Source organism: Lipophrys pholis (assembly GCF_963383615.2).
Source record: "Lipophrys pholis genome assembly, chromosome: 1".
In the NCBI taxonomy this organism is placed as follows: domain Eukaryota; kingdom Metazoa; phylum Chordata; class Actinopteri; order Blenniiformes; family Blenniidae; genus Lipophrys; species Lipophrys pholis.
Window position 1 is genome coordinate 47,269,105 of NC_137635.1, and position 144,179 is coordinate 47,413,283.

The 144,179-nt window shown below is 41.2% G+C and overlaps 3 protein-coding genes across 3 annotated transcripts in view; 1 reads left to right on the forward strand and 2 right to left on the reverse strand.

The window, feature by feature from the left end:
• Positions 1 to 7,592: 7,592 nt before the first annotated feature.
• Positions 7,593 to 19,344, reverse strand: LOC308123933 (noelin-3-like). Its single transcript, XM_080486681.1, has 6 exons — positions 18,819 to 19,344; positions 15,950 to 16,093; positions 14,619 to 14,774; positions 13,055 to 13,274; positions 12,095 to 12,201; positions 7,593 to 9,381 (listed from the first exon to the last, which is right to left on the reverse strand). Exons 1-6 carry the CDS (start codon positions 18,885 to 18,887, stop codon positions 8,704 to 8,706), a joined length of 1,374 nt encoding a protein of 457 aa, XP_080342807.1. The 5' UTR covers positions 18,888 to 19,344; the 3' UTR covers positions 7,593 to 8,703.
• A 6,902-nt stretch (positions 19,345 to 26,246) lies between these two features.
• Positions 26,247 to 110,880, reverse strand: LOC308113007 (collagen alpha-1(XI) chain-like). The gene is made up of 68 exons (XM_080468882.1): positions 110,471 to 110,880; positions 103,649 to 103,813; positions 100,933 to 101,146; positions 98,976 to 99,138; positions 90,096 to 90,224; positions 86,647 to 86,736; positions 85,197 to 85,295; positions 83,533 to 83,835; positions 82,404 to 82,469; positions 81,084 to 81,125; positions 80,656 to 80,718; positions 78,501 to 78,575; positions 77,756 to 77,839; positions 76,604 to 76,660; positions 76,048 to 76,101; positions 75,875 to 75,928; positions 75,459 to 75,512; positions 74,422 to 74,475; positions 73,795 to 73,848; positions 73,651 to 73,695; positions 72,923 to 72,976; positions 72,786 to 72,830; positions 72,045 to 72,098; positions 71,142 to 71,186; positions 70,850 to 70,903; positions 70,735 to 70,779; positions 69,743 to 69,796; positions 69,618 to 69,662; positions 68,371 to 68,424; positions 68,178 to 68,285; positions 66,823 to 66,876; positions 62,582 to 62,635; positions 61,040 to 61,084; positions 60,683 to 60,736; positions 60,282 to 60,326; positions 59,931 to 59,984; positions 59,739 to 59,792; positions 58,566 to 58,619; positions 58,303 to 58,410; positions 57,840 to 57,929; positions 55,420 to 55,473; positions 52,258 to 52,365; positions 52,067 to 52,174; positions 51,097 to 51,150; positions 50,784 to 50,837; positions 46,690 to 46,797; positions 43,760 to 43,813; positions 42,160 to 42,213; positions 42,000 to 42,053; positions 41,697 to 41,750; positions 40,627 to 40,734; positions 40,424 to 40,477; positions 39,934 to 39,987; positions 39,610 to 39,663; positions 36,952 to 37,005; positions 34,838 to 34,945; positions 34,674 to 34,727; positions 34,273 to 34,326; positions 33,606 to 33,713; positions 32,932 to 32,985; positions 32,792 to 32,827; positions 32,627 to 32,680; positions 31,141 to 31,402; positions 29,972 to 30,084; positions 29,723 to 29,791; positions 29,170 to 29,403; positions 27,786 to 27,970; positions 26,247 to 27,688 (listed from the first exon to the last, which is right to left on the reverse strand). Exons 1-67 carry the CDS (start codon positions 110,583 to 110,585, stop codon positions 27,824 to 27,826), a joined length of 5,469 nt encoding a protein of 1,822 aa, XP_080325008.1. The 5' UTR covers positions 110,586 to 110,880; the 3' UTR covers positions 26,247 to 27,688; positions 27,786 to 27,823.
• Positions 110,881 to 133,902: 23,022 nt separating this feature from the next.
• The window catches only part of LOC308115108 (alpha-amylase-like), a 19,054-nt gene continuing 8,777 nt past the window's right edge, over positions 133,903 to 144,179 (forward strand). Inside the window, exon 1 of the mRNA XM_080472457.1 lies at positions 133,903 to 134,034. The gene's annotated coding sequence lies outside the window, so the exon portion shown is untranslated. The remainder of the gene's footprint in view (positions 134,035 to 144,179) is intronic.

The window sequence follows — 144,179 nt, forward strand, 5'->3', positions numbered from 1 at the left end:
GTGATGCCATTAGCCCCTTGATGTCAAAGACAATGAGGTTGACTGTCTGCACTCAGTCTTATTGCAGCTCATTGCAGGTCATCCGCTGCATTCGCGATCAGTTCCTTCTTAAGGTTAGGTAGCAAAGACACGGTTTTAAGAAACTCAGAGTAGTAAATAAAGTAATACATTTAATGCTCAAAGTGGGATAAGAAATCTGAAATGACTCAGTCTGAAGGCGTTAGGAAATATTCAGCTTAAACCTCCATTGCATACAACTCAGACGTTTCACTTTATTTGCTTTTGCATTTGCTATACTTTTTTAATAGAAAACAAATTTAAAGTGTTTTGTGTTTCTGTGTATCTCATACAGTGATCCAATCAAAGCGCCATATTTCTTTTATCACGCTCTTTCCCTCATACCCCTGCGGAGCTCTTTCCTTGAAAGAAGAGATCCAGTCTCCTTTTTTACGAAACCCAGACCAGGACGCTGGCTTACCTTGGCACAACTCAATCTCCGGGGCATCTGGAAGACGGGCTGGCACGTCTCTGCCACCGACATGCTCGGCTGTCAGCCGCAGATCTGGCTGCACCTGTTCTGACAGCTGGAGGTGGGAACATCCGACTCATCCTCTCAGGACCCTGAGACTGCAGCCCCCCCCCCCCCCCCCCCCCAATCACCTGTTGCGGGTATTAACCTTTCCTGGATGCTCACTCTGTAAGTGACTGCTGACATCGACGTTCAAGTTTAAGAACTCACCAGGCACATACAGAATATTCAGAGCAATGTCCAGAATTTCATGTATGCAGTACATATTCAGGCAGAGAGGGTTGGAAGTAATCCAGTAAAGAACACCTGAAGGAATTAATAACTTTCAAGGTTTGATCGACCTCCATTGCTTTAAGCTGTTAACCCATTTCTTATTCTATGGAAGAAAAAAAAAATCTGAAATGTTGATTAATTTATTTGTTTTGATTCCCCTTCAGCAACTATCTTTGTACCATTTCGAGCTATTAATTGGATTTGAACTGCGATAAATAACTGGGAAAATTGGAGTCTTCTAAAACTTTTGACTGGCAGTGTCGATATAACATATGACAAACAAAATACCTCTAAAGAATTTTTCGAAATTATGAATTCATCTTCTAAAGTGAAACCTTATCGTAATTTACATTGGAGTTTCCCATTTACGCAGCAACCTTCTGAAAACGATGTCCGTTTACATGGAAACGGCAGAATTTCTGAAAACAATAATGGGCGACAAAACTACTAAGTCCCGGGAGAATATGGACTTGGAGTCATGAGGCTCTGGAAAGTGTTGCCTTTGCCCGTCTACACGACGACTGAGCCCGAGCATTTTCGAAAGGTCCCATCTTGGAAGCAGTTAACAAAAACTTGTGTTTTCAGTGACTCCGAGCACCGTTGTCGTGTAAAACGCAACAAAGGTTTTGCGTTTTCACTTGAAATTGTTGCAGTGGAAACAGGCCCTTCAATACAGGATGTAGTGGGAAATCAACAAGACACAGATGGATGTGGTTAAAGGAGGCAGCCACAATCAAGACAAAAGAGTGGGGGCACCTTAAATCCGAAGGATGCTTTCCACAGACAAAAACTTTTTGAGAAAAATATCTCCCCTGTCATGCTTCACTCTTCAAATCAAAAGCAACAAACGAGGGAAACAACAGCAAAATGAAGTGAGTGCGTTTTTAATGTCGTTGTCATTCGTGGGCAGAGCGTCACATTGTAAATCTGCGGCCAAACAGAGGCTAATAAAAAGGATGGATCCCTGTAACCCGAGTCAATATGGAGTCAACAAGTCTGGGCTGTGACAGGTTTATTGAGGCCATTCATTCAGAGAGACGAACCCTTAGCCGCTGTGCACACAGATAAGGGATGATTGCAGAGGAGTGCAGCCAAATACACAAGCGCAAACCTGAGAACAAGTGACATTCAGAGCGAGCACGATCGGTACGAGGCAGCAGTGTGAAGGACAAATGTCTCCTTCCCTCTTTATCTGTCTTCCATCTATTACCACATAATGACAACCTCGGTTTCCACAAAAGTTTCCTCTTGAAACCTTAATATTTTCCTTTTTCCTCCGCTCTATCGCGCCACATCAGCTATCTCTGAATCTCAGATGATAATTCCTGCCTCTGGCCTCAGTAACTCGTTTCGGTGGGCAGGCAGACCGCAGAGTTTAGAAAGCTTTGATCATCCATAACAGCTTGAGGGAATATGACATTCATGTTGCTCACGAGTACATGGTTTTAGTCAATAATTGCTATTGCAGCACTCGGAGGGCAACGGTGAGAAATGTTGTTGATGTTTTCATTTCTCCCGTTCATTTCTTACCATCTTGTACTTTGGATCTTTAAAGGCTGAAGAATTGATTCCAATCTGCTTCACAACTCAATACAACTGTCTTCGACTAATGAAACTGGCAATATGGCTGCGACATTGTTGATCTACAGTAATCGTTGTATGGCTGCACGTTGGTATAGTGCTTTGTACTCTTGCTTCACATTGAGATTTCCACTGGTTCGAGTCTAGGTTTTGTTTAGAAACCTTTCTGTGTGGAGTGTGCATGTTATCCTTGTGTGTGCATGGGGTTATTAATTATTAGTATTTTTTGGGCTTTTGTTGGGATAAGCTGGGATCGTCTCTGACTTCCCGTGCCATGAAGGCCTCGTACACATTTTCGTTGTGTTTTGGGCGTCCGTTTACTCTGCAGCAATGGTTGAAGTCACTGAAAACACAACCGCTGCACTTGCCTGTTTATAGCGTAAAAAGAGGAATTTTCTTGGTGTGGAATTACTGACTTCACAAAATGACTCTACTGGCTAAGCTGCAGTTCTTTGAAAAGCACTTGTCGCCATAATATATACAGTAAGACATCTTGAGGGTTTGGAGGTTGTGTAAAGTCAAATTTTTTTATCTTTCATCAAATCACAAGCCTTGGTATATATTCCGCATCTGTGCCATTTTGCAGTCGTGCCTCCAGCTACTGCGAGCACTCTTTATTCTATTGAAAGTTCCTGGGTTTATGCTGTGGTCTTACGCCTCGGGGAAGGTCACATTTTATGATTTGCGAGGTCCGTCTTTCCACTCTCGTGTGTACACGTGCTTTTATGGAGTGGCCTGAAAAAAATGATAAAAATCATTACCGGAGCATTGGAACAACACATCGGCTGCTGTTTGCAGTGTGTATATGACAGTGGTCAGCTTTCCTAACCGATCTAGGTCATGCTACATGAAGGGCAGCAAGTTCATGAGAATTTTATATAGATGCAATCAGATATTTTGTGGGTGTCCAGTTTAAAACAATCTTTCATTACATTCACAATAATCACATTATATATGAGTGATAACTACTATTTCTGCTGCTGTAGGCGATGTCAGGGTGAGAGCCGTCCACAGACATGCAGACCTTTCTATCATCATGATGATGATGTAGCCTAGCAACAGCACACAGGTAAGGTCTAATATATATAAAATGAACGTTCAAACCTTCTATTCTTGTCTCACTCTTACTTGTATGTGTATAAGTGTTACCTATGCTGGTTTATCCAGCTGGCGCCGGTCACAGCTGATTATGGGCAAAGTCAAGGTGCATCCTGGAAAAGACATACACGGAGAGAACATGCAAACTCAACACCGTCTGTGCTCAAATGACATATACTCAAATTTGCTTTTTCAGAGGGTCCAAGTACCATTGTTGTGCAAACTAACTCGTCAAAACTCTATAAAAGTTTATTATTTTCACTTGAAAACATTTTTTTTAAACAGGGCCAAAGAGCGTTAATGATGGTTTGATAGAGCAGAGGAATATGTACATGTCATCACATGGAGAAAAGCGTTTACATCTTGTAGAGATTCACGTCATGTTCCTATAATTGCTGAACAAGAGGAATTAAAGCCGCTGTGTTTTATGCAATGCCTGGAAGTCCTTGTGCAACACGAGCAATGCTAATTTGAAACATATTAAAAGGATCAACATTCAAACACAATCTGGAATACAAAGGAAGGTTTTTTGATGAGTCGAAATCTAATCAGCACTGCTTAAGATGTATAATTCAAGTGTTCAGTGTTCACTTTAATGACTTCAATCATCACAGTTGACTTGCTTAAGAGACATAAGTCTGCGGCTCAAACTGTTTTCTCCTGGCCGCAAACGTGACTCGATTACATATGAGAACACACCTGACACAATCGAAACAGAATTGATGTTTTCTAAAAGCGACTTCTTCCCTAAGTGAGAAATCGGCAAGGGAACTGAAGAAAACAACTTTTGAGAAATACAATTTCCTCAAGGATGCTGCTTTTTGTTTTATTTTTTTTTGTTTTAGGTTTTTTGTAAATAAGACTCCCGTCCTGCTTGAAGTGGAACGATCTATTTCCCTGCGCTTTCTTTTGCCTGAGTTTCCTGACGCCTGCAAATCCAGCGGAGAATATTCGAATCCTATTTTAACACGCAGAGATAAGGTGACACAGCATGATCTCCCGCTCTTAAAGGATTAGCCCATAGCTGTCAACATGATTTGTAGCATCATATGCTATCATTTCCTCCATCAGACAAATACTTTGTGTTGCAGCTCAAAGGGCGTTTCACGCCTGCTGTGCTGCTGAACGTGTGATTCGGATCCTTTTGTGCCGGCGAGGGCCGAACTGACAGCTGATGTCTTCCACATATTTTGGTCAGCAGATGTTGTTGTTTACACTGTAATAAACACAAATAAGAGCTCCCATTGGATTCTCACACAGGGGCATCAAATGGTCCACAGTAATTGTATTTCTCATTTGAGCTATGGGTAATGGCTCTCGACCAAAGAGTCGCACTGTGGGTTAAGTACAGTCTCTGCTTCATCTACACACACAATGCTTTCCATTCTGTATTCTGAGCAGCTCTGCCTGTAGTTCCTGTCGGTGGTGTTTGTTAATATCAATAACCGGCAGGAAATTAACTTCAACCTGACCTGTTACCTGGCAACACATTAACAGTAAACAGAGTCTGCAGGAAATGAATGGGAGTCAATGCAGTGTCCCCAGAGGATATGGAAATGTGTGTGTGTGTGTGTGTGTGTGTGTGTGTGTGTGTGTGTGTGTGTGTGTGTGTGTGTGTGTGTGTGTGTGAGTCCTCGTTCTCCTATCGTCGTGGGGACCTTAACCTGACTGCTCACTAACCACTGAGGACTCATGTTGCTGTGGAGACAAAAATTGGACCTCTAGTTACATAAATCCTCATGTTTTTAGGAGAAGGTACATTTTAAGGTTAAGATTAGTGTTTGGCAGGTGGTGGTTACAGTTCAGTCGACATGAAAATGATGTGAGCTAACACAATGTCCCTGGCAGCTATGAAAAGAATGTTTTCGACTGTGTGTTCACTTTATCGTGACCGAACACATCAAGACATCCACATCTTTAGAAAGAATTTATACTTGGGCCTCGCTGACATGACAATCTTTTCAAGTGAAAATGCAAAACATTTGGGTGTCCTGTTTACATGACAATGGTACTCCGCTGAAAAAGCAACTTTTTGAAGAATGACTGCCAAGATGGAACCTTTTAAAGCATTTCTCTTAGGGATTAATAATGTATTTCTATTGTATTGTATTCTACTCTATTCGACAATGCTGCAACTCGTCGTGTAAATGGGCGAAACAAAACTTTTTGAAAATGCTCAAGCTATGTTGATGTTTAGATGGTGAAAACGCTGCGACTGGTGACACATTTCATTTCCCATTTTTGTATTTCACAACAATTTAATATATTGGATATGTATTCTAACAGAAGCGATTAAAGCAATGGCCTTGAAATAATAATTACGATTTCTTTTTTTTTCTTTCCTCTGGATGTGGGTTAAGTAATTTAACGAGCAATTACATTCATTTTGGCAACACAAGTGGTCATCGGTGATTAAAATTCAGCTCCAAAGCACAAGTTTCATTTGATCAGGCAGGTGTGAGGTGAGATAATACTGTAGCTGATAACTTCAGTGACTTAACTGAGAAGAACGCTTACTGCCTGACAATTGTGTTCTTTGATAGTTCAGTTATTTTAGCTTCAGGAGGATTACATGACACATGCTCCACAATCTGGCTGGTAAATACTGAATGTGGTTGAAAGTTTGTGCAGCTCCACATGAAACTCACTCTGTCTTTGACAATGATGATTAAAACAACTGAACAAAAGAACTTTTACGCTATCGATGTGCAAACACCCAGATAGATACCAACTATAGAAAGAAAATATTTTCTTCTGGCAAAAGAGGGTACTGACTCTACTTAAGGTTTTTGAGGTTTTTCTAGAACGAGCCATCCATGGGCGATAAGGATGTTGGCTGTCAGAAGTGCAGCGTTGCATTAATCTCCTCCTGGGGGTTTTAACAGAACCCCAACATGTTCTGTTACCCCGTATAAAACTTTACAATGCTCATTGATTTTAGTGCTTCATAACGCTGGATGGGGCAAACAAGTTTAAAGAACGGACAGTTGCTTGACATTGGTGCACTCCAGGGATCGATATATCATGAGATCCATACGGGGTTTCTTAAGGCAAAGACTGTGCAGCTGCTTGTTTGACCTTTAAGAATCTTCCTGTCTGCCTCGCTTGCATTGATCTGACCTGGAGGGGAGTTGCAGCCCATCAGGCATTGAGCTGTGGGTGGTTGGTGTACTTGTGCCCATAGTGTGTGAAGAAACTCTCCATTTTACTCTCCATTTTAAAAAAAAAAAGGGGCTCCTCGAGGTTGTCGGACACACTTTGAACTCGCACCTCTTTATCATAGAAAGACTTCATGAGAGACTATTCATCTGTGAACACACCAGTGTTGAAAAAATCTTAATGAGGAAGTTTTTCCCCTGAAGTGTAAAATAGCTTGATTAACGTACCAGTGTATAGTGGAAAGTAAGCCTGCCAGTTTACGTTAATGAGTATGAAATTAGTTTTTACATCAGCTATCTTCCTCACGAGCTGTATTTGAACAGGATATACATCAATTCTTCTATTTTGATTTATTCTTAAAATACAAATTGTGCAAATTGATAGAATTATTGTTGAAAAAAGGCCCTGTTTACAAAACAACGTTTCCAAGGTGAAGATACAAAACTTTCATTGTGTATTGGAATTCTGTTTACATGACAACGGTTTTTGGAGCCACTGAAATTGCAACTTCTTGAAAACTGCTGGAGAACATGAAAACTCTGGACTCATATCTCTGTCTCATTTCAGCATCAAGACAATTTGTATCTATTGTAGCCCTTCAAGGAAATACAGAAATAATACAACGCAGTCAAAAGTGGGAAGGGAGAGGATACTCTGCTTTTTGTTTTTTTGGGGGGGTAAAATTCAAAGTTATCCTCTCACTGACCATTCTAAATAGAACTAGAAAGATAGTTCTCACCTGCAAACTGTCAATGACGTTCACTGTCTCCTAAAAGGTGTATTCCAGATGGAAAACATGAAATTGGAGTTCAAATCAGAAGTAGTAACATACTGTGTAAAGTGCTGTTATCGAGGAAAAAGCTGAATTAAATCATGTTTTTCAGCTTGTTATGTCAAAAATATTCATGTGAAATGGGTAAAGTGGTGAAAAAAATTATACAAAACCGCTCTTGCTAAAGAGAAGTAATTGCTCCTCTCATGTTTATTGATTGTAGTTGATGTTGTAATAAATCACTGCGCTTCTTTTAGGGATGGCAGTGTCCTTGACAAAAGAACAACCTGTCACTGTAAAACCAGGAAACCACAGAATGAAGCGTTAAAGAAAACAATAACTTTATTCTGGTCGTGTATAACTTCTTATTTACACATATGAATGCTTAATAAAGTTATCTACTTCTGTCTGTACAAATGGAGACTCACTACAGCTAGAAAGGAGAAGGATGGGATGTTGTGCAAATACAAAATACACTGATGTACAGTTACCATAAAAATGCTATTAGGATAGCCAACATTCATGCACAAGAGCTGTTATCCTTGGGCTTACTGAACATACTGCACTGAAAAAGGCATACAAACGGTTGCTGAAGTTAGAAAAAAAAAACATTCTCAGAGCACTAAGTTAAAGGCAATCGAATTTGGGTGTTTGTTTAGTGACTTAGTACGCCGAGGAATCACTGGAGATTGATGACTGGGAATTCCATGGACACGAAAAAGTCGAGTACATTAAATATACAGGTGCATTGTGGTTCAGCACATTTCTCATTGTCTTGTACAAGGTCAAGTGCAAAACTTTTGAAGAGGAAAAGTAGAGACAAATGAATGGAGGCATTGAGAAGCAGGAATAAATTAGCACGTCGTGATGAATAACTAGCCGGGAAAAGAGGAGAAAAGAATGCTCAATTCATGAAAATAATCCAAAAAAAGAATAAATTAGAGAGCTGGAATAAAAGCTATACTGACTTGTTTCATTTCAGAGAGAGCAAAGAACCTCGGGAATTACTGGAGGCTCATTGTTAGGTTGTTATGTTAAATAGATGCGCCATTACTTAGTCCAAAAGGCATTTGCGGCATGTTTCGAATTTCTCTTCTCATTTTGGGGTTCCATTTAATTTGTTGACATAGAGTTACATTTTTGGACCTGAATGGATAAGCTCATCATATAAGGGCAGAATCAGCAAAATAAAGAAATGTTGTGTAAAAAAACAAAACAACAACTAGTCAAATACGTCACTTAAATGAACATTGAGCCACAGCCTTCCTTGTTTTCCTTCACGTTTAACCCTTTAAGAGTCGTCCTCAGTTTTAATGATGTGGAAAAGCGTGACGTTAAACAGGACCTGGTGGCCATTGTTCCAGCCGTAGAGGGCGCGGTCTCTGGCGTTGTAGTCCAACATGGACATGTGGAAATACTGGTTGTGAAAGGGGATGTCAGTGTATTCGTACGTGGAGGTTTTAGTGGAGTAGGCGTAGTAAACCTTGGCTCCGGTCAGGTGGGAGTTAGTGATGTAGAGAGTCCCACAGATCATGAAGGACTCACCGGCGTTCCTCTTCGAGTACTCTGTGTTCCACGTGCTGATGATCTGGAGCGTGTCCGGGTTCAGCTGGCTGATGACAATGTTCCCGGCGTTCTGGTTGGTGGCGTAAACGGCCCACAGGCCGAGCTCGTCGGCCATCAGGTCGATGTCCGAGAAGCCCCCCCAGGTGTATGGGTACACGTTGTGGAATCCCGCCGACTCCAAGGCCCGCTGCGTGACCACGCGGCCCGTCTCGAAGCTGTATCTCACGATGATGTTGCTCTGCATCTTGTTGTAGTACAGAGAGCCGTTGTACACCACGTGGTTGGTTCCGGCCCATTTGAAAGGCAGGTTGTAGGTTCTGGACTCGACTCCGGCCACAAAGTCGGTGATGGATTTAAATTCTTTTACGATCTTGTTGTTGGTGTAGCTGTCCATGTACCAAACCTAGAGACAAAAGAAGACAATAGCATTTTTGTGATGCCACATTTGCAGGGTAAAAAAAGGATCAATACAACAGTATGGGAATGAATTGAACTCTCTCACACGCTCGTTTTCACTTTGTGTGAATTTTGTAGGCGACTTAACAAAAACTGACTGATGTCATCTGCAAACAGGATCATTCAAAGTAGCATTAGACCCTGATTACATGAGAATCATTCACTTTTGTCTTCATTTACTTGCGGCCATTAACTAAAACACTGAGCCCCCAAGAGCAGAAGCATTTATCGTCGGATGTGTTGTTGAATGAACTTGGTCGAGGAATGCTTCAGAAAAATAAATCAAAATTTGTTGAAATCCAGGAAATGATAGGTCAACCTTTGAGACAGAACACAAAAAATAGCCGACATTCAAATCCACAAACAAAAGCCGTGGTGGGCCAGTTGCAGAAATGCCTCTCACCACAATAACAACAGCTTATCTGCTGAATGTTGCTCTGGCTTGCATGTCCATTTCAAAAGCAGCGAAATCACACACAACACAAACATTTTCTGAGGTCATATTGCACCTTGTACATTTATCTATTAGAATAAACACCTCCAAGTATTTTAGCGTGATCTATTAGCCCGGTATTCCATATTGACCAAGGCAAAGGTTTTTGATCAACTTCATTCATTCATCTTGTTAGTAAATCTGCTTCCACTTCTGTGCATGACATCTCATGTTTGTGCTCCTTTTCATACGTGAAAGCCTTTTGTAGGTAAAGTGCTATGTCGGGGAAAAAAAAAAATCAGTCTTAATGAAATGAGGGCATTATGTTACGTAGGAGCTGAAGCAGCAGGTGGTCCATCATTTCTTAAAGTCCAAATTGTTTCTTTTACTGACATTGATGAGGTCAAGCTGGGAACAGCCGGAGAAAAAAAAGAGACTTTTTCTAGTCAATAAATTCAAAATTGAAGGTTCAAATGGGTTGATTAAGACTTTCAGTATTTATAGTTGCTCAATAGAATAATCCATCGACTGTGTTTTCTCACTTTGAGTGATGTGAATGGTGCATCATGTACTGGTCACCAGTCTATCACAACCCAGAGAAATGAATACACATCTAACCACACATTCACACCAACAGGCACTAGAGTAACCAACTTACCTTACATGCATGTGTTTGGATAGTAGGAAGAAGCTGGATTAACCAGAGAAAACCAATGTCTAACATTTAAATTCTACTACTGTTGTACTGTCATATCGGGAAAAACAGAGAGGGGTTTAAACCTTCACAATGGGCTTAATGCAGTACTGTAAAGGTATTTATGATGAGAAACTGGTGAATCGTAATAAGTAGGCTTGGTTTATTCCACAGTGAATCATTTCTCATAACACATAAAGCTGGGGAGTGAACGCACAAGACTGTACAATTTTTACAGTATTTGTGAATATGAACACCCAAATATTATCAAGCAAGTAAACAAGCTTTTGCTTTTTGTAATTATATGGCTGACTTCATAAAGGTATTTTCTCTTAAGTGCTTGGCTTTCTTAACATCAAGTGGGACTTGACCTCGAGTTCACAGCGCGTGAAACTGATCAGATACTTCAACTTTGTAGTCTCACTTAGTTTATGTATTTAGTGGATACATCAACACTCTCATCATCTCAAGGACTCTCTTCTGCTGCAATGGTAGTAGGTTTTACTTTTTAGGTAAGCTTCTTTCAAAAAAAAATTTTTTTTGTAATTGCTATGCTGAAGGTGCAGCCTCTTTTAAAGTGAAGCCATTAATGAGTTCAGGATTCATTGGAAAATTGACAGAGTCTCGCCCATTGTGAGCTTGAGCCATCGTGAGCTCGACCCATTGACTTCTACTGACTCCTTAAAACACGCTGATCAAGGACCCATGGCAAGAAGTAAACAAAGAGGGAAAAAAAAAAACATCTACAAAAAGTTTGTTAAGTGTTGAGTTTTTATCTATTCAGTTCCGGCCACACCCAATGGACAAACCACACACACACGCACACACACACACACACACACACACACACACACACACACACACACACACACACACACACACACACACACACACACACACACACACACACACACACACACACACACACACACACACACACACACACACACACACTTCCACTCCTCACGAAAGGTGCTTCTGAAGTTGCTTGTTCTCTGTCATCATTTGCTCAAACTCTAAAAATCATGTTCCTCTTTTGTTGTTGCCTCTTTGTTAGTTCATGTTCCTACTTCTGTTACTGTCTAGATAGAGCTGCTCAGGCTGGCTTAATCAAATAACAGTTGTAAAGTATTTGGATCAGTGTGATAACTGCAAATAATATATGTAGCACAACAAAGGTATTGTATGTTATCCCCTCCCCCTCCCCCTCAACTCCTCTTCTCTTCTCTCTCTTCTCTTCTCTCTCTCTTTGTGCGTTCCCCGCCGGTCGTGTACGGCAGCCATGCCAACTTCTGATGGAGAAGGCAACAGGAGGAGACTCCAGATCTCTCCCTGTTGCAAGAGCAAAAACTGTTCTGACTCCGAAGGCTCTCAATCACATCATATTGTTGGCCCAAGCTGCCGAACAGGACAAGGGCGGAAAAAAAAGAAAAAAAAAAAAGTGTTGAGTGTTGATCTATTTAGTTCTATTTAGTTCACATCAAACATCTTTAAGCATTCCTGTGTGAACTATTAAACCGACTTTCAACTCACCCTGTTGTTTTTGGGCGACGCCTGCGGGTCGGTCATCCACGCTCCGAATCTGGTCCCTGAAGTTTTCACCGTCAGTGGTCCAGTGATCTTCATCAGCTTCCCACATGCTGCGAACAAACCACACACCTCTGGTAACAAACGGTACAATGGTTTGACGAGAATAGAATAGAGTGTTTAATACCCTTTTCTCACGCAACAACAAATTTTACGCACTCCTATCCGTGAGTCAGAGCTGGAAACATTCTTCTAACAGAGTTTCAGATTTGAAGTACTTGAGTTGCACTTAATTCATCTTGCCCGACACTTTAATTGTGCCAAATGACAGTGGGCTATCACTTGCACACTAGTTTGCGAGTTTCCTATTAAGTATTGAAGCGCTATTTAATCCAATCAGTCAAAGCTTGCACGCAGTGAATACTTAAGCACTCGTCTTCAGCTCTGACAGATTTTCAGCCGCGTCCTATTAGCATTCACGTGTTAGTTATTTATGATGACACATTGACACCAGCCCTCTCTGTTGATAACCTGGCAGTTGGAAAATTGGAGCTTTAGTTATTCAAACCCATGTTGAAGGGAAAAGCTGCTCTGGAAGCAGAATCAATGTTATTCGCAAAGTAAAAACTTCACTGGGTGGAACAGAGAAACAATACAACAACCTCTAACTTGAAGTAAATGCTTTGGAATGAGCTTGGGCTGTCATTTTTCTTTTAGAACTCGGTGTACAAAGCTTTCTGATCTCGCCACATTTTACCTTTAGCTTTGAAAAATGTGGCTTTTTTTAAAAGCCGGTGACACTATTTCAGCCCCTGTTAGCAGTTCTGTATCTAAAGAGCCAATCTGCCCAGAGCTGCAAGAAAAATGTCTATGATCCCCTCGCCATGGGATAATCCCAGGTCACCATGCGGGATTTGCTGTCCCGTTCTTCTCCTTCTTTTTTATTTTTTTTTATAAAGGACTTACTGAGTTTGCTCATACAGTTGCGGAGCCTATTTTCCAGGTTTAGGACCCTCTGCTGCAGCTCCTCGTAGTCATACGCTCCCATCTCCTCCTGGATGCCCATCAGCACGCCCGACAGGTTTCTGATCTCCTCTTTGAACTGGGAGATGAGCTTGGCGTCAGTCTTGTACTGTTCCAGGACCGGGATCAGTGGCTGCAGAGACTCCATCTTTCCCTTTAGCTCCTGGAACAAAGAGGTGATGCATTTCAAAAAATACCAGTTCTTAAGACATAACTGCAGTGAGATGATCTGTATAGATGTTAAGTCGTTCCATCAATTGATCTAATTCACCCCATCCAACTCAGGGTCATTTGGAGCTGGAGTCAGGGGGTGGGGTTGGGGGTGGGGGCATACTGGAAGCGTCGCCAGTCCATCACTGGGTAACTCATAGAGACAAACAGTCACACACACTCACATTCACCTGCAAGCAATTTAGAGTCACCAATTGACCTCAAACTCATGTTTGTAGTCTGTGGGAGGAAACCAAAGTACACAGAGAAAACTCCTAGCGCAGTATATAGGCTCATAGAAAAATCCTAGTGGAGTGACATCATGACATTTTAGTAATACTTAATTGGTTTGAGTTGCACCTTATTGAGATTGGTCAGTTTGTAAGACAGAGAAGAAAACCACTCATATTGCATATCAATTAGCTACATGTTGTAACTTAATAAAAATCACTTCTAACTGAATTCTTGTTTAAAACATTGTTTGAGAAGGAGAAAAAAGAATACAAATAGAGCATTTGTGAGCAAGAAAAGTACCTGAAAAAACCCAAAACATACCAAACGCATTTATTTAATGTGTGACCATAGTCATAATTATCACAGTAATTCATCCTGTTAGTAGTGTTGTCAAACTTCGGTTTCAAGAAACGATCAGGGGAAACACACACTCTCCCAATCACATAGAAATAGATGTTTTTGATCTGAAATCCAGACAGTACCCATAGAAAAGTCATGCATTGTAAGAACATTCATACTCTACACAAAAAAAGCCCTCAAACCTGGACTCTAACCGGGTATTTTCTCACTGGGAGGCGAAAGCGTTAACCACTACGCCACCATGTAGCCCTTTATAATAAATTCATTGGCAATTATATGTTGAGAAATTAATCTAACTAAAAAAGTCTGAACATGCAATAATTTTTTTGTTTTCCGTCAGTAAGCAATGCAACTTCTGAATGTACAATTGCAAACTACATCTGCTATAGTGGTCATTTTAAAATGTATTTTCCTTAATACCAGCTGTCAGTGAGGCTCTGCTATTTCCCACAAATTTCCTTCATATTTCCAAGAGGAGATCTGAGTTATTTCTAGTAAAAAAAAAAAGAAGTGAGGTGCTGCCCAAACACTCCATCGTTTTCCTACAGCTTTGTCCTTGGCTGCGCAGCTCATTGCAGCCAAGGACAGGAATGAAGGTTTGTTCATTCAGATGCTGCTCAGGTATCTTTAGAAGTCATCCCTTTTTCAGGTTTTTTTTTTCTGTGATGTTTCTTACAAAGTTGAACATCAAACAAAAACATACCTGAAAGTTTTTGTTGACGAGCGTCTTCCTATCCGATTCTATCTGTCGGAACTTCGACCGCAGGCCTTTGATCTGACTCTCCATCCTCATGATGTACTGAAAGTCCCTCTGCGTCCGCAGGTTCAGCACCTCGATTGACTGCGACATGTTCTGGACCTTTTGAAGAGAACGACACAGCACGCCATTGATTTTTCTATCCACCGCCAGATTAAAATGTCCTCCGTGTTCAGCCACTGCCATGCTCCCAACTTCTACAGGAACAAATCAACATTTTGACCTAAAACTTGATTGTCTTTTACTTCTACCTTAAAGTGTTGTTGCACTATTTTTCTTGCCTATATTCATTGTTTTCCTATTTCTATTCTATTTTTGAGGATATATAGCGACACCATAAGATGTCAAGCGAGAAGAAATTACGATTCCAGTTGTACGAACAGCAGAATTAACATTAAAGCTTGCGTTCAACTCTTTGACCTTAGCCTTGTTTAACAAAAGCTCACAATACTTCTGCAACATGCAAGCAACAAGATATATGCTGCACGATCTCGTCTCTCCAGCTCCAATGATGACAAACCATCATTATAGGATCACGTCACCAGCACGTTGCACAACAGTCATGCATTGTGCTTTTTTTTGGGCTGTGGTTGAGGGATTCTGAAATGGCCTCACTGACGCCCCGAGGCAGCTTAGTACATTAGTGTCAGAGGCCCCATGTGAATGACAGAGAGCAGCCTTTGGTGAACAACATTAAAATGTAGGCTCGTGCAATAATCCCTCATATGGGAAAGTGACTCCATTGCTGCGCGGTGTGTTTGCAAATAATATCAGCACTGTCACAGAGGTAATAATCAGATGTGGGGTTTTCAATTTGATGTTTCTCAAAGCAGGCTGTTGAATTCATCAATACTTTGATGAATGTGATTCAAACAAAAATAACACCAGTTCCTGAAAATTCAGATTTTTCTTTCTGATGCAAATCCAATTCCCGATCAAATGCATAAAGGCTGCAGGTTTTTGAAATCTGACCGGCCCCGTTGAAGAAAACTCCTTTAAGTTTCTTTTAAGGTGAGCTGAAGCGTGTTCTCATCTTCACAAACAGCCATTCAGCTGATGTCATCCATGTAATATATGCAGAGGGAGAGAATGGGGTTATGGACCTGGCTGGTGCAATCTCTCCGAGGATTCGGGCAACAAAGAAGCATATGAAGAACGACAGAAATCGATGTGATGTGTCTTTATGGGTTCAGGTGTGCTGGTGTGTTTACAGTAAAGGTGTGTAAATGTGTGTATTGGCAAGAACACTGGCTGTGTGTGTGTGTGTGAGTGCATACCTTCTCCAGGAGCTGGCGGAGCTGTCTGCCTTTGGCATCTCTGGAGCACAGATTCTGTTCAGGTGCTACCACGGTGCAGATACAACGGCCGTCTGCATCCTGAGCTGAGCTGTACACCTGCCACCCCTCCTTCGGCCTGATGGTCTGCATGCAGAGACGCGAACACACTCGTGAGCCCACAGCCAACACATCGACAGAATAAACAGCGCTGATGATATCAACATTATAAAACTGCAACACACAGAGAGAATTTTCTGGTATTTCTATCTGCTCGTAGGTCATCCATTCATTCACCTCATGCAACCAACAAAGCACTCTGTGATTTCTCTCTTCAACAACACATAGCATTTCTCGGTCCTGATAAATAACACGGATCCTCACAAACACCTTTATGCGAAGTCCTGCTGGAAAACACAGATACACAAGTTGGTGGAAGCTTTCGCTTCTTGTTTATTACATCCGATATGGTCCACAGCTGTACTGTAAATATCTACAACCTTGTGTCACAAATTTTGATAAAATTATCACGATTTGCAGCATTAAGTTGATCAGATGCACAAACAGCATCTGTATTTAAACAGCACAATCCTGCAGTCAAATACCGGTAAGCCTTAGTCGGCAGACTCACAATTTTTATTTATTATTCACTCAAATGATCTAATCTGGAAGGACATAAACATGAAGAACATTTGAACTTTCTCACGTTCACACAACACTCAGCAGCCTTCGTAAGTTGGCGACAACAAAGTGCACAGCTTTGCTTCATCCCGCTCGTCCTCGATTGTCAGTCTGAGCAGTTTAAAGAGCGTTTGAAATCAGCCGTGAAAGATCACGTCCCCCCTGAGCAGGAGGAAACGTCACACCAAGGAGAAAACGAATGTTTTGACTGATCAGTCTCACCGACAGTGGAAATTATATTACTGTCATGAGAAGAAATGTTGTCTACAAAAAGAAATGTCAGCTCAAACCACAATATGTTTTTTTTCTATTTGTGTTTTTTCTGCACTCTTTTTACAACTCCTCAGTCCAATCTTGTTTTCTTGCTGTCGTCTTAACATAAAAAGTCAGAAAAAAAAATCACATCAAATCTCCAAAAGATTGTTGGCTGTGATGTTCAAGATCTTCTGAATCAAAGCGAATTCACTCGTTCTACATTGTCACGATTGACTTGAATACATCTCATTTAAATGTCAACCACATACTGTGAGAACAGGATATTTCATGTCATGTCTGATGTGCTATATATGATATATTCTTGTTATATATACTGTTGAAGACTGTAAAACTGATTTGAAAAAAAAAAATCTACATTTTTCTTTCAATTGACTTCTGTGAAAGAATGGCTGCACACATAATAGATCAGAACAGAACAGAACAGAACAGAACAGAATAGAATAGAATAGAATAGAATAGAATAGAACTTTATTTCAACTTTATTCATCCCCAAATGGGAAAATTAAATTTACCAAACACAGGCCGATGAGTGGAAGTTACTAAATATGGTCACTGACTCTATAAAGGTCAGATAAAAGCCACAAAGAGCAATACATACTGTACTCATATGTGTGGATTTATATAAAAAAAAAATTTTTTTGCATTCTTGTACTCAGTGCTTGACGCAGTGGAAGAAAAGGTGACACTGAACTGAAACATCTTGAGGTCATGTGTAGTATTTAATATATTATCAGACACTGAATTGCAGTGAGAAATGCAACAGTTTCTTATGAGATCATATCTGAATGGATATAAAGAGAGAGGAAAAAAAATACATCCTTTTCTGACTTTGAAGTGAAAGGCTGCTGAAAAGAAGCTACTTTCCCTAATCTGGTAAAATGGTCTTTCTCCTGTCTCTTGAGTGACGCACATCCTTTCCCCTCGTCTCGCTCACACATTTCCTCATAATAAAATGATTCTGTCACCCAGCCAAGCCAGATGCACTCTCCGATTGGGCTTTCTTTTTGTGTGTGAGAGGAACTCTGCACAAAGACTTTTTCTCCAGTTAAATAATTCAGACAGCTGGCTCCTCTTTTGTCTCAAGGATTAATTCAGAGTTTTTGACCCATCTGAATCCAGTTTCGAGGATTCCTTCAGCGCCTCAACATTTCCTGCTACAAACCAACTCCACATCAATTCTGCACATTTTCAAGCATTGCGATGTGATACTGTGTGAGGACGCTGCTTCGCAATCACTTCGCAAACACTGGCAGTGGGATTGTTCTCTGCATGGGTGGGATGAACCTAATCGACCATTGTTCTCGTCCAAATGGCTTGGTGATCTGCAAGCTGCTCCTTCTCATTTGTGCTCAAGCTCCAAAATGCATTATTTCTATTTCTGTGGCTTTATGGAATATTTTCTTATGAAAAAACAAGGTTTTGAGAACAAAGAAAAAACTGCATGAGACATGCATGGATAAATGAAAGATTTTCCTCTTATTGCAGGTTTTTTTTTTAGTTGGGAGGGGCATTCAGCTTAACTAATCTACAATTCTCAAATTCTTCAATTTTCTTTTTACTTTTTTTTTTTCTTTTGAATATACAAAACTGTCCAAAATGTATCTCAGGCTTATCTGGTTGATAAACAAGAGCGCAGTGAATGTGCTCCCACCTCGGCCAATGCTTAAATTCACATTTTCCCCTCAGTAATATTAATATCACATGCATTTTTGCACGTCAGTATCAAAGTAGGTGGGTCGACAAGTTTCATCAACAACAGCAACCAAACATCCAATATTGGCACAGCATACAACCACCTCCACTCAAGAAAAAGACATTCCCAAACACATGAACTTTACATGACGCACCAAACAGTCCGTCAGGTTGAATCTCTCCTTCCAGCCAGGAAACAGGGGGCAGTTTTCATTGAACTCACCACTGAAGGGCAGTATCCAAACAGCAGCAGGAACAGCAGCGGGTTCAGAACCACGGACAGCGACCACATTCTGTCGGATGCTCCCGGTGTCTCCCTCCTCCACGCAAATTCTCACGCAAGTTCTTGCACGGCAAAGCTGGCTCCTCCGCGTCCACTACGTGCTGGTACAAACCCCGCTTTCCTGCGTAGGAGGGGGGCTCATCCATCCAGTCGTCCCGCTCGTTACGCGCGCCATGCGGGGAAAAAAACTGCGAGCTGCGCGGTGAGGAGGGGGGTGTGAAAGTTTGTGGCACACGAACACGGCGAGCAGCCCGCAAGCGTTCAGGTCACAGGAGTCCTTCTCCGCGGATGTGACATCATCCAGCCGCCTCTCTTCACTTCAAATGACTCGACCTTGCGTGAGAGGAGAAACCACCGGCAGCTGCGCGCAGACAAAAGTTGCAGCTGGCAGCATTCAGGAGCAAATAAGAAGGTGGAGGAGCAATATCAGAGCTGCCGCTGCGTCTTTGTGTGCGTGTGTGTGTGTGTGTGTGTGTGTGTGTGAGAGAGAGAGACAGAGAGAGAGAGAGAGAGAGAGAGAGAGAGAGAGAGAGCGCGAGCATGGAAACAAGCACAAACACAGTGTATAGTTAGTTGTAAATTGTACGATAGTAACGAAATTATGCTGATTTGTGAATGCGTAATATTTATGTGTGCGTAATGATCTGTACGTGTCAGTAATTGTATTTGTTGTTGCTGCGCAGGCACATTTGTACATTTCTATCAACACTAGCATGTGCAGTAGATATATACGTGCGTAATCTTTACGCACGTATGAAGCCCGTGTAAATACCATTTACTCACTTGTCTAACATGTTCGTGGGTATGACTGCTGAGATTTTCTGTTACAAGAACCTGTAAATGTCTTATGTTGTTCTCTCCAGCAGGTGAATTGAAGTGAGATTCTTCAGTCCCCCGGATGGCGCATTGGGCCAAGTCTAGACCTTAAGTGAGGATAGTCACATTTAGGCATTCACAAATCTCAGTACATACACAACATTTATTATATTATTACGAAGTAAAAATTGCAGTTCAAGTGCAAAACAAAATAGCATGCACTTACAAATCTGTATATGCATATCAGGAAAAGTTCCAAGTAACCTCAGGAGACAAAATACACAGGAACCAGACTGAAAGCAATTGAATTGTTTAAGATAATTTTATTACAATTTTCTTGCAATAAGAGACAAATATCACAGATCAACCTCAGCGGGTGTCCAGTTTTGTCTAACAATTAAGTCAAAGAGTGGCTTCTACAGCACTTTTATCATTGTTTCAACAGTAATAAAGAGTAGTATTTGTCCTGTGATGGATTGGCCTTTACACATTGTCAGCTCGGATTGGCAGCAGTGCTTTGCTTTTCTAAGCTGGATAAAACTAAACAGAAGATGGATGGATGGGACATGAATGTAAATGAAGGTCAGACAGATGGATAAAACCGTAAATTAAAAAAAAGATGAAAAGTCAATTGTACCACATTATGATCTTTAAATTCTGTAACGTATATCATTACTCAGTTTCGTTATTTTGAATAACCAAATCTTGCAATGGTAGTTTAACTGGAAATTATTTTCAAGGAAATCAATAGTCTCCCTCAAAACATTCTTAAAGACCATATACAAGGTGATGTGTAAAAAAATGTTTTTATCTGACCCTCCTAAACTAAGCACCCTGATTACAGAGACTTCATTATCACATAGGGGGATTTCAAACTTGTGTCAACAAATGCCACAAGGCATTTTGTGTGGCATCTTGAGTCATGACTCTCATGTGACACATTGTTTTGAAATAACTGAGACGGGGTATTAAATGATATGCAGAGCTCTCATTATGAATACAAATAGAGTTTTCTGTTTGGGCAAGGCTGGAGCACATTTTCTTGTTGTGTTTAAGCTGTATGACTTTTTTATTATTATTATTTATTTATAGGCCAAGGCAGTAAAAATATTGGTCTCATCACAAGTCAGACATTTTGAAGAAGGACAGCAAAATATGAAAAGAAAAAAAAAACAGAGCTTAAGGCTGCTCTTGTTGGTGTTTTGTCTTGTTTGTCCTTGCCAGAGTTGTAAGTTGCTGATGTAGAAAATATGTAGGTTTGAGAAAGTTGGTGATGTAGTGGTTAGAAATCTCGCTTCGCAGCAAGAATGTGTGGAGTGTTTGTTTTCTCTGTATGTGCCTGTGGTACTCTTTCATCCCTCTGTCTAAAAAGTGTGTTTTCTGACTCCGAAACGCTCTAAGTGTAAATCTATCTATCTTTCTGTCTGTCTGTTTGTCTGTCCTGAGTGTTAATGGCAGCTTGTTCAGAGTGTAGTCTGAATGTTTGTAAAAACATTCAGACTACAACAGCTATAGGAGAAGTTTTCTGGACATTTCACTGTATTTGGAACCAGAAGGTTTAATTAAAAATAAACCTTATTTTGAGAGTGTAGTCATTTTTGGTAGTAACTTTAGATTTTTGTGTAAATATATACAATTGTATCAGTTTTACTCCTAAAGAAAAACATTACATTTTGAATTCAAAGGTTATTATGTCCCTATTTTACCGGTGAGGCTCACTCCGGAACAATTTGGCCTCTGAACTGAAATGAGATGGACACCCCTGATTTATAGTGTATAAAATATTGTCATTCACTCCACATGTTAAAAAGACATCCATGTAAAAGCGTTCAAGCATCCTTACTTCACTACACCACAAACCGTTGGGTTATGCAAGAATTAGAAAGCCTGAAAAATGTGATAACTTTACAGCAGGTTTTCCTTTAACTACTAATTGGAGGTATAGCCACTGATACACGATTGACGTTGACTAAGTATAATGACGCCTAAGTAGAGTAGGTCAGGCTGAATTGGAAAATATGTGTATGACATTCTCCTGTATAAAATCTGGTGATTTGTCTCTGAAAAGGAGATTAAGTGTTGACACAAATTGCAGATATTAAGTGTTAATTTCCTTAATTGCCTACATAAGCTCTGTATCACATCCAGCTTTTGACCGTGGTGGCGAGAGGGACGAATCAATAAGCAAAGTGCAATAATCCTCCATATGCATGCCTTGTCTCCCATCATAGCCCCCTCAAAAGATGCTCCTTGCAGTATAGAAACCGTGGATAGCTGTCCTATCACAAGTGCACAGTATGTCTGGAACATTTGAGCCTAAAGACCACTTGACTTGTGCCGAGCCACGGCCTCTGTGCTTGGATTGCCTTTCGAGTGTTTCCCCTCGATCCTGTCCACAGATGAGCGTGTCCTTGAAAGCAGCAGTCACCTTCACCTTTCTGGGAGCTTTGCACATTGATGTACCGATCTGTATTTTCCCCCTTTCCTGAGAAAAGTAGACAGTTTGTTCCAAACAGCCTTTTTAATTTGGAGAAAGAAAAAAGCGAAGCTTTGTCGGATCCGATGTGCAGGGACCCACTTGTGAATTCAGAGGAGTAAAGGGGCGGGAAGCCTTTCAGCTTCTTTGAGCCAATCCGGGTAGTGGAACGAGCCTGTGGTACATACGGGAGACCTTCAGAATAAAGGTGTCTCCAGGCCCTGTCTACATCGCCAGTCAGCAGCAGGTTGGGTTGGGCAATGAACCACAGTGCTGCTGGAACACTTCCCAGCAAAATTGTTTGAACAGGGAATACTCGAGTGTCTTTGACAGGAGAAGGAGACAGAAGTTTCTTGGCACAGTTGAACAAAGGGTTTTTGTGAGCCGTGACCTGCATTCCTGATGAGCCGCTCTCCATGCTTTAACAGTGGCTGCCGCTTGCTTCGTGGCTTAATCCAGTTCAGATAGGCTGCGACATACGATGAGCATGGGCTATTTTTTGCATTTCAAACACACTTTAGAAAGTGCTGCTGCTGCTGCTGCTGCAAAAAAAATAAATAAATAAGTATTTACAGAAGAATTAAGGGGGGTGGGTTGCAAGGCGGGGGGTGGAATCAATGAAAGACTATAAAATGTTAATGCTGTAAATATGGCAGATTCATTGTTTGTAGGAATTTCTGTCTCTCATGAAAATATCAACACAGAATATGCAATTATCTTGCTACAAAGGAAACACCAGTCAATACAACCCATATCTACTGTTTCTCTTGAAAGAGCTGAAAATGACACACGGTTGGCCATTCTAAGCAAGTCGCCTTTATCTTCCTACATCCAGTGAAAGGTGCATGTCTGTCAAGTTTGCTTGTATGTTTGAGCTATAAATGTGAGTTTCTCTTCTATATAATGGATATTTTGTGCTCTAGACGGGAAGTGCTCTGTAGCAGCTTGACATCAGTTAACTACTCAGACTTTACCACTCGCTGGTTTTGGCCCACGGGCCTTATGTTCGACACCACAGCTCCAAGTTATACACTCAAACTCGAACATACTGCTCATACTGGTTTTACTCATTGATTATAAACCGTATGTAATCTAATCGTCATGATTCAAATGTAGCAGTGGATTAATCATCCATTAATTTCAATATGTGAGCAATGTTTTGCCTAATTGAAAACCATTTTGACGTAAAGAATCAGAGATTCTGAAGAGTCATTTAATTCACAAGATTGCGATCTTTCTCACCCTCCAACTTAATTCAAACTGCAATAGGGTGCAGCTGTTCACGACCCTGGAAATGATTAAAATGGTAGAGGACAATGTGTGGGAATATTGAAAGGAGATTTTACCTTTTCCTCTCCCTGTTCCCTGTTCCCCTCTTTGCAGATGTGCCTCTCGCCTGCAGCACCTTTGATTTACAACAGAATTCTTCAGGCATGTTGACCATCGTAGTTGATCCCCTCTGACGAGCCGGGTTTGGAGGAAATAAGCCCCCTCTTTCCTCTTACTCTGATTGCAAAGCAGCTTTATCCCCCCCCCCCCCCCCCTTTCAACAGCAAAACATGTCCTGCATTCAAGATTTAAAAATAAAAGAAAGAGGTTTTCTATTAATTGAAAGAGCAGGAAGATAACAGGTCCATCAGCCAAAGCAGAAAATTGTCAGGCACAGAAACTTAATTGATGACTCGTCAGCACATGTGCTTTCACTCACTGAAACATGACGACAGGCAGCATTCGGCTTGACCGACACGTGAAGTGTAAGCTGTTCTCTGTGCAGTTGGTCATAATATGCAATATACTCAATGCTTGTAGGAGGGTAAAGCTGTATGTTTATACAATGAAGATTTCAAGTGAAAACACCAAACTCTCATTGCGTCTTGCGTGTCTCCATTTCACAAGAAAACACAACTTTTTGAGAACGGCTCCCAAGGTGGAACTTTTCGGAAACCCTCCGACTGTGTCGTGGTGTAAATGGGGAGGGGGGGGGGGTATTTTAACTTTCTGGAAACGCCTGGGCTCCATCGCCGTGTAGACAGCGGTCAGTGCTGCTACGTGCCATAGATAGCAGTTCATCTGCACATGCTCAGTAGATGGACAACAACAACAACGTTTGCCTCCATGACTCCCAGTCCATATTCTCCTGGGACTTGGTTTTATTGTTGACAGTCACCGTAAGAACAATCAAACTTCATCGTCTGTCCATACGAATGTTAAGATGTACTAAATATTCAAATCTTCCACTTTAAAATATATCATTAAATTATTAATTAACTCATCAAGAGTTAATCTGGACAGTTTCTCCATCTACGTTATGTACTTCTTTTATTCTAGTGAGAGTTATGGCACAATGAAGCCCGCCAGGCTTTAATTAGGTAACACACACACACACACACACACACACACACACACACACACACACACACACACACACACACACACACACACACACACACACACACACACACACACACACCAATAAAATATTCACAACAACAATATTCATGCCACAGATTCCTAACAAGTCCATGAACAGTGAAGTTCCAAACCAACCTCAGGTCAGCAGATCATCAAAGATTCTCCACATAATAACATTAACTATCATGAACAAGAGAGGAAATGTTGGCAGCGTTCTGTGTCTGCTCTAACTACTTGACATTAGCAGAAAACGGTGCGCGGACACTTTTGACACCATCTTATTACAGTGTCCATAGCAACATCATGAACTTCATTACAATTAAAAGCGACGGACACGATGTGTTCATGTCGCTGCGACTGAGGCGTCTGCAGAAAGCTTTTTTGAATACGGAGGTAGTGTTGTTGCTGGTTACAACCAAAAAAACAAACAAACTGATAACAGTAATAACAGTGAAACTGACCAACCATAAGAAAATCATGTTGACATTTGCCTCTAGGAAACAGGACCCGTTTCACTCTACATGTGGAAGAATTGCACCAGTAAACAAAAAAAACTGGAGTTTTGTTGTTGCCGTTGCTAGTTTTTGATGTGACGGTAAGTCGTATCTGCCTCTTGTCGGATCTTATGGCGAATGTGTCTGATGGTTTCTGTGCCTCATTATCATAAATGTAATCTGTTCTTTCACACTCTCCACCGCTAAAATGACAAACTCCCTGGAAAGAAAAGGTAATTACTGTCTGTTTGCATTCGCCGCTGCCACTTCAGCAACACAGACAAAAGCCCGGAGCTATTATTACACAAACATTACATGGATTATACCCTCAATCACACTTCATGTAATCTTCGCAAGCATTTCATGCATTTGAAAAGAAAGATTTGAAAATATGAAGAAGTAAATGCAAGGCACTTTTGCTACCTGTGTGTATGTGGATAGCGTTCTGTCAGCACATAGCATTACTGACACCATCCATCCTCAAGTGATTTATCTATTCGCGTAGTAGGGGGGCTGGAGCCAATCCCATTTTACAACTGTCAAAAGCAGCAGGATACACGCTGAGCATGTCACTCGTCCATCACAGGGCTGGACAGAGACACAACTGTGGGAACCCTAAGAAAACCCCACACAGACAGCGAGAACATGCAAATCATATCCAGAAAAGTCTGAAAGAGAGCTTTCTTTGACAAAATGTGTTGATGCAATTGGGTAAAAATTGAACTTTTGGTTGTATTCATGCTTTCAATGTTGACAAATCTCATTCACATGATTAGCACATAAAATATCTGACTGCATGTGCTGAACTTCTGTAAATGGAAAGTTTTGATAGCATTTTCTGAAGAAGTCAGTGGAGCAAAACAGCCGAGTAGGTGCTATCACTCACTACTAGTAAGTTCTCAAGTGGTAGGCTCATCCATCCATCCTAAAGTGGCCAGTTAGTCTCGGATGCATCTTTTTGGAAAAAAATCCATGCAATCATTGGGAGAACATTCAAAGTTACCACAAGCAGATTTCCATATGTGAATCAAGAGCACTAACCACTACACCACCATGCTGCCCCTCAAGTACTACATGCATTAAAAGAAAACACAAGCTCTTTTCTTTTTTTTCTAAGCCTTGTGAATTTTCTACAGATACAATTTCATCTGCAAGTGAATGCAAACGATTGCAATGTGCATTTGGAAAAGCACCAAACATTTATTTGAGTTGTACATAGGTTTAAAGACATACTGTAATTACACAGGAATGAAAGCGGCTCTCAGGTCTGGGCTACCTTTAAGCTGAGAAGGTGGAGATGCAAGCAGATCTTGATCGGAGTCAAATCTGCAAGCGATTGGTGCGCCTGTGGGCTCGGGCAGATCCAATCACATGACCCCAAAAATGCTGCGAACCAATAATCCTCCCAATCTTAAATTATTAAGGCGAAGGAAGGTAACATGTAGAAGGCAGCGCAGAATCACAAAAGAGAGCACTACTCATTACTGCACTTGAATAGCCAACAATACAGACGTTCAACCCGACATTTTTCAGAATCCAGTTTTAATAGTTTTGAGTGAACAAGTCAAGGCACACGAAAACATTTTGTTCATAGTTACAAAGAAATAATCAACAGGGCTCTTTCTGTAAAATTTGTAAAGAACAATTGAAAACAAACTTAACCACACAAAAATTGCTTTTTTTATTTATTTTTTTAAGTTTGAACCCACAAACATTGTTATTATTAATTAGATTTTTTTCTAAAGATAGAAACATGGTTGGAGAACTACGCTTGTCTGAGGTAAAGTCATTTCCCTGGAAAAATAAGCCCTTTCTTAGAATATTTATATTACTGTCTCACTTTGTTAAGGCTTGGTTTTCCTAATGGACATAATGACTGGTTTACCATGAAAAATAGGAAAGGTCGGTGTCAGGATCCTTTTCTTTCTTTCTTAAATCTCATACTGGAAGTCATATTATTTACAAAAAGATGATTTTATACTTACAAATTAGAGTTTTTGTGAAATGTTGACATCATTTTGTTCCTAATAAACAGACATTAAATATATTTATAAGATTTATTCTAGCATAGATTACCGAATATTTATTAAAATTTCAAGAGCTTTGGGGAGGGGGGGGGGACATGCAATGTTTTTGGAGTGGATTCAAAAAGGAACAGTATTGTACAAAATAATAATAATAATTACAGTTTTATCAAAAAGCACTTTTTGTAGCACCTTAAGTGTTTTGTGATTCTGCACAAAAGCACCTCTGTGGTTGTATTTAGAGCAGCACCCCGAACATCCAAAGGGGGGGGGGGGGGGGGGGGGAGTGTTAGGAATGGGGTGGGGTGGGGTGGGGTGGGGTGGTGTTGGTGTTGGGGAGGGTGAGTGGATCCCCTCTCTGTCGCCGACGGTGCGCCGCTGTCCGCCACAGCATCAAATGTCCTTTTCCTGATGTCACTCCCATTACTAAGTTAAAGTCATGTGATTGTGGCCCTACAAGGGCGAGGAGTAGTTTCCCCTGCTCAGCGCTTTCATGACAGGTCCCGGAGGTTCAGTACGCTGCTGCTGCTGCTGCTGCTGCTGCTTCTTCTTTTCCTTCTTCTTCTTCTCCTCCGGGCTCGAGTGGATCTTCTCAGCAACACAAGAGAAAACACAGGGTATTGGCTTTGCGGGGAGAAAAGGTAAAGAGGTTGTCAGATCTCAGCGTGTGGGTGTTGATATATACCCTCTGACCCTGTCCTTCAGCGGGGAGTCGGGGTGCGTCTAGCCGAGGAAACAAACAGGGCCGACCTCAAAGCCAAACCTCTGGTTGGAGTCCCCAAAGTCATTCAGCATGACGTCAATAATGGGCAACTGGTCGATGCGGGGAGTGTTGATCTCCATCACTGTCTTTGAATAGCCCTGTTTCAGCTGCAGACAGAAGAGGTGCAAAGCTTTCAAGACGATTCAAACCCCCCCCCCAAAAAAGGCTTGACATATTTCAGTTCATATGTAATACATGTAGAACCTATGAAACTTTCACTTTCTGACTTAAATTATGGGAAGAAATGCATTGAAAATCATTCATTACCACTATAAATATAAGTGAGAAGGCACCCACAACTCATACAGAGCAAATTATAGTTTATTTAATATTTATTTCATACTGTTTTTAAGATTTATTATTTTTTGCATTTTTCGCTATTCCTTTATCACTGTTCACTTGCTCCTGCCGCAATTTCAATTCCTCCATTGGGTGACGAATAAAGGATTATCTTATTTTGTCTTCATCTAATGTAATAAATAGTTTGCAAATAATGTAATAAAATGAGCCAAGATAGTATGTATCCGTAAATAATTAATGACAACAATGCCATCCACTACATTGATTTTTAAAGCAACCTGCACAAATACTGCAAAATAATTGCAATAATAATATGCAATCAACAGTGTTATTTCTTTAAAATGACATTACTGGTTACATGTATTACATATTCTTTTCATGCAATGATGTAAAAAAAGCTGGTAATATTATTATAGTAATTATGTATTGAATCGTTGGCAAACATGTATCACAATATTGGCTCAAATATTGTATTACACTACATTTATTACATTTTTATAATAAGTTTATATAATAAAAAACTTATGTTATTGACCATTATTGGTCGCAACAATAGCATTTACTTAATAACTAGTGACCTCATCTCATCTCACTTAAGACCAGCACCTTATATGTTGACATGTTGTTCATTTGCAATGTAAAGAGTGATGAATTCCATCCCATATTAACAAAAAGTTCCACAATAAATTATTCAGTTTTTTTAAATTATGTCTCCAGTTTCCCAGAAACTAATTTACACATTACTTATATTAAAATAAACACATTTTTCAGTCAATAATGGACTTGGGTTGTGAGAATTGGTCCAGGTCTTAATAAAAACAAGCTGGCCACTTTTAAAAGCTCCCGTTGCTCTGGCTCCTGATTGCACGCTGCCTATCCTGTATAAACATGTCTTAATGCCATTTCTCCACCAGTGTCGACATATTTGTGAGGATTAATGAGATTTCATGGGATTTAGAGAAAAAAAGTTTAATTGCAAACTGAAAGTTCTGAAGTGAGTATTCACCGAGCAGCCGTCAATCAGCGGCTTGATGAAGGGATTATTGTCGTAGGACAGTTCCTCGTCGTTGGAGCCCAGGAAGCGCAGCGCCTTGTCATAATTGTCGGCCTTGGCGTCGTACCAGGCCACGGACTGATGGCATAAGTAGGTGAAGTTCTGCCGTGCCGAGGAGCTCAGCAGCTTCAGGAAGGTGATCTGCACCGTGGTGATGGTGTTCTCTCCCACATCGACGTAGTTCAACTAGACAAATGAAGGGCGAGAAGATAGCAGAAGAGGGGGAAAAGTAACGACAGAACACAGCGTTAAAGGATGGAGCGAGGCGAGTGGAAATAATGGAAATAGATAAAATAGGAGGCCAACATGAAGCAAGAAAGTAGATATTGAGGAAAAGAAAGGATTTAATGGATATAGGAGGAAGGCAGGAGGGAAAAGAGAAAAGATTGGTGGGAAAGAGTTACTGTAAATGAGCCTGGTGATAAAGAAACCAAATGGAAAAACTTATCTGAAGAGCATGGGAGGTAATAGAAAATAAAATAAGAAGCTGTGTGGGTCGACTTACGATTTTTCCACGTTTGAATTCGCTGAACCATGAACCCGGAGACTCTTTGGGCCAGTTAGATATTCTAACCTGCAATAAATAAGTGAAAATTAATGGCCGAGATTATTAAAATACACAGTCAGACTTTTGTTAGAATTGCAAATAGCACTGAATGGAAGCAGGTCATATGTAATTCCATCGTAGCAGTCTTGTTAAAAAGTCTCAGTCATTGTCTGATGCTGTATACAAATAGGAAGATTGATTACTTACTCCTGTGGATTTCTTATCTGGGTTGATGCATGTTTCTCCGCCTGCTGTGAAATTACAGAACACTTTGATCGAGTCTCCGATGCAGCCCTGGTTTGGATCGATCCAGTATTCACCTGAGAACAAAAACCGTCACGTGAGACGCTGCTGAGGTTATAATAAAGCAGCTCGCTTTAGTGTCTTGGACACTTTAAACCAGCTGTGTCAAACATAAAGCCTGTGGGCCAAAACTGGCCTACAGGAGGCTCCAGTATGGCGAAACCACCAAGCAAATGGTAAAAACTTCAAAGAAAACGTTTATTTTTTTAACAATTACTTTAGAGTAGCAGACACAACACAACTGAGACCCGAGGTGAGATATTGGTGATGCTGCCAGGAAAGATAGCAACCTCACTGCTATCAAACGAGACTTAAAGCCATGCTGTCAGGGAGAGTTTGTAAAAAACCCATAATGCAACAGCTATATATTTTTTTGGGACATTTCACTGTATTTTGCATAATTAAAATTGGCTTTATTTTGAAATTGTAGTCATTCTCAGTAGTAAGTGTTTGGTTTTGTGAAAATATAGTCATTTTCATCATGTATACACAACAAAAAACAACTTTAAATAAAAATATAAAAGGTTATCATGGCACTATTTTACCAGTCCAGCCCACTCAAGCTGTATGTGGCCCCGATTTATGGCCACTGACTTAAATAGCAAATTAAACTTCGCATCATATTGCGAAAAACTGAGTTAGCGACTATAATTTTAACCCGCTCTAAACATACCTCAGATGACGTAGTGCAGATGACGGCTGCAGGATGTAAACGTGCAATGATGTGGTCAAATTAAAAAAACTCTTCAATCAAATATTCAGTATTCACTGATCACAGTGCTCTTTCTCTTGCCCCAAATTTAGTTCATTAAGTGATATGGCACAATATTTGAAAGTTAATCCCTTTAAAACACACTTCAATTCTGTCATTTTAAATGTAGAGGGCATGGATGCACTGTTCATGCAAACATAATTTGTCACAGTTCAGTGGAGACAATGTGATAATTAAGTTAGAATTTTAAGGTTATTATGGCACTATTTCAAGATGAAATTGAGCTGTTCTGAACTAAAATGTGTTTAATGCTACTGCTTTAATCGAAAGCTGTGAGGTTTGAATAAACTGTCTGCGGTACCGTCGGGGTAGTCAGGCTGGCTGAGGCGCAGGTCGTTGCAGGTCCTGGCCGGGTTGTCCTGGGTGCCCATGGGGAACTTCATGCGCTCGATGTCCTGTTTGAGATTGTTGAGAGATCCAAAGACGTCTTCCATTCCCTCCACGCCCACGCCTTCCATTCCGTAGTCGGCCAGCGCCTCGTCTCCCTGCATGTCGGCCTGCCGCCTGGTCTTCCTGGAGGCCTGCTGGATGGGCAGCGGCTGGATGATGTCGCCGGGCGGACCCTGCAACACGGAGGACAGATGTGAAGACATAACCCCGGTCCGTATGTCCGGGTTCTCCGAACTCCAAATTGCTCCCAGTGGGTGAATCAAGCACGTGAATCGTCACCAGTGTTGTGTGAAATGGTGAATGTGACTAATGATGTGGAGACTGCTGTGGCAGTGGACAACATTAGCATTAGTGTCAACTAATTAGCAGAGGTGGCAAAAACACATTGGGTACTCATGTAGAATAGCAAACATTCATATATAAAAAGGATTTTGGTAACAAATTCAGTTTTTACCCTTAATGTAAAATTGGACAGGGTGAACATGATCTTTCAAGTGGTGGTGAGAAGGTCATATATACACATATTTAAACTATTACCTTTAGTATCATTTGTCAAGTTTGGAAATACCTAACCATTACCAATGACACTGTTTCAACCTGTATCAGATTTTGGGTTAAAAACAAACGCTAACAGGCTGATTTTCATACACACAACATAATTTCTATCAAACTGCAATCAACCTTAGTTAATGTCATAGCAAAGTCCAGCTATATGTGTTTGAATGTAGGAAGTGAAAGCAAAAAGCTTTTAGAAGAATAAATACAAATAACATACATGATTGTTTCTGGTGAGTTTGTAAAAACATGCATAATGCAACAGCTATAATAGAAGGTTTTTTTGTCCATTTCACTGTATTTTTGCACCAGGAGGTTTCGTTAAAATTGGCTTTATGTTGAAATTGTAGTAATCTTATTTCGATAATCATTTGGTATTTTGCAAACAAATAGACATTTTCACCACGTATATTCTGCGTCACACCAAAGAAAAGCTCTATAGTTTGAATTTAAAGGTTATCATGGCAATATTTTACCGGTCCGGCCCACTCAAGATGAAATTGGTCTGTATGTGGTCTCTGAACGTGAATGTGTTGTAGGTGACCCAGCAGGACATGAATCTCCTGTTAATGTCCTCTGAAATCCTCCGAAATCCCGTAGTGCTGAACACCGCAAAGCTCAGCGTTCCAGCTCGCAGCTCTGCAGCACTGCTCCACGTTTTTTTTTTTCATCTCTTCATCTACAGTCATGACTGCTCATGCCGCACCTCAACATATTAATATGATTTATGGCATTTTGTTTGAATAAATATCCATAGATGTCATCTCATGCTTGTGTCGTGACACGGCTGTAATATTTAAGTGGCTCGTTTTGATATTAATGGAAGTAAGAAAGTTATTTACAGGAGGTCCAGGTGGTCCAATCAGTCCATTGTCTCCCTTCTGACCAGCTGAACCCTAAAAAGAGGAAAGAAACCATATCATGGATATATTTACAAATGAACCAACTCTTATGATACATATAAAGGTGTGTTATTGCCTTGGAAATATCAAAAAAACCAAGCTTACAGATGATCCCTTAGATCCCTTCTGTCCTTGAGGGCCCTGGTAAAAGAAATAAGGCAATATTGAAAAATGAACAACAGCTGTGTGGCAGAAGGTTGAGGTGCAAAAACAAACTGGTTTGTACTACAAGAAATGAAACTTACTGATATTCCAGGAGGACCAGGAGGCCCGAGAGGCCCCTGTGAACCGCCGAGACCCTGAAAACACACAGCAGAGGAAACACGTCAGCAAGCAGTTAGTAAGAGTTCAGGTATCTGTCCAAAATGATTAAAAACCTACTAAATTATGTGTGAAATGAAAGTTTGCACCTTGTGGATGCTATTTCCATACATTAAGACTTTAGAGATCGCATACAAAGGGGTTTCTAAATGACCAAAATCACACAAGTCGTTCAATTTCTATTACAAACAATTCTCTAAGTGAGCTTTGTATTGCCCATACATTATTGAGTAGTCCTGTGCTACTAAGGACAATGAAGATGACTTATTGGACTTAGTGGGTGAATGTACAGAAATATACATGGTCAATTTCACTACATTTTTAGGTCAAATATGTAAATCAGGTGCACTAACTGGTAACAGGACTTGTTTTAGTAAAGGAAACACAGGAAAACCATGTGGTGTTATATTCCTATCATTCATATTATAAGGAATTCTACAAAAATAACACCAATCTTATAAATTCAGCCCTGTTTACATGACAACGTTTCAGGTGAAAACGCATAATTTTTGCGCTTTCATTTCAGAAAACTGACTGAGTCATGACAAGATGGAGGAGCACAAAAAAGATCCAAAATGTGGCTTTACAGGATACTCACAGCATCACCCTTTCCACCTCCAGTGCCCTGAGGTCCAGGCAGACCTCGGTCACCCTTCTCTCCGGGTTCACCCGGAGGTCCGATCAGACCGATGAGACCTGGATGACCCTGAACCACGCAGAGAAACCAAAAACAAGCAGTGAGAAGAAGCACAGAAAAGCATTTATTGAAATTTACAACATCCACAAAAGCTTAATTTCTTTTATCGCTCGGAGAAAATTAAGGTTATATTTTCAAGTGGAAGAAATATGCAAATTCCTCGGCACGTTTATGTCTGGCCAGACGACCTCAGAGCCGTCTGATTCCTGCCTATAAATAATTAGTGTGTTTACTGTGGTCGTCATATTTAACAATGGTGGTCTGTCTCGGCACCTGCTGCTCGGCAGAGTTATGACCATCTGCTCCCGACTGCTGCATGCTGGCATTAAACCAATGACCATTACAGAGATGATATTATTGGACTTATACATATTCATTCACCGCATTAAATCACGGTGTGCAGAACTCCTTGAAGCTTTTTTTTTTTAATTCGACTGTGAGCGAGGGAGCAGAGAGGGGAATAGGCCCAGATGTTTGCTTACTATGGAAGCTTCGGATAAGACGCACCAGCAGATATGAGAAATACACAATAAAGCAATTTGAGATTAGCATCGTAATAATGTCTTGCCTTCTCTCCCTTGTATCCAGAGTCACCTTTCATACCAGGAAGTCCAGGGGGGCCCTGCGGAGAGAAAATCCGTTTGTCAAAGCAAAAACTGACAATGAAATGCATCCATATTATTTAACAATGACAATCTGCACGGTTCTTCCCATGAGCACTGAGAATGCAACATTTATCTCATGAAACTATTATCACACCCAAACTTTATGATTCCATAAAAACCCCTGATACTCAAAAGCCAAGTCATAAATCATCTCGTGGCAAAATGCAAGCAGAGTAAAAGAGTTTAAACAAGGGCACACTGTATTAAACATTCATCGCAGGGATTTTATTTGGACGAAGCAATCTGTACCCGTAATGAAGATTGAACAGTATTTTATAAAGAGAGGTGGAAAAAAGTGACTTACAAGAGGTCCAGGAGGGCCGTCTTGACCAGAAGCGCCAGGGAGACCTTGCTCACCCTGAAATTAAGAAAAAAAAGAAAAAAAGAAATATTGTTTTGAAAAGATCACATAATTCGAGTATTTAGATGTGAAATTAAACTTGATTTGGTGGTTAAACATCTACTCACGACAGCACCGGGGATTCCACGCAGACCGTCAGCACCGGCTTTTCCAGGAGGTCCCTGAGGTCCGACAGGTCCGGTTTTGCCAACAGGTCCCTCTGCTCCGGCTTCACCCTGTCAAGAAGCGGTCAGGGGTTAAGGGAGCCACAGTTCTGATCCTTCAGAACTCTGAATAAAAAGCCAAACTTCACAAAAGGTCAAAACCACCACTACCCCGACTTGTTTGTTTGGCTGGTAACAATTACTTATCCCGTCATATTCGGTTTCCCACCGAAGTGAAGTTTTAATTCAAACCTCATAAACGTCAAACTGCACATAACAACAAACGATGACACACTCCACGCTGCAGTTAAAAGTCCACCAGGTACATCAACCTGCAAACAATCCAAAGGCATCTCTTTTTCTTCAGGTTTGCATATCCACTGCTTCTGCTGAATCCCATTTATCAAAATGTCTTGATAAAATCTATCTCCTCTCAGCGTGATGAAAGCCACTTCACCAGCAGACTGGATAAACCATTGTATTTTAAAATCTCCCAGGCATCGAGAAGGAAACTCGCCTGATTAAATCCAAGCTCACACGCTAGGTAGAATATTTTGATTGGTGACAAACTTCCCGTTTCATCTCTGTGAGGATCCATAGACGTGTATATGATTGTTTGAGATTCTTCACCTTGATATACCTGTTGCGCTGGTTCACTATTACTGAGTATTTTAGCACTTGATTGCGTTTTTATTGCATCTTCGGTTTTTGAGACGGCCAACCACAGGAAACATCCCACCCTCCGGTTTCTTCATAACACATTTCAGCTTAGATGACAAAGCCTTTCATAGGTCCAAGAATCCGTTTGATATTCTGCTGCATCTTTTCCTATCAGAGCTGCGGGTGAAAGGATTCAAGGATTTGCCACATCGGATCAAATTAAAGGTTATCAGGTCTGGTCTATTGTTTCTGAGCAGAAACAGATCAGTTCTCGTCAGTTTTCTGTGTATTGAAGTTCCAGGGATGTCATATTGCCGGGGATGATAGGAGGAGGGGATTAAATTGTTCTGACAACCAATTAGGCTTGGATTTGACACTGTGGGATCACCACGCTGTCGTTGTCTTGTCCCCATCAAGTCAACTCTAATCCTTCACCCAGATGTGGATAGAATATGCACTTTGTGCAGCCGTCTGTCTGAGAGGAGAAGAGAAGAGAAGGAGTGCGACAACGAACAAGAGGACGAGAGAGGCGATGTCTGAAATGTGTCACGTTTCCTGTCTGTGATTTCCTTTGAACCATCCGATCAAGAGACAAACAAATTCTTTAAGAGTTTTCCTCTTTGACTGTGCAAACATGATGTTCGAGGTTTGAAGGAAGTCATCAAACTAGTTAAAAGCCTTAAGAAACCTCAATGCTTTTTCACAAACGTAACTGAAGATATTATGGAAAGAGGTTTGGATGCTACTGGGGGAAGTATTACTACTCAATGAGTCAAGACAAGACAAGACAAGACAAGACAAGACAAGACAAGACAAGACAAGACAAGACAAGAATGCATTCATCCCACATGGGATCATCACCCTAACCGTCAAACGGCACGAAGATAAGATCAGAAGATTTTCTTAACATTAATAATGAGAAATATAAAACCACACAAAGATCCATCGATCATTCTGCCTAAACCTAACCCATAACCCTCAGCCAGCTTATTAACTAACGTTTGCACGGTCAGCCAACATTTGCGCTAATTAAGGATGCATTTTCTGTGCAGGACAAACATTAGGTCACACTCATAACCCAAAAGTGCCGGACGTTCACAATATCGACTTCAGACAACCAGTGATGTTGAATTCTTATCTGCTATTTGGCCTTGAGCAGTGATTTTTAAAGCAAGAAATCTGAAAGTTTTTACGGTTCCATGAAAACCGAAGGGCAGATTCAGGTAATATTTATCTGTCAGATCAACACAATAACACTTTCTAACTTTTCAATGTTATAAACTGATGAAATGTCATGAAAACATTCAATACAGTTGCTTTGTGAGCATTCAGATAGTTTTTCCAATGAAAGCAGTGAGTCAAAGTCACAATTGTGCTTTAAAATCTGATTGGAAATCAAAAGTGGTATTGTAACTCACCTTGGAACCTTTTTCTCCTTGTCTGCCCTCCTGACCTGCAGCTCCAACAGGACCCTGAAAAACAACAACAAACACTGTTAGAATAGAAAGGTGTATGAGAGCACTCTGTTAATTACTGCAATGGGCTAAAGCAAACTGATTCAATCTTTTTGTTGATGCCTATTGATAAAAATAACAGATTGAGCCCTCTTGCATTCACTTCAAAAGGCATTTTAAAGTCATTATTTCACTTTCTGGGGCTGTGGGTGACAGTACTCCAGACAAATGCATGTATACGAAGAACATGGAAACTCTGCACAAACAAGGTCCAAAAGGGCTAAAATGGGGGATTTTCTTGCTGTGAGGCGAGAAAGCAAACCACTTTGTCACATTTTCAATCAGAAATTAGTATTATTCTTGTCGGAATTACTTTATGAATAAGTATGACGTTAGAAAAAAGAATGGGGCGACACAGTGTCAACCAATGCTGGTGCAAACAAGCTGCCCCACTTTCCAAACACACTGAGATTTAAAGAAAAAAAAAAAAAAAGCATTGATATTTTCACCAAAAACCCTTTGCTGGTCCAAACCATGGAGAAGGATTGACATTACAAACTATAATCAAATAAACCACAGAAAAACCACGGGTCTTTTATGTAGGTTTGTAAGGCTTGGAAAGTGTTTGCGCATTAGCGAGTCCAGTGTGTGTGTCCGCTGGCATGTGTGTGCTAATGTAGTCAAGCAGTCACACGCATCAACGAGCACCAAAACCCGAGTCAATTTTGAAGAGATATTGGGAGTAAGTAAACCAGAATTATCCCGGTGAGGGATAAAAACACATCATACCGCAAAGTCCATTAATATGGACATGGAGCAGGGTCTAATTTGTTCAGTAGTCTCTGTCACCTGCACGCTACAGCCCCAGAATACAAATGATTGGGATTAAAATTGCTTACCAAGATTTTTTGAAATCCAAAATTCAATCGATGCACTGCAGCTTTGACCACGTGAAAGCATGAAAAACATGCAAATTAGTTTGCTTGAGGGTTTACAAACATCCGTGGCAGTGTAGCGCCACTGTAGGTAGATCTGACTTTATTTTAGACGCATGATCTCAAACCAGAACACCGTCAGCACAGTGATCACTTCCCGTTCAACAGACTATAACAGCATCTTCAAACAAGCCTGAAATATTTACACGACTCGACCACATTCGACTATTTCAATCGCAAATTCTACCATCATAATAATAATGCTCAAGGTGAATTATGTAGCATGGGGTTAATTTGATCTAAAACCAAAGTTTGTTTTCTTTTTTTTCTGGTGGCTTCACTTTATATAATGTTGTTTATGGCCATTGCAAAGCCTGGAAATTCGGAACCTACAGAATATCCAAAATAACTTATTTAAAGCTTCGTAAAATGAGGGATTTAATGAATCAAAAAGTGCTTGCATGCGTTATATTGTTCCCAGATGAAGTGATAAACATGAGAAAAATGTATTAAAAACTTCAGAAATGAGGCATTAAATGGGTAAACAAAGATAGTCATTGTGATTCTACAAAGCAATTTTGGGATATTGTGCATTTAAAAACTATTGATGTACTGTTTTTTGATGGAAAAAACACATATTATTTGATTTACATCAAAAGGAGGAAATTATAATTGTTATAATTGTAAAAGTTCAAATGAATAGAAAATAATAATGGAAATTCTAGATTGCTCTTCAGGGATAGAATGAAATCATAACGTGTCGACATGTAACACAATATAATGTAAAATGATTTTTCAAGTGACACAAATATTCTGTTTCTTGAATTACTGAGTTCATCTTGATGGATTGTGCAGAGAATAAGATTTGAGTTTCTGTCGGTGCCGTTTGTGGATTTTTATGTGAGTAAAACCTTAAACTTGCGCAGTTCATGGTTAAAAACTCACAGATCACAGAAACATGTGAAGTGGGTCTTAAACTGACAAGGCTGTAAGTTACACACGAATAAACCAAACAGATGTTAATCCACAGGTTTAATTGTCAACTACAGGTGAACATCTGCTCCATTTTTATAGCAACTTATTACAACTTTTACACCAGATACTCTTCACGCCTCGTTATTTCTGGGAGTTAACTGGTAACGTAGCAGGTTAAACTTCACAGGAAGGAGCGACTTCCCTTCCCCGTCTCCGCAGAGCCGCGTCAGCCTTTTCCACACTCCATTAAGACTTTACGATTAATTGTAAAACATTATTACCGTAATTGGGAGGGATCATAAAAACGCTACGCTGGGGGAATAAAATAATCTCAGCTGAAGTCTGACGTGACAGAAAAGGCGGCGGGCGCCAGAAATGGCGGTGACAAGTTAATTTCCAGACATTAGCGGCGGCAACAGTCCGACTGCCTTCACATTACTGCCAGTCAAACTCTAAATATGCTAATATTCTCCAACATGATGATCGCTATCTGCAATTACTGCTTATTCTAGACACTCAGTTTAACTAATGGAAATAATTTCCTGTCAAAGTCATGAAGATCAATTGGAAATCTAAGCATATCATCATAAATATGCATCACTCTATGTTGGGTAATAAAGTAGCTCGGGGCTTGTAAGAGGCTGAAAATGGAGAATATCTCCAGAGCGGAGCTGAAGTATCATATCATATGTCAGTTTGGAAATGTACTCACCCTTTTGCCAGGAGGTCCTGGTACTCCAGCTTCGCCAGATGGACCTGGAGGGCCCTAAAGAGGCGTCGACAGAATACTTAACTCCACTTTTTAAAAAATGAAGGGTTGTAACATAATCAGCTCCTGTGACTCTACATTTGTTAAAAGCCGGATCCATTTTGACAGGATGCACACGAGATTAGCTGCCATCCTCTCTCTGACGTTGTTGCTGCAGCATGCAATTTGGTGGCATTAACTCTGAACTGCACGCTTACATTCAAATTGTTTTTTTTTTTAAATAAAATACATCTTCTTTTAAACAGTTTTTGGTCATATTAGACTTACGGGTTGTCCAGCGTCTCCATCGTCTCCTTTGTCACCGGACAAACCGTCGAGACCCTAAAGAAAGACACAATAATCAGAAATCATATTGTGATCAATCTGATATATTTGGTAGGTGTTGGAGATGTGATCACAGCATGTTAATATGACTTTATTTTTCTTGCCTAGCCAATTAATCTGGTACAACATTATTAGATTTGTACAGGATTTTACCGCCATTCGTCTTCTATATCACTATTAAAGTTCACACCTACAATAAAGAGTTGTCAATCTAAATCATGTGGGATGTGGGAGAAAAACACGGACGACATTCAAACTAAAAAGGCTCCTTAATCTGGATTTATAGTGAGAACCGTTTCATCTGTGTGGAGATTTCATATAACCAGTGTTTTATGCTCTATTTAAAACGGGTTGTAAATATTTACCGACACTCTACTGACACTTGATTTTTATCAACCGGTGGAAAAGTGTAAACATTAAGTGCAGTACTTACGGCAGCACCGGGCTCTCCAGGGGGACCGGGGTCTCCCGGGAAGCCGACAGGACCCTGCAGACAGATTGAGACACGGAGATAACTGAGCGTGACTCACGTATTTGACACCGTGTCAGCGGCAGCTTTCAGAAATATGACACGACGAAGCCGCCACTGACGGCTCTAATAACGCGTCAGACTGCGTTTCATCCTGGCTGACGTACAGGGTTACCCTTGGAGCCATCGTCTCCGGGAGGTCCACGGCCACCGGCGGGTCCGGCGGCTCCCGGGGGGCCGGTTTCTCCCTTCTCGCCAGTCTCTCCTTTAGGGCCCTGAGGGAAAGTGCATCACTGTTGTCAGCATGAAAACAAACGCAGGCTAAACTCTGTCACCTAAATTGGATTAAAACCATTCTGATAAAGTGAATGTTTTTCAATCATCTATTCTCAGTTAAAAAGATGATTCTGCTCATTAAATGATAGTCCTAAAGAATCATTTTTCACTCTTAAACAGCTCCTTGAAGCCTCGGCTCAGACTCGCAGCAGCAGCTGAAGCATAATTACAAGCCCTGAATCATTAGCTGGCCCATTAGAGACCAGCTTTTCTCCGGCCACTGCCAGCGTGGCACCTTTAAAATTGACCTGGATGTGGCGTGCAGCCCTGGGTCTATCTGTCACTGTAAACAGATACACTGAGGCAGACGGATACGTCGATGCAGCCTGATGGAGTCGGACTCGAGGAGAGCGAGTGCCTCAACACCCACAACCGAGCTGATGCTTCCCCGGTGCGACACAAGCAGAAGCTCGCCTCTAGTTGGAGGCACGAGACTTCTTTTACTCAAATGAAATATGCAACATCATGAGCTAAAACTCTTATTTGGACTTTTGCTCCAATAACAGCCCGGCGAGGGAGCTTAAATAATCCGCCGGGTCCAAATGAGGCTGAACCAATTATCTGCTAAAAAAGCCTGCAGGCTGCAAAACATCAGCTTATAGAAACGTAGGTAAAATATACAAAAGCAGAAGAGGCCCCACAGCTAAAGCGTCAAACCGCAAACCAGGACTTAATTATTCATAGACGTATTGTTTCAACAGTCATAATTACACATCAGACGAGCTGCACATGAGGGCATATTGCTGGACGGGGTGACAAGCTGCTCACAATGCATTTTAAATACTTTTTAAACTTCTATTAATGGGGTGTTTTTTTTTTTTTCCCCCTTGCCTTTGAAGAAAATCAAAACAGTGTTTGAAATATGATAAGAAGCCCTACTTTTCCATGACACAGCACTTACTTTGCCACCAGGCTCTCCGGGGCCTCCTGGGTTTCCAGCCTCACCGTTTTCTCCCTGTGATGTCACAGCAATAGAGAGCATTAGTGGAAATAACAGCGACCGCCCCGCTGACTTCAAACAGGGCGGCGTTCGCGGCTGACTAATTAGTGCATCAGTTTGAATCTTTGTTTCTGCAAACAGCGATCTTCAGAAGGAAAGAATCATTTCCGTATTCATTTATTTTCAGGTAAAATCGAGCATGAAGAGGAATATTTGTCCTTGAAAATACGGAATCCGAAGTCTTCAGGTGTATTTGGTGCTTACCTTCTCACCAACGCCTCCCATTGGACCAATGCCTCCAGGAGGACCTTGTGCTCCCTGCAGACCAAACCCGGAGAGATCAGTTCAAGTAAATACAGAGATTTAGACTGACAGATCTCAGTATAAGACCACCAGATAAGAGGGGTTATATACGCAAACTTACATCAGCTCCACTGGGACCCTGGGGACCTCTGGGACCAGGAGGACCAGGTGGACCCTGTCAACGGGACGAGACTTCAGCGGGAGTAGTGTGGAGTTACGTGATTTCTAAATAAGTTGCTGCTCTGCATTACAATGTGGGAACATCTGATGCAGAGAAGTTTCACTTGGAAACAATGACAAGGTTGAAACTTGTACAGAGAAGGCCTATTGATACTTCCATCCTTCCATCCATCCATCCATCTATCCATATTTTTAACCCCTCCCTAACCTTCCTTCTTCTTATTTTCATTATTCAGCTCAGTCAGGGCGTCTGTCCTAAACAACCGTCTGCCACTCGGTTCTATCATCATTACCAGCATCTGGGTCATCGCTTTAAGATGATGTGTTTTTATTGACCAAACTTCACTTCTTATTGAAAAAAGAGCAATAGTAGCTTTGAACATAATGCAATAGATGTGATTTCACAAATATGACTTGTCTGTTCTTCAATCTAAAGAAAACACTGATACATGCAAGGTCACACAGCTTTTTGATAATTTTTAGAAACGTTCCTCGAATGATACCTGCTGAACTTGTTTCATTGAAACTTTAGGGTCAAAACCGAGTGCTTAACAATTTGAATGTGGCTCAGAGAAAGTGAAGGAGAGTTTATGTTCGCTTTGCTCGAATCAGACTCTAATATTATACAGGAGTGTAACAACTCATAACGTATTAATTTTGGCCATTCTGAATGTAATTTCTCTAATAAAATAATAATTTGCCTTTAATGTAATAAAGTAGTAAAAGATTTCTCACAACCATGAATGAGAAGAGTGCTGGAGAGTTTTTATCAATGAATGAATATGACTATCCCACACACTAAAACTAAAGGTTGTATTACAGAGAAATGCAGCCCTATTTATATATCATTACAAAATTGGCTAGAGTTATTACATTTTTTTTTAATGCTACTTGAATCAATTATTACATATAGAATGTTATTATAGTAATAGATCAAATATTTGTTTCCACGACTTGCAAGTTATTACCTCATAGGCTTTATTAATATTGTATAACATAAATGGAAGATATGTTATTGGCAGGTATTATGTTATTGGCCAATATTACATTATTTATTGTTACAAATACATCTGAAAGAACTGGAATATAATGAAACGGGTGTTTTTCCTCAAAATTCTATAATTTTTTGGGGGTTTATATTTTAGATGTTTTATTTAGCCACAGGCAGTAATGACCACTAAAATGAAATGAAATGAAAAAAAATAATGTAAAAATTACTACTATTTAATTATAATCACATTCTTAAGATACATGGGTACGATTGTTTGGCTTATCTTTGTAGTGCTAATAGTAAAAAAAAAAGTGAATAATTATACCAGTAAAGTATACTGCACAGAAAAACAGAAAAAGCATGTGCATTTCACCGGCTGAAATGCTTCTGTGGGCGCATCTCGCACAGACAAGAACATCTGTCATGAAGCTGGTGGTGTTGCCAAACTCCACCAGCCAAAACTTCCAAACAATAAGCCCCGTTCCCCACGTTGCTGTTCTGTACGTGCACACAATGTGAATCCCTGTGACAGAGACCGAGCCGCACTCACCATCGGTCCCACGTCTCCGTTCTCTCCCTTCTCACCAGGAGGGCCCGGCAAGCCCTGCGAAAAAAAAAGAGGCAAGTATTCTTCAGAACGGAGGAAGTTCATGTGAGGCAGAGACAAAACTGCACGTCGGAGAAATCCACCGACGGGAGCATAAATAAGTTTTTTGGCTGCTCGTGAAAACACACTTTCAGGTGATGTGTTCTGAATAGCGGGCTTTATGATGCAATGTGATGGAGAGTGCATTAATACAAGCAGAACCTCTTGAGTGTAAACACACAATTAGTCAAAAAGGACACCTATTGTAATTAAAGGGTATGGGAGGCTTGGGTATAATCAGCCTGAGTAAATTGCAGGGTGGAAACTCCATCCATCTACGTCCAATGGTAAAGTGGAAACAAAGGGGACGGTGCAGGTGGTGTGTATTATGCAGGTTCGGGATTCGGTCGTGCTCGACTAGAGAACAGCTTGAAAAGTTGCATCTTTAACAAAACAAAAATGAAGTTTTTACCTGCCGGTGTCGCTAATTGTGTCCCTGTCTTATTTCAGCTATGAGGTGTTGTGCTTGATTAAATATGAAACGAAGCATGCATTATCCAGTGGTGGGTTGAAAACAGCAGCAGCGATGATGAGTGACTGTAAAACACAAATGACGCAGCGTATCGATCACTGCAGTCACATATGTGTAGTTTCAGCCCTTTTGCTTGATTTACTGTACCTCTGCATGACAAACACGGCTAATTTATAACAGGTTGTGAGGGGGGCTTTATTCACACTAACACCAGTGTTGAGGAAATACATTAAACATCAACTCATTAATTGTTTGGAAATAATAGCTTCTTGATCAGCATTGGGCTGCTTGGGTTTGTTTCTAAAATATGAGCCACAGGAAGAGGAGGGGGCATGGTGCGTTTAATTCACATTCATGTGAAAGGAAATCTATGAATTTTTCCCACACCGGCCTTGAACTCTAAGAACACTCAGATCTGATATTTACTCCCTTCCACACCCCCACCTTAACCTCCTAATCTGAAGAATTCAGCCGGAGCTCCAGCGCTCCTCAGCAAATACAGCTTGGCCGTGATGGAAGGCTTTCAGACTGCGGACATTCATTCCCTATAGTCAAAAATCGTTAATGCTACAGATAATTGCATTGAAGAGCTGAGCTCGCAGCGGCTGCTGCCATCTATTGAAGGGCAGCTTAGCCAAACATAATTAAAAGAGTGGAGATGAAGTGCATTATGCCCAATTAAAAGGCAATTGCACTTAATAACAATGTTATCTGGCCCTATTGACCAGTGGGGCTTCGCTCTAATTTCATCCTCTGTGAGTCCTTGGATAAATGACTGAGATATTTTCAAGAGCCCAGTTTCTTCATTCAATGAAATCTAAAGCCAGTTTTCTCAACTTCAGCTCATTTGCTTAAATGACGCAGAGGACCACCCTTTCTCCTCGTCCGTCACTCTTTTGCAGATTTGAGGACAGGAGAGGTAAATAAAGTAAAGCGGAGCTCTAACGGGAAGATTACATTCATTCATTTGTCAGACACGGTCTTTACAGCCAACATGTAATAAAAAATATATCTTGAGAAGGCTGTAATGACCTGACACTAGTGGCTCTGGGCAAGTAATGTAAAGTCAGATAGATGCATCCATCTATTCTTCCTCTTTATTCTTACGAGTGAAGATGAGGGCAACCTTTGACCCTGTACAGGTCACAAGGCCATCACAGGACAGACACACATGCAAGTTAGTCACTAATTAAGCTAAAAAAGCTAAATTTGGACTGCGTACGTAGAGAAAACCCATGCACGCACAGAAAGAACATGCAAACCCAACATTACTTGGCAGTGAAATTGTGCAGCTCCAGATGAATGTATTATAATAATAGATTCATCTCACCTTATTTGCCATACGACATGGCTCATATCAGACTAAATGAAGTGGGGGATTAAAAAAACTCCTGAGTGGATTTAATAAGGAGAGGTGCTGAGTGTTGATAACCTACTTTTCTGCAATTAGAAGGATATGCTATTGCTTCTCGGAATATGTTTAAAGTCTCATTCTAATACTCTGTACTGTGCATGATTTTAAAAAGAATCAGTGAGTTTAAGAAATACATAAATAACCATCCGTCAATGTGTGTCGAGTTGAAAGATAAAACTAGATGAGGATTTGACCTGTGATATGATAAACTGTGTGTTTCTCTTCGCAGAACAGGACATTTGTGAGGTCATGGGGTTTGACGCCCAATAAAGCAAATTAGGTCACCCTCTCCGTCCGTCCTTTTTAAAAAACCCACAGTGACGCCTTCCCTGCAGTTCAGTGTTGCTCCCCACTCACTCTACATCATCTAGGAAATAAATAGTGTGTGCAGAGTGTAATTTGTTTAATATGAAGCCCATTTGCAAAAGATAAATGGATTTATACTGTATATTGATTAAAATAGTTGATCAAATGAGGGCCGAGCTGTAGCAGCTGGTCTCCTGTTTGGTCTTGAGAGCACTGCAGGGGAGTGGTTTACTGCATGATAATGAAGTAGTCAGAGCGGAAAAACCAACACTGGTCCCCCCTCCACCATTAACGCCACGGCATAATGCCAAATGCAAAATGTTAGCAATGGTGATGGATTTTTCGCACTGTCTACACTGAGGAAAGTCCTTGAGGGGGGAAAAAAAGTATTATTTGCCCAGGAGCAATACAAAGTGCTATTAGGAGTCAAGGCTGCATAAATAAATTATTCTTTGTTTTGATGTAATGTAAATGATGCAAGGAGAGATGAAATGTTGTCGGTTTAAGGGGCACAGAGGACGTCATTTTGCTCTGTAAGGTTCTGACAGAAGGAAAGTAATGTGCATAGCTACAAGCTGATGTTCAACGTGATTTGGTTTCAATGTGTTTCCAGACGGAGAATCGACACGGGCGCGTGTTCACCTGCAGTCCGATGGGTCCTGGAAGACCTGGAAATCCCCTCGGGCCTTCATCTCCCTTCTGGCCAAACATCCCCTGCTGTCCTCTGGGTCCAGACTCTCCGTCGCTGCCCTGTGGGATGTCAAGGCACATAAAGTCCTTCACTCTGATCACCAGTCAATGGAGTTCATCCTCCTCAAGGTTGCTCAGAATATCAAAGTTCACATGATAAAAGGTGGATGGATGGACACATTCAAACACAGCTTTGAGTGTACAATCACAGTCCTGAGGTCGTTTCATGGCAATTGTTGCACTTCCATCAGTGCTGCACACTGACTTGCTTGTAAGGGGGCTCAAGGCTTTACAAAACCCTGCTTCCCAGACAGGCCAACGCACTCTCCGTGCACTTATAGGCAGACATTTACACTCACAGGCTTTTCAGAGTGGAGAATCTAACTCCGCCGTGAGGCCTGTCTGATCATTCAGAGGAAAATGCACTGGATACATTGAAACGAAAATGAAACAAGGGTGACACGTGGCAGCAGTACGCCGGGATACCTGGGGAAGCAGCAACGTCCGGACTAAAGCTATTCAACAGGGGAGTGAGGATACAGTAGACTATTGCCACCCGCTCATGGTAAACAGTGTGTGTGTGTGAAAGATGCTGACTTCATCTGTGAAGCCAGAGGTGCACGGTGCTGCTGAGGAGACCACGGGGAGAGAGCGAAGTGCTGACAGACTGGGAGAGTTTTCAGTTCAAAAGCATGTCAGCACTTGAAAGTGCTTGAGGAGCTCTCGCTGAGCCCTGGGACTTGTAGCCTGCCTCCGGCGCTGGGACTGAATGCAGAGCAGTTTAGCAGAAGATGTTAGGTGATTACAGGCCGGCGCGAGCGCGACTTTGAGGCGTAAGAGTCAGAGGCGAGTAAAGTGTATGGAGCCTTGAGGCAACATCAAAAGCAGACGTGTGCTTGGATGTAGAGCACTTGAACGTCATGTGTAAAATGTTTAGCTTAATTTAGTCAGCGTACTTCTTATGATCGGTGAAATGATCCACCACTGGGGGACGCTATTATTTGAGGGATGGTGAGCCACGCAGCCCATTTATTTTACCAATATTAGCATCGTTACCTCTCAAAGGTAACGATCATCAGGTTCAACTTGGGTCTTTGCTGAGGAGTATCACCTCGCTCCTCGCGCCGCTCCTCACGTCTCTCATATCGGTCCAAAGGCCTCCCTCTTAAACTGTTTAAAAAGGTTTTAGAAAATGCAGGTGCATCTGAAAAAAACCTACATTGGAAACCGGGTTTATGGATTTAATTATCTTAGACTCTGAAGTTTTTGAAATAGAAGTCCAAAATTGTAAGATATATTCTAATAATTGCACATTAGGAGTGTTTTTCTTGTAAATAGCAAACATTATTCCAAAAGACTGAAAGAAGCATTCGCGCTAATGTTCCAATTGTAAAACTGCTCCGTTGGTGTTTCACTCCCCATTCATCAGTGGATAATTACTTGCACTAAAATTTGTTGGCTGTGAATAGTTTTAAGGCTCCATGGTAATTATATATGGATCTATTTAACATCTGAAGTGTGGCAGGTGTAATTGAATAAGATATGATTTAGCACAAAATTGTACTTTTGGTAGTGAAAGTTGTTTCAAGCTGCGGGAGCCGCACACATTTAGTTTTTAAGTCATTTGAAACGCAGCTTCACAAACTGTTCAGGAAATACATCTAAGTCACAGTTTCTGTTTGCTTCACATTATGCAAAAATTTTACTTTTGCACCATAAATGTGACATTTCAAAGATTGCAGTTTTAAACATCCAGGAAAAGGTGAATTTGCCTTGTTTCAGTCATAGTGCTTGATCTTAGTTGCATTGAAAATGAGACATAATTCGATTGTTCTCGTGACGAAAAAAAAAAATATCTACATTTATTTTGTCATGGATTGAGAGGTGAAGTAGCAGCACGGGCGAAAAGTGATGGCACCATTAAGGTCTGCAGTAACAGAGAAGAAAGGGGGGCAATGTTGAAGTGGCACAGCACGAGTCGGGACTCATTCATGAAGACATGAATACACATGAGCAGACTGACTCACCAGGACAAACAACTGTTAAATAATTTGTTATTCAGCTTGGGCGCGCTACCTGCTCACGGCAATCCGTCTCACCAGGTCCATTCCAGCCCCCACAGAGCCCTGCAGATGCTGAATCTTTGCTAGAATGGTTGTTAAGGCCTGATAATTTACACCAATGAGCTGCGAGCTGCCCTCTGGCCATCAGCTATTGTAGAAACAGGACTTTCCCTGTTGTGTTAATGAGATGGATGAGAAGAGGATGCTCTGCAGCATACAATGCAGCTTTTTTGGCTCTTTTTGGTGCCATATGAGGTGATACACAAACATGACTGGCAGGCATATCATTGTTGGATGTGTGTAATGAAAAGAAAAAAAAGACAAACTAGAAATATAGGGTCACAAGTTTAATCCCAAGTAGAAAAACAAATGCCAGATTTGAAATTGCAGTCTGATTGATAACTGGGTATTTAAGATTGTATCCTAACGGCCATGTTGTTAACTGATGACAAAAGCCCTGATATTAACACCATGCCTCAAGTGAAAGCTGAGAATAAAAAGGAATTTGTTTTGTGATTTTAAAATGAACAGGGACTGAAGCCAAATGCTTTTGGACTGCAGAGCCGACTAGAAAAAAAAAAAAAAAGGAACACTGCTTAGTGCACAAAGTGTCTGTGACCTGGATGGACTGGCACTTAATTTCTGTCCATCTGTGGAATTAAACATTGTTTATTTATTGCAATCTGCCTTGTTGTAATGGAGGACTCCAACCGAGCACGATTAAGAGCCAATTGTCCAAGATTTCCAATCTATCTGAACGCGCCGATAGCCCATTGAAATAATTATCACACCATCGGTGAAGAGTGGTTAAGTAGGATAAAAATCTTTTTAATCCTCTGGATTGTAGTATATATTTCATCTGTTATTACCAAGAAGCCAACCTGAGACTGACAGGACAGAGGCGAGGGAGAGGAGGGCGGCTTACTAAAACTTTTAGAAGCATCAAATATGTTGAAAACAAGGAACGTTGAAAAATTCATGATCTAAAAAATAAAACAATGTCTGGCATGAAATATTGGTGTGCATGGGTTGGCTGGTGGGTCGCTGTTGTTTTCACGACATCCTCTGCATGTAAATGGGAAAACGCCAACTTAGCCCTTGTTTACGTGATGTTTCGAGTGAAACCGCATCGTTTTGGGAGTTTTCGTTTCAGAAAAGTTTTGCGTTTACCCTGCAATGCTTTGAAAACAACGTCCATTTCCAAAGAAACGGCAGCAACACCGAAAACAATGTAGTTTTCATGTTGGGCCACTAGTGAGCGCTGTTGTTTGTTTTTATAATCAATCAACACACACGCGAGAACAAGAAGCTATAAACATTCTCAATGGGAGAACATGGACATTCGTATGGACAGACGACCAAGTTGGATTGCTATTACGAAACGTTGCAGGTTCGTTCTCCCATCTGCCCTTTGTCCACATGTTGAATTGTCCTTGAGTGAGACACTGAACCCCATTTGCTCCCAATCAATGGATTGAGTGGCTTGCATGGCAGCCGCCTCCATTGGTGTGTGAGTGTGGTGGTAATTGGGTGAATGTAATTAACGGCGTCAAGCTCTTTGGGGACTGCTCTAGCAGTGGCAAAGCGCAATATAAGTGAAATCTATTTACCATTTACCAGTACGGGTGACTCTCCATTAGAAAACTACCAAGTCCCAGGAGAATATGGACAGAGAGTCATGCCACTCTGCCATTGATGTTATTGTCCATGTACTGGGACATGTGCAGAAGAACTATTTACTACGACTGTGGCGTACATGCGCGGTAGCAATCTGTCCTCGTCTACATGCCTGATTGTGTCCAGAGAGTTGCGTTTTCAGTGATTCTAACCTACATTGTCGTGTAAACCGACACACATAGCACACAGAGATTTACTTTTTTGCTTGAAACCCCTGTCGTCTAAATGGGTCATTTAGTGTGCATGTTGATATTGTAAAGTGGGATGGATGTTGAAGTGATATAACAAGGGGGAAGTGATACTCACAGCCGGACCAGGAGCTCCAACCACACCTTGGAGACCACTTGAACCTGGTGGACCCTAAAAACAGAAGGAACAATGTTGAACGTTGGATGAACAGTGACAGTAACTGTGAGGACCAACATGAACATCGTCACCATGACAACAACTGGCAAGAAAAGTTCAATAAATATGATTACAATGATTAAATCTATTTTGTGGGTAAACATACTTGCCTTTGAATTGATATTTTATATTGATGGATAATACTTTGAAATGATCTGCTTTGAGTGCAACTTTCTCCGAAAAGCAAATATACACAGAGGAATAACAAACTCACGAGTTCACCCTTGTCTCCTTTGCTTCCCTTCTGTCCAGGTCCGCCAACTTCTCCCTGCAGAGTAAAACACACACACAGCAGAGTTCACATCTCTCCTTCCAATCTTAAGAAGCTCTTCCTCTGCCATGTTTAGTCAGAGTCCAATATCTTAAAGTGTCACCTTTACTGTGATTGGGCAGTAAATATTTCTCTAGAGATTTTTAATTTGATTGGCCCACGAAGACCTTGGGCGAGTGTTTGCAATTAATTGATTGGCTCCCTGTCTAACCCCATTGGCACTGTGATTGACGAAAAGGTGTGAGCGGAGACGTGACGGGGGACTGAAGAGGTAGGATGTTTGACGGGAATGAAAATGCTGATATGTGGTTCTGTGTATCAGCTGTGTGGATGTGAGATTTGATTTCTTGGCTGGAGGGTAAACAGGGTGTTCAGACAATCGACTGCTTCAGGAAGTGTGTTTCTTTACCCTCTGCAATATTGAAATGCTTGCAGAGCATTAACTTCGTTCACAATGTGCCAATACAAGCTTGACACTGAGCAAAATAAGTGGTTTTTGAAAAGTATACAGCCAAATGTGTGATTGACATTGGCTCTTTGTTACTTGTATCCTGATTTGTGGGAAAAGTGGGTATAGAAGATGAATTTATGGTACATTTACTGTATGCGTGCTTGTTGTAGTAGTGACAGTCTGAATCTCAAACATCTAATATGCAGTAAATCAAAAAAGTTAAAAAAAGTGATGCAACATTTCATCTAATCATATTTTGAGAGCATCAAAAGGTGTCTTTATTATGTTTTTATATGACGGGCATTAGATGGTCAGATTTCATTTGCAAGGAGCTGATGACTTCAATGTTGAAGGTCATCTTTGTTTGGAGACATCTCGGTCTACTTTTCGGCAGGAGCTATATTTAGCTCTCATTGGTGGAAATTTGCAAAGAAAATCAAAAAAAGAAAATAATGACTCTACCTTGTCACCGTCCTCTCCAGGGGGACCCTGTGGACCAGCTGGACCAGGAAGACCAACAGGACCTTGAATACCATCGCGACCAGCAGGACCCATGGGACCTTTCTCTCCCTGTGAAAAATCATATTCATTACAAAATCACGCATTGAAAATACAAAAAAAAAGAGCATTTAAGATAGAGAAGGAAAACTCACAGGAGCTCCCTTTTCTCCGGCGGGGCCTGGTGGTCCCTGCGGGCCGTTACGTCCTGTCAGACCGATGGGCCCTCCGGGGCCGGCGGCTCCTCTCTCTCCAGGAGAACCCTGTCAGCAAAGGGCCAAATGGCATCATGTGGGTGATGTGCCAGCTCACTACTGTAATAAAACAGCTGAAAGTCCCGGAAAGTGACTTGAAGTTTGCCCAATAAGAATCATCTCGTGATAAACAACAGTTTTTACACAATTTTTATGAGCTGTTACTGCTAGTCTGGAAATCACGATCATCAAAATTTTGAGTTCAGTAAATAAAAACTTTTTTCCACTGTGAAACATGGACTTTGTGAGGTAACGATTTCTAGATACTGCCAATAATGTAATAATAGCCAATAACATGAAAGACGTGACCATTTTAGATGTTATAAAGGCAAAAACAACAGTTACTTTGATTTGATTCAGAATTTGTCAGTGACACCCTCACGGCCGGTCAAGTTGAGATAAAGATGTCACTTATGGAAGAAATAGATTTTGATGCTCACATAACTGTGTTTCTATCTCCACGCAGACACTTGAGTTTAACAATATGTTACTTTTGGGATAATGATGTTATAAATTGCAGAATAATTGAAATAGCCTTCCACTGATTGGTGTGCAGAGATAACCGTGTAGATACGAGCCGCTTTTTTTCCCAGAAGTGAAGTTACTGAGCGATAAACCAGTGACCCTGCCGAAAGCCTCAAAGCATCGGAAAGGATGAGAGGTGCCGTGAGAAACGAACTCTTATCTGACTAATAGGACTGAGCTGCTCTCCTGTGCCAAGGCTTCATGGAAAGCGTCTTCTTTCTGATCCACATCGTGTTGTCTTATCGCCCCTTCTCTTCACTGCTCCCGGGAGTGTTCTCCTCGCAGCGTGGGAGGTCAAAGTCACAAAAACTGCGACTCCGTAATTGAGTTGACTGGCATTCTTTTCTTGCAGGCTTGCTTTAAACTCAGCTTTTCCACTTAACCATCTAATGTCAATCCGTAAACAAAGTCTCACCAACAGTAATGAATCATTGCCTTATCAACCTACCCACCAAGACATACACAAACACACAGCATTGCAGTGACATCCTATTCATACACTGCATCCTCTACTCTATTGACACAACCTTACGAATCACAACTGAGTACCTGACCATCAAATTACACAATAAAATACCATCTTAACCATTAAATACAAGGAGATTGGCATTGGCCCTGGCACTTTGGACTCTGACTCAAACTAAGTTTTGAGCCGGTGGTCAGTGGTCAGAGTGAAATTACGCTGAAAAAGAGGTTATAGAAGAATAAGGCCATGCACACACACACGCACACACACGCACGCACGCACACACACATACACACGCACGCAGTCTCTCAGACTCAAAACACTTCACATTCCTTCTCTCTTTTCCCTCGTTCTCCTTTCAACCAATTTCTGCTCCAACTCCAGTGATTCCTCCAACTAGAACTCAAACCTGCCAATCAATCAAAACATGCAAACACGTAAACTTTGTGACTCGTCGCATTCATCTTTTTTTATTTCTGCACCATTCTTTCTCGCTCTGCCTCGTTCAGACACGAGTAACCTGCTAAAAAGACGAAGGGAAAGGGAAAGCACCACACACACACACACACACACACACACACACACACACACACACACACACACACACACACACACACACACACACACACACACACACACACACACACACACACACACACACACACACACACACACACACACACACACACACACACACACACACACACACACACACACACACACACACACACACACACACACACACACACACACACACACACACACACACACACACACACACACACACACACACACACACACACACACACACACACACACACACACACACACACAGAACTTACAGGCTTTCCCACAGCACAACAGCAGCTCAATCTCTGGCAGGAAATCGATGCAGGGAAATATCAGATCTCTTGTGTGCGTGGGCATCGCACACCAACCACTTTCTCAAGGAGTTTTTCAAACACGACCAAAACAGTCAGTCACATGTTTTAAGCCAATGGCTCACTCAAGCCAATTCAAGAAAACTATCTCATTCGGAAATGGTCTCACTTATTCAGGACCTCCGCCCCCCCCCCCCCCCCCCCCCTTTTCTCACTTTCATCATCTTTTTCATCCGTGCTCTGCATATCCGCTGTCATCTAATCTGGTGTTGCTCTGTCGCTGGTGAGCATGGGGGCAATTATCGGGAGCCTGCGTTTAACGCTTGAACAAAATGTCAGACAGTTCAAAGCTGCCTGTCACTCTGCTTTCTGTACAGAATCACCGCCGGAGCTCCTGAGGCTTTTCATTGCATATATTGCAAACTGAAGGGCTCAGAAGAAAAAAAAGAAAAGAGTGTCACACTTATTCATGAATAACCCCGCGATTCATGTTCTTTTTCAGGGTCACAAACTGTGTAGGCGCATCACACCAGGCAACGTATAACTGCAGCTTCAGTATGCGAGTAAACTTCTATTCAAAGTGGAATAAGAAGTTAAGATGTAAATTCTGATTGAACTGCATGTGATTATCATCTGAGTAAAAGGAAGAAATAAAAAGTTCCACACTTTGTGCGACGACCGTAAATGCGGGAGGGTAACGGCTCTGACCAATCGAATTGCAAGGAGTTATCGTTTAATCGCTTCAACGCAATGTGCAAAAACACTATGAATCAAGCAGCATATTGCTTTTATCAAACTGTGACACAGTTGTAAGCTTCCTATCGTAAGTGCCTTAATATTAATCTTCATAAACATAAACATTTTATCTCCAGCTGGGGAATATATAAAGCAGATAAAAACTGTAATACGAGGGCTAATTCCCAGAAACATCAATCTTCCGGTTTGATAAATATTCAAATGTTTCAGTGAAGGATTTTAACATTGATTATCTATCATCATCTCAAAATAAGACATTTTAAACTATTACATTGATTTCAGCCATACCACCCTCCTGCACGTGCTGCTCAATGGCCTGAGAGTGAAGCTGTGCACAGCATGAGCGTCTCCAGCCTCCAAAAACTCAAGTTACTTTCCACCGCTATCTGTGTGGCCAGAGAGAAAGGGGGGTAACCATAGTAACAGGCTACTTACGATGGGACCGGGGGGACCCTGCGGCCCTTCGCCTCCCTTCAAGCCAGCTGGACCCTGAAAGCAGAGGACAAGAGCGGGTTAGAGTCCGCTCACTGCAAGGCTGCCACTCAGTGGCATTCAAACAGTAATCACAAGCCGTCAGATAGATGCTCAGATGTTAATGAGTGTGCGTGAGTGTGTGTATGTACTTATCAATAAGCATGCATAGTTGGAGAGCATGGTAACCACAGGTTAACTTGCAACTTGGGCAAAACGTAAAGATATAAGCAGAGTCTAAGTCTCTGATTATTTGCGATGTTATGGTAAATAATAACATCTGTACTCTTTATGTTTAGTCTCAAGACAAAATTGTAGCCATACCTGCCATCCAGAGGTTTTTTCTTTTTTAAAAAAAATAAATCCATTTTAATGTGCTGCATGTTGTCGGCATATCTCTCTTGTGAGATTTATCCTTCTATCTCAATAGAGCGGAATTCATAGAAATTTTAATTAAAGTCACTATAAAATGAATCATTATGATTGAAACTGTATCACAGTGATCGATCAGGATCTTTTTGTTTCAAGAGGAGGTCCAAAATAAATCAATACACAAATTTTTATTTTGAGATTAGTGTCATGACAAATGGGACGTTTGGATTTAATCTATTGGAATGACCATTTCTTCCAGAAAAAATTGATCTGTGGCCTTGTTTTAAAGGATTTTCTTTATTTCCTTGTAAAACACTGTGAATTGCCTTGTGTCTGAATGGCACTATATAAATAAATGTGCTTTGTTGTGCTTGTTTGTAAAGATAAATAGACACATAAAACCCCAAACTAGTAGGGAGAAGAAAACAGTGCTTATTAGCCTGCTGTTGAGGGAGAAATTATGACATTCAGTGCAGGGTCATGTTTGGAAATGTAAATTTTGTCCAAATTGCAAACAAATATTGATTGTTTGAAAAGCAATAGTCAAAACTATTCACTTAATCACCAATGCAAAGTGGTAGAACTTAATCTGTAGGCATCTGTGCATTACTTGAGTAAAATGCTTAAATGAGCTTCAAAGAAAATAAAAAGTAGAAGCCATAAGTTGAGGTATAGTACAGCTTGTCTTTGGAGCTTTCGTCAACTATTTGAGATCCTGGTCCTTGAATGGCAGTGGCTGTGTTGAATCACAGCGCCGGGAGGCAGAAACTGCATATGGAAAACATAGCTCACCAGAGGCAGTAAAGACTTTCATTATAATAACTAATTTACAGGCTCCAACAAAGCCAGAGGGTACAGAGGCTGCCAAACAAGCTCTCCACCTTCCACATTTCACCGTGGTGCATTAGAAGACTGGAAAGATCTTTCCTTACTGGACACACCGAACATTATTTATTGGCTCATATATCACCACTGCACTTTTCTTTAAGACTGAGATGGGATGAAGTGTGTGTGTGTGTATGTGAATGTGTGTGTTTGTGAGAGAATCTCCCTCAGACGATCACAAACGGTGTGCCTGCATTCTCTCAGTAAACAAAATTAAATGAGCCATTTTTGGTGTCACAACAGGTGCACATGCTCATGTATGTCAGTGTGTTACCGAACAGCACTGCAAGAGAGCGTGTGTAATTGGAAGTGTGTGTGTGTGTGTGTGTGTGTGTGTGTGTGTCTCCTGCCGTTATAACAGGAAAAGCCATCCCCGCTGCACACATGAGACAAACATAATGGTCGTAATAAGTCTGGGTAGTGCTGTCGTGCGCTCTCTTAATGGTCAGCCTTGAAATGAGCTCCAGCCACAGTTTCCCCGAGCTGATCCTCAGTCAGCCGCTAACAGCCAGCTGCTCTCTCCTTGAACTTTTTCAAATTCATACCCACGCCTTTTGAGAATTAATTGCAGTTAGTCAGCAGGCGAGGGTGCGTGCGAGGTAGTCACAAAGTTGCGGATGTGAATCGAAATCACGGGGCTGTCTTTTTCTTTTTTTGGGGGGGGGGGGGGGGGGGAGTGGAAACAGAATGAATATCCCATAAAGGAGAGGATCTTCTCCTCTAAATCAATTAACTCTAAAATCCTGGCTGCAGCTGATCCGGTTAATATTTCACTAATTTGAAGGTTTTGCCAAATCCTTTTTAATTTGCAACAACTTGCAACCTGTTTCTAAACTGCTGATTTAAAATGATGATAAACTACATCAATGTTGTATCTGGCTCAGTGCTTACTGTTACTTCTCTGCGAGCCAGTTCTGCCTCGCCCGCTTGTGTCCACTGCCAAGGCTCACATTTGGTTTAACAGCAGGTTGTTAGTGCTGTAATTGGGGTTTGGAGCTAAATTCAGCTGGGCGCATGCTCAGTATGTGGGATGACACACTTTAGCGTGCACATGTGGGAGTGTTTGCACAAGTGTGTGTGTGTGTGTGTGTGTGTGTGTGTGTGTGTGTGTGTGGTCAGTGTGTTACCATGGCCCCTGGAAGACCTCTTGCCCCTTGGAAGCCCCTCAGCCCCGCTGGTCCGGACTTTCCGGATGGACCTGAAGGACCTGGATCCCCCTGTGCAGGAGACAAAATAACCTGGTTAACCGACACCGGGCCATCGGCAGCGAGTCGCTTAACACACTAAAGCTTTATTTGAAAACAAAGTGTGACAGTGAGAGTCAAAACAAAGTGAAATCTGTTGGATAAGAGAGGAAATTATAGTTCACTGTGTGGCCACAATGGGAAGTGATTAAGAAATACAAAAAACAAGTACATCTACTTATAATTAACAAGCTGCTATACAAAGAAAAACTTTAAAAGTGTGTTTTGTTTCGGCCGCGTATCATTTATCTGACGTATTAGCAAAGACCGAGCTCGACTGAAACGCTCCCCGAGATCCACGAGGAGAATAAATTAAAAGGTTTCAAATGAACTGATGCACACTCACCTTTCCGCCTTCCTTCCCAGCTGCTCCGGGTAGACCTTGCTCACCGGGTGGTCCTGGTGAGCCGGGGTGTCCTCGCTCTCCGCCTGGTCCTGTTTCTCCTGTCGGGCCCTGGAAAATCAAACCGGGTGTTGTTAAGACATTGTTGCTTAAAACTGTTCAAATTGTTGCATGGCTCTTATTGATTCCTCAATAAGAGCCGCAGAGGTCGTGTAAAGTAAAAGAGGTAAAGTCCGTCCACAACAGTGTATTTTGTAGTAACATACCTGCGGTCCGACCACTCCTCCAGGTCCGGGGGGTCCCGTCTTTCCTTGGAAGCCCTGAGGAGGTGAAACAGATGGAATGTTGACTCTAAAAAACACAGTTATCCATCATGCTCTTTCCTGCTCTGGAGACAGTTTCCACTCTTTATGTACTTCTTCTGCACAAGAGTTCAGATGCACATGGACAATGTGATTTATATGGAGTGTAGAGTTGTTGGATGCTGCTTTTATGTTTTATGCCAGCCCTTCATATGTTTTTTGTGGATCTTTTTCTCATGATTCCTTGTGTTTCTGCTCCCTCTGTCTTATTGATGTCAGGTTGAGTCTGGTTAATGTCCTTTATTCTTGTCTGTCAGGTCTGTGTGGCCTTGTTATGTTGCTTTTATTGTGGATTTGATTATCGTCACTTTTTCAAAATGTTTTGGGTCAATTTTTGTTTCTGCACATCCATGTTGTGGCTCATGTCTTTCTTTGTTTTGTTCATGTCTGTGCAGTTTTTTTCCCTTTTCTGTGATCTCCCACCTCTCCTGTTTACCCAATTGTGGTCACCTGTGTGTCATTACCCTATGTGTGTATAGAAATCCTCCACTGTTTAGTGTCAACATGTCACAACCACAGTGGCACAAGTTTTAAAAAGTAGAAGTGACAATTTAATTGACTTAAGTGGAAGTAATGCAGTACAGCTTCTGAGATGTTTGTCGCTGGGAAAACACCCACTTAATCATTTGCAATGATGCACATCATGATTCAGCTTGTATCATTCACATCACTTTTATTTATGTCCCTACCAGTGGCTGGCTGGATGTTAAGTACAGCAATGTGAATTTCTTTAAATCAGTGCTAAAGCTACTTTCACTGTTATAACTTTAGGTTTTACTCCGTTTTCTTTGAGTTGCAGCATGGTCTTCTCTTATTGTATGAATATTAGATGACAGACTTACAGATGTGATGACTCGGAGAACTTTGCAACTGTGTTTGTCCTACTTATGTCAAATCATCCTCATAGAGGTTAAAACAAGGACTTTAAGGTTGTTAGAAGCATAAAGTATAGCATGTCAAAGTAGAAAGCCATGAAAATACCTGAAAACCTACTTAAACCTACTTTGGCAGGGAGATATTTGTACTTCAGTACATCCACCTGTCTCGATGTACTCCTGTACTCAACGTCCAACTCACCGTCTCTCCCCTCTGTCCGGGATGACCGGGCAGCCCGTCTTTCCCTGGCGGGCCCTGACAAGGGAACAGGTGAACAGTTCATGAGGATCGAGACGTCAGCCGTGTATTAATATTTGAAAAGTCGATGTGATAAAATGTCAGCCTGCTTGGGAATGGTGCCGGCTCACAGACAGCTTGACAGCAGCTACTTACATTGGGTCCTTTGGGTCCGGGGAAACCGACAGGTCCCTGCGGTCCTTGAGGTCCCTTAAATGAAAAAAAAAACAAAAAAACCAAGAGCAATGAGTGGAGAGGCCAGAGGATAAGAAACACAACAAGACATGCACCTGGTACATACAGTAATTAGATTTTGGCTCCTCAAATTCAGCCTGTAGGGGTTTTTGCAATGTAAATAAGATATTGTTGATTGGAATAAACCTCGTTTCTGACGGGTATCCGATTTGGACAGGGCGGGTTTAAATTACACAATGCCTCCAGTGTGTTGCTGCTGTCGCTAACTGCTCAAAAACAGGAGGTAGTGATCAAACACAATGCAACACTCACGCGCTCTCCTGGTGGGCCGGGAGGTCCGTCATTGCCTGAGGTGCCCTGAGGAAAAACGAGGAGAAGCACAGAGAAGTGATGTGAGCTTTGTTTTAACTGTCAAACTGTGAAATTTGGATGAAAGTTATGCAGTGCACTCATATTGAAATTACACAGTGAGCCAATAAACATATATAAAGTACATATGTTCTTTTCCCACACAATCCAGAAGTAAACATCTAGTTTTGGATTAACTTTAAACATGCAAATGACTATGACTCTATTGATTTTGTGTGTGACAAATAGCATTTAACTATCATTGCCAGAGATGATGGATGTATATTCTGTGGATAAACATTTTGCATAAAACTACAAATAAATGTAAGGATTCTGCAAAAATGATCATGAAAAAGGGATGTCACCTTTGCACCAGGTTTTCCAGTTGGTCCTCGAGCACCGCGCCCCCCTCGGGGACCCTATGTATCAGGAAATATATAAACAACCCAGTATTCACAAGTTAGAGGAGTTGCAATTTGTTCACTTTCAGGAAACAAAACAATAAAAAAAAAAATCACAAAACAAGGAAAGTAATTTCATAAAGGGCAGGTAATCAATGTCAAGAGTTATCCCAGCCCACCTAAAAATCCCACGCGCCTCTTCAAAAGACAAAACAAAACCCCCAGACACAAACAAACAAAAGATGAGATTTTCATTTTAAGCACAATAAATCATTGAAGTGGAGGGCTCGGCCGGAGTTGGCAGACAGATGAATAGCCTACCGTTGGGCCACGTTGCCCTCTCGGGCCAGATTTGCCAGCAATTCCCTGGAAAGAAAAACAAAAGCTTTGATTTAGGACAGACTCACACCTTGCAGCCAAAGTAGGTCCTTTTTTTTTTTTTTTTTTTAAAAACCTCTTTGTGAAAATTTGAGCTTATGATATCAAAAACAATTCAACATCACACGGTTCCTGTGGGAGTTTGAGTCAGCCATGAAATAGAAGCATCTGACCATCTTTGGACAAAAGCAAAGTGATTACACACCGGTTGCTTGACGTCGGCCTGTCAGAGGCCACAGACAAGCTAACCATGATCATTCTGCAACCTTCACTGCCATTCCCAACAGGACCTCTCGACAATGACAGTCATTCAATGAATGGCGAGTTCAGTTCTCCATCAGGAGTAAACTCTTTCGGGGGGAGATCCTTTCGACATGAAAAGATAGTTTTCGGAGTTTTGGCGCTGATGATCAGATGTCTAAAAAAGAAGCAAATCCCTAAAGCCAGCTAACAAAATCTTGTAAAAGGTCTTCCAGGAAGAGCGGCGGCTGTTTCAGCAGCAGACAAACGGCAGCGATTTCGGAGTGAGAGGTTCAACGATCTCTTCTGCTTCATTGCACTCGCGTGTCCACTTCTGTTGTGTGATTCACCCACAAACGGGCTCTGAAAGCACTGATATTCACATATATCAGCAGCCGCACTTTTGATCAAACTGAATTCATAAACTTTGGTATATTTTTGACAATGAGGGATTCCAATGAGGTTCAACGTTAACATGCACTGACCACGATGCATTTTAATAGTCATACAACCTATATGCATTTCCTTTTTAAAGGTATCAGCTGCTGATTGTAAATGTCTTGAACAGAAAAGATGGTCCATCCATCCATCTTCTATAGCGTTTCACTGGACAGGTCACTCAGTCCATCACAGGGCAAACACACAGACAAACACAACTACACACACACACATTCACACCTCGGGGCAATTTTGCATCACCAATTAATAGGGATGGAAATTTATGAGATTTTTAAGATTCCGATTCCATTTTCGATTCAGTTCTGCATCAATTTTCATTTGGAAATGAAACCTGCAGTATTAACAGCAGATGGTTGAGTTTCACTGTCGAAAACGCGACATTTATTCAAAGCTTTCAATGCTGTGCATGCAAAATGTTTCTGCAAAATGTTTCTGCATATTGGTCGTATTTCCTCCCTATGATGGACTATCCACTCTGCAAGTTGCCCCGTTGTCATCCTTGTTATCCTACGCGATGTGTGTGATGACGCCCACTGGTATCGATAAGGGAATTGTTTGGCAATCAGGCAAACGGTTCCGAAGAATTGAAACGCTGGGAACCGGTTCCTCAACAGAAACTGAAGTACCTGGAGAACCTTGCCCTCCCCTACAACACACACACAGGGAGAACGTGCAAACTCCACACAGAATGGCCCGGCCAGTATTTGAAGCCGTGACCCTCCTGCTGTGTGGTGAGAGCGTTAACCACTGCACCCAGAAGAGATGGTATAGAATATAAATCCTCACTCTGGCTCCTTTCTCGCCGTTGGCTCCTGGGAATCCATTGAAGCCATTGGAGCCCTGCAAGGTAGAAACAGAAAGAATATGAGCACGAATAACAGCAGGAGAGACAGACAGAACAAACGTATAAAAAAAAATATGTAAGAAAAGTGTGGGCATCAGCAGGGAGGACCAGACTCTCTGTCCACTAAGAGCCTCATTAAAAAGAGAAAGAAAGAATTCATTTTACTTTAATGACCAAGAGTAATTCAAAGAGAAACTGTCAGATACTGAAAAGAGTGCCTGCTGGCTGGCTGATTGTTATCGTACGTCTTTTATAAATTGTGGCTAATATAGCTAATTAAGCACCTTTTTTTAATGTCTATAATGGAGTCGAGGGGAAAGTAACTCAGGGCCTTTCTGACAGTGTGTTGTCCACGTTTAGATTTGTGAGGACGCCAAAGAGGAAGGAAAAAAAAAAAAAAAAAAAGGCGGTGCGAGCAAATAAAGACAAAGAAAGGGGAAACAGCAGATCCCCTTTGATACCCATCAGCAATTTAGTTATTGGGATTTTGCAGGCTGTGCTGTCTGATAGCAGTGACGGTGCCAGTCAAACAAATACGAGGAGGGCATCGCTGTTGGATGAATAACGTGAGTATCGGGCAGCTTAACTGACAGACCGTCACTTTCTCCACAATTAGGCGGCATAAATCAAGTTCAAGTCAAAAATTTCTTCAATACCAAGGTCATGGCACGTCTTGGTGTTTTTGGGAAGTTTTCTGATACATTGCACATCCATTGTGCTCATTACTTCTCACATGCATATGTAAATGAGGAATAATGCTGTGCTGTACGGGCAAGGGCACCACAACAAGGCGGCGTGGGAAGAATTGCAAAAGGTAAACAGCCCCAACACTGTGGAGGCAGCAGGAAATGGAGATCTATGAAGGGCAATTTGGTTTTTTTTTCACAGGGGTGCAGTTATGGTAAGCTGAAAGGAGAGCTGGTACTGAACATGCCTGGCTCGCGCCTCAGAGATAAGACAGTCCAGTGAAGATACCACAAATGGCATCCAGAATTAACGGTGTGGGAAAGCTGTTAACAGAGAGTGATTGGGTGCAGCAGCCAAAAACACAGCCAGTGGAGGGTATTGGCGCACACGCTGATGGAGGGGGATAAAGGTTGCTGATGGGCCGAGAACACGACCCCCGCTCCTCCGCCTGAGGACAGGGTGACATTTAAAAACATTGATGGTGCTCTGCAGAATAAACACACACGCTTTTGGTTTTAATCCACAAAGCAAACAGCACCTGAGCTCTTTCAGTCCATCGTGAAGAAATGAAAGTCTAAAAAAAGATGAAATTAGTTGGCCTACAAAACCATCCAAATACTTACATACAGCTGTGTACCTTATTCTTAAATTAGGTTTTCACAGTTTTTGGAAGTTTTGGAGATGACCGACTTTGCACTAACTGAGAGATTTTTCATGTCATGCATGAACGCAAGTCAGGATGTGTTCACTGCAATACAAGAGCAGTTTTTAAGGCGTTACGGAGATCGTCTTCTGGCTGCTCCTCCCCGGGGTCACCACGGTAGATCGTGATCTGCATCTTAGACTGGCAGAACTTCTTAAGTTGGATGACGGTCTGACGCAACCCTCGGGGGGAATTTGGTGTTCGAACCCCGACATTTAAGTCACAATATTGTTGCCTTTTTGGCAGGAGGTTTATAAAATTATGCAGAGGATATTTATGACAGACGTTTCAGTTGGGTATGTTTCTCTTGTGTCTCGGAGCTCTGCCACCTGATCACCTCCCCTCTAAGGATGAATATCTATTTCACATACATAGTGTGGCCAGTAGGAAGGCCATTACAAGGAAGTGGATGAAACTACAAAAACCAACAGTGAATGGGTGGATTGATATTGTTTATGATGTTTTTAAGATGGAAAGAATCACATTTGCCATAAGACTGCAACAAGATGAGCTCTTGAAAATATAGTAAAGCTGGCTCAGGTATGTTAAACCAATGTGGCCATCTTTTGTATAATGTTAAATGGCCAGGTTTACTTCATTTTATTTTATGTTTTCTTTTTAAATATCACAAAGGAACCCCCATGTCTCCCTATTCCAAGGAGTATAGACATTTCATTGTAAGGTTCTATTAAAAGAGTGTAATATAATATTGTGGAAGGACCAATTAGTTATCTCTGTATTTTTTATACATTTGGATCTAATGGGGAGAGTCAACTGTAATGTACAGAATGGATGTCAAAGGCAAAATGTTAAGTTGATAATTATGACCATATAAAATAGCAATAACAAAAGTTGGAAAAACAAAAAAGAAAGTCGATCATCTATAAACCAGGAGTGTCAAATACAGGTCACATACGGTCCAATTTCACCTGGTGTGGGCCAGAATGGTAAAATAGTGTCATAATAAGCTTTAAATTTAAATATGAATTTTTTTTTGTTTTGTTGTGGTGTAGAGCATACATGATGAAAATGTCAATATTGTCACAAAAAACTAATTATTACAGAAAGCTATTTAATCTCAACATAAAGCCAATTTTAATGAAACCTTCTGGTGCAAAATACAGTGAAATGCCCCAAGAATGTCTTGCATAGCTGTTTCATTATGCATGTTGTTACACCTTGCCGCCATAGCTTTGAGGCTATTTCTAGTTTGCTGTTTTTCAATGCAGCATCACAGATATCTCAGCTCTGGTAGTGCTGCATTCTGTCCACTACCCTGAAGAAATTTGTTTTAAAACAAATCAATCTTTTCATTATAATTGCCTTGGTGGTTTGCCGGCTGGATTAGAGCCTCTTGTCGGTTTTGGCCCACGGGCCTTATGTTTGACACCCCTGATCTAGGCTGAAGCCAAAAACAATTAAAAGAAAAGCGGATCCTTGACACTCAGGAGATCGCATAGATACAATAAAAACTGTGTTTTTGAGAATTTTGCGATGAGTTTTTAATCACTCTGTGTCATTCAGGTCGATTCACACAGATCTAAACTATTATTCTAATCATAACCAAAGTGAAATATGCAGAAATTGTCAGAAAACCACAGAATACAAAATGTTAGAACTATTAAAAGTATGAGCAAATCAATGATCTAAGATTCCTTGTAGCCCAGATTTTAACGCATCGCTTCTGAATCCCTTCCACTTCCTTTAATTTATTCTCGTCCCTTAATAATTTGTGGGGCACCCACAGCTCAGATTGTGCTGACATTAACAGAAGGAGCAGGAGGCTTGCCGATCCCCGCGCTGTAAGCCCGGGTGTATGTGACCCATCATATCAGTGCCAAGGTGTCAGTGCTGACAGCAGCAGAGAGGAAGCAGCCACAGCAGCAAATCTGGATAGTCGCTGCAACAGTGCAAGGAATGCCAGACTGCCAGATAAAGTCTAAGGAAGAGAGACAGCTGATGACGGCAGCAGGTGACCGTGCCAGCGATGCTTGTTTTAGGAGTCATGGAGAGGGCTCGGATGATGTCTGCTCGGGTTTGTGTTTGCGGGTGTTGGGAGTCCAGTCAGCAGATCAGCAGATTTTTAAAAAAGACACGTGGGAGCAGGTTTAGATTTGTGTGTGTCTGTGGACAATACGGGAGTGGATGTAAGGTTATAAAATCACAATAAAAATCACTGTGCGTTATATAGCAACATGTACAAGCCTGGGAGGCTTTCTCTCAGGTGTGTGACGACTTCAACACAAGCCGGTGGAGGTTTTTTGTTCTTTGGCTTTGTTTTCCTTTTAAGGATTGGGATCTAGTTCGCTTTGTTTTCTCTGTTTAGAACTCATATTATGGTATATATAACTGATCCACCAGCGCTGGAGCCAGTGCCAGCTAACTGTGGGCGAGGGCAGGATGCACACTGGGCAGGTCACCAGCCCATCACAGGGCAAATACGCACACTCACGTTCACACCTAGAGGCAACTCAAGGTCACCAATTAGCCTCAAATGCATGTTGGGGATGTGGGAGGTAATTGGATTACCTGAAGGAAACCCAGACACACATGGGGAGGCATCAATATATGCTTCTGGTTACTTCAATGAACATAAAACAAGCATAAAGTGTAATGGGATGTGTGACCACAGAGAAAGAAATCCTTCAACACACCATATTATTAAGGGCTGAACTGCCTGTGACCAACACATTAACCTCAGTTAACTCTAATTCTTGACCTCACAGTGGACAGGGGGGATTCAACTATTAAAACAAATCTATTATTATTATTATTATTATTATTATTATTCACCTTCGGTCCTTGTCTTCCAGGGTATCCAGGCAATCCAGGAACTCCAAGTTTTCCCTAAAAAACAAAACAAAACAAAACAAAGATGATCATTGTGCCACTGGAGACCTTGTTGGAGACAGCAGTAAAGTTCACACAAGTTAAACTCATAACCATAAAGTTGAATCACTTTAATGCCACGGGTAGGAAAATGACCTCATCTCTAAAGAGGTGTTACTGTACATGTGGATCCACTGCGGTTCCTTTCAGATGCTGCACACTTATCAAGAATTACGCAGGACTCTGTTTAACTGCTCCTTGTGGTTTCACCTTCTGCTAAGGTCAAGTGGAATATTTATATATGATCGGAGTAATGCCATTTACAGCAATTCCAACACCATTATGAGTTTATTACAGGGCACATAAATACATTTAAAACACAAAGTTTGATTGTAAAATTTTAACATCCACCAAATTGGAGGCTACGTCAGTTCACGGGAGGACCAGTGTCCTTCTGTACGTCCTCCATGGAAACCACGTGCTCCGTCAGTAGATAAAAAAACAAACTTAACCAACAACAAAACCATTGTTCTCCAGGCATTTATATGCAGTGAAGATGAGGAGCAGACAAAAAATATGGCGTGTTTTACTTTCGTGAGAAGTTTCAAACCATTGTTTTGGGTGCAGGGCCGGAGGCGCGTTGACGATTGCGTCATTTCATGCTGCATTTCTATCGGCTAGTCAGCAGTGGCCTCATTGAAATGTTAAAAGATCATCTCAGGCTATCTGAGGTTGTAATAGCTTGTGATAACCGTTGTCTGATAATCTCACAGCATTGTCTTTAATCTGAAACATTTTAAAACTTTCTGAGTAATTGCATTAATACAAAATATATGCTGCATGATGATGCATGCAAAATGTAAAATATATTTGTAATATTCAGGAGAACATGTAGCACGAAGATCTTCCATAGGCAGAAAACTATAATAGGGAGCTGATGAATTATTCTTTATCTTCAAAGAATTCTCCTTCACCTTGAATTTGAACTGGGAAGACGTTGCTGTAACCTTTTACTACTAATTTGTCGAAGCATAAATACTGCAGCGTGGAGAAGCAGGATACCCTACGACAAGATCAAAGCTCCATGGAAAAATGTTGGCAACATGGACCAATTAAACTGGGATGGTCTTACAGATGATGGGGGTGTGGAGAGAATCTACAGAATCAAACGTGGAGCAAAACCAAGAAAGTGTCTTCAGACAGACTTATTTATTAACGAATGCGATTAGTCAAATATTTTGTTTTAAGTGTTTGTACTGACTTACTATCCCATTTAATAGGCATACAGTATACAACACCATATGATATTGATTATATACCTTCTCTCCAGCTGATCCTAATGGTCCTGATTCTCCGCTGGGGCCTGACTTGCCCTTAGGACCCTCGGGACCGTCCTCCCCTCTGGGTCCGAGGACTCCACCTTCACCCTGCAAGCAGAGAGAACCGACCAATACTTTTATTTCAGTCTTTGCAAATACAAAGCCAAATTTCCTCATTAGAATGATGCTTCACCTTGTCACCCTTCAGGCCCATGTCACCCTTGAAACCAGGAAATCCATCTTCTCCCTGCAGATGAAAGACAAAATGTTGTTGAATCAATTTTAATGAAATATTTTGTTTCTTAATAAAGGTTAATTCTTGCATCTAGTGGACATTCAAATGAAACATTCAGTTTGTTACAAAGAAGATACATAAAAAAAAAAAAAAACAACTAAGAATACATGGAGTATTAAGTTCCATTAACTATCCCCTATCCCCAACCACAACAGCAGAAAGCTGCCACCTCTGAGTCTGGTTCGGCAGGTTTCTTCCTGTTAACAGGGCGTTTTTCCTTTTCGCATGTCGCTTATGCTTGCTCATGTGTAATTATTATTATAACAAACTATAGTTTCTTCTCTGCATCAGCTAAGTTCTTATGTTTATCTGTATGTTTTATCTAATTATACTCTTTCAACACAGGGAACCTTGAATCTTGAATCAATAACAATCGGTCAAGGTATGCCCACAAAACAGAAGCGCCTACACTTGAGATAATAAAGCTGGCATCATTGAAATACAAGCAAAGCAGTTACATTTAATTTTCCTCTATTTCATAATGTCTGATTTACTCTCACAGAGTTGTCAGGATAACTAGTCTGGTACCAAGCCCAGGTCTAATGTGCGCAGTTGTAAAGTTATTTCCCGTTGTCTGCTTTTTTCCTGTGCTGGTTTGCTGCCACCTGCTGGTCACAATTGAGAATGCAGTTTTAATGATATAACCTGTTTTCTCTTCATAAAACACACAGATTCCAGTCTCCTCCCTAAAATGAAACCAGAACTGAAATATAACAGTAACTTTCTATCTTTTATTTAACTTAAAAACATCAACGCACAAAAGTTTTCATCAGTGTTCTGACTACCAAAAACATTTCTAAAGAAGTTTAACTTCCTGACTACAGAGTGGAAAACCAAGACAAAACTTGCAACAGGATAAATTCCACCAATGCAAACCAAGAAAACAAAAGGCAATAGATCTATGTTGAGTGAAAATTGCTCCACAAAGCGGCCTCATTCTGGTTTAATGTTCCACACTCCATTACAGCTCAGTGGCACAAGGATTTAACTGCCAGCCTGATGGGCCTTTAAGAGTTTTTCCATTCGCAGGATTAAAAGGAAGCCTCATTTGAGAAGGAATTACAACTCTGATGGCTCCGTTTTTTTCGAGGAATGTCATCTGTCAGCCACGTTGAATGAAGAGAGGATGACGGAGAGATGTTTACCTTTTCTCCTCTGTCACCTTTAAGGCCTCTGATTCCCTCAGCACCCTGTAAAGACAAGAAATGTCAGGGCAACCGGAGCTTTCTGATAGCAGATTGCTACTGCATGGGAGGAGGCCAGGACTTACTTTGACACCACGGGGTCCAGGGTAACCGATGGATCCCATTGGACCAGGATGACCCTTAAAAATGAGAGAAAAAGCTTTAGAAACAGGGACAATGGTGACATTTTGGGGACATTGTGATACCTAACACATAGATGGGAGAATGCCCTAAAGGCACAGGGATATGGTGTCAACTGCAAAGAATAGCCCCTGAGAACTAATAGGCTACAATGCTAACAACACTAAATTGGTCAAATTCAACAACATAATTTTCATCTGTTGACGAATTCATGGCCACTGTCTCAGAAATGTCTCTATCATGTCAATACAGTTGACAAAGTGTAGATTACTGTGGGGTATTTTTCTTCTTCTTCTTTTTCCCCTGGTATAAATAAATGATGTATTAAATCCCACTCTTCTGACAGGCTATGCCAGGGGTGTCAAACACATTTTAGTTCAGGTTTCACATACAGCACAATTTAATCTTGAGTGTGCCAAACAGGTAAAATAGTGCCATAATATTCTTTCAATTTCAACTTCAGAGTTTTTCTTTGTTGTGGTGCAGAGTAAACATGATCAAAATATCAAAATTTTCACAAAACTCTCAACATAAAGCCAATTTTCATGAAACCTTCAGGCGCAAAATACAATGAAATGTCCCCCCTAAAAAGCATGTCTTTACAAAAACTCGCCCTGACAGCGGGGCTTTGAGTTGAGTTTGATAGCAACTAGGTAGCGAGCTTTCATTGCAGCATCACTGATATCTCAGATCGGGTCTCAGCGTTTAGATGTGTGCGCTACTCTTAAGAAATTTGTCCAAAAATCTATGTTTTCATTGAAAGTTTTTACAATTTACTTGGTGGTTTGGCCGGATTGGAGCCGCTTGCGGCCCGCAGGCCTTATGTTTGACACCGCCGGTCTGTGCCAACTACATATGACATTAGCACCAAACTCTCTTTTGATACCAATTTAATCCAATCTTCAGTAATTAAACACAAGAAAGACATTCTACTTACAGGGGCTCCCTTCTCTCCCCCAGGACCCTCTTTACCCGGGTGACCCTGAAAAGCAGAGACGTGTTGGTCACTTCAGAATTCGTCCGGATCGCAAACAATAAACTGTGTCACTTACAGGTGGCCCGTCAGCACCAGCAAGACCAGCCAGGCCTTGTTTGCCTTGAGGTCCCTACAAGGAGAGAGAGGTGGTGAGACAGGCCGATAGATGAGAAGCTTATTACCTCCACTAATGCATGCATTGCCTTTTGTGAGGCGGAGGAAGCGCTTATGCTCATAAAGTACTTGAGCACATGTCTTTCTCTGCACCAGTAGAGGCCTAAGGCTCTGCAGCAAATCTGCAGAATCACTTATGAATTCTGGACCGAAACGCTCATTTATTGGGACAGCCGCTCTCCTCCTTCACTTACTTTTTCACCAGGAGGCCCAATTGGACCTTGAGGACCAATAAGACCCTGAAAAACAACGGATGTGAATCAGTTAAACACCATTCATCAAGGCAAGGTAACTTATATGATGTTAAAACAGAGGTAAAGTACAAACAGTATACCTCCCTGTCATGTATTTAAATTCAAATATTTGAATTCAGATGTTAAATATATTCTACAATCATTCCAAAGCTAGATAAAGTGAATGAGCTGTGCTCTTTTTCAACAGGTTCGGTCTTTGCTGGAAGGCAACAACCTTCCTATAGCAAGGTACAAATTGAACATGTTCATTTATTTAACTTCTCTCATTCTAATAAAGAAAAGGTTGTTTTAAACACTTTCCAGAGAAATTAAGCCATTTTCTTCAAGTTGTCAGTCTTGGCAGGATTTATAATCATACATTTTGGCTAAAAATATTGTTTAGTATTAAAGATGATTAAAACAAAAAAATAGATTTTTTTTTGTGCCAATAACTGAGGTCAATGCTATTAAATGTATCTAATCTTATTAGTAAGTAATTAACTCCATTCCAAATTAAATGAACACTTGTGTGGTTGTTGCTATTATTGAAGGTGAATTTTGAAAAACAAAATACAGCCAATAGAATAAATCAGGTAAGAGTGGAGAGAACAGACAACAAAAAGAGTTTGGACTTTTGATTAAGAAACCAGCAGCGATCATTTGAGCTCACGGTCGTCCCTGTTGCACAGCGAGCATTAAAAATGAGAGACGTGCATGGAGTGACAAAAAGAAGACTGAGATCAAGAGATTGAGAGACAATCGAGACGGAGGGAAACTGAGCAAGACACAGATCAGACAGGGTGTGCGTTAAAAAAAGGTGGATACAGAGAAAGAAGGAAGTAAAAAAAAAAAAAAACTACTTACATGTGGACCAGGCATGCCCTGCTGCCCAGGAGGCCCTGGCTCTCCTTGTGGACCCTGAACACAACAAAGAAAACAGGATGTCATGATGAAATGCACATAAATGCTACTTTGACTTGTACCATCAAATCAATTAAAGAGGATTACAAACATCTGAACTCAATTTAAAGTAACTTATTTTAAAGGCCAACTTGATTCATATTCTTACAAAGCACAAAAGTTATACTTTATTGGGAGTTTTCTCTCTAAACAAGAAACCAAAGAGCATCTTTTCTACTAAATGATGCCTCAAAAAGGCCCATAAAGGCGTAAGGAAGCTCTGTCGTGGTGGATTATTATCAAGTGTTTTTTGTAAATGTCAGCCTGTTGACATCAAAACCAGGATTTCAGGACATTAATGAGAAACACACCAATTTGCCATTGTTCTCTGCCCTGCAACAGCTGCTCTGTTTATTTCCGTCTTGGTGAATCAGTGGCCACAGACAAGCTGTGGGTTTGTGCAGCTGTCTTGACCAATGATGGCCAACCTCATCCAAAGGTCCCACCGAGACACTCCAGGAAGACAAATGCATGATGGGACACACAGGCTTTCTATTTCTTCAAAGGTCCCTTAAGCTTAAAGTTCCCCCTCAGTCAGCAGACTCCATTGTTCAAAGATATAAGACTGCTTCGTTGGTCATTACAAATTTCTTCCTACCATCACATTTTCTAACATCCTTCAAAATAAATCCCAAAACAAATTACCATATTTCCTTTGGGACCGCCTTGTCCATCGAGTCCGGGAAGGCCCTGAAAATATTTCAAATATTTGAATGATCAGTGAACAAAAAAATATAGAAGAAAAGAATCACAAATGAGTGAATACAGGGGGGAATACTCACGCGCTGTCCTCCAGGACCAGGAGACCCTCTGGGGCCGAGCAAACCCCGAGGACCCTGCAAATCAAAGCAGCCACAACGTAAAGACACACAGAACCATCCAGATTACTGCTTGTATGAAAGCTTTGACTTCACTGATATTGCTATGACAAACAGTAATGTATGATACAGTGGATGCAGTGAAAATGCTCTGATCATATAAAACACTGACCCCATGTGGTCATTTATTGGTACTGCAGGTACAGAGCAAGTAAAAGTTTCTCTATTTCTCAAGTTATGCCCATAACATCAAGGCTTTTCTATACTCTTTCATCTTATTGACAACAGATGACGAAATGCCGTGTAACTGTTTCTTTAAAAGGACTGTGCAATTTCATGTGTGTCACTCTATTGTCCACGTGAAAGGCGCAGAATGTGACAGGATTACACATCATTCAGTTCTATTTTTTGATCTATTATGCAGAGCCATTCGGTCTTGGCAGGGCCGAGATTACAAACATGATGGTCTTTGCAGACAGGAATGTCATTACAGCTACAGCGAGGAGTCGAGGGCGAGGACGCGCGTTTCAGTAATTGCAAAAATTAATGCTGAGGAAAGAATGAATGGAGTAGCAAGGAGAATGGATAACATTAGAATCATATTTTCAACTTTTTGGAAAATATTCCACATTACGCAAGTCTGTATGAAAATCAGTTTAAGAACCTTTTGTTAGATAATAATAAATACTTACACCCTCACCAGCTACGCCTCTCTGTCCAACCTGACCATCTTCACCCTTTGGTTAGAGAGACAGAAATAGGATTAGTAAGAGTAAAAAAAGTAAAAAAATTATAATTTTAAATAAAGCAAAGAAGATGCATGTGGTGCTACTCACTCGAGGGCCGTCATCTCCTGGAGACCCTGGAGAACCTGTAGGACCTGATTCCCCCTACATAACACAGGAAACATATAGCTTTTTTTTTTTTTTTACTTTTGGATGCATTAAAAAGACAGAAAAAAATCCTGTAACTTACTGCCTGTAATCTACAACATGCCTGGTCACCACAACTGACATGGGCCTGTATGATTTTTACTATTCTTAGTGTTCTATAAGGACAGGCCATCCCATAGTGGCCCTGTAATTACTCAGTATAGGATAAGTCTATCTAGAAATACGCCTTTCTCTTTACGTAGGCCCAAATCCCACAAACACAGGCCTGGTTAAAAGCTGCCCCGGTGGTTCGGTGGCTGGTTACGCCTCTAAAAAGTGGGTCAAACGTCCTAATGGGTTCACATCTGTCAACTCTAAAGTGTACAAGAGATGGATGGAGGGTGGCCCTTAAACTGCGAGTCAACCTTGACGACGCTGTAAGGACAGAGCAGCGGTGACAGTGATCAATGAACGGCTCGGTCGAGGAATAACAGCGCTGGATCTCGTGTTTACAGACAGAGGGCTTCATGACATTTGTCCTCTGACCCTACGGATTCAGAGAATCACCAAACACTTTGTCCTCATACTCACTCTGTGTCCCTTCTCTCCAGGAAGACCGGGGAGGCCGTCGAAGCCGCGATCACCCTGGATTAGGGAAAAAACAAAAAAACAAAACCAGAGACACAAAGCTCCGTTAGTCGTTATTGTTGTGAACTGAAGAGCTGCAGTGACGCTGCAGATGTTGGAGGTCAGATATTTAACATATGGTTGTTTATTAAAAGCATCGCAGGATGAGAAAGTTTAAACTTGTACGGATTACATCTGTCAATACTTGACAAACATGCATATTTATGTGCAAGTTCATTAACAGAAAACAAGACCTTCCAGACACATTTTGCAACTTTTTCCAGTTTTCATCAGCCTTTTCACTCCTACGCAACGAGGAACCCAAAAGACTTGCAGCTGCCGCTCTGTCGTACCTCCAAACATCAACTTTCTATCACATTTAATGGGCCCAAACTCTGGAATAAAATGCTTCCCTCTTTGGCTGTTTTAAGGCTAAATTATGTAATCATCTCTCGTCCACTGATTCAAGTGTTGATTTGTTGTGTGCTTTAGGTGACTGTCTTCATTAACTCCTTTTTTTGTTTTCTCTGCTTGTTGCTGCTTCATCTTTTGCTATTTTTCTATTTCCATCATAAAAATGTAGAAATGTTTATTGATAAGGGGGATTTCAAATAAGCCTGTTGGGCTTCTTTCCTCTGCTGTACGGTGAAGTTTCACCTCGTAACTCTGCAGTATTTCCTTATTTTCTGCCCCCCCCCCAAAAAAAGGTAATTTGACACCAATTCTAAAGCAGTAGTTTGCTCATGAGTTTATTTATTCGGTTAACCTCGACGTGGCAATTATTTGCCATTATGTCTTCTGTATAAGTATGTACCATGCTGGATCAGGAGAGCCACAGAAGACTTTTCCCGTGAAAAGCGGAGCGTGCTCAGTGACCACATCAGTGTGGGACACACATCAGTGTGGTTTAACGCAGAGAATCGCGGGTGGCGTTTTGAATGTCGCCTGTGGACATTTTTTTTTTTCTTTCCCTTTTCTGAAAAACTTGGCATGCACTTCACCTTGGTCCCGGCTTCTCCTGGCATTCCTCGTGCTCCGTCAGCTCCGTTACGGCCCTGGAGGACAAGAGCGTGTGTCAGTTTACATGGGAATGTCATCGCAACAACATTCAATCATCTGGGAAGGCCGCGGAGGATAAACAGGGAAGATGCACTACTCAAGAAAAATTGTTTACCGTGAAATAAACATGAGTTTAAACAACTGAGAGACAATCATTGGGTGTGGCTGACTTATTTGAAAGAAAGCCATGTTGAAAAGTAAACAGAGTGTTCTGAAATGTGTGCTTTTCATCATGACATATTAGAAATCATTCAAAATAGTGGAAATAATTTTGTTGTAATGCGTTGTTGCTGAAGTGAAGATTAATAAATATGCAAAATAAACTATAAAAAATCTCTATGTTGGAGGGAATTCGTACCCTCTTTCCTGCTTTCCCTGGAAGTCCAGTAGGACCCTGAAGACCTCTGGGTCCCTAATTCAGAAAAAAACAAAAACAACACTCAGAAGGACAGAAAATGAATTATCATACACATCAAGGAGACAACTCAATTTCAACATAAATTTCTAAAGTTAAAAAAGTGCTTCTCTCACCTGTGGTCCAGAGTCCCCATGGTCACCTTTAAGTCCAGAAGCACCAGGACCTCCCTATAATCAACACACACACGTGCACGCACACGCACGGATATGTCATGAGATAATTTGGCTCAGAACGCTGCATCATACTTTAGGTTTGACAAGAACGTAATGCTAATCCAAACACATTGTTATATATTCAAAGGAGGATTATGTACATGCACTGAAACCTCCTGAAGATTGTTTCCACAAAATCCGACCCGTGGCCAAGAATTACATGACAACACGGTTCATGTGGACGACAAGAGGAATCCCATCGCATCTCAACAGTTCCTGTCACCAGTAACATGCAATGTGACGACATAGATAAGCACACACATAAAAAAAATGTGTGTGCTTGTCTATTACTTCTGTTTAATGGTTCTTATATGGAATGAAATCAAACCTGCTGGTGGTAAATGTTTGAGTTGTACGCACATGTATGCTACAGGCTTCACATTTGAACTTGTAATTTCTTGAAATCGTGACAGACAATGCAACTGAATGAATGACGGGATGATAAATGGCGACTCACCACAGGACCAGATCTTCCCGTCATGCCTGCCGGCCCAGGGGGACCTCTCATTGCGAGCTGCGGATCAGAGGAAAACAAATCTTTAACCACCGGACACCAACTAGAAGGGCACTTTTGCATACTGCAAGTCTGCATGCATAGACAGGCAGAAGTACACACACACACACACACACACAGACGTTGGTGATTCTCATCAGTGACATCATCTACATTTGATTAGTTTACCTTTTTTTTTTTCTTCAGATTTATTGATTGTTTTCATCTATTTCTGTCTCCAAATAAAGACCAAACCATTCTAATGTGCAGGCATGTCAACACGACTCATGTGGAAAAAAGAGACTGAAACACACAAGAGAACTTCAAATAATAAAATAAAACACCAAAGAGACATCACCCATTAAATTCTTTTAATGCACGGACCATTACAACGTGTGAACTTCACTTTGTTCTCCATCATGGTTTCCCAGTTGTGCTCATGGTTGACCACAGCCTCTTTCTGCCAATGAATTTGTCTGGAACTTATTTGCAGGGTGATTATTGAATTGGCTACTTCAAAGAAGACAACTATTGGTGGCCTATCGAATGCACGTGTTTGATTTGTTACATCTTTAGTGAAATATATGACTGCAGTTTAAGATCGCAACGTCGTCCAATTTGTTTCCATAAATCACTTTCTGTGCATTTCCTGTCTCTATTGTTCACCCCCCGCCCCCCGCCGATCCCCCAGGAAGGTGACAAGTGCTTTCTCCACATTACTAAACACAGGCCGTTGGCAGCCCTCCAGCTCCATAGAGTGTTGTGAAATATGTGAATATTCACAACATTTAATGGTCTCCATGTGTTCGGAGACAAATCACACCTTGCTGAAAGCCTAAAAATGTTTTTTTTTTTTTTAAACACTGCCCTGGTTGTCAGGACCCCTGAGTGGGTGTTAACATATGTTGCTGCCTTATGTTCTAGTTAACCCGTCAAATGTTTTATATTTAGAAAATTAGACAATTTATTTGGAGATCAGGTCCAGTGAAAAGTCGTCTCTATATTGTTGACTATTTCAAGCATCATGAATCACAAGTTAAGCTTCACAGAGACACTTTTTTTTTTTTTGTTAAATTAATAACAGTACAATGGGTTGCTATTGAGCCACATACTTACCCTGGCCTGAGAGAGGATGGCCTGAGCCTGAGCTTCCTGGGCTGAAACCACAGGGCCTTTATGTGACTCACCGCCTGCACGAAACTGTCAACCACAAAACAGCAAAGACACACAATTAAACACAAATTGACTTGTCTCCTTTTTACAGAGTGAGACATCAAATGTCCCCCTTGGTGAGTGTGTTCAAATTTTCGCTGGTAAACTTGTAAAACTGCAGCTTTTTTGCCAGGCACAAACACACACACACACACACACACACACACACACACACACACACACACACACACACACACACACACACACACACACACACACACACACACACACACACACACACACACACACACACACACACACACACACACACACACACACACACACACACACACACACACACACACACACACACACACACACACACACACACACACACACACACACACACACACGCGCACGCACGCACGCACGCACGCACGCACGCACGCACAAGTGTGTGTGTCGCCCAGCCATTCAAAGCCCCAACTCACTGGTTCCACTCCATTGCACCAGCTGACATTTACAAGGTAAGTGATTTGTAACCCAAAGAAAATAAGGTTGCGATCCTCTGGCCTGCTGGCGATGCAGTGATGTAATTTTGCTAAATGAAGTGAGTTTCGCACCGATGCCAGAGATGAAGGGTGGATGGTGTGTGAGTGGGAAACGGGACGGACGGCTCAGACGATGTGTGAAAAGCAGCAGGACTTACTGGAAGCATGAGGACGGTACCTGGAGGACCAGGGATACCATCTGAACCAGGAAGACCGGGGCGGCCAGGAGGACCCTGAAGAATCGGGGAAAACACTCATGAGGGCCAAAATATCATAGCAAAAAGCTAATCTGCAAAGATTTACAGGACTGGCTTTAGGGATATATTCTCACATTGGATCACAAGCTATTGTTTTATTAATTGCATAGCAGTACACAGAATTAGTGGGAAGAATTAATTAGATGAGGATAATAGGAAAGCCTTGTATTTTTCCAGGAGATAACGTGACTATTTTGTCTTGTCTCCATAATCCCCGAAGGGGCTCTGCTAATTGAAAAAACAAAAAAGAACTGATAACAGCACTAACAAACAACAGTTTCACTATTATTACTACATAGTTTTGGGCACTAATCTGTTCACAGCAAACCCCTTTGTTTATCTGCGACTTCAACAGGAAGCTGCCTTCGCTACAATTTGCATTGTTGTTCGTTCTAAACAAACAAGCAAAGTATTCCCGCTACGAGGGGCAGAGAGAGGGAATTCGGTCCCAGGCAAAGACAAAGCCTGTGTTTTCATTTAGCTCGCCTTGAGATATCGCCCGACTTCATAACGAGACGGAGGAGGAGGAGTGATTGCCCTGAGAGACTCCGACGCTATTAAAACCCAGAAAACAAAACTGAAGGAGAGAAAGTTCAGACGAGGGAAGATGATTGGCCTACGGGTGGCACCAGAGGGAAGATCACTTCCAAACATAAATCAGGGTTCGTTTTTAACTGCGGCTATTTGAGGGAACCTCAGACGTGTGTTTTGTGACTTGGAGGTTATGGCCAAAACTTCACTCAGACGTCTTTTGAGCTGAAATACACACTTTTCACATTTTGCTATGTTGAATCAAATCCCTGCATGAAAGCTGCTCGCACTAAAACATGACAGTTAAATTACAGTTTGAGTCGATTTTTGGTTTAATGAAAAAAAAAAAAAGCAAGCTTATCAGAGATCGGATCAAGCTGCTTCCAGGAAAACCAGGATCCACTTAGCAGTCATGTCATAAGCACCAATCTCAAGACCAGTTCAAATTGAAGCCATGTGTTTCCAAGTGCCGTTCCCCCGCGGTGGCCAATGGGCTCCATCCACCTCTGTTATCGTGAGCGCAGTGGCATCTAGTGTTAATAATTGTGCTACACGCCTGGGAAAAGCGGTGTTTGGGTGGAAAGGAAGGAGAGAGAGAGAGAGAGAGAGAGAGAGAGAGAGAGAGAGAGAGAGAGAGAGAGAGAGAGAGAGAGAGAGAGAGAGAGAGAGAGAGTGAGAGATAGAGAGAGAGAGAGAGAGAGAGATAGAGAGAGAGAGGGGAGTTGATCACGAGAGAAATGCTGAGTGCAGGCCGGCGACTACGTAAAGGAAAACCACAAGACTACAGAAACGAGTCACTTTTAATCCTCCCGTCAATCCTCAGCAAGACAGTCTCTCATGGGAGGAAATGAAGGGAGGAGGGAGATTTTAGGACTAAAGAAAATATTTTTTGATCACACCAAGGAACAATAAGCCTTTTGTACTTGTGACAGCTGTTGGTCACATTGGAGGAGGTGTGTTGGTGAACCCTTAGTGGCTAAATAAATGTATTGAAAGGTCGATGAAAGGGGGGTTATAAGGGCAATCACCACAACTGGAATAAGCAGTATTTTCAGACACTTATTCTGTGTCATCCAGTCAATCAAATAAATGAGTGGAATCCCACCGTGGCGTGTTTTTCTATGTATTGCAACTATTCATCAGGCACATCACCACAGCTGCTTCTCATGACTTCTCTTTGTCGCTATATTGACAGTTTATGGGCATCTCATCTCCTCGCGCCACTCCTCTGTAATCCCTCCCACTGCTGCGGTAGCAGTTGTATTATTCATTCCATGGCAGAGAAATAGGACTTCACAGCTTTCCGGCACAGGAGAGGGGAGTCAGGAGAAGAAACGCAGGGGCATTTATAAATAATCCCACAAGAAAGATGGATGACCGAAGCTGCAGTTACCATTAGAGAAGATTGAGGATACATTAGTGGAAACACATTTTTAACATGAAAATAGCTCTTGAACCTTAACATATATGAAAAGAAGGAAATAGGTGGGAAAACTTGGCAGAAACGAGGCCTGCTTTCACTCACCCTCTCTCCATGATCTCCTGGGGTACCTGAGGGACCTTGTGATCCTGGGGTACCGGGAAGACCCTGAAACCAGACACACAGACGCACATACACTGAGAATATTATCCCAGACTCGAGCTAAACCACCATCCCCACCACTGACAGACTGTCCAATACGTGTGCTGCATAGGCCAACAAAGACAGAAGCTAAGACATGGGTTTGAAAGAAGAAAGCCTCAAAATACCCCCCCAACCCCCCCACCCTTTTCTTTCTCTCTCTTTGACACTCACACACACTCATGCACAAATACACATTTTAACTGTCTCTCCTCGCTCAAGCTTCACTGGCGATCAGCGCTGACGCTCTTTCCATAAAGACATTTTTTCCCTCTTTAGCTGTTCTCCATCTGTGGAAGGCAGACAGGAGTGTAGGAGAACGTGATACTCACTGCCTGGCCGGGGGCTCCTTGGGGTCCTTCTATAAGCATCCCCTGAAAAAGGGAAAAAGCGGATACAGTAGCATTACAGGGCTGCCTGTAAATCCAATGAGAGGCAACGTGGTTCGCTTGGGTTTGAGGTGGAGGACTTCACTTATAGCAAAAAGATCCTACAGTAGCAATACCGCTTCTATCTGATGATGCGTTTGTGTTTGTCCTCAAAAATTGAGACAAGCGTCTGTGGTGGGACGCACAGCCAGGGAGGGGAGACGGTAACTGCAGCTGCCATTTCGGTCAGTGTTTCGCCTGCCCTGGTAAACTGTATAGGATGATTCCCTAAAGAAGTGAGGTGGCATTTCTCTGCAGACGGCGGCTGTTTAGCTTCTTTGATGAAAGAAGAAAGTTAAATCTGATCAGGAGCGAGGATCCTGCCGGCTGTCGGTGCCTGAAGTTCAGTTTCATTGAAAATGAAATGAATCAAGACGTGAATCAAATTTGGGGACATCAGATAAAGACAAAAATGCATAAAAGAAAGTATATTTGTCACAAGGGTTTGCCTCTGCAGACTAATAAATCAATTTGTTGAATGTGAAAAACAGCAAATTACATTCTAGAAATATGCCGCTTATGCAGAGGTGGCAAGTGAAAAGCATTTGTACTTAATTACTGCACTCAGGAGGATGTTATGTTTACTTTCACTTCCTACATTTGAACACAAAGATACTTTCGTGAAACTGAAATTTGAATTGTCTTAACAGTCATTGAAACTGAAGGTTGAAGCTCATTAACTTCCTCTTTCGGTCCTAAATTGAAATTATCACATAAATCCAACCTGAATATCATCTGACTGAAAACTATGGTGTAGTCTTACACTGTGTCATTGCTAATGATTAAGCTGGTGTATCTACATACGATTACAATATCATAATGTGTGTGTGTGCACATGTCATCTACCACTACTGCCAAACAAAGCTTCACGATACCTTGAAATGCACTGTGTATCTATAATGGTGAAAATTCACGTGTTCAACTTTTAGTCAGTAAAGACGTCAACATTTAAGATTTTTTTTTCACTAGAAAACTAAAATATGAGTACTTTTGCACAGCTCTGTACTTTTGTAACATTGTTGAAAGATTGATATACGACTTAGAGAAAAATTTGTATTAATCAGTCAGTTTTTGCACACATTTCAAAAAATCCATTAGTTATCTAAGCAAGCCATGAAGTTTTCTTGGATGTTTTAGTTTCAAACACATTTAACTTGATTGGCAATATTGCTTAGCTTTGATTGCTTTCTCAGAAAGTTTGGAGTGTTGTGGTACATCACTTACTGGCTCAATGACAGCAGGTTCACCCTTCTCTCCCTTTTCTCCCAGGTAGCTGTGGCTTCCACCCATCTACAAACACAACAGAGACCAAGTGAGCTTCTCGACATACGACAGAGCTTTCCAGTATAAAGTCAATCAATGAGCAGCCGATGTTCAACCACATCCGAAGGGTGCATCACTTTTACTGAGAATAATATTCAAACCTACTTAAAAATACACAATACATTTAAAAACAAATGCTGACTTGTTGCTTCACTGCTTAGAGAGATTTGTGAAGTGGTTGAGGCAAAAAGCAGTTTTCAGTCTGACCCGTGGAAAAAGTGAACCTCAAGAATCATTTTCGCGAAAAGGTATAATTTAAAATTGGTCTGACATCTATTTATTATGCATCCTCAGAGCCAGAAAGACCCCGACCGTGCTCAGATGTAGAGGTTGTTACCTGACACTGTGCACACAATGACTGCACATGAAAGGAATTCGCAACCCAGCTACACCACTGAGCGCACAACCACCAGATCGTACAGTTTAGCCTACAGAAGAAAACAGTACTTAATGAGAAAGTGGTTAAAAAAAGAAAAAGGAGGGGTGAAGAAAGTAGAGTGTAGAGCACAGTGCAGATTAACCCAAAGCATGCACGTCTCAAGCCAAAATCCAGATCGAGACCGTGTCACTTCCTGCCTCTGAGAATCAGACTCCTGAGCCAAGGAAGACGGCTGGAAACAGGCCATGATAGACACTGGCTCAGCAGATATTTCTGTCTGGCTTAAGATATCAATCTACTTGGATTTAATGAAAAAACATTTTCAAAGACTGTTTGTCATCAGGTAATCCACACAGATTATTGGTGGGATAAACAGGGACGAAACTTTGATGAAGCAGAGAGGTCAGTGGGATCGAGAGGTTACAGAGGGCGACCCGTGCCGGCAGCTGGGTCAACATCTGCTCATCTGCGGAAGACAAGGTGTGTGTTTGTGTTCCCTGCTTGTATATACAGACTGCTTCAATATGCTGCAAATACTAGAAACAACAAGCAGAAAGAGCACAACAAAATGCTCCATCAAACGAAAGCCACCAGCATCTTCTTGGCCGTTCCACATTCCTGATCCACACTCTTCCTCACATCATCACTTACACTCTCTCTGATGTCCGTCTCCGCCGCCACACCGGGACCGATCTCCTCCTCGTACGGGACGGGCGAGGGCTTGGTTTCAGTGGTGCCGTAATCTCCATAATCGCCGTAGTCGTACGGTTTCTCCACGAACTCTTTGTGGTCGTATTCCTTCAGGTCGTACTCCTTGAACTCGTACACCTCGCTGCCGGGAACGGACGTCTTTCCGGTTTCCACTGGGGCAGCGGTTTCCACGGCAACGGTGGGGTCAGCCCCGACTTCTTCCACGCCGGTGATGTAATCATCCACGATTTCCCCATCGTAACTCTGGGATCAGTCCAGGCATGGGAATGAAGGGAAGGAGCATGGAGGTTTGGTTAGTTCATTGGGTCACTGTTTTAAATCACAAAGTTTAAACAGGAGTTCAACTCAGTAAGCTTGAGAAGATTTTAACAAAATCTCTGCATTTGTGAAAATACAATTGGAATCACATGCTATATTTACAATGAGACTAAACACATTCTGCAAAAAACGCTGCGTGAGACTAAGCAACACTTTGGCTACGATACCGACACAATACAATGTGATGTGATACGATACACTAAATTGCCCCTATAGGGGAATTCATTCTGAGCTGTTGCAAGGGCACAATATGTTATATTACAGAATACATGAAATAATATACAGTATTACATACATAGTAAAATAGCTCATCTATAGAAAGCATCTTTAGAATGCAGAATGCAGACACAGATGAGATTATTGATCAAGATCTACTATCAAGCTATTCAAATTTTGAGAAATGTAAAGCATTAAAGCATTAGTTACAGTGGTTAACGATTGAACGGTTTAGCGATCTAATCTACGATGCTTTGCCTATTGGGAAAACAGGAACAATACATCATTGATTCTGTAACTGAACCTCAGATCGATGTGACCCATTGTACAATCAAGCTTTAAACTTTATCCATCCATGGAAAACACAAAAACACAGCACATGTCTCGTAAGTTATCCACTGTATTTCCGTCCTCAATAATTAGACAACTGCTCCAACATGGTACACCATATGTTTGACTTCCTTTGTGCCCTGTCACTTTAAATGAATGTTACGTCTCGGGCTGACTCAAGCTGCGTTATCCACCTGAAGGTACAGCCCGTTTGTAATCGACAGTCATTTGGCCGGCGGAGCTCGTATTGTTTCAGTCGAACCTCCGACTGTTCCTCATTATCTTCTGTTTTATATGACGGTTTCTCACAAACTACGACGGGATCTGCCAAATTCAGGATATGGAAGAAACGTGGGGGGATGTTGTCTGTCTACTGGTTTTCCATTGGTCATGCTTCATTAAATGACAAAGTTTTCCTTCCTCCAAACTCACTTTTTGATGGCGGTGTTTCTTCATGGAAATCAAAAGAGTTGGCGTGAACGACTTGATATGAGTGAGGCCTTGTCTGGTTTTACCCTCCAAATGCAATCATATTAAATATGTTTCTTGCATGTGATGTCTTGCAGTTTTATTGAAAAGTCATTGAGACCACTGAGATCAGGAGTTTAAAAAAAACAACTTAGCTTCAGCTCTAATAACTGTTTTCTAAAGTTTTGCATGTGGGCGATATTAAATAGTTCACATCTATCCCTGCAGAATAAAATAGAAGTGAAAAATACAGAAGCATGATAAATAACTACCTGGCCTTGTCCGGTGGTCTCAGTGGGAGTTTCAGGCTGATTTCCATCCACTGTGCTGTAGTCATACTCACCCGTGTAGTAATCGCCACCTACATTTGTCTGCAGGAATCAACACAAAATAGATGGAATTTAGTAAAAACGACAACAAAAAACAGCAAGATTTAATCCAGGACCGACAAATACAATGATGAATAAGTTAAAACTCAAATATTGACCATGAAACAGTGAGTGAAGTCATAAGAATTAAGAGATAAGGGATAAGAGGAAAGAAGGGCCAAAAATGATCAATTAAGTCAAGAAGGGTCGATACACTTACTGGCCACGACCTGAGGTACACCAGTTCAACTCTAATTTGAAGAAATGATCAAAACAAGGTGCTGAATTTGAAACTGGACATCACAATGGAGAAAAAAAATATGGTTCAAGTGACGTTTTAACATGAGATGATGCGAGCATTGCAGGGTTTTACAGAGAATGTCAAACTGAAAATAGAAGCTCCATTCTGGTGAAACCACCAACAAAATTGTACATTTCAAAGAAAACCTTTTTTTTTTTTAAAACAAATTTCTTAAGACCAGCAGACACAACACTTAGATCCTTAGATAATTGAGAACCAACTCGCATTAGCCTTATGGCCATGCTGTCAGAGTCGGTTTGTAAAAACACCCAGAATGCAACAGCTACTTTTTTATTATTTATTTTGCACCAGAAACCTTCACTTAAACTGGCTCTATGTTGAGATTGTATTCCTTTTTGGGAGTAATTGTTTGGTCTTGGGAAAATATAGACATTTTCATTATGTTTACATATAACAAGACTTTAAATTTAAAGGTTATAATGTCCCTATTTAACCGGTCCGGGCCATTCAAGATGAAGATGGGCTGTTTGTGGCGCCTGAACTAAAACGTGTTTGACAGCACTGGTCTAGAGTGTCAAATAACCGTTTCTTATACTGCCTGATGAAAATCACAGAGGCTCACAAAGACTGGACAATAGAAAATTCAGAAAACATTACACAGTCTGATGAGTCTCAGTTTCGACTGCAACAGGAAAGCATGCATCATGTATCAACAGTTTAGGCTGCTGGACGGCGCATGGGATACCTTCGCTACCCACAACCAAACTGTGTAATGTTGCTGACCAAGGCCTTCCCACAGTGTACATGTCTTTGCACGGCTACTCACTGCAGGACAACAGATAATATCAAAGAACTCCAGTCATTTCAAACTGGTTTCCCGGGTTTACTGAACCAAAATAGTGTGCACAGTCACTGCAGCAAATCATCTCTCATGTCAATACGGATTAATTCCTGTGGGTTTTCAGCACCTTGGTGAACATTGTACAGTTAAGACAAGAGAAGATCAGTATGGTGTACCTCATTATATGGCCGTAAGTGTATCTGGTATTCATGGTGTTCTCCATGAATCCATCTGTACTGGTTGAGTGTTACCTCAGTTTTGACTGCTTCCGTTGGGGGACTGTCAGTGGTGACCTCTCCTTCAGTGTAGTCATAGAACTCACCATAGTCATAGTTAGTGTACTACAAGGGAAAAAAGAGAGAAGGGAAGTCATCAGTCAGTCAGTCATGTAAATAAAGCACCACAATGTCTCAAAGACATATTGTACATTATTTACATGGCGTGTAAGAAACAGTGCTTCTTGAAAAAAGAAAAAGAAAAACAATCAAAATATCATGTTATTTTAAAAATATCATGCCCACAAGACAAACATTGGAAACGTCACATAAAACTGAAGAGTTTTACATATGGATGAAGATAACATTCTTTCCGGCAGACTTTATTTGAGAGACATTAATGTTTGCAACCACACAAACAGCAATTAGGATTGTTGTTTAGGTCCAACAGGATGTTACTGCGATGCCAGTGAAAACTTATCTGCTCTTCGCTTCTTAATATGTATGGCAACAATGGCCTGCAGCGTTCATTAAAGGCTCTTTAAAAGAGAAACCTCAAGCTGTCCTGACTCACTGCATGTTGCTAAATTATGGGGTGCACAGCCTGCAGTAGCAGGAGGTAAACCCAGCGCTTTAACTGCTGCTAAAAGATTGAAGCGGGTTAGGAGTGTCTCCATGAAAGCAACAACATCTCCAAATATCCCAGATTATAATGTTGTCTGTTTTATGCTTTATATTGATGTTTGTTTGGAAGTGGAAATGAATTCAGTTCGACCAGAGGGGGAGGAAGGAAGAAAGTAAGGAATCGTGTTAAAAAAGATGCAATAATGAATAACAGAAGCCTTTTCGGAAGTAGTGAATCACATTTTGGGTTGTAGATTAATCAGATCACATATACTCCTCCTAGTTTTATTCAGTACGCATAAAGGTGACATTGATAATTTGAGATATGCAGATCAGGACGTTGGTGTTTTTCACGCTACGATAAAGGAACTTCCTTACTATTTCAGTACACAATGTGTGCACATTTGAGTAAAACTATTACATGCAGATTTATTTCCTAAAGTCTCTAATGTTGATTGGTATTTTGTTTTTCGCACAATGCATGTTCATGTCAATTTGAAACTCGTAGCTCTTTGTCAGAAACTTTTGTAACACAGTAAAAACAGAGGCGAAGTAGATTAAGTTAACAGACCAGCCCCTCATGTGCAATCCTCTATTAGCCAAGGGATAAATATTACTCCCTGGACAACTGCTGAGCTCATAAAAATTATACATGTTCCAAGGCCTGCTGCAGTACTGGCCAGGCCTGCGTCCAGCGGCCTGGAGAGAGGTCACACCGGCCAGACAGAACAGACAGACAGCCAGAGAGAGAGAGAGAGAGAGAGAGAGAGAGAGAGAGAGAGAGAGTCAGAGGGAACCCTGGAGACAGATAAGAGTATGAAAAGAAGATTTATAAAGATTTATAGCGCTGACGGTCTTGGCTGAGCTCAAGAACTTCACCACAGTCTTGGATAAGAGACGTAAATACTGAAGTGTGCTCATGAAAGGAGCCACCCTTCCTCCTCCTGCATTACGCTCCAGACACAGACACTTCTCTTCACTGCAAAGGCAGCGTGCTGCAGGTCAATGTTGGGCATTTAAAGTGAAAACTGCGGATTTTCTTTTTTTGAGAAACAGAAGGAGAAGAAGTTTGTGAGATCTAAAAAAAAAAAAAAAACCTTCAGAAAACTGAGCTGGAATGTAGGAAGAACATTCCTGTTTAACCTGCAACGACACCAACGATGAATAAACCAGATTTACAAGTTTCCCGAAAGCAAACTATTCCCTGTTGTCTATTCAGAATTGACAAGCTCCTTGTGTTTGGAGCCGAAGAGTAACTTGATGATGAAGCAACATTTTCCAGGACTGGTCTGGTACCCACTGTACGGCCAATAGTTTTCAACAGAGAACCACCTCGTCTTGAAACGGGGATCTAAAGTCTACTTTTCCAGGTACTGGATGTCTAGATGGGGAAGGAAAAGCTTAAATTTCCCTGGGAGTCTGGGCAGAGCCTGCAGAACTCGTTAGTGATATAAATCACGGGGCCACTCCAAAGTGGGCTCAGACTTCGTGGCAGGAAAAAGAGGAAAGTTTCCAGTGTGAGCTCATCAGTTATTCAGTCAAATACTGAAGGAGAATGTCAGCCGGCAGAGACGTTTGAAGGAGCAAAATAGAGAAAGTTTAAAGAAGGAAAAAAAAAAAAGGAAAATATACTGTATTTCAGTTAACAAATCTGAATAAAGTATCAGCGAGGATCTAGAGCCGCTGTGTTTTGATTTGTCAGCATGTTCTTTTCTCTCCGACTACACCCGGAGGAATGTTTGCAAATCCGTCCAAGCAATTTGCAGAGAATATTTTGCAGCCTTTGTTTATTTCATGGAGACTGAGAAGTGCACCGGCTATAAATGGGGCGAATATTCAGAATGGGAGTGGGGCAAACAGCCTTTGCTTGAGCGGGCCAAGTTTGAATCCTGAGTCTGAAAGTGTCCTTTTTTTCACATTTCCCAGCCCTTCAATCACCTCGACCTTTCTTTAAATGTCAGACTTTATATTATTCAGGATCTGCCAACAAACAGAGAGCTCCTCAGGCTGCACAGGATCAGCACGCAGACATATGACACTACTTTCCGACATGTTGGTGTTAGATTTGACTTGATAATTTATTGTGAAAAAATCATACCAAGAAGATTATGTAAAGACGCCATTGACTGAGCTCAGAGAGCTCCTGATGAGCAGATGTCCTGTGAAATCACATTTTGTTTAAATGTATTTATTTCACTTTATGTTACCAGGTAGGTTAATTAAGAACCAGTGTTCATTTACAATGAAGAGGCAGCAGTGACTCATGAAGAAAAACATGACATGACCAGACTGATGAATCTACTATGACATGGATTGTGATTTGTGTTGTGAATATTGAGAAGAGACTGTAGATATAGAGGAGTTTTGTTAAAGAAATGAAAGCAGTGAGTTTGTTTGAAGAGAGGGCCAGTTTACTATAAAGCTTTGCTTTACATGTAAAAGACAAACTTAAGCGCAAAAGGAAAAAGAACTTGGTAAAATCTTCCCAGTTTATAGGATAGACATAAATACAAGCACCTGGTTTCAGCCTGTTTTTTTGGTCATTTAAAGTGAATGGTATTTGTTGGTGTTTGTATATTTAATCCAGTCCAACCTTCCCATTTTATCCTCATAATTCATGCTACGCCTCCAGCGAGCACTAAAATCAGTCTCTGTCCTGGAAAGTCTTGGACTCACCTTCCTTAAATCCTCCAGCTCCCACATTAGCTCCTTTCCTGTTCTCCTCTTCTTTCTACAACTTTCCCTTCCTCCCCACTACTTCCCAAAACCCTCAGTACCTCCCCTCCCTCGCTCCTCCCTCCTCTCTATTCCCAAATCCACCTCAGCACGTTTTCCTTTCTCTCTCAGGTCCAGATACTGACCTCGTCCTCGGGTTCTTGAGCCTGGGGGGTGTCGTGATGGCTCGGGGTTTCACAGTCGGGACTGTAGTGTTCACAGTAGTCGTGGGCGGCCCTGGGGTCTGCCACGATCAGCAGCTGTTGGATGTCGCCCTGAGAGAAGACACATGTGTTAGCGGAGGGAACGACAACAATCTTCCATCACGATATTGTGAAATGTTGGTTTGCGAGATGGTCTCCATTCAATTCCCAGGAGCATCAGCCACAGTGGCTTTTAAGGAAAAAACTGGTCTGTGGCACAAAAAAAAAAGAAGAAGCAAAACAGATCGTTTGGCAGTTGCAGCTAGAAACGCCAAAGCCACGCCAAAGCTGCTTAATTCATCCTAATTAGTCGACAACTAGGTGCACTGTTTAAAACCGTGTTATTAGGGTTCAGCTTTGCCAAACTGGAAGCCAACGGTGGTTAGAAGCTGGCTGGCAGTGGTTTACTTCTCTCTGTGGATTTTCTAGTATAAATGACTCTTTAATCAAAAAGCAGGCACTTGTGAGACAAAAGAGGTTTGTGCATGTAAAGTTCAACTGACAATGACTTTAAAACTGTAATAATAAAAAAAATAATAATAATAAAGACGTTTTTTCCATTCATGATTAGAACCAGAAAACAAACATTGGTGCCAACAAAGTATCTCAGTTTCTGTCCCTGCTGATTGACACACCTTTACACCAACTTGCTGGTGATTCATTTTGACAACGAAAGAGCGAGACAGATGCTTTCCAGTACCAGAGGCAGCAAGATCCTCACATACAAATTTATGGAATGAATCAAAGCTTCAGGGTAGTCTGTCAGCTTTCAGACAGAACTATTGTACGGTCGCTCTCGCTTCGCCATTAGGGACAGCAAGTCCCCATCCACAGCAGATAAATAACCAAGTCTGTACTTATCTGAGGCCGTCTGTTTTTCATGAGCCTTTGGAAAAGGAAATTAGATCCCCTCTCTCAACCCTCACTTCAGCCAAAGGCTCTTTTTCCATGATAGTATCCCAAGGAATTTCCAAACTAGGAACTACTATGCCACAGATCTGGAGAAGTTATCTACACCCTTCGACCATACGAGCATCTTCGGCCCGTCCGTCATCAGAATTCACCTGGACTACGTAATTAAAAAAAAAACTAGAAAAAAGACAAATAAACAGGAAAAATGCTGTGTGAAGGTAAAGAGAGGCTGTATGCAACCAGGGTGGCCGCCAAAGAGGAAGCACATACATGCAGATTGCATTAAATTACAGGAGGCAACATCTGCACGAGCTTAGATCTCTGGAGCGCATTAGAAACTAAACGCCCTGCACTTCCATCATATGTGACCAGGAAAATCAAACAAGCCATTGAACAAGCCAAACAACAAGCTGAGGACATAAATATATTTGACATATGGATTAATGCATGAATGTTCAATTTACCAACCACTGTAAGCAGCTGTGCCAATGTATCTATAGACTTTAGACATTTCTAAATCAATATACATCAGGGGTGTGAAACACAGGGCCGAAACAACACAAAAATTAGGCTCCAATCTGGCCAAACAAAGAAAATTGTAAAAATTTCAAAGAAGACATAGATAATTTTTTAATACATTTCTAAAGAGTAGCGGACACAAGACAACACTGAGACCCGAGCTGAGATACCAGTGACCCTGCCAAAGTCGCCTGTCAGGGTGCGTTTGTAGAGTCACCCATTATGCAACAACTATAGGAGAAAGTTTTTAGACATTTCACTCCATTTTGTACCTGGTTTCATTAAAAATGGCTTTATGTTGGGCTTGTAGTCATTTTCAGTAGTAATTGTTTGGCTTTGCAAAAATCTAGGCATTGTCATTACGTATACAAAACCAAGAAAAACTTTAAAGTTTAGTTTTAAACGTATTTATGGCACTATTTTACTGGTCCGGCCCGCTCAAGATTGAATGGGGTTGTACGTGGCCCTTGAACTAAAATGTGTCTGACACCCCTGATCTAGATCAAGAGAGCCATATATTTCCCATTTATTTGAGTGACTTATGTGAAAGATTTTTAAACATACCGTAAGCCTTAAATTTGAATGACTCTTAAATCTCAATTGCCCTCGTTGAACTTTGTGGTCGACCTTCATCTCCTTCCTTTAGTTTAGGTCCATTTCTCTGTGTGCCTGGACACGAACCCCAATCCTCAATATTTCCGAAATTTATTATATCTTATGACTTCATAAAGGGAAATAAAGTGCGAGTGCACGAAACAACAATGCATGCACTTTGTCAAGAAGACCACACACATACACATTGCCCATCTACAAATCCAGACAGTGAGTCAGTCCCTTTTGATCATCTTCTCCTTCCTCCATTTTTAAATCCTCTGTGTCTTCCTGGTCTGCATCTCCCTGCTTTGTTAGTGTTATTGTCTGGGCTGACTCGCACATCTCTCCGGCATCTGTTGAGATTCCTCCTCAGAATTTCAGGAATGATCTCTCGCAAATGCCTTAGATCCACTCACAGTTGGCGCAGACGTGATGGGATAAATCATCTGTCTGGGCTGCTCTGAAATCAATCTGTTAATGCATCTGTGTACAATGTGCATGTGTGTGTGTAAATACAACACGCCTCTTCGCATGTTAACCTTAATCTTTGACTAAAACAACAAACATTTGTCTAAAAAAAAAAAAAAAAGGGGAAACATAAAGGGAGGGAAGTCTGTTCATTTACATTTCACCCAAAGTCTAATGTTTGTTTTTAAAAGAGCAAAGGCAAAAGCACTGCTTTATTCTCAAACTTGCCTGATTTAATGCAGAAAAGTTAGAAACAGTTGAAAGACACCATTTGAAAATGTCAATAACTGGCAGAGTGATGAATAACAGGATCATTATCAGGAGGCCATTAAAACTGTCACTGGCACTGTAATGTTGGCACAGATTCAAATCCGAGCTCTCCTTTTCCACTCAGATTAAAACAGAGTGGCAAGCTGTTGATAATTCTTCCGATGATGACATATTACTCCTTCCACAAGCTGCGGAGCATATGGCTGACATCTCCAAAGAAAACTTTAATTTGACGCAGATAACTGCTGCCTGCAGAAGATCAGAGATGACTGGATGTTCAGGGCTTTTCCCCCCATCCTGCATTTGTTAAACTAATTTGGATGTGTAACCAAATATGTAGTTTGCTTGTTAGAGTCTCCTAAATGAAGACCATGCTTGATGTAGAGATTTCATAATCAATGCAGTCAGGAAACAACCCCGTCGGTATGTGACCTTCAATATTCATTCTGTACTAAATCTGAAATAAGGTCAAAAGATAATCCATATTGATTTCTGTCAATAATGTTCAGTTAAAAACACCAGAAAGTCCGTGATCATCATATAATGAACTGAATATTTGTGGCTCTGCACTGTTGATTTGACACTTCGCAGGCCCCCTCTACATAAAACACAAATTACACAAAGTTTCCACCAAAAGAAACAGCTTGAAGAAGGAGTAATTACGTGCTTGAAAGGGTATTGTCTGTGGCTCGGTGGAGGTCACTAGAAGAGCAGCTGGAGGTTAATAATCAACCTGGAACACACATTTATAAGTATGCGCCGAAGAGTCTGCAGTTTGACCCGATGAACACAGGCAGAGGATGCAGAGAAAAAACAATTCTCTCTGTATGATGGATTCTGATACACTAAGACAATGATCACGCTTAATTCAACTTATTTAATAAAAGCTTCAAATGTCGCTGCAGCTTTTGCATGAAACTTTGAGAGGCACATTTTGCCAAATGATGACGTTTGAAATTAAAGTTTCATAGATACTGCGCAGTTTTCAGCTGCCATAAATGCATTATCTCGCACACACTTTGAACAAAGCCCGCTTTTTCCATAAGAGGCAAGCAAACCTCAAAAAGTGCAAATAGACAGATGGAATTTCAAAACTGCACAAGGACAACAATTAACCAAAATGAAGAGCGAAGGAGAGATATATAATGCACTCCAGATTGCTCACAGTGCTTTTTTTTTTCCCGTTTTTTTTTTTTTTAGCCTTTGTGGTCTGCGTTGGGATAAAGTTTCTTTTCAGGCACCGGGGGCATACAAACGTCCTGCACCCTTCAAATATTAAAACAATTCTCTTTGCCAGTAGCTCGCTAAAATCTGCTGAACTGTTTGAACCATCTGCTTGCTTATCTGCACGCCCCCTCTCCCCACGTCTCCCTTTTTTTCCCGTCAGCAAAAGGCCTTTGAAGAATTACCCCTGGACTGTGCCGAGGCCATTTAGTGAAGGTCAAGGGACGAGGGCAGGGAGGTCAGAGCGGCAGAAATGGGAAAGCACGTAAATGAATAAATGTTGGAATCTATTTCTCAGTCGGGCCCGCCACTGAAAATGAATATTCTTCTTGCACAAAACAGCCTTTGATGGGTACAGGATGGTGAAAAGTGACTGAGGAAGATGAGAAACAGTCATGGCGTTAGTTTTCTTGCCAGTCCGACCATAAACTATGATTCATTTTAAGGCTAAGAGCCCATCAGACTCTTGTTAGGATTTCTCTGCCAAAGACTGTCCTGGTTGAGGGACAGCATTCTGGAATGATTTGCTATACAGTTATGACAGACACATAAACAAACTATCTTCACCTCCCTCACTGGCTTTCCTCCTTGCAGACACACGCTTTTATTCATGCACACACGCACAGACCGTCACACACACACACACACACAAGTAAACACTAAGGACTGACATGTGGCGCTAACAAAAGAACCCCAAACCCAATCCCTCCAAAGTCTGAGAAATGGATTTGCATAAATATGTGAAGGGGGAGATGATTTCACTTCGGATTTCTTGTGGGTTTTATTTGAAGAAGGACGAAAGAAGGGGAGAAAAAGGCGTTTGGAGACCCGGTCAGTGAGCATATCTCTTAAACAGCTGTGCAATCCAAGCCAAGACCGAGCACACGCTGCTCATATTTTCCCCCAGCCTTCACTCGTCCCTGCGCTTCCAGCTTTAACACCTGCTTATGAAATCTCCTGCAGTAAGGTAGCCATGTGCAAAAAGCTCAAAGCAGATTGAGTGACAACACTGAAGCCAAACTTCATAATGAACCCGATGGTGAAACCTTGGCTTTATCAGCTGGTCCACTGTAATGAGAGTCAGAATAATATATTTCTTTGCTTGTTTCCCTATTGCGCCAGCCAGGAGGTCAGGACCAGAACCATTAATGGAAATGGACATGTCTGTCATGTCTTGTAACACTCCTATAGAAGTGTCAGAGCCGAACAAAGGTCTGTGAACTGGGCAGTGGAAGACAGAAAGTAGAAAAACTTGTCTAATGCAGTGATTCCCAACATTTTTCTCGAGGGACCCAAATTTTCGACCGAGTTTCAGCTCGGTCCATTGCCTCTATGACGCCATAGGTAACTCTCTCGGTAACTTTTTTTTATTTTTTTAAATCTTTTTGATGGATTCATCTTTCTCTTTCGCCCGACGTGGAGCTATTTTTTATTTTTTTTGCAAGCTTCCCTTTGTGTGTACTGCAGATGTTCATGTTCAACATATCCATATCCTCACAAGACGTAAACTTAGTAGATTTGTTAAACATATAAACAAACAAACAAACAAATATATAGTATACCCCTTGTAATCAATACTGTGAGTGCTCCTTAAACGACACATCGAGTAAAACCATCTAAAACCAATTAGTCAAAATCCTCAATTTCCTCTAATGGTTTTCTTTTAAAAATCAACTGTATAATATAAAAGATGACCACACTAGCCATTTTAACACAAGCCCTAAGTGCAGGTTCTGTTCCTCTTTATATACGGCACATTTTAAGCGTCTTTGCACGTCAAAACTAAAATAGTCATTTATATTGTCGAGCACAAGAGATCCGGATTTAAAGTTGGATTTCAAAAGAGCACAACCTGCTTTGTCACCTGAGCCAAATAATTCCTATTTTATAGAATATATAGTGTGTAAAACTCTATTACCACCTTGTAGTACAGATAAATACAAAAACCTCAATAATACACCATTGAATCTTTCTTGTAATGTGAAAAATTATACTAAATATGTTTCTGAAGTGATTCTTTTTGCTTTCTACCTTCATTTCAAACCAAGCTGATTGCTTCTGAGTAATGCACTTTCTACACTGACATGAATTTCTTTCTTTATTCTCTTGGAAAGATTCAAAGCTTCCTTGAAAGTCAAACTATTATTTCAATCTAATAGTCAATATGTCCTCTCTTACAGTGAGTGTAGTTAAAGATTTCTTGAAGAAAATGGCTGAATCTCCATAAAGTTTACTTCTGAATCCTTATTGTGTCAAGAGACGCCTCAAATATTAACAACGAAGATGCAGCCAGTAGTTTTCAGAAAGTTTCCGTAGCCTCTGAGGCATTCTGACGGTCCTGTACCTACAACAGATGTATGTTTAGAATAGTTGCCAAACTCTAATCCCATAAGCAAACCCCAAACCAAACACATGGCTCACATCCCCTCTGTAAACCTCTTTTCATCTCCAGGAATACTCCAGTAATTAACCAACACCACAGTGGCGAGTCAAACCTTTTGTCATTAGCAGAGAAGTTTGCCCACAAGTAGCCATTTCACAATCAACAAATCAAAGGTTATTAAACTTGAAGTGGAAATAATTACAGCTTCAGATATGGCTGCAGTTTCATTTGGTCCACCACAGCATTGTTTTTGTGTGATACACTGATTAAAACCACCTTGCAACGTGCGAAAAGGCCGAGCTCCTGGAACAAAAGGAACCTTTTTCTCTTCCAGGGCGAAACAAATTACTCTGTAATTCAACACAATTTAGTGTAATATATGCTCAAAGAAAAGCTTCCCTGCAAAAGCTAAATGGTTCCTCTAAATGCAGGACTAAAAATAAGAGACATTTTAAGAAAATGTGAAGTGCATCCCTTCCCTTTCTAATTAACCCCGTTACTGTAATAACTGTGGCCTAAACTTTTATAGTCCAAATGTTATGGAACTCATTTATTTCATTATATAAAAAGTCAAATGTACTGATTCATGTTCTTATAACATTTAATTGACAGCATGTGTAATCCATCTACTTTTGTTTGTGTTTGTGAGAGTGGGAGCATCCGTCAATTTTGTTTGGTCTCACTGTAATATTTCAGCCAATCAAAGATCAGAGAGTCACTCAGCATGCAGTTAATCCAGTTTGGAGCTCCATAGCGGTAAAAGGTGGAAACCATTTCTTTGGCACAAAAAGTCCCTGGCCAGATTTTTCATTTTTGATCTTAAAGCAACTGACGAATGCTTTGTATGACACTTAAAATCCTGTTTACATGACAACGATTTCAAGTGAAAACGCAAAACTTTCATCAGATTTTAGTTGTCCGTTTCCATGACAATGGTGCTCGGAGTCACTGAAAATATATGTTTTTGAAGAAAATTCTGCTTTTTGAAAAACGACACTTGATGACAAGGCTCATGCTCCATTTCCATGTAGACAAGCGGAAACACTTCCACTGTGCATGTGCACCACAGTGAATAGTTCGTTTGCACATGCTCAGTTGATAGACAATATTAACAATGTTTCCTCCATTGTGTCATGGCTCCCAGTCCATATTCTCCTGGGACTTGGGATCTACATACTTTTTATTGTTTATATTGTATTGTTCTCTGCTTTTGCATTTTCACTTGAAACATGGAAACCGGATCTTAGTTCACTGTGCATCATGATCTCTGACAGTCTGATAACCACAGTTAATGATGAGCGAACAAGAAAACACAGAGCAAATTGATATTTTATGAAATCTTACTATATTTTGCATCAGGTGTCAGGAGGTATTGTAAAAATTCCCATCATGTTAAATTTTCGGGACAATATTCTGGAAATAAACTTGGACTTTTTCTAAATGTACAGGTACCACTTTGCTCTAAACAGGGGCGTCAAACATAAGGCCTGTGGGCCAAAACAGGCCCATAAGAGGCTCTAATCTGGCCTGTCAAACCACCAAGCAAATGGTAACTTGGCTGTATGTGGCCCTCGAAGTGTGTTTGACACCCCTGCTTTAAAACAAAGACACGTTTTGGACTTGTTATTTCCATGCTGTAAAAAAGTGTAAACTTGGCTGTATGTGGCCCCTGAACTTATAATAATAAGTACACGAACTACATTTCTTAGTATAAGACCTATTATAAGTCATTTGAGTTTTATATGCAGAATCCGAGAATACATAAACACAACTAAAGTCTGTTAATGTTTAGCCGCTCTCAGTAATTCACATAGATTGAGAGAAAAAAAACAAATTGGACAACACACTGTGCAAGTAGCTTTTCCACAGACGTTACCTATAGATCCTGCCAAGCGCACAAAGCCAATATTGTTGTTCAGGCCAATAAAATTCACCATCTACTTTATGCACACAGTAATGACAGACAAATTGAATGTGTGGCCTTAAAATGTAAAATTTACAACATGTTCTCAATTATGTCCAAGCTGATCCAGTATAGAGAGTCTGCTGGCATTAAGCCGCCTGTCAATCCAATCCAAACAATCATTTCAAGTGTTTAATGTTTGGATTATGGTCATGAAAGGCACCAAACATCTTTGAATCAGAGGTTCAATTCATTGAATCGTTTTAGACCTCGCCACGTCAGGCAGAAAGTATGTTAAAAAAAAAAAAAAAAGGCTTAATGCATTAAATGGAATCAACATTATGAATGTTCAGGTTTGCTGCTCTGATGAAAAAATATTCCCAGGGGAGTTTGAGTTAAGTACATCACGCACACACCAGACTAAAATGGCACAAATCCTTTCAGCACCTTTGTAGACAAACAGCAAATATTTTGCCAAAATGTCAAATCTCCCCCACAAAAAAAATCACATCATAGCTTATTCCACTTTCTTAAAATCTGGCCAGCTTACCTCGAAGACCTCATCGTCCAGGATTCTGGTTCCAAAGACAGTAATGCCTTCTGTGCTGATGACAGCCCGCTCGCTCCTGCCAAGTGGCCTGACCACCTTCTTCTTACAGTCCACAATGATGGTAACGCTCTTCTTTTCCACGCTGATGGCGACACGATGCCATCTGTCGAATTGAAATGGATGTCAGAAAACTTTCTAACACCTTTGTTCATGTTATGCATCCTAGAGGTTGTTCCTCATAACGTCATGATTCCAGTACAGACAAATATATTTATAACCAGCAGTTAAGTAGAGGTTAACACACTAACCTCATTACCTCAATGACACTTTGTCTGTGTCCAGTTATTGCCATTACTGTACAGGTGCAGTAGGACTGAGCCAATGCTGATTTTTTTAGTTGTTCAAAACAAATGATGGAAACTGCAGGATTTTCCTATATAGAGTTGAATATTTGTCCGAGTTGTTTGTTCCTGGTCTGATGAGAACTGTGTCACCTCCGCCAACCTGTGCCTTCCTCTTCCTGTGACCTTTGCCCTCTACAAATGCAGCTGGTGTCCAATTACCACCATGCAAATAAAACAACGTAAAAATAAATAAACTAAATAACCTGCCATGAATAAGTATAATTGGCTCCTACGTTTGTGCAGCGTTTGCATGTTCTCACATTCTTGCCTTCATAGGTATTCTCTGCATACTCTGGTTTCCACCCTTCTATAAAAAACATGCTTTGGAGGTTAATTGTTGACTATTAAATTGCCTGTAAGTGTCTGTCTGTCTGTCTGTCTGTCTGTCTGCCTGTCTGCCTGTCTGCCTGTCTGCCTGTCTGCCTGTATTTGCTCCGTGATGAACTGTGAACCAGTTCAGGGTGAAACCTGCCTTCACCTGCAGCCAGCTGGGATCGGATCCAACAGCCCCCCAATGCTGTAGATGTCTCATTGATGGATGATAATACACTTTTCAACTCTGAAACATCTGTTTTCATGGCGTCAGCCTTCATTTTTTTTTAAACTGTAAAACGTTTCAAATAAATGGTTGACACTGATTGTGCACATCCAAATGACCAGAGCTAAAGTTGAACACATTTATTTGCTTTTCACTCTGCATGAGTAACATTAACTGTCTACCCACATGATTACAAGGTGTAAACAGTAAATTTATTCCACAAACAATATAAATACACCAACCTCTCTGCACAACACAAGTGTTTCTTTAAACTTTAAACTAAACACATTATTCTTATACTTCTGTTTTGAATGTGTATAAAGTTTATAGTTAAATTCAGCGATGCATGACACAGCGATGTTTTAAAATCATCAGCTTTGGCTAAAACTGTGTAAATCTTGTTGTTTTTTCTCCATGGCAGCACATTACTGCAGATTTGTTGGAGGTTTCAAGTCTAACTCTGTATTAATACAAGCTTTAGATTGTGCACAATTGCATTTGAAATCAATTATTTTGCTATTTTCTTTGGAATGCAGACAAGCAACCACATACGGAATAAATTAAAGGCATTTCTGTAGAAGATTAATGACAAATTTACACAGTATTTTATGTTGAACAGCTGTAAAATTTATGAAAATCCTCTGCATTACTGCAGCAAAGTTGTAAATAACCTACAGAAAAAAAGGCTGTCGTTAAATTCCAGCCAACGCTTTATATCCCATTAGTGTCTGACTTGTTCCATATGGCATTAATGACTGAACAAACATGATGGAAATAAACCTTCAGTGCCGGGTATCATGTCGGAGGATTCAAATGTGTAGGAAAATACCATGAGGACTGAGTTTTGTCAGTGTTGCTCCTCTTGTTTCGTTGGTTTTGGGTAAATCTCACTCGACTTGCAACAAACTGAACCCAGAAATCCACAATCCAGGGGGCAGAAAAATCCTCAGCTCCCCACATCCGCACCACTCGTAATTTGTTCTCGGGCCTTTTTAAAAAGCGGTCAATCACTTACTTGCCGTCAGCGAGGTTGATGGTGCGGAACAAAGGGTACTCCTCCGGGGTGGGCTTGCCATGCTGGTCCTCGTACAGGAAGACGGGGGCACGGCCCACCTCCACGCCGAGCTGCTGGATGCCTTGCTGGTTGTACACGGACAGCAGGAACGACTGGAGGCCGACCTTGGGCTTGATGGTGAACAGGATGGAGAAGTCTTCTGGGAAAACTCCCCCTTAAGGTAGAACAAAGCAGCAGACATCGTGGTGACCACCAACAAATACGTCTTTCAGCCTTGTAGGTTTGCAATTGTTACACACAAAACATCACAGTCTCATGTTCGCACGTCGTCCGTTCAGATTGGCTCCAGTGCTCAGCCACCCTAAGTTGGATAAACTATGTTAAATTTGCTGCCGGTACACATGCCTAAACAAAGGAAAATGGACTGCAAAAGGCTGGAAAATTGAGTGGCTTCTTTTTTAAAACCAGTGACTCTTTTTGTATTTGTACCAAAGACTTTGCAGAGAAATGTCCCGCTCAAGTGCTTGTGAAAAATTCCCATCTCCAGTACATGATACAATCAAGTGATTTAGAGAATGTGGAGGAATCTCTGTGTGCTAGACGAGGCTGGAGGTTAACATTAAGTGTTTGTGATCGTCGGGCCCTCAGGCTGCGCTGCAGTAAAAAACAGACGTGATTCTGAACCGCAAGCCCAGACACCAGTGTCTGGGAACGCATCTCACTGAGCAATCTACAAAATACCAGTCAAAGCCGATCCAAAAACACATCCTTGTCATCGAGACCAAAGCTAATTTAAAACTGGACTGCAGCGAGGTAGAGGAAAAGCCACAGATGAATCACCGCGAGCTTCTCTCATGGGGTTGGGATGCCCACGGTGTTGGCGGGTCACACATCTGGGAGCGTCCCATCAACACATCTGCTCTCATCAAGATCGTTTTCAGGGAAGTCCTTCTATAGTCCAACAATGATGATGCATGCACAGTGGACGAGTCCAGATGCTGATTTCATTTGGCTCATAATGAAGTCAAAACTCTGGTCAAGAAGACTCAGGATTGAGTGACGCAATATCGGCCTCCTCACAACCGAGTGAGTTTCGATTCATCGACTGTTGCAGGATGTACAGTGGATGCTGCACGATGGTAAACATGGCCCTAATCAAACTTTTTTCAGACGCCATTCCCACAACAGCAGCACTGTGATGACTAAACTAAGTATTGCCAGGCTCAGAACAGAAGTGTAGCAGTGTATGTTAAGGAGGCTTGAACGAGACTTTGGCAAAAACTGAGAGATGTGGTGAAGTGGTGATGCAGCTGGATTCACTTTACAAGGGCTGTTAATCCAACAGCTCAAACCGGTGTCACATATTTTCAGCTATAATATCTCGGTTCAATGAGAAACATACATAAAAACGTTCGGACACTTTGTTTCACCGCTCAGGTTTGGCTACATTCTTCCAGGTCTCCTCAGTGAACGTGGAGCTCAGAATTAACAGCGTTCTAACACCTTAACCTTCTTTACAAGGTCTGAATTGAGCCAAGCTCATAAAAAATAGCACGATTGAGTGATATCTATTTAACGGAGTCGAGGTTCTAATAAATTTCTTAATGCCTTCTTGCCAAGTTGGTTGTGAGTAAGTAATCGGGACTTTTTGTACACTTCGCCCGAGTAATAAAAAACATAAATCACCCTCAAAGGGATTGCCTGATTCAGTATTATGCATTGTATTTCTGCTTAAAGCGTCACAATCAGGAACAGCAGAAATTAAACAAAGTGCAGGTTTATTCTCTCAATGTTGAATAGATTAAATGTGTTCTAATTATTAATGGCCTGTTTACACAGTTCAGGTGAAAATGCTAAATTTTCATTGCGCTTCGGGTTTGCGTTTACATCTCCCAAGGTAACTTTTTAAAAATGCTTCGAGTCCGTTGTCGTGTAAACAGGCGAGAACGACTTTATGGAAACGATCTGGCTCCGCTGCTTTGTCGATTGTGGAAAAGCTGCTTCTGCTCATGCGCACCACAGCCACTGTCAATAGTTCTTATGCAAATGCTGAGTAGATGGATTAAACATGGAAGGAACAAACATGCTTTATGTCTTGCAAACAGGCAGGCGAGTATGAATCAGTGCACACATACTGTATAATCACAATAACTCATCAGGCAGACTTCGCAGACTTTGCGTCTGCCAGCAGTCACACAGGTGTTAAGGTCACCCTATCAAACATCGGTAAAACATATTCCTACGATGAATCGGTCTCTCCAAAATATCAAATAACATTTTTCTTTTTCTTCACTTCAGTCTAGTGTTTTGCCTCTATTCTCTATGCTCAGAGACTCTTGTGCTTTTCGGGTTATCAAAGGAAAGAAATCCAAAAGGAGCTCCTTGAGAGTTATCAAAGGTCTGCACTCTGATCTTAAAGACACAAGTGATTGAAATTTATATGACCTAATTCTAAGTCCTTTTTACTTCAAATCATGCAGAATTACAGACACATCCATTAGCATTACCTATGGTATATGTTCGAGTATATAGTGCTCATCTTAAGTGTAAAACATGGTTAAATATATATTGTACCAACAGATTAACACTGCTGCAAATATTTATAAAAAATGGAAGATTTTTTTCCATAAAGATCTTTTATTTTTTATTTTTACAGAACTTTGGTATAAAGAAAAGGTGACACTCGTCTCTCTAATGTACTGGTGTTTGTGTTTACCTGGGAAGAGCTGTTTGGTCGGAGCGCTGAGCTGGACACTTTTTCCTACTCGGAAAGCTACGTCAGGTTTGGATCCTCTCCGGACTGTGCAGAAGCCGGGTGCTTTCCGTACTCCTTCAGGAGAGCTCTTGAAGTCTAGCACCTTCAGTACATCAACTGGTTCAGCTGTGGAGGCAAAACACGAGGTTATTACAGGACTGAATAAAGCTTTAGCACAAAAGTTATTTAATGAGGGATAAGAAAACGTTTGAATGGTGCATGTTTGCTATAACAGTGAATTTGTTCGATATTTCGCCCCAAGAAAACACAGTTTCTCTGGTAATTAGTGTTTGTTTTTTTTAACCATCAATTGTTGGAAGGAGTAAGATTCAGACAGAATAAAGCTAAACCCCGTAAAGTTCAGCTTATAAATATGACATTTTTAAATATCTGGAAACACAGAACCTAATCTACTTCTGGGTTTAAATATGGGGTTCAAACTTGACATTTAAAATAAAACTGATTAATAATTTGGCACATTTGTCTTCGTGAGTATGGAAGATCAAGATCGTGGAGAATATTTTAAGGAGTTGATGTTCAACATGCAATGTGACTCGGACGCGTTTGAGAAAGATGATGCACGTCAGCTTAGCCTTCAGCTACTGTTAATGTGTGAGAGGCATTTCTTCAGCTGGCTCACCAACACTTTCATATACAGACTTTAATATAAGACATGTTCTGTTTTGTTTGTCTTCAATCCATTTTTTTTCTCTGCTATGTTTGAAAACTCACTCCACTGACACATCCAAGGAAAAATAAAAAATGGAAGCCATACCATTTCCAGCAGATCAAAAGAGCTTGGTGTATGCAAAAACTTTAATTTCAATATAATTGTTTGCACAAGACACTGATGGCGTTATTCTTAGTTGATCACAAGCAAAACTCAGGCAAACTAAAGCACAATCTATTTGTGTGAGCATGACAATTTAGCAGATTTATTTATACATCTATATTTATATATTCAGGCTAATAAGTAAATCAGGCTCACAATACATTCTAAAATATATGATGATGGTCTATCCAGCAGTTGTCGGCCCAAAAAGTCATCTCACCTTCAGTTTTTACATGAAGTACAACAACAGGGATACGATCCCGACACTCTCAAGGTTTGAACTTAACCCAGTGCACCATCATACAATTAAATTATACGAGCAAAATATTAAATGGGATGATGCATAAAATTAAATCTCCTGTGTTTTTTTTCCATTTATTCATCCAATTATCACTATACACATTTAGTTTGTGTACTTTAATAGGAAATTCAACTGAACCTGACATTTCAAAGACAAATCAACATTTACACCCATTGCCTCTTAGGGGACTGTTGGCTAAATCACTTCAACCAGTTTGTCCGTTTACGAGCTTGCCTTGGCAGAGAGGCAGTGAAAATGCTGAGAACTACTCAGTAGACATAATTGCCCTTCCTCAGCCCCACTGTTGCCCCTGCAGCATCTCTGGGATGATAAAACTCATTGCCGCTGATCATCGGGGGCCTTTGGACGAAGGAGAACCCAGCGGGGGGGGGGGGGGGGGGGGGGGGGGGGGGGGGACTTTACAAGCTTCTTAACACTGCCGAGCTCTATTCTATCAATCAGCCTGGAAGTCGACTGAGTCGTAAACACGGTTTAATATTTCTCCTTCATTCTCTTTGCTCACTCTGTTTCTGAAAATGTTATTTTTGTGAAACCACTGTCTCCCAGTCTCTTTGGGCACATCATCAGTCACAGTGTGATTATAGGGGGATTGAAGATGCCGAACAGGGTCTGCTTTTCTTGACTATTGTAGAAACTAGAGTGTTGACGTTGCAGCTCAATGTGACTTTTGACATACAGCATGTCTTTATAAAGGTGCATTTGATGAGAATTATAATACACAAATGTTCCTACTACACACTTTTCACAAACACTGTTGTGCACTATCTTACTGCAAATTTCCATGTTTGTTAAAGGTGTCGATCGACGATTAAAAACTAAAACGGGTTCACAAAATTTATGGATCAAACAATCTTTTATAAAGTAAGATAAAAAGCTTGTGTTAATCATCAAATATGTATTAAGTTTTTACTGCGAATTGAGAATTTCAAGTCATGATACTTCTAATATGAGTTAACGTCAGACCATCCAACAAGTTTATTAATCTACATGAATCGTCTGTTATGACTCGTTATTGAGGGTTTCACAATGATTTAATATCAACAATAACTTATCAGAAATCTGACTCACTTTAGTTGATGTTAAAAACTCAAGACTTTATATATTGGTAATAAGTCAACTAACCCAATCCTATTAATCCAGATTATCAAGACATGTGGGTCACTTTTTAGTTGAATGCTAAATATTAAGGATGTCATTTGTGGAATTAGAAGTCTATTAATAGTCATTATACTTTTCATTTCTGCTGAGAAAAAACATATTATGTGATTTATGAGATTTTTTTTCAGGGATACACAAGGCCTGATATCATAAGATCGTCTCTGAAGGAGGCTGGATTGAATGTTCAGGCAACAGCAACACGTTCAATTTGAGTTTGTTTTGCAGGTGATCAACTAAGAACAAAACCATGAGTGACACTGAAGCTAAACATCAATATTCATAAAAACAAACTGCTGGAAACACTATCATTTCCCTCTTCATTTGTTTGAGTTCATATGGAGTAATCAAAAGAAGCAACAAGCCACCAAATGCAGAAAGTTAATTGTAGTACAGCAAATTTGTCCCCTCCCCCCCAAAAAAAGACCACAAAAAGGAAAACAATATAGTAGACGATCTGTCACAAAGTCAAAGCTGTGGGAAAAACAAAACAAGATTCAGAGAAGATTGCAAGATGTAAGAACGGGTGCAAAAAATAAAATGTTATTGTTGACGGTGTAGATGTAAATGGTGGCGAGGCAGCTGAGGAAATGACAACAACAGCATAAAGGCTGAGCTGATTCACAACTCCTTCTCAAACCCATTGAAAAACAAACGTTTACAGATGCCGTCAATCACATTCATGCTCCACATTAATCTATTAGAGTTGACTCTTTCTAGTTGTTTGCATGAGTTGATGCACATGCCCAGTCTTTCATATACATTAGTAGATCAGCACTCACATGTGTGAGGACACTTTGTAAAGTTTGCTCTCGTTCTTATAACAGCAAATCTTTACAATTTAAATACATAAGCATGTATTAGCTCCTAACAGCTGTATTGCTTTATTCATCTTGATCAGTGTTTCCTTTGGGAAGTTTAGGTAGGTATCAACTAGAAATATGTTACATCCATAACATTTTAAAACATTTTACAATTTTTTAAATGATATTTCACCACAATAAGTAGAAAAACTGCATCACTAATGCATTACGAGATGGAGTATTAATAGAATAGAATAGAAAATAATTATTTTGTGATCAAAAGGATGAAATAAATGTTAAAGACACATACAAAACATGGATGAAAATCTGTATTCGAAACCAAACTCAGTGCTACCAAATGTTACTTATTGAACTGTTAAAAACCCACTGCAACAGCATGCAGACAGCAAATTCTTAACGTGTCTTTTCAGTGAATACAGAGGCAGGATGCTTCATCTTCAAAACAAACAAGCAGTGACAAGCAAAGTCTGAGCGGTCTGTTTAAAATCCCACTGAGAGAATTAAGATTTTAAGCAATCTCTCTTTACTCATACACCAAAAAAAAAATAGAAAGAAAAAAATGGAATAATCTCTGTGACAACAGCAGAGCCTTCCCCATCAATAGAAAAACCACAGGCTAAAATAGATTTACTTCTCTATTGATATTCTAGAGAAGGCAAAAAGAAACTTTCTTGCAGATTATGTTCTACCAGATATTTGCATGTCTTACATATTCTATTTCTAAAGTAATATACTACAGGAAGACAGGAAGTGCTGATTGTGCAGTTCCTGTTGGCTTTGAGTCACCAGGAGGGGGTCTGAGGGGCGGAGCTAAAGGTCCACATGCTGAAGTCATTATAGCAATGGCACCACTCCCTGCAACCCCCCCCTTACTCAAACATACTTGAGCCTGATGTGAGAAGGCCCCCATCCCTGTAGCTACATCTACTGTGACCAGAAAAATAGAGTGTTGAATCAAACCGGCTTGATTTGAGCACATGCTCACTGGTCGGGTCACGAGTTCTCACTCATTTGAAGTTGTCCAGATCTGCTCGATTAGTGACGTGAAGGCTCTGGAGTCATTTATGTTGATTCTCCTTCAGATAATCCTGTGGCACACTTAGTCAATTTCATCTACTCGGAGTGTAAACTGTGCTGGGAAATCAAGCAAAGATAGACGTCCCTTCTAAACGTCATCAAGCAGAGAGCAGTTTGACACAGACGCCAGGTTTTTAAATCGCAATCAAAATGCCTCGTAAAGAGGAAAATAGTCTGTGGCTCTTCTGAATATTGTCCCAAGTACAGAGCTACTGGTTCTTGAAAAAAAAAAAGAAAAAAGAAAAAGAAAGAAAGATTGGACTAAAGGTCTCTTTGTGAGTTTCAAAATGCCTTTCTGCATTACTGCATACCTCAAGGCCTCATATATTCCAGATGTGCTGAATTGGCCAGGAACCCCCACTCCCCCCACGACCCGCCCGCCCGCACCCCCGACTCTTCAGCCGGTCTCCTTTCCACAACTATTGCCTCACAGAAGCCATGAAAAACAGGCAATATCCCAAAACCATTAAAGACCCAAAATGACAAGGCATAGCTTTTTCAGAAGACTTCTGCAGCCTGTTAGGAGGTCGAGCCAACGTGTGATGCCTTCAAACAGACTTCTCTCCTTTAACCCTCAAAATAATAAACCATATTCTAATGATAAGGATGTAAAGCCACATAAAAGAGGAGCCGGGTTTTCATGTTGAAGGCACTGAAGTAGACTCTCCACCGTCTTGTCTGAGGGGTAATTTGTCAGTCTCTGTGATTCTTTAATGACACACCTTCCTGGCTGCTCCGGGGGACTTGTGATATACTATCTGCCATGTTAACAAGCAACTAACACGACAAAGGACTGTGATTTACCCTGAAGAACTGAAGCATGTTGTGACTTGAGGAACCCCAGTTAAAATCATGAAAGCAATTTCACCACCAGACTGTAGCACATTAAACATTAAAATGACAATTTCAGACGAATGGGCAAAAAAAAAAAAAAAAAAAGTTTAAAAAAGAAATCCAGCTCTCGTCATCTCATAAGTTATTGGAGCCATACAATATGATGTTTAAGTTGAGACGTGCAATTAGCTCCTGTGATGCTCTGACTTAATGTCTCTGTGGCTGCGCAGCAGCAGCATCTTGGGTTGTGTTGTCGGTCTTTTTCGTGTCACTGCCATCTACTGAGAGTTGGCAGCAGAAGCGGCAATTAAAGTACATTGGAAAGCCTGTAAATGTTTGCTAGCACATCATGCAATTATGGTGAGTTTAAATATCTGTCAGAGGGAAAGATGGGCAATGGGCAAGCCGTGCCAGTGTGACGTTCATTCAAGATATTGTCATATTGCATCTCCCAATTTCCTCCTGGATGATTTCTGATGTGTCAGACTCGTCTAGTGAAGCTGCTTAGCAAAATAAAACAGCTCGTAAAATAATACAATTTCTGTTTGTATCATAATCAAATACAAAGAGACAGACACTAGGAGAGCGGCACAATTACAAATCTAATTTCAAAACTTTATGAGTTCAGCAATAAAAGTTTCCAATAGCTAAACCACAGTGAGGATTCTTTGACTTCACAGACAAATGAAATATTAAAAGTATTTATTGTGACCCACATAGGTGTTTTTAAGAAAGAAGGGAAATGCTTCAAGTTTTTTTTTCTCCTGCTTTTTTCCATCAACGCCCCTTTTTGGACTGACTGGGAGCCCAGATAATGTGGAAAGATGGTGCTCCTGCAGGCCAGAATATGAGTATCCCTCCCAGAATTCCACCGTGCTGTGTCCGGTCATTATATAAAAACGTCATCACAAAAACTATTTGCATACATTTACTGGGAACTACTGTAAACATATTGACAGCTACACAATTAAATAAATAGGGCAACTAGAAAAAAAAATACAGTTCTTACTACACTGATAATGCAATGAAAGACATTAAACCAATATTGAATCAGATCTGTAAACTGCGTATTTCCAATCGTCGTGCGTAAAAGTTGTGCGTAAATCTGTACTCCCATGTCATGACTACTTGGAATCTAAATAGAAAAACGATGCTGTCCTGTCATCAAACACACTTTCCAAAATTGGAGCACTATCGTTACCACTAATACTTGTCACAAGTGCATACTTTTGCAGACTTGTGATTTTTACGCGCACATTTTTCGCAGACCGGCATTTATGTGTCAAAGAGACATTGGCACTGTCAGCCCACTTCTCTGACCACCTGGAGGGGAGAAATTAAGTGAGTAAAGGAGCGTCCCTGCTTTTTGTGCCAAAGCCAGACCACAGGTCGCACATAGTACAAAGTTCGGCATTTTAACCCAAAAAGTCGTGAACAAAACTTGGAGACAAACTGATTTTTGATTAAGTTGGAATGGAGTCACGTGATTTGTCCCGGTTTTGTGTCAGTCAATTCCAGATTTATAATGACAGTCTGCAGATAACGTGGGGTCGTTTTTTTTTTTTTTTCTAAGTGTAAATGGATCCAGGTGAATTTAATTGGCTTTGATTGCAATCAACGTTGAGTCAGTCTGAGCGTACTGCCATCATCTGCGGGCTGTCTGCCAGCTCTGAAACTGTCAGGGAGTCCTGTGGACTTGGCACAGAGTCTAATGTCGGGAGCAGCATGCAGCTTCTTACCTGTTCTAACACTGGCGGCTTGGAGGATTAACATTAATGTGACCACAGCGGTACGCGTTGAATCCCATAGCCACCTTTTCGTTTTCCACCTGGTGCTCCACCTTTGCATCTCCATGATGAGCGCCCCGCAGCTGCACAGAAACCGGGCGACTTTCTTAACCAAGACGGTCCTCTCCACAAATCCACGGAAAAGAAAGAAAAGAAAGGAGAGGGGGAAAAAAATAGTGCTTATACTACAACGCCATGTGTGAAAGTTAGAAGGATGCCTCTCACAGCCGGACTGGGCCCTTCAGATCCGCTCCCCCTCAAGCGGAGCTTTCACACTGATGGTAAAAGGCTCATGAAAAAAAAAAGGAAAGAAAAAAAAAAAACAACCCCGCTGTTCCCTGAGAGCTGCGCACCGTGAGGAGGCAGGACAAACCTGAGCCGACTGGAAGATACTGACACTGGAAAACCCGGCGTTCATCAAATCACCGCTCAGGAAAAGTTGTCCCTTCGCCCGCCCCCCTTGTACCGTGAAAGATGTCTGAACAGTACGGAGCCGCATGAGCATCCCAACATCCATGCGCACTAATTACAGGACCCGGCACACTGTCCCACACATGCTGGGACCTGGGAATCCTAGAAGCACCCGAAACCATGTCATTTCAAAGAGCCAAATGCTAAAACGGACATAAAAGCAACCCGACAAATAAAAGAACAGTGACTATTTTCCTAAATTTAGCCAGAAAAAAGAAAAGAAAAAACTTATAAGAATGGCGAAGCAGCGGAGAGATTCAGGAGCAGAGGCGTTAAACTAAATTTAACATCAGATGCAAATGAGGGGATGGGGTGGAGATGTTATTATAGACATTTCCTGAAAGCATAAGAATGTGAAAACAGAGACTGAATGGCATGAGCCGATGGCTAATAGAAAAACCTCAGTGGCCAAGGTGAGATGATTTCCAGACACCAGGAGTTTCCTAAAGGAGCCTTTAGGGTGTTTTTTTTTTTTTTTTTTTTCTTTTTTGGATAGCAGGGCTTCTCTGGCCTGAAAATAATGAATGGTAAGAGATGACTGGAACAAAGAGTGGAAGCACAGGTGGTAGCTATAGAGTTCATTAGTGTTTTTTTTATTTCTTTCTTGCACACAATAAAAAAGGGATTTAGCAGTGCGATGGCACATAAATTCAAGCCAGAGTTTTATCATGAAGAAGAAATTAAAACTGTGCAAAACAGAGATTTTAAGTTGCATATTTGGTTATTAAGAGAGAGAAAAAAACCTAATGTTATAACCCTAAATGCCACGAAACTTCCTTTGGAAGTAATTTGTCTTGGCTTTGATGAGTTATTTTAGGCCCCAGGACCAGTGACCTGATTTCAACCATTTCTAAACATTTATTCACCCTTTATTTGTATATTCACACAAATCCACATCTGGTTGTATATTTGTATTGGACAGTTCTTAAGCACTTTTCTCTCACTTATTGACTTCTTTTGAAAAAGACTTACCCATCACACTTGGAATAAGTGTCAGTTTGCACATTAATGCCAACACTTGAGACACCTTACTGGCACACTACTGCTGGAGTTAAGCTCATTTTAAAGGTTACCAGTCATGATAACTTTGAATTACTGGTGATGATGGAAGATTTCACTTGAATATCCCTTCACTGGAGTGAGTATCAAGGGGTGTCAAACATAAGGCCCATGGACCAAAGTCGGGTCCACAAGAGGCTCCACTTCAGCCAAACCACTAAAAAATTTCAAAGAAAACATTGCTTAAAAAAAAGAAGTATTAAGAGTAGCTACAACCCAACACTGAGACCCGAGCTGAGATATCAGTGATACTGCCACGAACGGTAGGTACCTTGCTATCAAACTGGCCTCAACATTTCACTGCGTTTTGCACCAGAAGGTTTCATTAGAATTGGCAATATGTTGAGATTGTAGTCATGTTCAGTAGTAATTGTTTGGTTTTCATCAGATATACTCCATGCCACAACAAACACAATTTTTAATTTAAATATAAAGGTTATTATGGCACCATTTTACCAGTCTGACCCCTGAACTAAAATGTTTGACACCCCTGGTATGTGAATGAATATAGAGCATTCATGATGGTCCTTTTGAACGTTGCTATTTTCACTGGCGAGATATTTTCTCTTCGGGCGATAGACCTTTTTTCTTTCTTAGCTGAATGATTACAGTATGTTTTACTTTATGTCTCCTAACATTTTGAATAACATCTTGCTTTACATGAATAGTCTTGCCAAATGACTTGCCAAACATTTCATCTCATGACCATCCAGACATAACATACAGCCAAGTTTAATGACACCTTTTGGTAGAGTTATAGAGTACTCTCTGGTAAATGTTGAAATTCCATTTTTCCATTCATCTTCAGCACTTGATCAAACTGAGGGTCGCAGGGTGGCAGAGGAGTGAAGGCGGGGTACACTCAGGGAAGGTCGCCAGTCAGGAAATAAATGAAATAAAAATGAGGAAATCATCAGTGAGCTTCATCCTCAGAGGAAAATCAACATAGAAAATCTACCACAGTCCTGGAAAGGGTGTGCATGTTTGAATACTAAAACAGACAATTACACCATAATCAAAATACAGTAGACCTCCACTGCTTCAATGCGAATGAGTTTTAGGAAAAGTAACTTTTTTAGACGTTGCGTGTGATTAAATTAGTTCTGTGCAGAATTTCCTGGTCGTGGATTGTCGGACTTGTTCTTCCTCTTCATGTATGAACCCATGTGATGGTCCTGTGCTTCCTCAGCTGTACAGAATGGCCCTGGGAGCCGCCTGGCTGCTGGTTCCTGGCACATGGAGGATTTCTTTCTCTCTTTTTTTTTCTCGGGTTTGCCGTTGTTTAGAGGAGAATATCAGAGGACTCTTGTTCATGTAGCTTCCCGGGACTACAGCCCAAAATGTTTGGTTTAATTTGAGCAGCTCCGCAACTGGCGGAGAAGAGATATGAACAACTGAACTGAAGTCTTCAGTTTTCCTTTTGAAATGGTCTGAATCAGTCACCCGGCGAAATGTTCTGACGAAGGTCTAATGGCTCCTTACAGCTTCTCGTTCCCGGGACAGTCTACAATTTTCAGGAGGGCTTGGCTCGGGAGCTGCCTTCTTTCGAGCTGGAAGCATATGATTACAACTCATCCATTTACTGCCAATGTGTACCAAGATGACATTGTATAATTATTCTATAATAAGTCTCCACTCTGTGCTGGGTTCAGCCCAGAGCAGCTATAAAAACAAAAATGTCTTTAAACGTTGCCCCGTGGCTATGTTTTTCTATCAAATGCAGCTTTTAATCAGAGCGCTTTCAAATTTCAGACTGAAATTCTTCATGCTGCTTTTCAGAGACGGTAGACGACCACACTTGTCTTTACAGTCGCTTCAAATATAAACGTTCTCTCTGAAACATCACATGTAACATTTTTTGTTTCTTTTTTTTTTTTGGCTTGACGTTTACATTTTTCACAAATACGAATTTAATGCTTGTGTGAATTAGGCTGTAGTAGTGACACAATGGTAAACCTGGCAGTCCATTTCATAGCTTATTGTGTGCATTAATAGCGGCAGCTCACACTTTGTAAAATGAACAGGAGAGTTTTATTTCCTCAAATCACCAACACAACAGTTTGCTCGTATAAAAGCGTGTACAAAATCCCAGTGTGCAGCACCTTTGCGCGTATATTGCTGTCGAGCAGCCCTTCTCCCATGCGCTTCACACACCAAGACAACACTTGCTTGACGAATGCTAAATCTGGGCCGTGTGCCAAATTCAACATGACCTGATATGTTGTGATACTGACTTAACCCGAATCTCATATTGTTTGACAACAGTTCTTTTCATGTGGTGCAGCAGGAGAACCTCCTGGTGAGTCATTCTAGGCTTGTGTCGCTCTCTGAACAGATGAGCAGTGCAATCATCAGGAGAAAAGCACTCAATACACTTCATACATGCTGTTTCCTCTGGAGAATAATTTTTTTTCTGTCATGGCAAATGGGTTGTTACAAAAAAGTTCTGTGCCGGTGGTCACAGAATCAGCTCCAAACATGAGATCAATCAGTTCCCCATCCATCCATCCATCCATCCATCCATCCATCCATCCATCCATCCATCCATCCATCCATCCATCCATCCACTTGAGTCACAAAACTTGTTTATTTTTCAAAATGAGAGTAACACAGATCATCAGTTTTAATGTGGTGAAGATTTTATACATTTTTAGCTGATTTTAACTGTTTCAACTTTCCCTTCAGCAGTTTTTAGAGAAGTTTCCCTCTGGCATTTATACATCCTTTCTACTCTATTCTATTTAGCTGTGTGTTTTTAGGTGGGTCTGCAAATGAGCCTTTGGCTAGATGGCTCATGGGCATGGCATCGGTTGCTATTTTTGTAACAATGCTCTCTGTTCTGTCCCTCTTAAATAAACTAATAAAGAAAGAAAAGTGTGGGTGTCTTTAGCACAGCTTTTAACTTTGTTAAAGCTAAAAAAAAAAAATCCACCTCTGCATAGTGAGCATGTGCAAACTCCACAGTGAAAGGTCCTCAAGTGTGCAGCAGAGCGTCGTGGTAGTCTATCCAGTTGTCTTCAAAATTCAAAAAGTGAAACATTTGGCACAATGGAAGACCACACAGCTTGTAATGAGTGTCTATTGTAACTTTCACTGTAATGTTTGCTGTCTTTTTCTCCTAAATATCTGATCTGAGCAATGAGTGGGTTTATCAATTCTGCACTGTGTAAATTACAGAACTATCACTGGCGGATTAAAAGCAGAAGCTTCCGTAGTCGCAACAATTTACAACGGACAGGTCAAAACCAAAATCGCGTATACCCTGATATTTCCTCCAACTGCTCAACATTACCATCCCCATGTTCACGCCATTGTTAAAACCAACCACTGAATCCAAGAGTTTGCTTCTTTACTAGTGACTCCACGGTTCAGGATTGTTGCTGATGTGCAGAATATATCATACAAGTAATAATTTCTGGCGTGGTATACCACAGAGTGTCTTAAAAAGGGCAGATGGAGCTTGACGGATGTGGGACGCAGGTGGAGATATGTCAAGACCTCCTGGATGCGTCTGAAGCACATGGACCACAAATGTTCGTCAGTCTGGCAGCACCATGTGCCACTAACGTGGTGAAATATTAGTCTGGAGTCCTCTGAAAATGAGCCAGTGTCCTGAATTCCTCTTATGACCAATTGTACAGTAGGTTTTTTTTTTCTTTCTTATATACTTCTTAATGACTGTGGAAAAATCTATTTTCGTCTGCTTATGCTTTCCCCACATACAACTCTGGAGCAGGCAGAAATTCAAAGTGACTTCATCTGGGTGAGAGGGACGTTTGCCTTTATCAATTTGAGTATAAAACCTTCTGGAAGACTAAAGTTTCAACAAGATTAGACTTCTTGTACCAGCCCACGAGTACATGTAACCTCAAAAGCTCCTCGTTACTATGAATTATCCATTTAGAAAGCTTTATGTGGCTGGACGGGGGTAGAGAGGGATACGCACGAGACACTCAACCACATAACCACCGACTGGAATGAATGTTTGTCTGGGCATGTTTATTATAGGTGCACGTGAAGCCCAGATAGCTTCACCTATAGTGGGTGTTTGATAGCATGTGGGAAGATGTGCTTTCCCTTCAGATATGTGTTTTGACACTCATTTTATAACGCAAATTTGTACAGTAGCAATTTCCAAAAACTACAAAGCTATTTCATCTGCAGACGAGCCAAAATACATCAAATGAATGTATTTTAAAATGGAAGTGAAGGAAAGCAGCCACACGTGTGGGGAATGAGATTCAAAAGAAATGTCATTTTAAGTTAAAATCCAGACTTAAACTTTCTGTGTCTCAGACCAAGTTGGGATTTTAGATGAATGACTGAACAGTCAGCTTTACTAAGATTTTTAATGGCAACCTGTGATTCTTGTCCTAACTGCTGCCTTTGATATTTTAGACCACAACATTTTATTATCTATTTTACAGCATTTATGGTTCTGCCCTGGACTGGTTGAGGTTCTATCTTTCAGATAGAACCATGACCATAAACATTTTTGATTCTGAGTCCTACTCCACTCGTCTTTTTTGTGGAGTTCCACAGGGTTCAATCTTAGGGCCCCTGCTTTTCTCTCCTCATTAACTTCTATTCTCATTTCATTAATATTCTGATGACAGACAACCTTATGTTGGGTTTATTTTGCCTTTATTTAGTCAGGAGAACTACGTTGAGATAATAATCTCTTTTACAAGTGTGTCCTGAGGAGCTGGTGGGTCCGAGGGTCTTATTCAGGGACCCCCGGTGCATGCTTATTGGAGTACCCGGAGGAAACCCAAACACACACACGGGGAGAACATGCAAACTCCACACAGAAAGGCCCTGTATTTGAACCCGTTACAGTACCTTCTTGCAGTGGGTATGTACCTCTATGTATTACATTTATCACAAAACAAATTAATGAATAAAATGAAAAGTGATGGTGGTCCACCACTGGAACTTTGGTGCCAGTGGTTTGTTCTTTAGATATTTTTTTTTTGCAAAATATTCAGATGGTCATTGTGAGAATCCTAAATGAATCCCTGATCGTTCTCAGTTCAGTTTCAATTAATGTCAATGTTTGAAAAGCCGTCACAATTCAGATATGGTTCACCGCCATTATCTTCTGCATTTCTTTTTTGAACAGCATTTTTCCTGATGTCTGATGACAAAAAGATCAGTGGACCAGTCCAGCAGAGAACTCCTTATTATAACCTCATAAAATCTTATTTTTCGTCATTTATTCATTCATCAACTTTCTTTGCATTTTGGGGGTCCATTTACACGACAACGGTGCTCAATGCCATAAACACAACTTTTTTGAAAATGGCTCCCGAGGTGGAACTTTTTGAAAACCTTTGGGCGCTGTCTCTGTGGAAACAGGGAAAATGCAATTATTGTGCATGCGCACCATGGCCGTAGTAAATAGTTTTTCTGCACATGCTCAGTAGATGGACATTAAAAACAATGACGGCCTCCAGAGTGTCATGACTCCCAGTGCATATTCTCCTGGAACTTGGTAGTTTCATAGTTGACAGTTTCCGTAAAAACAATCCAATTTGGTTGTCTGTGAATATGAATATCCTTGTGCTCTCATTGTTAATGTTTATAGTGTATTTTTGTCTGCACGTGTGTGTGGTTTCTTGCCAAAAACATCTAAACGGCACCCACTACTCGCTAAACATGGTTACTACATTGTTGTTTTTTTGCTGCCGTTTCCATGGTAATGGACACTGTTTTCAAAAAGTTGTTGTGTAAACGCGAAACGTTTCTGAAACGAGAAAAACGGACATGCGGCCGCTCAAATTTGTTTCCCAGAAACTGTACATCATCAGAATAGATCAACTCAAATAAATGCTGAGAAAGATTTAACTATAGAGGAATTTAAGAAACTTGCCAGATCAAATCATAATAGATAAATGTGGCACGATGAAGGGAGGCCATCCTATATCCAAGTGTCACGTCAAGTATGTGTGCTGAATGCCTCTCCTCCCGGCAGTGAAAGGAGTGTTATGGTGAGTTAAGTGGAGGGGTCTGTGATAATCCAAACATGCCCCAAGCATCTCATATTTCATGAGCAAAAGGTTCCCTGAGTCCTGTCTCCAGCTGTCAGCAGTAAAAAGTGATTGTAGAGAGAGACCGGCCGACACTGGATGTGGAGGCTGACAAACACAGCTATGGAACACACAAAACCAAAGTTCACTCTTGCTTTCATACTCAGGGAGAGGGGGCGGCGGGTTAAAGAAGTCAAAGAGCCCAGTTTACTCGACAACAGCTGACTTTGGGGTCTTTAAAGCTTGGAAGTACAACAACAAATCACAAAAGATAAAAGCCAAAGAGACCAAGAGTGATACTGCACCGGAGAAGATGCAAAATTTAAACACCAAAAGTGCACAAACAAGCAGGAGACTTGGCAGAAGAAGGCCCACGGCCCTGCGCACCGAAGACGCTCGAACTCATGAACCTCATTGGACTTAAAGTACGTTGGGAGTTGCTGTTTTCATTGGACATGCATGTTCCTCATTACTTGTGTTTGTTGCGGTCAAACAAATTTCAGTGTCACCTTTGATTCGCTGAACAAAAACATTTATTTAGGGAATTCAGTTTCACTTGGATTTTTCTTTTTTTTTTTTTTTGAATAGCAAATACTTTGAACACGACATTCACAAACAGTGCAGATGAGGAAGAACATTTGAATGACGTCTTTGATTCGGGTGCAGTTCAAGGACATATAATAAATCACATATGAATGTAGCTCAGCCACATTGAGCATATCTAAGTTGTTATACTCAAGATTTCTTATTTTAAAAAAACCCCTCCTTTTTCCATACATACAAATCTATAGATAACTACACTTAAACTATAAGAACTTTTAGTTTTTTCTTCAATGTAACCGTTCTAAAGAACTCTGTATAGTTGCAGGATGGTAGTTTGAGCACAGTTCTACCTACTTTTTGAAAGATAACCCTTCATTGGGTGAGTTGGTAACTCCCACGTTTATTCTAAACAAACCATGGTAAAATAGATGACAGCCAGAAAATACATGTTATCATGCCACTATGCTGCTACTATATGCTGCTTGAACAAACATCTATTGTTTCAACTGTACTTTTATAGCCAGCAATAAACATCATTGTAGGACAGCAGCACTCGGTAGTGTATGTAATGTACAAGGAGGATGTTTAAAGCCAATTATAGCCACGTATGTCAGCCTGAAACGTGGCTCGGTTGTGTTCAGCTGAGCAGGGAGCCATTTGACGACACTCCTGTAACATGAAGAAGAAAAACTAGTTGGTAATCACTCACACTGCCACATGTCGGCATACATCTCATCAGATTCATCAGACACCTCGTTCATGTTAATGACTCTTCCAGCTCATTTAAACATGGAGTTCCACAAGGTTCTGTTTTAGGACCTATACTCTTCACATTAAACATATTTCCTGTAGGGAACATTATCAGGAAACACTCCATTAACTTCCATTGTTATGCAGATGATACACAAATCTATTCATATATGAAAGCAGATGATATTGATCAAACTCGAAGCTTGTCATAAAGACAAAAAAGCCTAGAATTTTCTGCATCTGAACTCAGATAAAACAGATTATTATATTTGGTCTGAAACATCCAAGAGAGAAATTATCTGGGTGTCCAAATAACTGCTTAAAAAGTCTTAAGTTGATTCAAAATGCTGCTGGAGGGCATTGACAGGAATCAGCAGGAGCGATCACATCACTCCAATATTAGCTTCTCTTCATTGGCTTCCTGTTAAATCTAGAATACAATTTAAAATCCTTTCTTTAACTTCTAAAGCTCTTAGCAACCAGGCTCCACCATATCTTAAACAGCTGTTAGTCCCATATGATCCAGCAGAACACTTTGTTCTCAGAGTGCTGACCTACTGGAGGCTCCTAGGTTTTCTAAAAGTAGAGTGGGAGGCAGAGCTTTCAGCTTTCAGGCTCCTCTTATGTGGTACCAGCTCCCAGTTCCACTTTGAGAGGCCGACACAGTCTCTACTTTTAAGGCTCAAGGCTATTTTATTGACTAAAGCTTACAGTTAGAGCTGCTTCAGGACACCAGACCATTTTGTAGTGAAGCTGCTGTAGGTTTAGACTGTTGGGAAACCTTTACTGCACTTCCTAGAGTGTATCTTCTGTCCTTTCTGTGCATACAATGATATTAATCAAGTTTCATGAAAATGTAAAGACCTAATCAATACGATCAACATGGTCAAGCTCTTCCAGCCTGGAAGTTTTGGATGATCACACTCTTATGCAAATGTGAAAATGTATTTCCGTCTGTAAAATGCATCCCTGAAACATAAACAACATGCTGAGACTATTGTTTTCCTGTTAAACATTTGCAAAGATGATTTCCACATAATCTGTATTTTTACATTCATGTGTGTCAGCAGGCGCCGTTTTCCTTTCGTACTTTTCCTGGGACGTTGCTCTATGTCTTCCTGCAGTGTTTGTGAACCAGTGGGAAACCGGTAGCAACACTTTAAATCACTCAGAAACTGGGCAGAATTGCATGAACACTCTTATTTAAGATAAGGTTGACAAACTAAAAGAACAACACTGCTTGTTTTTGACATTCAGGCTGTTCTTTCCACTGTTTTGCCGAGAACTGTCCAGACGCCGAAGACAAAGTTTATGTTGGCATTCAAGGCTCTTTCTCACAGTTTAGTGACAAAGCAAATATCAACGGGCAAACTTTTTATTGCAACAGGTATATTCCCTCTGACATCTTAATGAGGGAGTATGCATGTGGGGTTTCCAGCCGTAAAAGCAGTTATTGGGTCGACTCCTTGTCCCGGCAGCCATCAAGCCTTTCTAAGATAACGAATACATACAGGCATATTTACTGAGCCCAGCTGTGTCCTGAGCTGAATCTCCACGTTTGGCTAATTCTAACATGTTTTGTGCAGCCCTTGGAGCTGTTGGGACAAATACTCTGTTAAAAAGGACTCCTCACATCTTTGGACTCAATACTGGGAATGGAACCACTTACCATGTGAGTTCCAGGTGTCTGCTTAAATCAAGCTGAAAGCTTGCTTTGGCCTGCTCTTTGTGAAGGCGACGTTGTTTATGTCTTAATAAGTAAGAGCAGAAAGTGAATTTAAGCACACAGCTTTGTTTGGGTAAATCAACACCTGACTCATTATTTTGACAAATTTCTGAATTTAGACTTGCTGCTTTTCTTACAAATCTTCAGTGACAACTTAGTATTTTGAGATTATTGGTGGAGGACATGAATTTATATATTTTTAATGATCCTGCTTACAAACTCACTTTTCCCACTATTATTTTCATCTATCCATCTATTGTCTGACTTCACTTTTCACTAAATGAACTTTCACTGGAGTCACAAAACAAGTTCAAACTTTAAAATGACAGAAAATACAGATCATAACGTTCTGTCATTTTAGAATTTATCTTTTTTTTTTTTTTTTTACAGTTTTAGCTGTTTTTAACTGTTTCAACTTTCCTTATCAGCAATATTTACAATATTTAGCTGTTTGGGGTCGTTTTGTCAGCTGTTTTTCCCCATTTCTTTTCCAGTGGTTCAAAACATTTAGCCAATTGTGGCTTTTACAATGTTTAACCAATTTTAGTCATTTCAGGTTGTTGTTTTTTTTGGGGGGGGGGGGGCGTTTTTCCTATTTTGCCATTTTAGCTGTTTTCCTTTCCACATAGGAAACCACAGAGAGACATACAGTTGCCAATTAGCCTCATGTGCATGTCTTTGGACTGTCAAGGAAACCAGAGTACCTGGAGAAAACCCCTCAGACACGCCCCTAAGCTTAAACTGGAGATATTCTCAATTTAACAATTCTCTCATTTATGATTTGTCAACATTTTACTTGTTCAAATTGTAATAATTACCATAATTAACTCCTCCTTGATCCCATAACGACAGTGAATCTGAATAAAATCTAAATAAATAAACACGGGGCTTGGATTCGGCTTTTCACAAAAGCTCTTTGAGTCTGAAGAATTTGAATCATGACGCCCTGCCTGGTTCACATGTTTTTCTGCTTAGTCACATCTTGAAGTGCGGTCCAGCTCTAACTGTGCTGCAGATCAAGCATCAAATTGCTGAGCTAATACTGCAAAAGTTAGTCCAGGAATCCCTCTGTAATCAGTCAACTGACGTTCCAATCAATGTCGTGGTCGTGCGTAGCTAATAAAGACAACTAAACGATAAAACACCGTCTCATTGAGAACAGAAGATCCTGATTTGTTACGCTGACATCGATCATTAGCTAACAGACAATGTCACCGTGCCTCAAAGCAAAAAGTGTCTCAAATACAAGCCACACTGGCTCAAATCCTTGATTACACCAGAGCCTGCTTCCAGTGAGGACCAAAAGAACGACTGGAGCTGCAGATCTGGAAAAACAGATGAAGCAGATTATAGAGTTATGCACTCACATCACCCATAACCCTATGAATATCAACGGACCACTTCATTCCTTCTGCAACAACCGTGTGACGTTAATTCCACCGAAAGCACCAAAACAATGCATCGCTTCAGTAAGGCATCAAAAGACTTTGGAGGGAAGCCAGATCAAACTTATTCATAATTTCTCAAAGCTCTATCCTTGTTTTTTTTTACAAAAGTTATGGTGGAAAAGGTGGAAGCAGTAGCAGCAGTAGCTGCACTATTTTCCCTTGTTCACCTCCCACAGTGTATGAATTGGGTGATTTCCAACATGGTGGTTTTGGGTTACAGTAACCACTCGCTGGATGCAGCGCTGTTTCCACAGTGTCTGTAATCCGCGGTGCCAAGCCGTCCCTCCACAAGCCTCTGCAACAAGCCAATCGAAAGCCTTTGTTCTGAAACACACGACTCGGGTAGAAGAGTGGCGAAGAAGTGGATGTAGTGATTTTTCCATCAGAAAGTCTGTCTTTGGTTTTTTGGCAAATAGAAACAGTCAATTTTGGGTATAGCTTCACGTATCATCTGAAGCATGCCAACCGTTTTAAGGTTTGTTTTAATGTGCTTTTGTTTGAAGCTGAATAAACAAGGACAGAGACAATATTATTATAATTCAAGTGGAAAGCTTGTAAATGATACAGGCAAAGTCATAAATCATACTTGAAAAAGCATTTGATCCCTGATAATAACACAGCCCTGCAATGTGACTGACCAGCCACAGAATATATCAAAAGTTATCGAATATATCACATTTCAGCAATAAGACACAAGTAAACCAGAATAAAAAGTGTGAGCATGAAATTTCTCCAGTTTCATCCTACAGTCCAAAATGTGCATTTGAAGGTAATTGGTGACTATAAACCGCCTTTCAGTGTGAATATAAGTTTGTACTGTGTGTGTGTAGTAAAGAAGAACTAGATGATTATCAAAACTCTGGTTATGAAATTTCTATATAACTTAAACAGGGAGCAAATTAGTTCCTGGAGTCAGCTCTGGGCTAAAACACACACACACGCACGCACGCACGCACGCACGCACGCACGCACGCACGCACGCACGCACGCACACACACACACACACACACACACACACACACACACACACACATTTGCAGTGCACCATGGATTTACAAGGTCATTATAATGGGATTGATTGTAAACTATGAACATGTGAAAATACCATAAAAATCATGCAGGATTTTCACACCAGAGCATCTGTATCGGTATCCTTGGTATGTGTGAGTGTAACTGCATCCAACATTATATAACTCACCTTTATTTCTTCACATCTGCCTGGATTCTAAAACAGTTTGACTAAAACTGCACAGAGTATAGTCATTTTCCTCTCTGAGCTGCGTCGAATCTTTTAACTTTCACCAACAATATCCACCTGTCCTTTTCACCCCGTCAGTAGGATGTCCTTGCATCACCTCTGACCCCCCCCCCCCCCCCCCCCCCCTCCCCCAAACACACACACACACACACACACACACACACACACACACACACACACACACACACACACACACACACACAGCCGTCCGCCGGCACGCCCAGCAGTTTGAAATCCTCCGCTCACCATCTCCAAGAGAAACATGTGAGCTTTTATTACTGCTGAAATGCTCCACTGTGTCGTCTGTCTGGTCGCTAAGAACAGCTGCTCCTGCTCATGGCATGGATGGAGATGATGAGAGTGGTACGACTGAGACGAAGTACAGAGCCCGGAGACGTATAAACCCTTTCATAAGGCCACAAAACCAACAACCTAACCCAAACTAAAAATATTGATTGGCCCATCGGCACCCAAAATGAATGATTTTATGCTTCTTTTTCTTTTTTTTTTAAATTGGAACCCGATACATTCTGCCGAGTGCTGGCACCACCCAAGTCTTTTTTCTAGGTCCAACATCTGGCTGTCAAAGAATGCCAAATCCAGGCTTTAAGGAAAGGAAGCTACAGGGCGGACCTGCAATAACATAAAAGACCATTATGAACATTTTTGAGTGACATTGATCCATTGCCGTTCCCAGTGAAAGTACTAACACTTAAACTAAGAGAGGTGACAGGACAGCTGGGTTTATGTTTGCAGCATAACAACTGGTTTTGATGCACAGGTCACTGACAAATGATGCAGCAGCTCAAACTTTACCAGGTCAGTGCAGATAAGGACTCCTAAGGAAAAAAAAAAAAATCTGGTTCTATTTTTGAACTTCAAGGGCGGAGAAGGTGTGAGTGTCCACATGTGTGTAGTTTTGTGCGTAGGCATGAACGTGTGCTCTCGCTGCCCGTGCACCCGCGTGGAGCCGATAGGGAGAGCAGCATGTCTGGAATCATTTAGCCGGACTCACAGCACATTCCCACATGTGGAATCATTCCCCTCAGTAGGAGTGTCATTGTTTCCAAAGACAGCTTTGCTCTCACCATGATTCAGGTAGCATTTTCTTTTCTTGCTTTTTTTTCTCTCTCAATATGTTCCATTTGTCCTGTTGTGAACAGTACAGGTCTTCACAGAAATGCCATGAAGGGATCCAGGAGGAAGTGATGAGTGTACAGACAGGCCTGACGGGTGAGATGGAGATAGAAATGAACATATACTAGTATAGATCGCCACATACACCCCAATTTCTTCTTCAGTGGGCCGGACCAGTAAAATAGTGCTACCTTAAAAAAAGAATTATTAAAATTTTGTCTTTGTTGTGGTGCTGAATATTTGCGATGAAAAAGTCAATATTTATAAATAAAACACAACCAACAATTACTACTGGAAAATGACTAGAATCTCAACAAAAAGCCAATTTTAATGAAACCTACTGCAAAATACAGTGAAATGTAAAAAAAACCTTCTCCTGTAGCTGTTGTATTATGCATGTTTTTACTAACTCACCCTGACATCATGGATTTGAGGCTAGTCTGGTAGCAATGAAGTAGCTAGATGTTATGGCAGCATCACTAATATCTCAGCTCAGGGCTCATTGTTGCGTCGTTTCCACTTCTCATAAGAAATTTGTTGAGAAATCAGTATTTTCTTTGAAATTTTTACAATTTGCTTGGAGTTTTGTCCGGATTGGAGCCTCTTGTGGGTCGGTTTTAGGAAGCGGGCCTTATGTTTGACACCCTTGCAAAAGGTAGACATCTTACAAATCCATCACAGGTCAAACGCAGACACAAACCCACACTATCATATTGACACCCACAGAAATTGCATGTTTTGTGGAAACCGGAGCACCCGTGCATAGACAGAACATGCAAACTTCCCACAGAAAATAGACTCAAACCAGGAATACGCAGGCTGCTCGCCACTACACACCCATTCAATTTTTAAACATTTATTGAGCACTATCAAATATTTCATCTCAAAGTGATTGTGAAGCCTGAGCTTATGCCTCTTTGTGGTCCTGCATGAGAAGTGCAGTAAACCCTCCGTGACTCTCACCAGCCAAATGTATGGCTCTCGTTGTGGTGGCCACATAGTTGCCTGTGGTGGAGGCCACTGCACAGGCAGCACTGGAATAGAAGTTTATTACTGGCCACCAAGTCAAGCCCTGCTCACCAAATTGATACCCTGGAACAAATATAACGTCGAAAATCACATACGCGCGTAAACTGTGAAGCAAACGCACACCCATGCCCGGCTACATTCGCAGAGGAATGGACACGGACACGGACGGACACACACACACACACACACACACACACACACACACACACACACACACACACACACACACACACACACACACACACACACACACACACACACACACACACACACACACACACACAAACACACACACACTATACTTATAAAGTTCCTGTTTAGGTGTAAGTGGGTGAGAAATGTGGCACTTTGTTCAGTCTCTCAAAAAAGTTTCTTATAGTTCAGTAAGAAGAGGAATCTGAAATAAAACTTGGTGAGAGATGGGGAGGAATAAGTGAAAGTGTCCTTTCTATACACAACATAAGAGGAAGTGAAAGACCTGTAAAGAAATCTTCTCTCTTTTATCTTTTATCGATGACATAATTCATTCTGAGGAGGAAAAGAAACAGTCAGGTTTTATACTAAGCTTTTTCTCTTTTGACAAATGGGACAAGTGGTACCGTCAGCACGCGGCCGCTTTCCGTATAATTGAAGACACGATGTCACATCACTGTCTGGAAACAGCAGCTGGGCTGCAGAAACTGTTGTCACCCACGTTTCCCATTGGCGGGTGGTTTCATCAGACATGCTTCAAATATGTTACACACACTCACTTAATACTGGTCTGGGCTTAGGTTTGGCTCCAGACACTTGGCTGCAGATCGATCACACACAATAAAGAAGCGAATACAACTGTCTGACGGGTCGCTTTTATTTGACCATTTCTGACAACACAAACTCCGATTTGCAATATTGAAGTTTAGCATCACACATCCATGAAAACAGCGTCAGCTGTAAAAGCTGGGTGATGCCCAGAGATGTTAAAAAGTTTCCTTGGAGTTATTTTGTGTTTTGGCTGGACGCACTGAAGTGTTGATGGCTTTATAATAGTGCCAGCACGCCTATTTTATACATCTAGTGGAAGAAGTATTCTGATATAAGTTGAAATAAACTCACAACTCCTTATGTGAGCAGATTCACACCACAACACTGATATATAATCACAAACAATTTCCCAATGAATAGTATAAAAAAGACCAACAGAATAATGATCAAACCTTTCTTTTAGTTTTGACCTGTCAAGTTGTGCAAGGTTTTCTTCTACTTTAGCGCCACCTTGAGGTCAACAAATGGACATCATTGCAGACTGATATAATTGGTTTGACCTTGTTTATTTTCCATCTCCATGTCAGTTGTTTCCAATACTTGGAGCAGATGTCAGCCGAATCCAGTCTCACCATCATCTGTTCGGAGCGGCTTCGGATTTAATTAGAAAATGTTGATGCTAAACACATGATTACAAATCAGAACCATCAGAGCTTCTGATCTTTGACAAGATGTTTGCATGCTGACGGTTCCTCAAAGCACCGCTGTGGAGGATTTCAGCACTGTAAACTGGGTGTAGAGCTGGGGTGTCAAACATAAGGCATGTGGGACAAAATCGGACCGTAGGAGGCTCCAAACCAACAAGCAAATTTTAAAGAAAGCCATTCATTTCTTTAAATTCAATTGGGCTGCATGCGGGTGGACAGCAGAGGGGTCCATGAGGACCCTCGCACACAGGGGTGGATGGTAATATTTACGTCACGTGGACCAACACACAGCCTGCGGACACTGAAAGTAAGAATTGAGTGTGTTGTTCTCCGTGCTCGTGTGTGGTTTTATTACAAAAACAACCAACAGCACCCACTAGTGGCCCAACATGCTAACTACATAATTTTCAGTATTCCTGCTGTTGCCCTGTCAACAGAATTAATTTTCAAAACTTTGATGCGTAAACACGAAACTGCTCTGAAATGAAAATGTAAAAATGATGTGTTTTCACCTGAAACGTTGTCATGTGAACCGGGCCTCACACCCTCGGTGTAGATCCTATAAGAGAAAATGGTAAACCAAAATTGGAAGGATGTTAGGATTTTAGTTATTTATTTTTTTCAATCTGGTGTGAAAGCTCAGGAAACTTTTGAAAGCCACGAAGCAGCACCCTGGAGAGTTAAATTAATGTTTTCTTAAAGTGAGAGATGGGAAGTTTTATGAGTTTATTGCACACCTTCTATATTTCTTTACTCCAAGTTTTGACAGCAAACTTCAGATTTCATGCCAACAGAGCAAACTAAAGAGAAGTAGAGAAGAGAGAGAGAGAGAGAGAGCGAGAGAGAGAGAGAGAGAGAGAGAGAGAGGGAGAAAGCGCTCTTCTTTTTCAAGCCTCTGTAAACCTGCCTCTCATTTCCAGGCTGCCTTCATGCCGTCAGAGGCTCCAGATTAGGTACGCACCCTTCCAGAGCTTCACGAGGTGTGTCCTTCATTTGGAACCGAGGGGGTTTTCTAATTGTCGGTTTGTTTGCTGAGCAATTTGGCTCTCAATCAGCAACTCCTTGGAGAGACCCCTAGTGTTGGAATTTCAGACGTGCACACACAGATCCAAGGAAGGTCTTCTGTGCCTGCTTTCTGTTTTGAAACAAGGAGATAATGGACAGAAAATAGACACCCGGGGACGAGTTGGACGGGGTGAGACAAACTCGTACAACTCCGGAGGATCTAATTTGATTTGGCTGGAAGTAAATCTTTCCAGAATGCCTAATGGACGTCCTCCAAAATTAACATCCTGGATATTCTACTGGGCCTCTGTGTCCACACAGCCTATCTTATGCTTAAATGGTACATGAGCCAACTTTGCAGTGGCGCTGTGTTTAATGGTGTTTGTCAGAGTTTCACGGATATATCACAACCTATATACGGAAATGAAAATAAGGCTGTGTTAAACAGTAAAGGAAGGTGACACAAATACACCTCGGACTCAAAAATGATTAGATGTGATTGTCCAATTACTTTATTATTCCCGATCCTGGATACACTGAGTAAGTGTAGAAACCCAGTAGGGATTGTTTTATTTCTTCCCCACATGGGGACTGAAACTCGGCAAAGATGCATTTGAGAGGTGACAAGTTGATTAACTTAAAACAACATTCTGTGTCTTGAACATTCAGTGGTGTGGCACTACCCTCCCTGGACCAGAGTGAGCAAAAATACAGTGCAAACATTCACCTTCAGCGAGGGCTGGCGGTGGTCACAAAGAAGCAAAAAAAAACAAAAACAACACACCTATGATGATCACTGATTCTCAGAGAATTTGACGAGATGGAAATGTGAAACTGAGGTGTCGTACGTTCTATGAGAAGGTAATTTTGTCATGTATCCTTTTAGGGAATTTGACAGGTTTTCAACACGATAGGGGTTGGAGATAAAAACAAGGAGAAAGTGAGTGACCTTTGGTTGAACCAGTCACATGGTTGGCATAAGGAAGCCGGGACGAAGGATCACGAGAAGAAATGTGTTCTTTTCAAGGGTTCAAAAGCTTCACGGCAAAGAAAATTAATAAACATGCAGACACAGGTTCAAACTGTGAAGTTTTAGATTCACCTTTGCCGTGATGCAGCACCGTTTCAGGGGCGTCCAAACCAATTTTAATCCACCAAGAGAAACATTTTCACCAACAATATGTGTGGTTCCACAGAAAGAGCAGAACAGAAAGTATTAAAGTCAATTTATTGCCTGTTAATGACTGAACCTAAACAATTCAGATAATGTCTCATACCAATTACTTCATTTGAGGTACGATCTGTAACATTTTAGCTGATTGTGCGTCAGTGTAACCCAGGGGTGTCACACACATTTCAGGTTAGGGGCCAAATAGAGACCAGTTTCATGTTGAATGGGCCAGACTGGGAAAATAGTCCCATAATAATCTTTAAACTTAAACTTTAAAGTTTTTCTTTCTTGTGTATATGAGTTGAAAATGTCTATTTTTGCAAAACTCAATTACTATTGAAAATAACTACGATATTGACAAAAAGCCAATTTTAACAAAACCTTCTGGTGCCGAAGACGCTCCAGTGGAGAGACAGACTGTTTGTGAAGTGAGCCAACATGGCCACCAGTGGCATGACGACTCGTTGTAACACAAACTCCAGAACATTGCCGTTTTGAATAGTGACTGGTGACAGATCAAGAAGAAAGAGTGAATATATCAAAACTCTGGCCAGCTCCAATGAACCCTGTTGTGAACTCTCCACGTCAGTGGAAGCCTGAACAATTTCCCCAAAGATATCGACTTGTTTAAGGTTTGGATGGTGATGCAGCTTTCATCGTTCCAAATCCCCACATTGCTGTTCCCTGAATTGAGATTTCTTGACTGCCAAGGCCATAACATGGTGTTAATTTCATTTTCCTACTCGTCAGATCATTTTGGGACACCACTTCCTCGGGGGAGACATTTGTTACACGTGTGCCCTCATTTATATTTTTTGTTTTCCTTTAATTTGTCACCATTTGTTTTATTGCTGTTTATACTGCCAGCTGTTGGCTATGGTTCCTTGGAGTTTTGCTTGATCAAACAGGCAACTGTGTTTCACTATTTTCTGGTGATATATCTAGGTTAAGTATTATACAGTATGGAACAAGGATGTGCTTTATTGCTTCAGTACTTCACCTCCTTGTCTCCTGCTCCTGCTCCTCCTCCGCTCTCTCGCTCTGTCTCTCTAAGAAGGAGGGCATTGTTTCTTAATTAATACACTATGTGTTTGAATCACACAGGGCTCAAGGAGATGCAGTGTAGGAACGACTGAGGTATACTTTGCTCATGAATTGTGAAAATGTCTTGTAGTATTTTGTGTAAAGTTGAGTCTGACCTGGTTTTGACTCACTTCTGATGTTGAATACTTCACTAACACATGGAGGTAAACAGATGTTAGTGTGAAAGTAATTCATTTATTTACCTTTCTGGGCTGGTTTGTGTTATTTTCTGAGACTAACTTCGTCGGTTCATCGGCCTCACAGCATGTGTGGGTCTGTTTATGCTTCGCGTTGAGGTTGTGTTTGGCTACTGTTGCAGCAGTAAGTACAAAAAGCCGCCAGGTGAAGACAGGAACTTGGACGCATCCTGCAAACCAGTGACAGCCGAAAACAAAGTCCTCACGCCGCCAATGGCAGGCGTTTAGTGTGTTTGCACAAAAGCTCATTAGTGTGAGATCAGGTCGAGGTTTACGGCCAACCCCTCTCTCTTTTCTCTGCCAACTATACAGCCTGTGATTATCTCTGTTTAAGCACAAGCCAGGGACCTACAGCGCAGTGTCTTCGCCTTTTAAAGGGTTGGTGCTATTTTCTCCTGAGGTGGAGGCTAGGACTGTTTTAAGAGACGATTTCAGCACAGCAATCCTGCCTCCTGTCCCACAGACAGACATCTGTCCCACATATTGCTGCAGTTTTGCAAGGGTGGTTCATCATCTGGTGAGCATTTTGAGGTGCTTCTTGGTTACCAGTTAAAGTGCTTTGTATTTCCATTCACCTCGAGGTTTGATCGCAGTGCCTCTGAGTCCTTATCTTCACAAAACTGGTAGTCTTTGAGATAAACAACTTCAGAATTAAAAAAAAAAAAAAAAAAGTAATAATACCGAAGGTAGATGTGGCCAGCGAATCGAAGCAGGAATCCAGCGTGTGTTCAATCAAACTTGCGCTGAGATTTCTTTTGTTATTTGAAAGATTCCTGTCTGTTCTTCTCACCTCAATAAGCCTCACTCCACTCATTTTTCCTGTTTCTTGTTCTGTGTGAGCCGATCGCTGAGAAACAAAGGAATCTTACTTTATCTCGCAGCCAGCAGTGATATCATGGAAAAGGCTGAGAGTCAGTCAGGTGTGGAGGAGACTCGGAGGGGTGATCCGAATTTTCATTTCCATTTCTTATCTCAAGTGTGCGTTCACATTGGACTGATTTCATTACATGCCTGCCAAATAGATAATACAATGATTTGCATTAGTGGCATATTGCGCCTATATTTCATTTCTTGGAAATATTATCAAATACTACTTGAATAACTCGAAGGAAACCAACGTGAGTTTAAGTGTTTCCTGAAGGCCAAATTGCTGAGCGTCTTCCACATTATTGTTGTAACAAAAAAAAAAGAAAAAAGAAAAAAGATAACAAATGTCTGAGGAGGCGAAACTACAAACATTTCAGGAGCAGCCGGTACAGGGCCAGCTCAGGAATTTTCTTCACAGTAAAACTGTTGCACGGCTTATGACCATGAAAGCAAAGCTCTCATTTCCCGCTGACTACTGTGAAAGAGGATCATAAAATTGACTCCATGTGTAATTTTATGGTGAATTTTTCCAGTCACCAGCAGCTCAGCGGCATTAAGTTCTATTGAAATTCACTCAAAAAGCATACGTTGCTTTGCGTTTCATTGGGAGAAAAGGGGACTTTTCATGAGGAGCTGTCTCGTATAGACGTCTCTTTTATGCATTTAAATCGGTCATTCTTGATCAAAGTCGACAAAGGTGGAGGGACACGATGTGTCACATCAGACCCAATACGTATTATATTTGACTTAATCTCATGTTATTGAACCATTTTCCGCATGAAACTGTGTTAGAAGTCTGAAGAGGAGGATTACTCAGCCAGTGTCTGCCTCCACCTACTCTGTGCTACATTATAACAAAGTTTAACCAAAGAAAACATTTTCAATATCCAATGAATTCCTTTATTCAAAGGTGGAAAAAAGAAGTCCATAGTACAAGTTTACACTTCTGTAGAAAAGCAAATTCATAGTAAGTACTACAAATTTGCTGCCAAGGGCTCTATGAGATGTTTGAATGGGATTAGATGCATTTGTGCATCAGGATGGTTCATAAACAGAACCACAAATAATACAATAAGTAACAAGTAATATTCATTTTTTTTTTTTATAAAATATTTGTTTTTGTTTTCTTCTGAGCCTATTAAAAACCCAAATTGAATAGAAAATCACATTTCTTCCGTTATCAAATGAACTCCAAAAACAAAACTCAAATTTCTATGCACTTTATGCAGCAAACTGACAAAACAATGTTGATTTGAGTCCACTGGTGTCAAACTGATTTTTATCTTCTCAACTAGGCTGAACCAGTAAACAGATACCACATAAAATAAGCTTGTCTCTTAAATGGTAACTTTAGATGCTATTTTACTTTTTAAATGTATTTATCCTCAATTTTCTTCTAAGATTATACCTGTTGATCACTTATCAGAGGTTTCTACAGCTTCACTCTCATGGTATGATTTTGATAAGAACGGAATTTTCCTTTCAGTAACTTGCTTCGTTTTTACTGCATCACAGATCTATTGGCTACTAGCAATACGCTGGCTGCTGTATCAGGGTTTCATGCTGAATACTGGACATTCTGATATATGATAAATGTCTTTCATAATAAATGATGCCATCAGAGTTTAATCACAACACAAGAGGCTGCAACACACTGGATGTGCTGCATCGGAATTACATTGGCATTTCCTTAGCGGGGAGGATCTAAAGAAAGGATGTCGTTAATTGTTTTATGGGAAGTGTAAGATCCAGTGCTAAACACACGAAGGGGCTTAAAGGCTGGCAAAGCTTCGGGTCTGAGAAGTGTTTCGACCCTGGATTCATCAAAACCCGTTTAAGTAATTGAAGAGAAAAGCTCAGCTCAGGAAATCAACTTCTTGTTGTGACGCGTTTCTTTACAGTTTCAGAGATAAACTGTATTCTCAGACTGAATAAAGAGTGTCAATTCGATGACTAAAAGTGTTTGATTTGTGACTGAGTGGTGGCGTGCACGATCCCATCTGAGTGTCTGACTCTGTGTGTGTGTGTGTGTGTGTGTGTGTGTGTGTGTGTGTGTGTGTGTGTGTGTGTGTGTGTGTGTGTGTGTGTGTTTGTCTGAGCGAGTTTCACAGCGTAAACCTCTCCTGGGGGACTTCCGCTGCTGCTGTTATTCTTTGCAGTGAGATGGAAAGCTTTTCTCAACATCTGCTCAACATATCATCATGGCAAAATAGAGAGCGCAGGATTCTGGGCTGAAACTTTCCATTGGAAGGATCCTGCGGATTTCATTTTATAGGACTTTTGCCTCCTTTGGTATGTGTCGCGTCAGATGAGAAAAACTTCAAATTTGCCAAGAACCCATTAGTTTATTGACATTTTTGAAACTATGAAGGGAAAAGTAGATGCAAGAAACTCTTGCATCTATGTGATGGGAACTCAGCTCATTAAACTGCCATGCAAAGCTGAGGGCAGTTAAGCAGCAGATGCGTTATATCAGATTATAACAGATGGTAAATGTGGTTAGTCTCTTCATTTAACACCATTCCATCCATTTTAGTGTAGCTCATCATGCTATCCAACAAAAATGAATGAATGAGGCCGCTTTTCCCGTTGGATTGGGTTGCGTCGAGGTAAGGCCACGTTTATGCAACAATGTTTTCAGGTGAAAACACAAAACTGTCATTGTGTTTTGGGGTCCATTTACATTCTGAGCCAATGACAAAGCGCATTTTTGGAAATGGCCCAACAAGGTGGAACTTTTTGAAAATGCTAAGACTATGTCGTTGTGTAAACAGAGGAAAACGCAACTTCTCAGAAAACATTCGGGCTCCAATTCCTTTTAGATGGCGCATATATATATTTATATATATATATATAGAGAGAGAGAGAGAGAGAGAGAGAGAGAGAGAGAGAGAGAGAGAGAGAGAGAGAGAGAGAGAGAGAGAGTTGACAGTCATGTAATAACAATCCAACATGGTCATCAATCCATATGAATGTCCGTGTACTCCCATTGTTTAAGTTTATAACGCATTGTCCTCTTGTGTGGGGATTTATTACAAAAACAACCATCAGCAACCTCTACTGGCCCTACAGGACAACTACATCATAGTTCACTGTTCGGCATTTTTCTGAAATAAGAATGCATAAATATTACGTTTCCTCTTGAAACATTGTTGTGTAAACGGGGCCTGAAACTTGCTTGCTTCTTCTCTGCAAATTCCTTTCCATGAGTCGGAGAGTTTGAGTTCTCTGGGCTCCGCCCACAGTTCCTAAACGTGAGCCGTCTTGGTGAAAGACCAAGCTGAGGTGTAAGAAGATGAGGTACATACAGCAGTTCATCCCTCCCCCACCTCTTTTTCCACTCACCCCCTCTGTTTGCCTCAATTGCCCCAAACTACTCACCATCAAGTCTTTCTTCCCCCACTTCTCTCACTTCTCCTTGACCGCAAAAGCACAGACTCATCTTTCATTCTTCTCTCTCTCTCTCTGTCCTCTTTTCTCTCTTAACCTGCTGACCCCATTTCTTTCCCCTCTATTTGTCTCCCTCAATCCTTGGAAACCTTTCACTCCACCCTCTTCCATGCCCCTTCCACTTTCCCATGACAGAACCAAGGGCAGGAATCAAATGACCAGCTCCTCTCCCTTCACCTGGTCTCCGAGCCTGAGCTGTGAAAGAAAGCTTTGTCCCCCGAACCCCCTTCATCGCCTCCGGAGGTATGTCCTGTGTTGTCCATACAGGAAAGGACTTTTGGTCAGACTGGAATTTTTGGGGGCCCATGGGAAAATGTGAGTGAGTTAGAACCTCACTTTCCCTCTGACATCTCCTCCCACAGAGAGAGTTACGTCATGAAGGTGTTATCCTCTAGCCAGTTCCTTTGAAAGCGGTTTCAGTAACTACTTTGATACTGACAAGCCGGGGGCAGTTTACTGGGAGGGATGGGCGGGATTTACCCCCTCTGGTCTACACATTCCCTCTTCTGTTCAGTCATTTTTCCTGCAGTGAGGCATCATCAGCACACCAGACAAAACACATCGAAACAGCCATATTTAGTACATTTCTCTATGTCTGAGACAGACAGTCTCCTCTGTCCAGTTACGAGTTAGTGATCACCTTTTTTTTTTTTTTTTTTTTTTTTTTTTTTTTCTGCTAGTTTTTCTGTTAGTGATCACCTGAGATATTCATTTATCTTGGATATGAAAAAAAATGTCAAGACACAAAAGAGAAAACGACTACGAGTGACTGTTTCATACACTCACCGAGCCTAGTAAGTCATATTTAGTGTACTTAAGATAAACACTAAGGATGAGAGTACTCAATAATAAATAAATACATCTATGAAGGATGATTGAAGGCTTATTACCAAACTTGTGTGATTTTGCTTCGCTTTACACCACCTTGCAAGAGATTTTGTGTGCTCCGTTCACACAATCTTTCCAAACAAAAACGGACATTTTCCGTAGCTTTTTGGGTGTCAGTTCACGCTCAGAGCCACTGAACACGTGACTTTTTGAAAACGACTTCCAAAGTGGAACTTTTTGAAAATGCTCCGAGTCCGTCTCCATGGAAACCGGGAAAACTCAACTTTAAAAATATGTTTTTTTTTTCCAATAGTTGACCATAATAATCCAACTTTGTTGTCGGTCTCTACGAATGTCCATGTTCTCCCATTGTTAATGTTTATAGTGTATCGTTCACTCATATATGTGTGGTTTCATCATAAAACAAACAGGAGCACCCACTCGTGGCCTGACATAATAATAGGATTATATCATCAGTTGGGTAAAACTAACCTGTCTCACGACGGTGTAATCCCAGCTCACGTTCCCTATTAATGGGTGAACTATCCAAGGCTTGGTGAATTCTGCTTCACAATAATAGGAAGAGCTGATATTGAAGGATTGCTTTCTACAGTGAAAACCAAAAAACAACGCATTTTCACATGAAACGTTGTCAACACCGTTAGCATCTGGAAGGAAACTTGTGACCACCGTGAAACAACTTCCTGATAAACATTCAGGTGTTTCCTTTTTTTTAGTAATTTGTCAAAACTGAAAATTATGATTTGTGATGTTTAAAAGAAAATAAAAGTTTGCTAAAAGACGAAGACATGTAAATATGTTTACATTGTGACTTTACTCTGAAAAAGCCTATCTGTAGTGTTATTTTATCAGAAACACATGAAAGTATCTGTAGATGTATCTTTGACGCACGGCAACAGAGAACAATGCGACGGCTATGAACGAGGCCCCAAAATCTCCTCCGGAAAATCTGATGTTCCTCCCCGTAGTCCTTATGTGTCAACACTCACAGCCTGGCCCGAGATGAGTTATTAGTGTGTGTTTCCACCACAAACGTGTCGGTGTCTGTGACCCGCAGACTCACCGGGGGGAGTGACCCGGAACGAAACTCAGTAAGGCAGGTCAGATGTCTGCTTGACGCGCTCGGCGGGAGGCGGCGGGAGTCGGGCCGGAGACTGAACAAGTGGGGCGAAAGCATAAGGAGCCAAACCTTATTTCCTAAAACTCCAGTGTGCCACCGACTGCCTTTTTTTTTTCATCCCGAGCATCTGCTGTGTCATTAATGAATGGAGATATATATCTATTTTTTTTATTAAGCGCTGAGCGGTTTGCACAAGTTATTCCCGTGGAAATATGAAACAATCTCATACAGTCATCGAGTTTGATTCATACAAAACAAGTAGTTGATGATAGTTTCTGTGCTACATTATAGTACTTTCTTTCGAAAAGAATAAAGTTTCTATTCAAGTAAGAAACATGTCTGTTGTTCAGGAGTGGAAATGAGTCGATAGTAGAAGTTTAAGCGCCTATAAAACAGCAAATAAATATTACAAAAGGCCTGTATGTGATGTTTCAATGGGTTTAGATGCATTTTTGAGATTATTACTCTCATTTTTGTTTCGGATTACTTGTGAGCTTTTAATGAAAAACATAAACTAAATAGAGAAACACATTTTGCCAGGTATCAAATGAGCTCCAAAAACACAAACCCAGACATATCTATTCACTTTATGCAACAAATGGTGACAAAGCAATGTTAATTGTCGTCCACTGGTGCCAAAATGATTTCATCTCAATTGGAGTGAAACAGTACAATGATGCCACATGACCATTTTTGTACAAAGTTTCCCAAAATTCCCAACTTCTAATGCATTTATCCTTGATGCTCTTAGGAGAGTCTATCCGCCTGTCAGAATAAAGGATTTCTGCAGCTTCACACTCATGGTATCGCTTTGAGTGCCTCTATGGCACATGTTAAACACGTTTAGAAAACACAAAAGTTTTGGCATTGCCGTGCACCCATGAAACACAAGTTTTGATGCAAATGAACTTCCACACATCACGACAATGTGATGCCGGCTCTGTACTGATCAGCAAACACCTCGCTGGTATACACACGGTAACATACTGTAGTCAAGAAAGTCTGGATTAAATCCAGCGAAATGGCACAACACTGGCATCTACTGTTGTTTAAGTGCAACTACAGTTCCATCGTGGGGTTGATGTGGCAAAGCATTGTGGGTAATTCCTTCACTGCAATGAGGGAATTACTGCAGGTAACGTGGCTGAAACGCCTGTGAAACTATACACTTAAAAATGCACATACTGATTGAAATAATGAAAACTACTGTACCAAAGTTATTGTTTGTACTTTTGTCTTTATTTTTGTTATGTTTTCGTGAAGTTTAGCCTTTGTTTTTGTTGAGTTTTATCACTTTCAAATGAGGTAGCTGACTGTTAGTACTGTGCTGTCTACAGGCTGCTGTATCTGCCGTTACCACAAGAAGCCATTATTCCCTTTCAATTGTATTTGTCCAGGTATGTTGCACTGTGCCATATGATTATTGAAGTTCATAAAATAAAACAGTTTTACTGCTCTGCGCTGTATCGTATTGGAGCTCTTTTGATGTCTGCAGTGTGTCTTCCTGCCTGGCAAGCTAAGATATTCTTCTTTGAGGTTGCATCCATATTTCTGGTATTTTGTTAGTCTGTAATTTGATTCGAGACGGAGACTGAAAGGCCAGGACCCTATTGTATTTGTAATGTTTCTTATTATAATTGTTTTTTCCTCATTTTTTTTCGGCTCTCTCTCCTGCGCTTTCCCCTGCACCAACTCTCCTTCTTCTCTCTCCTTCCCCTCTCTCTCCTGCCTCTCTGTCTGCTCACTCTCATACCTCTCTGCTCTCTCTCCTGCCTCTCCTTCAGCTTTTTCACCTGCATCGCCTTCTCCCTCTCTCTCTCCTTCCTCAATCTCTCCTGCTTCTCTCTCTCGTGCCTCTCCGTCCGCTCTCTCTCCTGCCTCTCCCTCTCTCCATTCTCTGTCTATCCATCCTCTCTTTCTCCTCCCTCCCTCCCTCCATCCTCTTTCGCCTTCCTCTCCATCCTCTCTCTCACCTTCAACTCCTTCCACTCTCTCTCTTGCATCTCCCTCTCCCTCCTCTCTCTTTCCTCACTCTCCTTCCGCTCTCGCTCCTGCATCTCCCTCTCTCTTTCTTCCCTCTCTCCTGCCCCTCTGTCTGCTCTCTCATACCTCTTTCCCCTTGTTGGGATTTATGGTTGGTTATTAGCATTAAATTAATGTAAGTAATAGATTACTGAAAGTAATAAATCACTGGAAGTAATTTATGAAAAATTGAAATTATTAATGGAAGTAAACTGTCATTTACTCATTAACAACTCCCAAAGCAATTGCATAATTACTTTAAAAACAAAAAAATTAATAAATTATCAAAAATTATTTATTAATAAAAAAAAGTATTAATCTGCATAAATTTCTTATTTATGTATTAATAATAAATCGGGGCACCACCAGATAAACTGGAAATAGCTAATACCATAATATCAGTCTCGTTTGTAAAAAGGTTATTTAAGATAGTTAATATTTCTGCATAAAATATAACAATCTTAAATAGAATGGAAGGTGTGAGATCCGAGCACAGACTGTTACAAACCAGTGAATTGTCAACAATAAATACACAATAATCAGTCTACCGAGGGCGTAACGAACGGGCGGTTCCGTTGGCCCGGTTCTGAGTCCTAAGTGGAGGTCGGGACCTGCAGTTAGGACTCCTGTGACTGAGGCAGATCTGCTCTTGCAGCAGGTTACATGCAGAAGTGTGAGCTTATCTCGATCAGATAAGGGGGGGGAGCAGGGCTGCGAGGAGATCCGGGTTAGTGGAGAAAGGGGGAGAATGAGAGAGGATAAAGACAAGAGAAAGACAGAGAATTCTGCGAGGCTCGGTTCTGAACCCTGGTTCCTCCACACAGAGCTCCCAGTGGGCCTGGAGCTCACTTGGACCTCTGGTTCTGAGGTGGAAAACCAGAGTCCAGGACTTGGTTGGTGCGGCCTTCTGAGCGGCACATTGAAACACATTACATTTTCAACAGAACATCATTCTAACTATTCTCTGCCCAGACAAAAGCTCTCACCCTTCTTGGTTTGGTTCTGGACAGCACCGTCCGTGGTGCTGTTGGTTCTGGGAGGCTGTGGTAACTGGTTGTTACTGGGTCTGAATTCAGCATCCTGAATTCAGAGGCCTGGCTCCAGCTGCAGCAGTGGACTGCAAGGCAGTTGAAGGAGGAGAGGAGAAGAGGAGACGAAGGCTCTGGTCTCCAGAATCCCCCAAAAAGGCAAAAATAGAGGAAACAGAAGATGTAGTCCGAACTGGGTCCTGCTCGTCCAGCGGGCTGGTGTTGGTTCTGTCTCTTTGTTTCTGCTTGGTGCTCTCTAATACCATCCTGATGAGGGAAAGAGATGTCTCTCCCTCGATGGTCAGATTGAAAAGCAGAGAGATTTGGTAGAAAGTTGGTCTCACCAACTTCAGTTTTGGACCCCTGTGGTGTTCGGGTCGGATTCAAGCATCCTCATTGGCCACTTCCGGGGTCTGGCTCGCTCCCCTGCTGTTTTATGGCCTATCCATTGTTGCTGGTGTTTTCCTTTCGGGGGAGAAACTTGGAGGAGTTCAACTGGAATCTGCAGCCCCAACACCCTCTATCCCACCTCTCCTGTGCTTTCGCCTGCATCTACTCTTTTTCCTCTCTCTCCTTCCTCAATCTCTCCTGCCGCTCTGTCTGCTCTCTCTTACCTCTCTGCTCTCTCTCCTGCCTCTCCTTCTGCTCTTTCACCTGCATCACGTTCTCCCTCTTCTTCCTCTCTTTCTCCTTCCTCTCTCTCTCTTTCCTCTCTCTTTCCTTCCTCAATCTCTCCTGTCTCTCTCTCTCGAGCCTTTCCTTCTGCTCTCTTTCCTGCCTCTCTCTCTCTCTCTCCATTCTCTGTCCATCCATCCTCTTTTTCTCCTTCATCTTTCTTTCCTCCCTCTCTTCCTCCATCCTCTCTCTCGCCAACCTCTCCATCTTCTCTCTCTCCTTCCTCACCAATCTCTCTCTTGTCTTCAACTCATTTCTCTCTTTGTCCAGAAACTCCTTCCTCTCTCTCTTCTGCCTCTCCTTCCTTTCTCTGTCCTCTTTCTCTCTCTTCTCTGCTTCTGCCTTCTCCAAATTTCTTTCCTGCCTCACCATCCTCGCTCTTTCCTGCTTCTCCTCTCTCTCTCTCTCCTGCCTCTTCTCCCTCTCTCTCTCCTGCTTCTCCTGCATCTTTCTCTCCTTCTCCTCTCTCTCCTCCATCTCTCTCTCGTGCTTCTCTTTCCTTTCTCTCTCCTGCCTCGCTCTCTCCATCCTCTCTTTCTCCAGTCTCTTTGCGATCTCTTGTCTGGCTTTTGCCTCTGCTTTTTTCATCTGAGCCTTCTTTTTTTCTAGAAGAACCTGGATGTCTCCATTTGCCCCAATTGTGTTATCCCTCTTTTGCACGCCCCGCCCATCTTTCTCCTGCTGCTTCTCCTCTTCAACTCTTTGGGGCTGCTCATGCAGTTCTCTGTCTGCAACCAGCTTCTTGTTTTCAACACACGATTCCTTCCAGGTATCTCCTCCTTGGCCTTGCTTAGATGAACCAATGTTCTTTATTTGCTCTTCTGGTTCAGCTTGCATCCTGTCCATGACTGCAGCCTCCAGCTGTAGGTCTGATGGCGTCTTAACCCGCCTCTCGACGACCTGTACCTGATTGGATTCTCTTTCTTTGTTATTATTTTGGGTTTTGAGGTTTGTGACCTCAGTCTCTGTGGTTTTTTGTGCCTGTTTCAGGGTTGTGACCTCTGAACAGAGCTGGCTGGGTTTCTGCTCATAGTCAGGCTGCAAGGCAACTTTCTCTTCAGCTGCTTCCTCCAGCTTAGTGAGCAACATATTATCCCGGTCAGCAATGAATCTCTCCATGTTGGTCATCATGGTTGTTAACTCGTCATTCTTTTTCTGGAGTTCCTTTTTGAGATGGGCATATTCGGCCTCTTTAAGGTCCAAAGCATTTGTGAAGGTGTCCACAAGCAAATGGAGATAGCTACCTTTGGTCTCACAGTTGGCTACTGGCTCTTTGGCCTGGTCTAAACCATTGCACCAGACCTGCTGCAGCTCACTGACTTGGTTGCACTTCTCATGCAAGTTCCTGTCAGCTTTTTTGTTTATTTCACTGAGACAATTTTTCAAGGTTTGAACCTCATCCTCCTTGTCCCTCAGCAGTTGGTCCTTATGACGGAGCTCAGAGTTCAGCTGTTCTTGATCGTACTCCAGAGCTCTGACCTGGCTGCCCAAATCCTCTGTTTCTTTCAGCAGTTTCTTCACTTGCGACTCCATTCTGCAGTAGCGCAGACAGATCTCTTGGATTGTCGCAACCTTCCCTTCATCGGTCCTGTGACTATGACTCGGAGCCATTTCTCTGTTCCGTACCATTCGTGTCCGGAATCTTTGTTGTCTCTGTGTGCTTGCCATTTCTTTCGCAAAATAATGTAACAGTGCTTGAGTTTTAGATTGCACAGGAGATACTAGGTTTATCGGTAGCTCCTATACAGTTCGTTTGACAATCGAGAAAGATTTGAGGTGATGGAGCTTGTTGAGGCAGTCCTATATGACATCAAAGCCATGAGTGGTTCTTATGGCATCATGACATCCAAGGGATGAAAAGTGATGATGTTGCCATGGGTTACGGGTAGCATGGCAACTGCAGGATACTTTTTTCCCTCTTTCTGTATTTTGACATTAAATGGAATCATTCATATGTACAGTAATATCTCGTATTTCTGTGTTTTAGAAATGGTTGAGAGGTCAAAAAGGGCATAGTCTTTATTTCTTTCCCAGAAATAGGCAGCTGAATTGTTCTTTTCAGTCCAACATGATATCAATAGGAGCAGAGTAGAAATTGTGATTTACTTCAAAAGATATCCCTCCTCAGGTCAAGGACCCTCTTCCTTCATCTGCACGATGCTCATCTGTGTATCATCTTCACGACAGCAGAAGCAGTACAATTTTGACATTTTTGAAACGAGGGTTAATTCTGGGAGACCTGAAAATTGGCCTGTATTTACAACAGGCCTTCCTGATGAAAATGTTATCAAAAATCTCCCGCAAAAGTCATGGACCGTGGCCATGACCGTCTGCTGAAAATCTGATGGTTCGCCATGAAACAGGAAGTGATGAATAACTCTGCTCTGCATGCTTGAATGGGCCTGAAACTTTACATGTGTGATCACAGGCTTGCCCTGATGAATTCCACAGATCAATATACAGTCAAAACAAGAGCGCCACCTGGTGGATGGACAGGAAGTGCTGCATAACCAGTGTGTACATGTTCCACTAAAACTTTACATGTATGATCACAGATCATCTCATCCACAGGCCAAATACCATGTCAGTCACAGGGCCAGGTGGGGTACATGCTTCTAATCGCTGACTAGCAGGAATGTGAGGACCGGTCCAACCCTGCATGCAACTTTAATTTTATTATTAAGGCCTGAGCACGAAAGGCCAGGACCCTATTGTATGTAATGTTTCTTCTTCTTGTTATTTTTTTTCTTTGACTCCTGACGCTACTTTGAGCCCAATTTGACACGCTCATCAAGACTGATGAAAAATTTAAGGAAATGTAAAAAATGTACCCCCAGTTCGCCAAAATCGGCTCTCTAGCGCCACCTAGAAACACGAAAACGGCCACCGCGGCCCATAGGAATGTCATAGAGAGATCAAACCAAAATTCAATTGTTCGTCTCATCAAGACATAAAAAAAGTCACACGCCGATACCCCTGTCCTAAATTCAACAGGAAGTCTGCAATTTGCCTTTCAAAGCAAGATTTTCACCCAAAAAAAGGCCCTCACGCAAATGCTATTTCATCTGAGGGAGAATAGATTTGACCCCCAGAGTGCCAAAATGTGCTCTCTAGTGCCACATAGAAACACTAAAACGGCCGCCTAGAAACACTAAAAACAGATCAGAGATCTTCCCTTCTTCAGTCCTGTCATCAAAAAACATAGCTGCTTTAAAAGCATCAATATAAACACATCTCTGACATCTTGGTGGGAATTTCTTAAAATTAATGGATCTTCACTCATCCCCTGCAAA

What these genes read in the sequence shown, in the direction of transcription:
- LOC308123933 (XM_080486681.1), bottom strand. Translation starts at nt 18,887, where the DNA reads ATGTGGTCGCTGTCCGTGGTTCTGAACCCGCTGCTGTTCCTGCTGCTG. An exon ending in TCCGCCAGCTCCTGGAGAAG is followed by an intron (nt 14,775 to 15,949) that starts GTATGCACTCAC and finishes TCTCTTCAAAAG; the next exon opens with GTCCAGAACATGTCGCAGTC. An exon ending in TCGTCAACAAAAACTTTCAG is followed by an intron (nt 13,275 to 14,618) that starts GTATGTTTTTGT and finishes TCTTTGTTCCAG; the next exon opens with GAGCTAAAGGGAAAGATGGA.
- LOC308113007 (XM_080468882.1), bottom strand. Translation starts at nt 110,585, where the DNA reads ATGGAGATGCAAAGGTGGAGCACCAGGTGGAAAACGAAAAGGTGGCTA. An exon ending in ATCAACCTCGCTGACGGCAA is followed by an intron (nt 99,139 to 100,932) that starts GTAAGTGATTGA and finishes TCAATTCGACAG; the next exon opens with ATGGCATCGTGTCGCCATCA. An exon ending in CTGGAGAGCCCGGTGCTGCC is followed by an intron (nt 39,988 to 40,423) that starts GTAAGTACTGCA and finishes GTCTTTCTTTAG; the next exon opens with GGTCTCGACGGTTTGTCCGG.